Raw genomic sequence first — 144,179 nt, 5'->3', positions numbered from 1 at the left:
AACATCTGTATAGTGATTACCGGGTAAGTGCAGCATAACATCTGTATAGTGATGACCGGGCAAGTGTAGCGTAACATCTGTATAGTGATGACTGGGCAAGTGCAGCATAACATCTGTATAGTGATGACCGGGCAAGTGCAGCATAACATCTGTATAGTGATGATTGGGTAAGTGCAGCGTAACATCTGTATAGTGATGATCTGTCAAGTGCAGCGTAACATCTGTATAGTGATGGTCGGGCAAGTGCAGCGTAACATCTGTATAGTGATGATCAGTCAAGTGCAGCGTAACATCTGTATAGTGATGACCGGACAAGTGTAGCGTAACATCTATATAGTGATGATCGGGCAAGTGCAGCATAACATCTGCATAGATATGACAGGGTAAGTGTCACGTAACATCTGTATAGTGATTACCGGGTAAGTGCAGCGCAACAGCTGTATAGTGATTACCGGGTAAGTGCAGCATAACATCTGTATAGTGATTACCGGGTAAGTGCAGCATAACATCTGTATAGTGACGACCGGGCAAGTGCAGCATAACATCTGTATAGTGATTGCCGGGTAAGTGCAGCATAACATCTGTATAGTGATGATCGGGCCAGTGCAGCGTAACATCTGTATAGTGATAATCGGGCAAGTGCAGCGTAATATCTGTACAGTGATGACTGGGCAAGTGTAGCATAACATCTGTACAGTGATGACTGGGCAAGTGCAGCGTAACATCTGTATAGTGATGATCGGGCAAGTGCAGCATAACATCTGTACAGTGATGATCGGGCAAGTGCAGCATAACGTCTGTATAGTGATGATCAGGCAAGTGCAGCGTAACATCTGTATAGTGATGACTGGGCAAGTGCAGCATAACATCTGTATAGTGATGATCGGGCAAGTGCAGCATAACGTCTGTATAGTGATGATCGGGCAAGTGCACCATAACATCTGTAGAGTGATGACCGGGCAAGTGCAGCGTAACGTCTGTATAGTGATGATCGGGCAAATGTAGCGTAACATCTGTGCAGTGATGACTGGGCAAGTGTAGCGTAACATCTGTATCGTGATTACCAGTCAAGTGTAGCATAACATCTGTATAGTTATGACAGGGCAAGTGTAGCGTAACATCTGCATAGTGATGATCGGTCAAGTGCATCGTAACATCTGTATTGTGATTACCAGTCAAGTGCAGCATAACATCTGTATCGTTATGACAGGGCAAGTGTCACGTAACATCTGTATAGTGATGATCGGGCAAGTGTAGCGTAACATCTGTATAGTGATGATCGGTCAAGTGTAGCGTAACATCTGTATAGTGATGACTGGGCAAGTGTAGCGTAACATCTGTATCGTGATGATTGGTCAAGTGCAGCATAACATCTGTATAGTGATGACTGGACAAGTGCAGCATAACATCTGTGTAGTGATGATCGGTCAAGTGCAGCGTAACATCTGTATCGTGATGACTGGGCAAGTGTAGCGTAACATCTGTATCGTGATGATCGGTCAAGTGCATCGTAACATCTGTATAGTGATGATCGGTCAAGTGTAGCATAACATCTGTATCGTGATGATCGGGCAAGTGTAGAATAACATCTGTATGGTGATGACCGGGAAAGTGTAGCATAACATCTGTATAGTGATGATCGGGCAAGTGTAGCATAACATCTGTATGGTGATGACTGGGCAAGTGTAGCATAACATCTGTATAGTGATGACCGGGCAAGTGTAGCATAACATCTGCATAGTGATTATCGGGCAAGTGTAGCATAACATCTGCATCGTCATGACCGGGCAAGTGTAGCATAACATCTGGATCATGATGATCGGGCAAGTGCACCGTAACATCTGTGTAGTGATGACCGGGTAAGTGCAGCATAACATCTGTATAGTGATGATCGGGCAAGTGTAGCATAACATCTGCATAGTGATGACCGGGAAAGTGCAGCATAACATCTGTATAGTGATTGTCGGGCAAGTGTAGTATAACATCTGTGTAGTGATGATCGGGCAAGTGTAGCATAACATCTGTATAGTGATTGTCGGGCAAGTGTAGCATAACATCTGTATCGTCATGACCGGGCAAGTGCAGCATAACATCTGTATAGTGATGATCGGGCAGGTGTAGCATAACATCTGTATTGTGATGACCGGGTAAGTGCAGCATAACATCTGGATACTGATTGTCGGGCAAGTGTAGCATAACATCTGTATCGTGATGATCGGGCAAGTGTAGCACAACATCTGTATAGTGATGACCGGGTAAGTGCAGCATAACATCTGTTTCGTGATGACCGGGCAAGTGTAGCATAACATCTGTGTCGTGATGATCGGGCAAGTGTAGCATAACATCTGCATAGTGATGACCGGGCAAGTGTAGCATAACATCTGCATAGTGATGATCGGGCAAGTGTAGCATAACATCTGTATAGTGATGACCGGGCAAGTGCAGCGTAACATCTGTATAGTGACGACCGGGCAAGTGTAGCATAACATCTGCATCGTGATGATCGGGCAAGTGTAGCGTAACATCTGTATTGTGATGATCGGGCAAGTGTAGCATAACATCTGCATAGTGATGATCGGGCAAGTGTAGCAAAACATCTCTACCGTGATGACCGGGCAAGTGTAGCATAACATCTGTATAGTGATGATCGGGCAAGTGCAGCATAACATCTGCATAGTGATGATCGGGCAAGTGTAGCATAACATCTGTGTAGTGATGAACGGGCAAGTGTAGCATAACATCTGTATAGTGATGATCGGGCAAGTGTAGCATAACATCTGTATAGTGATGATCAGGCAAGTGCAGCGTGACATCTGCATCGTGATGATCGGGCAAGTGTAGCATAACATCAGTATAGTGATGACCGGGCAAGTGTAGCATAACATCTGCATAGTGATGATTGGGCAAGTGTAGCATAACATCTGCATAGTGATGACCGGGCAAGTGCAGCATAACATCTGTATCGTGATGACCGGGCAAGTGCACCGTAACATCTGTGTAGTGATGACCGGGCAAGTGTGGCGTAACATCTGTATAGTGATGACTGGGCAAGTGTAGCATAACATCTGCATAGTGATGACTGGGCAAGTGTAGCATAACATCTGTATAGTGATGACTGGGCAAGTGTAGCATAACATCTGCATCGTGATGACCGGGCAAGTGCAGCATAACATCTGTGTAGTGATGAACGGGCAAGTGTAGCATAACATCTGTATAGTGATGACTGGGCAAGTGCAGCATAACATCTGTATAGTGATGACCGGGCAAGTGTAGCATAACATCTGTGTAGTGATGAACGGGCAAGTGTAGCATAACATCTGTATAGTGATGACTGGGCAAGTGCAGCATAACATCTGTATAGTGATGACCGGGCAAGTGTAGCATAACATCTGTATAGTGATGACTGGGCAAGTGTAGCATAACATCTGTATAGTGATGACTGGGCAAGTGTAGCATAACATCTGTATCGTGATGACTGGGCAAGTGTAGCATAACATCTGTATAGTGATGATCGGGCAAGTGTAGCATAACATCTGTATCGTGATGACTGGGCAAGTGCAGCATAACATCTGTATAGTGATGATCGGGCAAGTGTAGCATAACATCTGTATAGTGATGACTGTGCAAGTGTAGCATAACATCGGTATAGTGATGACTGGGCAGTGTAGCATAACATCTGTATAGTGATGATCGGGCAAGTGTTGCATAACATCTGTATCGTGATGACTGGGCAAGTGTAGAATAACATCTGTATAGTGATGACTGGGCAAGTGCAGCATAACATCTGTATAGTGATGACCGGGCAAGTGTAGCATAACATCTGTATCGTGATGACCGGGCAAGTGTAGAATAACATCTGTATAGTGATGAATGGGCAAGTGGAGAATAATATCTGCATAGTGATGAACGGGCAAGTGGAGAATAACATCTGTATCGTGATGACCGGGCAAGTGTAGCATAACATCTGTATAGTGATGAACGGGCAAGTGGAGAATAACATCTGTATCGTGATGACCGGGCAAGTGTAGAATAACATCTGTATAGTGATGAATGGGCAAGTGGAGAATAACATCTGCATAGTGATGAACGGGCAAGTGGAGAATAACATCTGTATAGTGATGACTGGGCAAGTGCAGCATAACATCTGTATAGTGATGACTGGGCAAGTGTAGCATAACATCTGTATCGTGATGACCGGGCAAGTGTAGAATAACATCTGTATAGTGATGAACGGGCAAGTGCAGCATAACATCTGCATCGTGATGACCGGGCAAGTGTAGAATAACATCTGTATAGTGATGACCGGGCAAGTGTAGCATAACATTTGTATCGTGATGACCGGGCAAGTGTAGAATAACATCTGTATAGTGATGACCGGGTAAGTGTAGCATAACATTTGTATCGTGATGACTGGGCAGCTGCAGAATAACATCGGTATAGTGATGAACGGGAAAGTGTAGAATAACATCTGTATCGTGATGACCGGGCAAGTGTAGCATAACCTCTGTATAGTGATGACTGGGCAAGTGTAGAATAACATCTGTATAGTGATGACTGGGCAAGTGTAGAATAACATCTGTATAGTGATGAACGGGCAAGTGTAGCATAACATCTGTATAGTGATGAACGGGCAAGTGTAGCATAACATCTGTATAGTGATGAACGGGCAAGTGTAGCATAACATCTGCATAGTGATGACCGGGCAAGTGTAGCGTAACATCTGTATCGTGATGACCGGGCAAGTGCACCGTAACATCTGTGTAGTGATGACCGGGCAAGTGTGGCGTAACATCTGTATAGTGATGACTGGGCAAGTGTAGCATAACATCTGCATAGTGATGACTGGGCAAGTGTAGCATAACATCTGTATAGTGATGACTGGGCAAGTGCAGCATAACATCTGCATAGTGATGACCGGGCAAGTGCAGCATAACATCTGTGTAGTGATGAACGGGCAAGTGTAGCATAACATCTGTATAGTGATGACTGGGCAAGTGCAGCATAACATCTGTATAGTGATGATCGGGCAAGTGTAGCATAACATCTGTGTAGTGATGAACGGGCAAGTGTAGCATAACATCTGTATAGTGATGACTGGGCAAGTGCAGCATAACATCTGTATAGTGATGACCGGGCAAGTGTAGCATAACATCTGTATAGTGATGACTGGGCAAGTGCAGCATAACATCTGTATAGTGATGACTGGGCAAGTGTAGCATAACATCTGTATCGTGATGACTGGGCAAGTGTAGCATAACATCTGTATAGTGATGATCGGGCAAGTGTAGCATAACATCTGTATCGTGATGACTGGGCAAGTGTAGCATAACATCTGTATAGTGATGATCGGGCAAGTGTAGCATAACATCTGTATAGTGATGACTGTGCAAGTGTAGCATAACATCGGTATAGTGATGACTGGGCAGTGTAGCATAACATCTGTAGAGTGATGATCGGGCAAGTGTTGCATAACATCTGTATCGTGATGACTGGGCAAGTGTAGAATAACATCTGTATAGTGATGACTGGGCAAGTGCAGCATAACATCTGTATAGTGATGACCGGGCAAGTGTAGCATAACATCTGTATCGTGATGACCGGGCAAGTGTAGAATAACATCTGTATAGTGATGAATGGGCAAGTGGAGAATAACATCTGCATAGTGATGAACGGGCAAGTGGAGAATAACATCTGTATCGTGATGACCGGGCAAGTGTAGCATAACATCTGTATAGTGATGAACGGGCAAGTGGAGAATAACATCTGTATCGTGATGACCGGGCAAGTGTAGAATAACATCTGTATAGTGATGAATGGGCAAGTGGAGAATAACATCTGCATAGTGATGAACGGGCAAGTGGAGAATAACATCTGTATAGTGATGACTGGGCAGGTGCAGCATAACATCTGTATAGTGATGACTGGGCAAGTGTAGCATAACATCTGTATCATGATGACCGGGCAAGTGTAGAATAACATCTGTATAGTGATGAACGGGAAAGTGCAGCATAACATCTGCATCGTGATGACCGGGCAAGTGTAGAATAACATCTGTATAGTGATGACCGGGCAAGTGTAGCATAACATTTGTATCGTGATGACCGGGCAAGTGTAGAATAACATCTGTATAGTGATGACCGGGTAAGTGTAGCATAACATTTGTATCGTGATGACTGGGCAAGTGCAGAATAACATCGGTATAGTGATGAACGGGCAAGTGTAGAATAACATCTGTATCGTGATGACCGGGCAAGTGTAGCATAACCTCTGTATAGTGATGACTGGGCAAGTGTAGAATAACATCTGTATAGTGATGACTGGGCAAGTGTAGAATAACATCTGTATAGTGATGAACGGGCAAGTGTAGCATAACATCTGTATAGTGTTGAACGGGCAAGTGTAGCATAACATCTGTATAGTGATGAACGGGCAAGTGTAGCATAACATCTGTAGAGTGATGAACGGGCAAGTGTAGCATAACATCGGTATAGTGATGACTGGGCAAGTGTAGAATAACATCCGTATAGTGATGAACGGGCAAGTGTAGAATAACATCTGTATCGTGATGACCGGGCAAGTGTAGCATAACCTCTGTATAGTGATGAACGGGCAAGTGCAGCATAACATCTGTATAGTGATGAACGGGCAAGTGTAGCATAACATCGGTATAGTGATGAACGGGCAAGTATAGCATAACATCGGTATAGTGATGAACGGGCAAGTGCAGCATAACCTCTGTATAGTGATGAATGGGCAAGTGTAGCATAACATCTGTATAGTGATGAACGGGCAAGTGTAGCATAACATCGGTATAGTGATGAACGGGCAAGTGTAGCATAACATCGGTTTAGTGATGAACGGGCAAGTGTAGCATAACATCTGTATCGTGATTACCGAGTAAGTGCAGCATAACATCTGTATAGTGATTACCGGGTAAGTGCAGTATAACATCTGTATAGTGATTGCCGGGTAAGTGCAGCATAACATCTGTGTAGTGATTACCGGGTAAGTGCAGCATAACATCTGTATCGTGATTACCGGGTAAGTGCAGCGTAACATCTGTATAGTGACGACCGGGCAAGTGCAGCATAACATCTGTATAGTGATTACCGGGTAAGTGCAGCATAACATCTGTATAGTGATGACCGGGAAAGTGTAGCGTAACATCTGTATAGTGATGACTGGGCAAGTGCAGCATAACATCTGTATAGTGATGACCGGGCAAGTGCAGCATAACATCTGTATAGTGATGATTGGGCAAGTGCAGCGTAACATCTGTATAGTGATGATCTGTCAAGTGCAGCGTAATATCTGTACAGTGTTGACTGGGCAAGTGTAGCATAACATCTGTACAGTGATGACTGGGCAAGTGCAGCGTAACATCTGTATAGTGATGACTGGGCAAGTGCAGCATAACATCTGTAGAGTGATGACCGGGCAAGTGCAGCGTAACGTCTGTATAGTGATGATCGGGCAAATGTAGCGTAACATCTGTGCAGTGATGACTGGGCCAGTGCAGCGTAACATCTGTATCGTGATTACCGGTCAAGTGTAGCATAACATCTGTATAGTTATGACAGGGCAAGTGTAGCGTAACATCTGCATAGTGATGATCGGTCAAGTGCATCGTAACATCTGTATTGTGATTACCAGTCAAGTGCAGCATAACATCTGTATAGTTATGACAGGGCAAGTGTCACTTAACATCTGTATAGTGATGATCGGGCAAGTGTAGCATAACATCTGTATAGTGATGATCGGTCAAGTGTAGCTAACATCTGTATAGTGATGACTGGGCAAGTGTAGCGTAACATCTGTATTGTGATGATTGGTCAAGTGCAGCATAACATCTGTATAGTGATGACTGGACAAGTGCAGCATAACATCTGTGTAGTGATGATCGGTCAAGTGCAGCGTAACGTCTGTATAGTGATGATCAGGCAAGTGCAGCGTAACATCTGTATAGTGATGACTGGGCAAGTGTAGCGTAACATCTGTATTGTGATGATTGGTCAAGTGCAGCATAACATCTGTATGATGATGACTGGGCAAGTGTAGCGTAACATCTGTATAGTGATGATCGGTCAAGTGCATCGTAACATCTGTATAGTGATGATCGGTCAAGTGTAGCATAACATCTGTATCGTGATGATCGGGCAAGTGTAGAATAACATCTGTATGGTGATGACCGGGAAAGTGTAGCATAACATCTGTATAGTGATGATCGGGCAAGTGTAGCATAACATCTGTATGGTGATGACTGGGCAAGTGTAGCATAACATCTGTATAGTGATGACCGGGCAAGTGTAGCATAACATCTGCATAGTGATTATCGGGCAAGTGTAGCATAACATCTGTATCGTCATGACCGGGCAAGTGTAGCATAACATCTGTATCATGATGATCGGGCAAGTGCACCGTAACATCTGTGTAGTGTTGACCGGGTAAGTGCAGCATAACATCTGTATAGTGATGATCGGGCAAGTGTAGCATAACATCTGCATAGTGATGACCGGGAAAGTGCAGCATAACATCTGTATAGTGATTGTCGGGCAAGTGTAGCATAACATCTGTGTAGTGATGATCGGGCAAGTGTAGCATAACATCTGTATAGTGATTGTCGGGCAAGTGTAGCATAACATCTGTATCGTCATGACCGGGCAAGTGCAGCATAACATCTGTATAGTGATGATCGGGCAGGTGTAGCATAACATATGTATTGTGATGACCGGGTAAGTGCAGCATAACATCTGTATAGTGATTGTCGGGCAAGTGTAGCACAACATCTGTATAGTGATGACCGGGTAAGTGCAGCATAACATCTGTTTCGTGATGATCGGGCAAGTGTAGCATAACATCTGTGTCGTGATGATCGGGCAAGTGTAGCATAACATCTGCATAGTGATGACCGGGCAAGTGTAGCATAACATCTGCATAGTGATGATCGGGCAAGTGTAGCATAACATCTGTATAGTGATGATCGGGCAAGTGTAGCATAACATCTGCATAGTGATGACCGGGCAAGTGTAGCATAACATCGGTATAGTGATGAACGGGCAAGTGTAGAATAACATCTGTATCGTGATGACCGGGCAAGTGCAGCATAACCTCTGTATAGTGATGAACGGGCAAGTGCAGCATAACATCTGTATAGTGATGAACGGGCAAGTGTAGCATAACATCGGTATAGTGATGAACGGGCAAGTGCAGCATAACATCGGTATAGTGATGAACGGGCAAGTGTAGCATAACATCGGTATAGTGATGAACGGGCAAGTGCAGCATAACATCGGTATAGTGATGAACGGGCAAGTGCAGCATAACATCTGTATAGTGATTACCGGGTAAGTGCAGTATAACATCTGTATAGTGATTGCCGGGTAAGTGCAGCATAACATCTGTGTAGTGATTACCGGGTAAGTGCAGCATAACATCTGTATCGTGATTACCGGGTAAGTGCAGCGTAACATCTGTATAGTGACGACCGGGCAAGTGCAGCATAACATCTGTATAGTGATTACCGGGTAAGTGCAGCATAACATCTGTATCGGGCAAGTGTTGCGTAACATCTGTATAGTGATGACTGGGCAAGTGCAGCATAACATCTGTATAGTGATGACCGGGCAAGTGCAGCGTAATATCTGTACAGTGTTGACTGGGCAAGTGTAGCATAACATCTGTACAGTGATGACTGGGCAAGTGCAGCATAACATCTGTATAGTGATGACTGGGCAAGTGCAGCATAACATCTGTAGAGTGATGACCGGGCAAGTGCAGCGTAACGTCTGTATAGTGATGATCGGGCAAATGTAGCGTAACATCTGTGCAGTGATGACTGGGCCAGTGCAGCGTAACATCTGTATCGTGATTACCGGTCAAGTGTAGCATAACATCTGTATAGTTATGACAGGGCAAGTGTAGCGTAACATCTGCATAGTGATGATCGGTCAAGTGCATCATAACATCTGTATTGTGATTACCAGTCAAGTGCAGCATAACAGCTGTATAGTTATGACAGGGCAAGTGTCACTTAACATCTGTATAGTGATGATCGGGCAAGTGTAGCATAACATCTGTATAGTGATGATCGGTCAAGTGTAGCTAACATCTGTATAGTGATGACTGGGCAAGTGTAGCGTAACATCTGTATTGTGATGATTGGTCAAGTGCAGCATAACATCTGTATAGTGATGACTGGACAAGTGCAGCATAACATCTGTGTAGTGATGATCGGTCAAGTGCAGCGTAACGTCTGTATAGTGATGATCAGGCAAGTGCAGCGTAACATCTGTATAGTGATGACTGGGCAAGTGTAGCGTAACATCTGTATTGTGATGATTGGTCAAGTGCAGCATAACATCTGTATGATGATGACTGGGCAAGTGTAGCATAACATCTGTATAGTGATGATCGGTCAAGTGCATCGTAACATCTGTATAGTGATGATCGGTCAAGTGTAGCATAACATCTGTATCGTGATGATCGGGCAAGTGTAGAATAACATCTGTATGGTGATGACCGGGAAAGTGTAGCATAACATCTGTATAGTGATGATCGGGCAAGTGTAGCATAACATCTGCATGGTGATGACTGGGCAAGTGTAGCATAACATCTGTATAGTGATGACCGGGCAAGTGTAGCATAACATCTGCATCGTGATTATCGGGCAAGTGTAGCATAACATCTGTATCGTCATGACCGGGCAAGTGTAGCATAACATCTGTATCATGATGATCGGGCAAGTGCACCGTAACATCTGTGTAGTGATGACCGGGTAAGTGTAGCATAACATCTGCATAGTGATGACCGGGAAAGTGCAGCATAACATCTGTATAGTGATTGTCGGGCAAGTGTAGCATAACATCTGTGTAGTGATGATCGGGCAAGTGTAGCATAACATCTGCATAGTGATGACCGGGAAAGTGCAGCATAACATCTGTATAGTGATTGTCGGGCAAGTGTAGCATAACATCTGTGTAGTGATGATCGGGCAAGTGTAGCATAACATCTGTATAGTGATTGTCGGGCAAGTGTAGCATAACATCTGTATCGTCATGACCGGGCAAGTGCAGCATAACATCTGTATAGTGATGATCGGGCAGGTGTAGCATAACATCTGTATTGTGATGACCGGGTAAGTGCAGCATAACATCTGTATAGTGATTGTCGGGCAAGTGTAGCATAACATCTGTATAGTGATGATCGGGCAAGTGCAGCATAACATCTGCATAGTGATGATCGGGCAAGTGTAGCATAACATCTGTGTAGTGATGAACGGGCAACGGTAGCATAACATCTGTATAGTGATGATCGGGCAAGTGTAGCATAACATCTGTGTAGTGATGATCAGGCAAGTGCAGCGTGACATCTGCATCGTGATGATCGGGCAAGTGTAGCATAACATCAGTATAGTGATGACCGGGCAAGTGTAGCATAACATCTGCATCGTGATGATCGGGCAAGTGTAGCATAACATCTGCATAGTGATAACCGGGCAAGTGTAGCGTAACATCTGTGTAGTGATGACCGGGCAAGTGTGGCGTAACATCTGTATAGTGATGACTGGGCAAGTGTAGCATAACATCTGCATAGTGATGACTGGGCAAGTGTAGCATTACATCTGCATAGTGATGACTGGGCAAGTGTAGCATAACATCTGCATAGTGATGACCGGGCAAGTGCAGCATAACATCTGTGTAGTGATGAACGGGCAAGTGTAGCATAACATCTGTATAGTGATGACTGGGCAAGTGCAGCATAACAGCTGTATAGTGATGACCGGGCAAGTGTAGCATAACATCTGTATAGTGATGACTGGGCAAGTGTAGCATAACATCTGTATAGTGATGACTGGGCAAGTGTAGCATAACATCTGTATCGTGATGACTGGGCAAGTGTAGCATAACATCTGCATAGTGATGATCGGGCAAGTGTTGCATAACATCTGTATCGTGATGACTGGGCAAGTGTAGCATAACATCTGTATAGTGATGATCGGGCAAGTGTAGCATAACATCTGTATAGTGATGACTGGGCAAGTGTAGCATAACATCGGTATAGTGATGACTGGGCAGTGTAGCATAACATCTGTATCGTGATGACCGGGCAAGTGTAGAATAACATCTGTATAGTGATGAATGGGCAAGTGGAGAATAACATCTGCATAGTGATGAACGGGCAAGTGGAGAATAACATCTGTATCGTGATGACCGGGCAAGTGTAGCATAACATCTGTATCGTGATGACCGGGCAAGTGTAGAATAACATCTGTATAGTGATGAACGGGCAAGTGCAGCATAACATCTGCATCGTGATGACCGGGAAAGTGTAGAATAACATCTGTATAGTGATGACCGGGCAAGTGTAGCATAACATTTGTATCGTGATGACCGGGCAAGTGTAGAATAACATCTGTATAGTGATGACCGGGCAAGTGTAGCATAACATTTGTATCGTGATGACTGGGCAAGTGTAGAATAACATCGGTATAGTGATGAACGGGCAAGTGTAGAATAACATCTGTATCGTGATGACCGGGCAAGTGTAGCATAACCTCTGTATAGTGATGACTGGGCAAGTGTAGAATAACATCTGTATAGTGATGACCGGGCAAGTGTAGAATAACATCTGTATAGTGATGAACGGGCAAGTGTAGCATAACATCTGTATAGTGATGAACGGGCAAGTGTAGAATAACATCTGTATCGTGATGACCGGGCAAGTGTAGCATAACCTCTGTATAGTGATGAACGGGCAAGTGCAGCATAACATCTGTATAGTGATGAACGGGCAAGTGTAGCATAACATCGGTATAGTGATGAACGGGCAAGTGTAGCATAACATCGGTATAGTGATGAACGGGCAAGTGTAGCATAACATCTGTATAGTGATGAACGGGCAAGTGTAGCATAACATCTGTATAGTGATGAACGGGCAAGTGCAGCATAACATCTGTATAGTGATGAACGGGCAAGTGTAGCATAACATCTGTATAGTGATGAACGGGCAAGTGTAGCATAACATCGGTGTAGTGATGAACGGGCAAGTGTAGCATAACATCTGTATAGTGATGAACGGGCAAGTGCAGCATAACAACTGTATAGTGATGAACGGGCAAGTGCAGCATAACATCTGTATAGTGATGAACGGGCAAGTGTAGCATAACATCTGTATAGTGATGAACGGGCAAGTGCAGCATAACATCTGTATAGTGATGAACGGGCAAGTGTAGCATAACATCTGTATAGTGATGAACGGGCAAATGTAGCATAACATCGGTATAGTGATGACCGGGCAAGTGTAGCATAACATCGGTATAGTGATGACCGGGCAAGTGTAGCATAACATCGGTATAGTGATGAACGGGCAAGTGTAGCATAACATCGGTATAGTGATGACCGGGCAAGTGTAGCATAACATCGGTATAGTGATGAACGGGCAAGTGTAGCATAACATCGGTATCGTGATGAACGGGCAAGTGTAGCATAACATCTGTATAGTGATGAACGGGCAAGTGTAGCATAACATCGGTATAGTGATGACCGGGCAAGTGTAGCATAACATCGGTATAGTGATGAACGGGCAAGTGTAGCATAACATCGGTATAGTGATGACCGGGCAAGTGCAGCATAACATCGGTATAGTGATGAACGGGCAAGTGTAGCATAACATCGGTATAGTGATGAACGGGCAAGTGTAGCATAACATCGGTATAGTGATGACCGGGCAAGTGTAGCACAACATCGGTATCGTGATGAATGGGCAAGTGTAGCATAACATCGGTATAGTGATGAACGGGCAAGTGTAGCATAACATCGGTATAGTGATGAACGGGCAAGTGTAGCATACATCGGTATAGTGATGACCGGGCAAGTGTAGCATAACTTCGGTATAGTGATGAACGGGCAAGTGTAGCATAACATCGGTATAGTGATGACCGGGCAAGTGTAGCATAACATCGGTATAGTGATGAACGGGCAAGTGCAGCATAACATCGGTATAGTGATGAACGGGCAAGTGTAGCATAACATCTGTATAGTGATGAACGGGCAAGTGTAGCATAACATCTGTATAGTGATGAACGGGCAAGTGTAGCATAACATCTGTATAGTGATGAACGGGCAAGTGTAGCATAACATCGGTATAGTGATGACTGGGCAAGTGTAGAATAACATCGGTATAGTGATGACTGGGCAAGTGTAGAATAACATCTGTATAGTGATGAACGGGCAAGTGTAGCATAACATCTGTATCGTGATGAACGGGCAAGTGTAGCATAACATCTGTAGAGTGATGACTGGGCAAGTGTAGAATAACATCTGTATAGTGATGACTGGGCAAGTGTAGAATAACATCTGTATAGTGATGAACGGGCAAGTGTAGCATAACATCTGTATAGTGATGAACGGGCAAGTGTAGCATAACATCTGTATAGTGATGAATGGGCAAGTGTAGCATAACATCTGCATAGTGATGAACAGGCAAGTGTAGCATAACATCGGTATAGTGATGACTGGGCAAGTGTAGAATAACATCGGTATAGTGATGAACGGGCAAGTGTAGAATAACATCTGTATCGTGATGACCGGGCAAGTGTAGCATAACCTCTGTATAGTGATGAACGGGCAAGTGTAGCATAACATCGGTATAGTGATGAACGGGCAAGTGTAGCATAACATCTGTATTGTGATGAATGGGCAAGTGTAGCATAACATCTGTATAGTGATGAACGGGCAAGTGCAGCATAACATCTGTATAGTGATGAACGGGCAAGTGTAGCATAACATCTGTATAGTGATGAACGGGCAAGTGTAGCATAACATCTGTATAGTGATGAATGGGCAAGTGTAGCATAACATCTGTATAGTGATGAACGGGCAAGTGTAGCATAACATCGGTATAGTGATGAATGGGCAAGTGTAGCATAACATCGGTATAGTGATGAACGGGCAAGTGTAGCATAACATCTGTATAGTGATGAACGGGCAAGTGTAGCATAACATCGGTATAGTGATGACCGGGCAAGTGTAGCATAACATCGGTATAGTGATGAACGGGCAAGTGTAGCATAACATCGGTATAGTGATGACCGGGCAAGGGTAGCATAACATCGGTATAGTGATGAACGGGCAAGTGTAGCATAACATCGGTATAGTGATGACCGGGCAAGGGTAGCATAACATCGGTATAGTGATGAACGGGCAAGTGTAGCATAACATCGGTATAGTGATGACAGGGCAAGTGTAGCATAACATCGGTATAGTGATGAACGGGCAAGTGTAGCATAACATCGGTATAGTGATGAACGGGCAAGTGTAGCATAACATCGGTATAGTGATGAACGGGCAAGTGTACCATAACATCGGTATAGTGATGACCGGGCAAGTGTAGCATAACATCGGTATAGTGATGACCGGGCAAGTGTAGCATAACATCGGTATAGTGCTGAACGGGCAAGTGTAGCATAACATCGGTATAGTGATGACCGGGCAAGTGTAGCATAACATCGGTATAGTGATGAACGGGCAAGTGTAGCATAACATCGGTATCGTGATGAACGGGCAAGTGTAGCATAACATCTGTATAGTGATGAACGGGCAAGTGTAGCATAACATCGGAATAGTGATGACCGGGCAAGTGTAGCATAACATCGGTATAGTGATGAACGGGCAAGTGTAGCATAACATCGGTATAGTGATGACCGGGCAAGGGTAGCATAACATCGGTATAGTGATGAACGGGCAAGTGTTGCATAACATCGGTATAGTGATGAACGGGCAAGTGTAGCATAACATCTGTATAGTGATGACCAGGCAATTGTAGCATAACATCTGTATAGTGATGAACGGGCAAGTGTAGCATAACATCGGTATAGTGATGACCGGGCAAGTGTAGCATAACATCTGTATAGTGATGACCGGGCAAGTGTAACATAACATCTGTATAGTAATGACCGGGCAATTGTAGCATAACATCTGTATAGTGATGAACGGGCAAGTGTAGCATAACATCTGTATAGTGATGACCGGGCAATTGTAGCATAACATCTGTAAAGTGATGAATGGGCAAGTGTAGCATAACCTCTGTATAGTGATGACCGGGCAAGTGTAGCATAACATCTGTATAGTGATGATCGGGCAATTGTAGCATAACATCTGTATAGTGATGAACGGGCAAGTGTAGCATAACCTCTGTATAGTGATGACCGGGCAATTGTAGCATAACATCTGTATAGTGATGAACGGGCAAGTGTAGCATAACATCTGTATAGTGATGAACGGGCAAGTGTAGCATAACCTCTGTATAGTGATGAACGGGCAAGTGTAGCATAACATCTGTATAGTGATGACCGGGCAAGTGTAGCATAACATCTGTATAGTGATGACCGGGCAATTGTAGCATAACATCTGTATAGTGATGAACGGGCAAGTGTAGCATAACCTCTGTATAGTGATGAACGGGCAAGTGTAGCATAACCTCTGTATAGTGATGAACGGGCAAGTGTAGCATAACATCTGTATAGTGATGAACGGGCAAGTGTAGCATAACCTCTGTATAGTGATGAACGGGCAAGTGCAGCATAACCTCTGTATAGTGATGAACGGGCAAGTGTAGCATAACATCTGTATAGTGATGACCGGGCAATTGTAGCATAACATCTGTATAGTGATGAACGGGCAAGTGTAGCATAACATCTGTATAGTGATGAACGGGCAAGTGTAGCATAACATCTGTATAGTGATGAACGGGCAAGTGTAGCATAACCTCTGTATAGTGATGAACTGGCAAGTGTAGCATAACATCTGTATAGTGATGAACTGGCAAGTGTAGCATAACCTCTGTATAGTGATGAACGGGTAAGTGTAGCATAACATCTGTATAGTGATGAACGGGCAAGTGTAGCATAACATCGGTATAGTGATGAACGGGCAAGTGTAGCATAACATCGGTATAGTGATGAACGGGCAAGTGTAGCATAACATCTGTATAGTGATGAACGGGCAAGTGTAGCATAACATCGGTATAGTGATGACCGGGCAAGTGTAGCATAACATCGGTATAGTGATGAACGGGCAAGTGTAGCATAACATCGGTATAGTGATGACCGGGCAAGGGTAGCATAACATCGGTATAGTGATGAACGGGCAAGTGTAGCATAACATCGGTATCGTGATGACCGGGCAAGGGTAGCATAACATCGGTATAGTGATGAACGGGCAAGTGTAGCATAACATCGGTATAGTGATGACCGGGCAAGTGTAGCATAACATCGGTATAGTGATGAACGGGCAAGTGTAGCATAACATCGGTATAGTGATGAACGGGCAAGTGTACCATAACATCGGTATAGTGATGACCGGGCAAGTGTAGCATAACATCGGTATAGTGATGACCGGGCAAGTGTAGCATAACATCGGTATAGTGCTGAACGGGCAAGTGTAGCATAACATCGGTATAGTGATGACCGGGCAAGTGTAGCATAACATCGGTATAGTGATGAACGGGCAAGTGTAGCATAACATCGGTATAGTGATGACTGGGCAAGGGTAGCATAACATCGGTATAGTGATGAACGGGCAAGTGTAGCATAACATCGGTATAGTGATGAACGGGCAAGTGTAGCATAACATCTGTATAGTGATGACCAGGCAATTGTAGCATAACATCTGTATAGTGATGAATGGGCAAGTGTAGCATAACATCGGTATAGTGATGACCGGGCAAGTGTAGCATAACATCTGTATAGTGATGACCGGGCAAGTGTAACATAACATCTGTATAGTGATGACCGGGCAGTTGTAGCATAACATCTGTATAGTGATGAACGGGCAAGTGTAGCATAACATCTGTATAGTGATGACCGGGCAATTGTAGCATAACATCTGTAAAGTGATGAACGGGCAAGTGTAGCATAACCTCTGTATAGTGATGACCGGGCAAGTGTAGCATAACATCTGTATAGTGATGACCGGGCAATTGTAGCATAACATCTGTATAGTGATGAACGGGCAAGTGTAGCATAACCTCTGTATAGTGATGACCGGGCAATTGTAGCATAACATCTGTATAGTGATGAACGGGCAAGTGTAGCATAACATCTGTATAGTGATGAACGGGCAAGTGTAGCATAACCTCTGTATAGTGATGAACGGGCAAGTGTAGCATAACATCTGTATAGTGATGACCGGGCAAGTGTAGCATAACATCTGTATAGTGATGACCGGGCAATTGCAGCATAACATCTGTATAGTGATGAACGGGCAAGTGTAGCATAACCTCTGTATAGTGATGAACGGGCAAGTGTAGCATAACCTCTGTATAGTGATGAACGGGCAAGTGTAGCATAACATCTGTATAGTGATGAACGGGCAAGTGTAGCATAACCTCTGTATAGTGATGAACGGGCAAGTGTAGCATAACCTCTGTATAGTGATGAACGGGCAAGTGTAGCATAACATCTGTATAGTGATGACCGGGCAATTGTAGCATAACATCTGTATAGTGATGAACGGGCAAGTGTAGCATAACATCTGTATAGTGATGAACGGGCAAGTGTAGCATAACATCTGTATAGTGATGAACGGGCAAGTGTAGCATAACCTCTGTATAGTGATGAACGGGCAAGTGTAGCATAACATCTGTATAGTGATGAACTGGCAAGTGTAGCATAACCTCTGTGTAGTGATGAACGGGCAAGTGTAGCATAACATCTGTATAGTGATGAACGGGCAAGTGTAGCATAACCTCTGTTTTTGTGATGACCGGGCAAGTGCAGCATAACCTCTGTATAGTGATGAACGGGCAAGTGTAGCATAACATCTGTTTTTGTGATGACCGGGCAAGTGCAGCATAACCTCTGTATAGTGATGAACGGGCAAGTGTAGCATAACATCTGTATAGTGATGAACGGGCAAGTGTAGCATAACCTCTGTTTTTGTGATGCCCGGGCAAGTGCAGCATAACCTCTGCATAGTGATGAACGGGCAAGTGTAGCATAACATCTGTATAGTGATGAACGGGCAAGTGTAGCATAACCTCTGTTTTTGTGATGACCGGGCAAGTGTAGCATAACCTCTGTATAGTGATGAACGGGCAAGTGTAGCATAACATCTGTATAGTGATGACCGGGCAATTGTAGCATAACATCTGTATAGTGATGAACGGGCAAGTGTAGCATAACATCTGTATAGTGATGAACGGGCAAGTGTAGCATAACATCTGTATAGTGATGAACGGGCAAGTGTAGCATAACCTCTGTATAGTGATGAACGGGCAAGTGTAGCATAACATCTGTATAGTGATGAACTGGCAAGTGTAGCATAACCTCTGTGTAGTGATGAACGGGCAAGTGTAGCATAACATCTGTATAGTGATGAACGGGCAAGTGTAGCATAACCTCTGTTTTTGTGATGACCGGGCAAGTGCAGCATAACCTCTGTATAGTGATGAACGGGCAAGTGTAGCATAACATCTGTTTTTGTGATGACCGGGCAAGTGCAGCATAACCTCTGTATAGTGATGAACGGGCAAGTGTAGCATAACATCTGTATAGTGATGAACGGGCAAGTGTAGCATAACCTCTGTTTTTGTGATGCCCGGGCAAGTGCAGCATAACCTCTGTATAGTGATGAACGGGCAAGTGTAGCATAACATCTGTATAGTGATGAACGGGCAAGTGTAGCATAACCTCTGTTTTTGTGATGACCGGGCAAGTGCAGCATAACCTCTGTATAGTGATGAACGGGCAAGTGTAGCATAACCTCTGTTTTTGTGATGACCGGGCAAGTGCAGCATAACCTCTGTATAGTGATGAACGGGCAAGTGTAGCATAACATCTGTATAGTGATGAACGGGCAAGTGTAGCATAACATCTGTATAGTGATGAACGGGCAAGTGTAGCATAACATCGGTATAGTGATGAACGGGCAAGTGTAGCATAACCTCTGTATAGTGATGAACGGGCAAGTGTAGCATAACCTCTGTTTTTGTGATGACCGGGCAAGTGCAGCATAACCTCTGTATAGTGATGAACGGGCAAGTGTAGCATAACATCTGTATAGTGATGAACGGGCAAGTGTAGCATAACATCTGTATAGTGATGACCGGGCAAGTGTAGCATAACATCGGTATAGTGATGACCGGGCAAGTGTAGCATAACCTCTGTATAGTGATGATCAGGCAAGTGCCTGCAAGTTGTTGATGCTGGACCCTCTTTACTGTGGTGCATTCTGAGCATTTAATCTGACTGCCTTTGCCACATTTCTTTGAAATAATTTAACTATTAAAAGAAGCACGTTTATTTGAGCTTCTTCTTGGTGATAAAGTTTATTGTTGCACTCAAAAACCAGAAGTAAACGTACATTTCATACCTTTGTTGTTACTTCTACTTTTCATCCTAATTCTTCAAAATCCACAAACATGCAAATCCCACTCCCCAAAATGCACAAGGGTAGGGTCCATAGATAAGCTCGGCAGAGGCAGGGGCGGATCCAGGAATTTCAAGACGGGGGGGTGCATGAAAGTATAGCGCTGGGGGGAGGGGATAAAGGGGGTCTGGGGGTCTTCCCCTCAGGATTTTTTTTAAAATTGATCGTCAGAAACGGCATTTCGTGCGTTCTTGGATGTTTCTGCAGCTCCTCGTGTTCTTCCCTGGTCCAACAGTTCAACAGATTCGCGATGACTAATGGTCTGATGGAGGAACTGGTGAAACGACTTGCTTAGCTGTTCTTTCTGCTATAAATTGATGACTTTTGTACGTGTGTGTGTGTGGGTGCGTTTGCGTGTGTGTGTGTGTGTGTGTGTGTTTGTGTGTGTTTGTGTGTGTGTGTGTTTGTGTGTGCGTGCGGCATGTTTTTCGAAGGGGGGGGGTGCGCACCCCCTGCACCCCCCCCCCCTGGATCCGCCCCTGAGAGGGTTCTTCTTTATAGTCCAGGACCTGACTAACATATGTATGCAAATAATTTAGGAGAGGATAACTCAACTGTTATAGGCTAATATCACCCCCAGGAACAACCTGGGATGTGTGCCAAAATCTCTATCCGGGGCGAAAAGCCCGAAAATGACCACGCCCTTTTAAAAATGACCACGCCCTTTTTCATAGGAAGTGCTATTTCCGACATCGCTCTATCTTCTATACCGTTGGAGCTACAGATTTTCTTAGGTGCTTAAAATGTTCAGAATGGCCATGTTTAGGAGGTCATATATTTCCAAAAGGGTTTTCTACGAGAAAATGACTAAAAAGCGTTAGGTCAACTTATTACCATACAACTACCTACATACTGGAATTGCCATATCATAGTAAAGAAAGCGAGCATTTGATTATTGTAAAGAAATTGTATTTTCAATCATACTATTATAATCAATGGAATGTTAACTTAAAATGAAAAAAAACAAAAAAAAAACATTACTTTAGTAGGCAGCAGTACCGAGAGAGCTTAATGTTTCAACGATCAGCAGGGAATTTGCCCAACAGCCAACAATACAACTTTGAACACCACAATAGTACTGTTTATGTGTCACATAAACCAGGGTCGGGAACAGGAACATGAAGAGTAACACAACAGAGTCCAGTTATGAGGATGATGAGCAGTGTTCATTCAGTGATAGGGTTTTTACAACAATCACCTCCTTTGCATTTGCAGTACTTGCAACACTTGAAATCAGCTACCCTGCATGGACACCCATTCTTACGAGCACACTTGCCACACCTACAGGGATCTGGCAGGTCTTCGGGTTTTGAGATCACAATCTCAGGGACTAATAAACTGCCCCTTCTTACAAAACCATAAGACTCGGCATTCATAATCAAGGTGGCGTCTCTAAATGGGGCTTGGACCCACAGTTGCTGTTGGTGATGGCCTCTTTGGATATGTTTTCTTGCATTAGTTGACGTGCAAGCGGTTCTCTCAAAGTCCATCTTGAGGGCATTGCTATCAAATGCAGCGACACGCAGGTCATCAAATATCTCCAGGTCTGTTGATGGTTTGAGACACTTGACCAAGAATGTCTCCGCCATCTCTATTGCGCTTTCTGTTAGCTGTGGGCAGTCGAAATTCAGGATCAGAGAGGAATTTCCTAGTTTGCGGACAGCGTTCAGGGCTGCAAGTTTAGTTGATATCTTGCTGGTTGTATCGCACCCAGTCAGCGCATGGAGTGCTGGGAGACACTTTGTGAGCTCGTCTCCCAGCGCTGTGCAGATATCATGGAGTGGTAATATTGATCTTTTCACTCCTGAGTTGCGGACGAGCCAGAGCTCTTGGAGGCCAATATCTCTCCAATTGACTGTGATGTGGTATAACAGGCACACAAAGACATCTGTGTCACCTGATGACAGCGTCAAGGATGTAGGTCCTGACCGGTGACTTAGAATGTCCTGCACATGAAACATCATCCTGTCATCAGCTTCCTCGTGTGTGCAGTTGAGCCGAGGGAATGGAGAAGCACACCCAGCTGACACCATCCATGCCTGTGGTGATATACCAAGGTATAGCGGTTTGGTGCCTTGATAATTGGTGGTGAGCCACTCAACATAGAATGCCTGGAAAGCAGTTTTGCTGATGGAAGACGACCAAAAGTTCTCTAATACCACTGGAACATTTTGGTTCGGTGATATCACATCAAGGACCACCATTTCTGTTGACTTTCCTCTTCTCCCCCTCTCTCCTTTCTTGATGCTGTCCTCTCTGTAAGCGTCGAAAACGATGTGGATCTCATCACAGCTGTGCCCAGCTTTGGTGACCATAGATGTCAAGGCAATAGCAAAGTCATGGAATGTCTTGACGGGTGGATCAAGCTTCTTTAAGGGGACTTTTCTCACCATGGCCATGAAGTCTATAACTATGGCATGGGTTTGTGGGGAGGTTTCTGGCCCTTTTTTATCTATTAATGGGCACAACTTCAGCAGCTCAGTCCCAAGTTGTGATTTGGCACTCTTCCTCAAGTAACCATCTTTGTCAACCAAGAAAAACGCAGAGTTGGTGATCTCATGTTGGAGTAGCTCCTCAACAGTGAACCCCCGGTGACGCCCATACTCAATAAACATGAAAGCTTTGATTGTCTCATCTTTGATGTCTGCATTTTAAACATCCAATTGTAGAACTATAATCAAACTTCTTAACTAGGCCTAGCCAGGCCCTACACACGCAGGGAAAGTCTATAGGGCTAGCATAGGCCCAGGCTCGCCTAGCCCGTACTAATACTTAGCCATGGGGCCTAGCTCCTCTAGGCCTAGGTTATTCAAGCTGGGCCTAGCTAGTTGCAGTAGTAATTAATAATACTACTACACTCTACTAGGTGTACAGTAGTGCTAAGTAGAGCTTACTTGGCCTAGTCTAGCCAGGCCTAGGCCCTATAGCGAGGCAGAGTAACCCGTATAGTAGTAGGCTGGGCAGTGTAGCACACCACCACTCATAATACTAGGCCTCTAGGCGTCAGTAGACAGAGAAACTAGAAACACATAGGTTTCTCATCTGCTTATAAAATTCCATGTGAAATTAGATTCATTTATATTGATCACCTCTAAAACTACTAATTAGGCATCACAAATCTAAAGAGTTTGCTCATTAAAATTGAAATAAGATGTGAAAACTTACCATTTTACATGACTCACACTGACAAACCTCACTGTGGTATAATTATAGATTGAAACTATCAGCCAATCAGGGAGCTCAAAATCATAAAATGTATGGAGGCTCATAGTGGCCTTTGTATATCATGAATATGCTTAATATTAGTATGAAATCGTGTTAGAAATGGCTGTATTTTCGGGCTTTTTAGTCATTTTCTCGTAGAAAACCCATTTGGAAATATATGACCTCCTAAACATGGCCATTCTGAACATTTTAAGCACCTCAGAAAATCTGTAGCTCCAACGGTATAGAAGATAGAGCTATGTCGGAAATAGCACTTCCTATGAAATAGGGCATGGTCATTTTTAAAAGGGCGTGGTCATTTTCGGGCTTTTCGCCCCAGATAGAGATTTTGGCACACATCCCAGGTTGTTCCTGGGGGTGATATTAGCCTATAACAGTTGAGTTATCCTCTCCTAAATTATTTGCATACATATGTTAGTCAGGTCCTAGACTATTATGACTCCCCATTTATTTATTTATCTTTCTTTCCCTCTTCCTCGTACTCTGTAGCTGCTGCTGACACAAAATATTAGTTGGGGGAAGTTGGCACAAGAGGATCGAGTAAAACTGAAAACGACGGCCCGAAGCAGTACCACCATGGCGTAGTTTCCATGGAGACTGTCAAGTTGTTAAATGGTGCCGAGCGCTCAGTTCTGTTAGAGTGCTTTGAATCAAGTGAGCCGCTTGACAAGTGATAGCAAGCTTTCTTCTAACGGAACACACCCTTGTTGTGATGGTATAGCACAGGCATGATGGGCCAGTGGTGTCTTCCTGCTCGGATTTCCTTGTTAAATAAATCTAAATGTTAATCACCTCCTGCATTAATCCCTTCGTGCATTTATCATTTGTCAAATTGGTGTGAATCGATAAGCACCAAAGGCCTTTTGATGGGGATCAGACCGAGACTGATGCTCTGGATGTGGACTGCGGTCCGCCTTTTGAGGACCCTGGCCACTCTAATCACACTTTAATTTCCGATGCAACATAAACTAAGTAAACTTTTCTCACCTGAAAGTTCCGGTGTGGGTGAGCAGAGAGGCTCATTCAGAAGAGAACTTGAAGCAACACAGCACTGCAGTATAAATGTCTATCCGTTTCAGTACTCACGCACAAGTGATACATTTTTAGCACATGCGCACCATGCAGCACGTGCTTACTCCAAGTAATGAAATCCAGCACATGCACAGGCCGATACTGTGCTACCAGCAAAGTATTGATTTAAGAGATAACAACTTAGCTGAGTAAAGTTAATATTGATTTATACTGTACATAATAAATTAGTTGATGCATATGAGGAACATCCCACATCCGGGTCTGTGTGGATTGTACAGAGCAACACATTTTATATTACACTAGTACTAGTAGAGCACCCGCCATACAGGCGATCTTGTTCTGATTGCATGCAACACGTTTTTCTGAAACGTAACTTTATTTGGGCGGTGTATAGGCAACTGATCGCTTCCTCAATCACTCCCGAAGATAAAAAAATAATCCAGGATACGTGCATGAAACAAAAACATGCCTACCGCTTATGACCGAGACAACCATTCAACCCAGAGTCAGCCCAACTTTTACTAACCCTCTTGAAGGCGAATATAACGGGTGCGAATGTTTCCTTTAAAAATATCATCTGCCGGTTTAAACCATTCCCGCGCTTTTTTATTCATCAACGATCGATTGATCAAGCCAATCATGTGAACAGCGCTTCCAAAGCTCAATTTTTCCACGATATTCCCAGGAGTATCGATCATATTACGTCGGGTCGGAGTGCGGTACCTGTTTGTTTGTTTGTTTGTTTGTTTATCCCAAACCAACCTGTACCTTTGCGATCGAATCGGCGCATGCGATTGGTTATCATGACTCCATATGGCAATTTACTACGAAGGGCTTTAAAAAGTTCTCGAATCGGGCTGGTCGGGCCTAGGTTCGAATCTCGACCCAGATATAAACTGTCACCCTTCCAAGTGTTTTGCATATAACGGCATCGATGCCTATCCAATCGTGGGGGGAGGCTGACTCATCCCTCCCCTCCCTCCCAAAAAGGTGGGAATACAGTATGATAATTGGGAGCGTAAAATTAGAAAAAGAAGAAGATTCTGATAGCATGAAGAAGAAGAAGAAGAAGAAGAGGAAGAAGAAACAATGAGCCTCTGGCTTGTGTTGCTGCAATATTGCTCTGGTTGGTGTAAGCTCAAGCAGTTTGACGTGGATATTGATCCTTTGGCTTATTGTTTTGTTCTGTGATATTGACCCTCTGACTGGTCTTGCTTTAAATATTCTCTCCTTTTTTGATCACTTATTCATTACATACCTTTACTTCCCTTTACTAAATCCCCATAATCTGAAGAGGTCTGGGACACGTAATAACAATCTCTGGATATTTAGCAGTTCAATAATAAATGAGCAATTTCTATATTCCATTATGAGACCTCACTGATGATCCTGAACAACTGGTTTTAATGTATAATCAAATGCTTTTAAATGCCATTGAATTGCCTTCTCAGCTTATCGATAGATTCCCTACTTTAGGCAAACACCTCCTGGGCTTCATGGTGGTTAGCATTCTCTTTAAAAAAAAAAAATGCTCCAAATTTGAAAAAACAATCAAACAAAACGCAAACGGAGTGACTAACTCAAGACTTTAAGAACAGCACTACATTAAATCTCTTGCTTCAGTAAAGGCTGGATCATGTTGTCATATTGCGGTTTTGCACCACCGGGGAGAAAGGGACACACCCACACAAACATAGAATAAACCTTCGCGGACATTCGCGGACCCCTGCGTATTCACGGGTTGATAAAATGCGACCTGCTTCTACATTCGCGGCTCTGTACCCCACGTATTCACGGTTTTTCATGGGCAAAAAAACAAAAACATCTCCGACCAGCCTTGCACCTGACACTTTTAATAGCAAGGTGGCTCATTGAAATATTTTGGAAATACCGTAACCGGGTGGACAAAAGTGCCAAATGTTCCATGAATGTTTCTCACGTCATAATGCTTCATTTCAGAAGGGGAGATACCCAGAAATAGTAAATGACACCTCAGTAGGGGATAGGGAAATTCAACATACGGTATTACCCATAGATATGACATATGTCTTCAGTTGGTCTTTCTATAACAATAGTTATTGGGAAAAAAAAATCAACACCAAACAGTCAAAAATGCATTAAACTGATACAGATGTCACCTGTACATTTATTCACTTTAAATAAAAAAGACAGTGCATAAATGCTTCATATGTGATGGCTGTAAATAGGGGACAATGGCGGACAATATTTCTTGTAGTCTTAATGTTTGACAGTTTTATTCATACTTGCTCTTCAATATTTCAATTATCTTGGGCAAATTTTGAATCTTTAGTCATAACTACGTGACTTATAATATGTATGAAGTAGTCTACCATAAAATCACAATGTCAGTTTGTGTGTTTGTACTGATGTCTGTCCCCCTTCATACGGGTAGGTTTTAAAGGCCAATCTTTTAACACGAATGTGTGTGTTCACTGCGGTCTGTTTTTGAGGATAAAATAAACTCGAAAAACATTTTCCATAAAAGATTAATTATGTCTCTTTTATTGGAATTGTAGATGGTGGTTTACAAGCGAAGCCTCAAGAGCGGTGTACAGAAGCGTTAAAAAAACAACAAAAAAAAACAATAAATACAAGGTGCGTGGAGGTGAAATTCGCTGCATATGATGTGCAAAGCACAGCAGAGCAAAAACTAGTGTTCATTTACATCCGTGTGATGTCTAATAAACAAAGAAGATATAAGCACACCTGACACCAGGCCGAGGACTCAGACTTTGGCACGCTCACGAGGCTGCACCGTCGAATAAACTGTTCCAACCCATCATTTTCGATGGGCTTTTTACGAGTATATATAAGCAATAAATCATATATAATTAAGAGCAGTATCATTTTCTGGATACTGTCAATATACCGTACCATAATAAACATCAAATTTTCATTAGTCATTGAAAAAAAATCAAATTTTGTAATCAAAAGTTGATAATGTCCACAGTTTTTAATTATTGAAGGGAATCTGCATACAGCTCAAGAAGTTCTTACTTTTTTTTTTCTTTTTTTTTTTTCTTTTTGATGGTACCCATCTGAAATTAATGATAGTACTGTAGTGGCTACCGCTGGGTTTACACAATCGCCTTGCACCTACCAAGGACGCGGAGCGATCACCATGCCGGGCTCGTCCAGGACGCCCGGGCAGGCCCGCGCTCAACTTGCCAGGCCTCGGCCGGGATGCCCGGGCATGCCCGGCCACGCCCGGCCACGCCCGCTCTCGACTTGCCAGGCCGCGTCCGGGACGCCCGGCCACGCCCCCTCTCGCCTTTCCCGGGCAAACGCTCCGGGATAATGTGTGTATATATACACAAATAATTAAGTTAAGCACCCCCCCCCCCCCCCGTTTTTTTACAACCTCGCACATTACAAGTTTGTTGTCGTCAAAACAGTGTAATATACCCATGATATTGCTATATTTTCTGGAGAAGTGATATTATGGTCACATAAAAACATAACAATCATGCCGGTTTCAATATTTTATTCTGAATAATTTAAGGTGAAATTTTTTGGGAATTTTAGGCATATTTTCACCTCAATATAAGTATGGAGCTATAGGTCCATCACGGACAGTGTGGATGACGTTTATGTTTTCTAACGTACAGTCGTTGTTCTGAGAAGACCTCTAGCGATCTTTGCGTCAATAACGTGTGTAGGACCCACGTGATCGGATCACTGACTCAACCAATCACTTTTTTTCACTTTGATCACTCAATTTCATCAATGGATAATTGCTAATGTCATACCAATCATTATTTGATCTCACATACCTTAGAATATATGCCAATGTATACATATACACAAAGAATATATATTAGGGGGTGCTTACCTTAATTCGTTGTGTAGGGGTGCTTAACTTAATTCTTTGTGTATATATTGCTGCCCGATAAACGGGCTTTTCAGTGTACCCGAGTTGTTTTGTGACAATAAAGAAACTCGGACGAATTCCAGCTTTTTGTCGCGTCCATTCTTCCGATTACGTGGGAGCACAACTCCTTCAGTACGCTAAATAAATTCTGTGGAAACTTTGGTGCTTTTGGCCAGTCTGTAACGGTATTTCCTATCTGCCACCTTACTAAGAGTAGGCAAGCTATCACCGGCATCATGACCAAATTTCTAATTCCTAACAAAACTACTGTTGGGAAAGCAATGGAAAAATACCGAGCATAACCCTTGCCAAGAAACAGCTTCGGCATCACCAACGGTCTGTAAGAGAGTATATGGTATATCAGAATCAGACTATCGTGCCAGATAATAATTATATCGGTGACATATTTCGGTGTTTTCTAAATATCTATCTGTTCATGGTTCAGTTTTGTTTTCTTTTTATCTTCATCCACTTGGTACAATTTGATGGAATTTCCACATCAGCTTTTGCTGTTATACTGCAATGACATCCAGATCATTCCATTGAACCTAATGATGTACGTCACCTCCACCAACTCTATTCTGAATGCATGTTTCTGAAATTCAAACATGTATGTGCATGAACATTCTCAGACTCAATGGTGCTATGACGAATATGTTGGTTCTTGGCCCATCACCTGTCCATAAAAAAGCATCAACTGCAGATAGTGGAAATTGTGCATCACCACCTGATCTTTACGTGTGTAGTTTCAAATATTGTTGTCACTTCTTCTTCTTCTTTTGTATGTAGCACATGGCTGCGAGTGGTATCCTTGGTTGAGGGCGAGGCTGCGCCGCTGTTGCCACGCCCTCTATAGGTTAGGGCAGGAATTTATAATTGGCTCAGGCTGCCGGAGATGGGTCGCCTCCACTTCACGAATGACACCGTGCGATCTTTGCCATATACCAACTGATGCAGGCAGACGAGACTCCCAGTTTAGTGTCCATCCGAGGCACAACACACATAGTGATGCCTCACCGTATGGCCGGGCCCAGATTGAAACCCCAGCTAGACTGCTTGCAGGTGAGTTTACATACTCACTTACATACCCCTCTTTACATACTTACATACCCCTCTGGTCTGGTGCTCCTGCCTCACACCTAGCTCGTCTTCACACTGTTGAAACCAAAGCGTTCAGAATCATTGGAATCTCCCGTGATGAAGCTAACTCCAAGGGCCTTTCACTCACTCACTGCAGGCAGGTTGGTGGTCTTTCCGTCTTCTACCGACTCCTCTCTGGCCTTGCCCCCCCCCCCCCCAGCTCTCTCTGGGCTCTGTCCCCCAAATATTCCTACAGGTCGCACAAGATCTGCCTGCAACCCTCTTATGGTTAAACTGCCAAAATCAAGACTTTCTGCTCACCTTCACTCCTCCATTCCTCTTTTCTCCTGCCTCTGGAACAAACTCCCTCACTCTCTTCAATCCCACTCCACCCTCCAGGTCTTTAAAACAGCTGTTCACCACCATCTCTTATCCTCCCCCATCCAAAACCTTGATCTTTTCTACCCCGGCTAATTTCGGTCCCCTTGTGTTTTATACCTCTCCCCCCCCCCCCCCCCCCTTCCCACGCCTCCTCCCCCCAAGCCCTCTCCCTCCCACACTTCTCCCTGCTCTCAAATGTTGTGGTTGTGTGCTTCCCCTTCTCTCCCCATCTTGTCTTCCGCTCCCTCTTTTTGTATATTTTGTTTGTCTGGTTGATTTGTTTGTGAAATAAATGTTAGCTCTTTCACGAGCCTCGATTCAGTATACAAAAAAAAAATTAAAAAAAAATTAAAAAAAACCTCTCCGCTATCCTGCCAGCCTAGTTGTCATTTGAGATAGAAATTTCCTATATTGCACACGTTACTAATATTTGTAAAAAAAAATTCTTCCATTTGTACAATATTGCCTTAAGCCGCTTATGCCCGAACCAAAGGATGTTTTTTTCTGTGCTTGGATTACCGCAGCTCACTGTTGCCAGGCTTACCTGCCTCTTCTGTCAAGCCCTTACAATTTAGAATTTGATCACAATATTTTTTTATTTTTTTTGCATGCAAGATCGAGGCTCGTGAAATTGTCACTCACTCTCTCGACACCAGAGCATAGATTTTTTTTATTTATAAATGCACAGGATTATAAATAACCAATCGATATATGTGGGAAAATTATGGGGCCAGACTGGGAATCGAACCCAGGTCCTCTGGTGAACCAGTGCTCTGCCATCTGAGCTGTCTGGTCACCCATGTCTTTTTTTTTTTTGGAGGTTATCTTTTCACCCTGTCTGTCTGTATGTCTGTTTGCGAACAGGATAGCGCAAAACGTTGTGGACGGATTCAGACGAAACCTGGTGGATAGGTTGGGTGTGTGACAAAGAAGAAATGATTCGATTTTGATGAAGATCCGAAGCTGGATCCGGATCAGAGAATTCGAATTTTAAAAAGTGATTCTTCACCATTGATGATAGGGACAAAAATGATATATAACATGATATTTCAAAAAGTTGTGGACGATTTATGACCAAACTTTGTGGATGAGTTGGTTAGGTGACAAGAACAAGCCGATTCGATTTTGGTTCAGGTCTGAATCCAGATCCAGCCTATCAGTGGGATGCAAAACGTAAACTGTTCAGCCTGGCGGAGGTGTGCGCCATACCGAGTGCCGTTCTAGTTATTTAAAGTTTTAAAATCCCATATTTGTAAAAGTTTTTTTCCCCTTATTTTTCACTTTTCTTACCTCTTCCTTCTTTGTAAAAGTAAAGGCATCAAGGTATTAAGACATTTGACCCTTTCACGAAACAAAAACACACGCTTTGGCAGCGTGCACTGAAATCTGAGAGTGTGATGACACTTCCTTTAGCCACCTGGCCAATAAGTTGACTCTATCCCTCTGGGTAGGCTGGGCAGAAAGCTTCAATGGCCAAAGAGGTGAAATATCCACCTTTCAGACGGGCGAGAGTGGATGCTCAGTGGCGTCAGACAGTCTATGCTGTACACAATACATACGAGTATATGACGTGTACGTGTGGCATACGAACTGGCATCGTGAGGTCGCACGCTGGATTTGACTGCAAAATTCGCTGAATTTCACTAATACCGTAACATGATCAACAGTGAATATCATAATTTTTAAAGTTTCTTTTTTACTCACTCTGTGCATTCGCAAGCCCCAGTTATGACCTTCCCATCACTTAAAAAGAAACCCAACCAGATACGGTGTATCCCTCAGGAAAAGTCTGCCTGGTACATCTTGCTCCCATGTAAATATTGCTGGCACAAGCTTTATGTATTTCCACATCGCAAAGATGTCCTTTGTCGAAGAGTTGGGACTTGGGAGTCATTGCTCTGTTGGTAATGATGCACAGCATAGTCTTTCCAATTGCAGATGTCCATTAAAATAAAGAACCAAGCCTGCCATGTTCACTGGGGGCACTCCCAAGACATTCAAAGTCCATTCACTGCTGGCGATGGTTGGTGGGGTTGGATAGAATGCGCCCGTCTTCCATCTTTCGGGCCTATCATTGGGCCACATCGTCAGGAGGCTTTGCAGTACTCGTAGTCGCAAGATCTCAGGCTGTTTTGGAAAACTGAGAAAGTTCTCCAACTCTTTCATTATGCACACACACACATCCCTTTCTCTCAGCTACTTTCCAAATATTTTCAGCTTAAAATAAAAGTTTTTTGAGCCATTTCAGGTAACAATCCTTATCTCGCACATACAAAATACGGAAACATCCCCTGATCAACATCTTGCTCCCATGTAAATATTGCTGGCACAAGCTTTATGTATTTCCACATCACAAAGATGTCCTTTGTCGAAGAGTTGGGAGTCATTGCTCTGTTGGTCATGATGCACAGCATAGTCTTTCCAATTGCAGATGTCCATTAAAATAAATAACCAAGCCTGCCATGTTCACTGGGGGCACTCCCAAGACATTCAAAGTCCATTCACTGCTGGCGATGGTTGGTGGGGTTGGATAGAATGCGCCCGTCTACCATCTTTCGGGCCTATCATTGGGCCACATCGTCAGGAGGCTTTGCAGTACTCGTAGTTGCAAGATCTCAGGCCGTTTTGGAAAACTGAGAAAGTTCTCCAACTCTTTCATTATGCACACACACATCCCTTTCTCTCAGCTACTTTCCAAATATTTTCAGCTTAAAATAAAAGTTTTTTGAGCCATTTCAGGTAACAATCCTTATCTCGCACATACAAAATACGGAAACATCCCCTGATCAACATTGCAGCTAAGGAGTTATGCGCATGCACGACAAGCATTGTGGGACAGATTACGTAACTTCGAAAGTCCCATATCGATGGGCATTTTCCATCTTTTTCAATTGTTGAACGACATGTGAGAGTGGTGGACGATCAGGAAGATGCTGTGCCATTACAGGATGTCCAAAACAACAGCAAAAACAGCAGAATTAGAAGAAAACAATATGCAAAACTCATGCACCTTTAACTTGTGATTGTCCATGCATTCAGCCGTATTCACTGCATCGCGTCCCAGCCCGTAAACACGAAGTCGGAATCAGGTAACGATACATGAGAAAGCCCAACTGAAAGGATTTCTTCCCCCAACCACCAACCATGCAGTGTCGTGAGTGATTGAGTGAATGATTTTATCATAATCACTGAGTTCATTGAAGCCTAATGAAAAGCAAACACAAATAAAAAAATAAAATTCAAGATGTACTGATGAATTCCATGAAAATCGTCACCCACGTGTGATTCCGTCACATTACCTGGTCTGCCTCACTGAGAGTAGTACTCGTCTGTAGCCATGTGACAGTTCTGGTTCAATACATATAATTGAATTCTCTCTGCTCTTCTTAGCATTCAAGATAATTACCTTATATGTTCAAAATTAGAGTGCACATGGTGATTCCGTCACGATGGAATTCATGTACTGAACAATTAGATGTACGGATGTACAGTATGACTTCTTCCTTTTACATGATTTAGGGCCGAAGGGTCATAGTGGAGCTGCCACACACACATCTCACACACACACACATCTCACACACAGACAAATACACATGACACAACATCGGATTATTAGATAAGACAAACACAGTCACTTCCTGGGGCACTCTGGGTACCAGTGACATTACAACAATGCACTCAGCAGGGCATTTCCTAAGGAAGAATTTCCTCCTCTCCACAGATGACGACCGACGGTGATTGTTTGTGCTCTTATGCTTTTAAATGCTGAACACCAATGAAGCAGTACGCACCATTTATTAAGTCTTTGGTATGATTACGGCCGGGTTTTGAACCACCGAGTTCCCAGACTCATAGCGGACGCCTTAACCATTACACTACACAATCGGGTACTCATCAAACAACAAAAACTAATAGTCCGTGGGCTGAGTAGGGTTTACATGCACCCCCCCTCCCCCCACAACTTAACTTCCCGGGTATGTCCATGTACCCCCCACCCTATGGGTTAGGAAAAACCATGTTAACAGAAAAAAAACTCATTCCCTCATAGTTTGACCTCTGGTGACCTCATTAGTGACCTCATTTGCATATAACACATATCATTGTAAAGAGTGTCCCAGGACAAACATTTTGAGGGGTCATATGCAACCATAGGATGACGAGGTAAAACGTTATGGCCATTTGAATTTAGCCTACCCCTAATTTTCGGAAATCACTGACACAGGAGGGGTAACATCAAAATATGCGTGGGAGGTACCTTGGGAATGAGGTTTTTTTCTGTTAACATGGTTTTTCCTAACCCCTAGGGTGGGGGGTACATGGACATACCCGGGAAGTTAAGTTGTGGGGGGGGTGCATGTAAACCCTACTCAACCCACGGACTATAAATGCTGAAGTTCATCTCAAATATCATGTGCAGAACTCCAATTTGAATTTTTCTTGTAAACGTAGCTTTGTATAATGTTCAAAAAAACGTTTAAAATATCTTTTGATTTTTTTTTACGCTGCATTTGGTAGCAGAAACCCTTAAGAAAGAACGAAACCCTTAAGAATTACCCCTTAGAAATACCGTTTAGAACCCAATTAGAATTACCTTTTGGAACCCTCGAGAATTACCCTTTAGTTTAGAACCCTCTAAAATTACCTTTTGGAATTATCCGTTAGAATTAGTCTTTATAACCCATTAGAATTACCCTTTACTTCTTTATAACCCACTAGCAGGAGTACCCGGCGTTGCCGGTGGGGGGAGGAGAGTGGGGGAAGAGGGAGGGGAGATGGAGGGGGAGATGGAGGGGGAGATGGCGGAGGAGATGGAGGGGGAGATGGAGGGGGAGTGGGGGAGGCAAGGTGGCTTTGACAGGGCCCCTCTGTTTTGGGGGAGGAGGGAGGGAAGGAGGAAAATTTTTCTCGTGCAAAGATTGTCTTAACCTCAGTGTTGCCCAGGTAAAAAAGGAAATTGTAATACCCTCTGCCACCATCACCAGGTGGCACTCACTACACGGTACACATTTACATAGAGATTTTACGCCCGTCTCCCGGTCCCCCACACTTCCACATGAGGCAGCGACCACATACGCGCCCGCGGAGCTACGTCACTTCCGGTTAGTGCTTCCTTCGACAACACAACAGTCACGTGATTGGATACGTTGAAAACAAACCACAAAAGGGCACGTGTTACAGCCGGAAATTATGGAAACGGTGTAGGTTATTTGATCATAACTCGCTTGATTCTTGTCTGATCTTTAGAATTTTAACTTTCCGACAAGCTAGAAGTAATTCTCTTTCTAACAATATAAAGTTTTATGAAAAAGAATACGAAATGTTTGTATAGCCGCCCGCGGAACTACGTAACTACACACATATATATACACACACACATATATATATATATATATATATATATATATATATATATATACACACACACACACACACACACACACACACACACACACACACACACACACACACACACACACACACACACACACACACCAACGGCTCTCTTTTATTACTACTAGGGCATTGCCCATACTATATCTATATCTAAAATTATATCCCCCCCCTCTATTTACATGAAATGGTTTGGTCCAAAGCGAACGGCTTGCGAGTACGGTGACAATCCCCCCCCTCTATTTACATGCAATGGTTTGGTCCAAAGCGAACGGCTTCCGGAGTTTGGTAAAGAAATCGCCATCGCGTGCACAAACGCGCAGGAAAGCGAATGAATCGCAAATTCGGTTTTATTAGTCTTAAAACATAGTTTAACGCCAACATAGTTTGCAAACGTGAAATAAATGAATACGCTCTCAAATGTGCCATCCGAGGCAGAGTGTGTCCTCCACGTTCGGCACACGCGATCGTTCGCTGCTCTCTGATTGGTTGAATCGTTTTTTGGACATAGCTCGGTAAGTAATTGTCCGATTAATATGAAACCTTGAAAAGGCACATCCTCGGGTCCCCAGCAATATACCTGGCAAGTTAAAAGTATATCGGACCCGTGGTTGTCGAGAAACAGCGGTCACAGACAAACGTACAGACGTACAGACAGACAGACAGAGATTACTGGAATTATAGATAGATTAGAATTCAACATGGTGGGTTGCAATGCTTCTTCTTCTTCATTTTTTTGACGGACGGCCAGATGTTGAAGCATCCTTCACCGCTTAAAAATACTCGGTTTTCCAGAGAGGGATTGATCTTCGTGGTCACAGCGCGGACAGGGATGTTTCTCTCCTTCTTCTTCTTCCGAATTTCTTCAAACGGCTGTTCCAGCTTATCACGAAGATGAGTGGCTTATTTACTCATCTTCCAATATTGTACAATTCAATAGTCTAGCCCCTGCTGGTAGCATTATTTTATATTCCCTCCACATTATTGTTTTTGTTTAACCTCCAATGAATTCCTACTCCCTCCTGCAACGACAGCAATTTGGGCGGTGTATAACCCTGGCACCATTTTTTATTTCTAGTACAGTATTGCAGTTATTGTAAAGCAAATTGTTTGAGAAAACAGAGCAAAATAATGACTAATATTATGAGTTCTCACATAATAAAAAAAAAGAAAAAAGATTACTGTTAGTGTTCGACTTCGATTCTTCGATTGGATGAAGGAGAAGGGAGAATCATTAGTGAAAGAGTTCCTTGCGTCGAATGAACGGGTATATGATGGCGAAGCGGTACTTATAATATGTGTTACAGTTGTCGATTAGTAGCACTTTGTCTAACATGGCACTGGTATCGATTCCATTGAGCCTCGTGATTCTCTCTGACTGCAAAAAAGATCCAGTTATTAACTTTTATTGAAAGTCTTGATCTTGATGCAGTAAACTTGTCTGAATTCAAATGCTGTCACTACTGGTTGAAGTGCAGACTCTTATTTATATTGTCCAGATGGCAGCTCCTTTTCTATGTCGTTCTTTGTGTGTTGCAGGATGAGAGGGGATACCTGTGTCGTGCCCTCAAAGCAAGCGAGGGATTTCTAGGACAAAATATCACGAAACAACACGGCCCGGTGGGCTGATGACGTTGTACAGGTAGGTCCACACCTGCGGCTGCAGCCATGCCGACGGTTGTGCTGCTGGACACTTCGCTGTCGATGGCGAGACCCATCGGCGGTGAAGCCACGGATGAGGTTCAGCGGAAGCACCTGGCGGCACACGGTCTCGGCATACTTTTCGAGCACCTGTCTTCCCAGTATCGCCTCGAGTTCACCGCCCTCGCTGCTTTCTCTTCTGCTTGCAAGCTGTTGGTGCCGTTCACGAGGGACTGCAATGTGCTGCAGGTGCATTCATCTCGCAATAAGTAGCATTATCTTTGCCTCGTGGAACTATATACACTCAGTTATTTATCCCGGTAGCCTAATAACTCAAACATAGGGGCAATACCCCTGGCGCTCACCTGGTGGAATAAACAGCATACTGCACTGACTAAAGGTACTTTAAACCAATTTGAATGGTTGATAGAAGACAGGGCAGCATGTAGAATCATACTAACATAATCATAAGACTTTAAACAAAGAAAAACATACCTATTTTGGGGGGCAACCCCCCTCCCCAACCCCATATACCTCCTAAGACCCTAATTTTTCTAATGCCTTCAACAAACATTGGTACATCATGGGTGGTGAAGTTTCATTGAAATTGCATGTTTAGTTTCTGAGAATAAAGCAAATACCTATTTTGGGGGGCAATCCCCCGTAGACTCCCAAAGGAGCAGATTTTTTTTAATGCCGTGAACAAACTTTGGTACATCACGGGTGGTGAAGGTTGTGGTCAAGTTTCATTAAAATTGTGTGTAGTTTCAGAAAAGAATGCAAATTCCTATTTTGGGGGGGTCAAACCAGGATCCACTTTGACCCCAGTAAACCCCCTTCGAACCCGAATGTTTTTTTTTTGTTTTTTTTTTATGTCGTGAACAAACTTTAGTCACAACACAACAAATATAATTTGTGCCAAATTTGGTCACGATCCCATCAGCGGTTCCGGAGAAGAAATTTCAAGTGTTTACGGACTTGCTGATGGACGGACGGACGGACGGATTGACGGACGGACAACGCGCAATCGCATGAGCTCCCCTGAACTTCGTTCCAGTTGAGCTAAAAACAAGCTGTTAAACCTTCACTCCCTTTACTGCTCTGTGATGTTCACCTATATATATCTGACTGTCCCCAAGGACTTCATCGTCACTGTCCTGTATGTCATTACCGAAAACAAACCATAATACGGTACAAACTAGACTCGGTCGAGCGCATACGTCCGCTAAGCTGGACAGTTTAGGTTTTATATCCTTCCCACCGATAGGCCGGATTTGGATCCGGACTTCCAAAATCGAATTGGCTGGTTCATGTCACCTAACCAACTCATCCCCCTAGTTTTGTCACAAGTCGTCCACAACTGTTTGAGATCTCCTGCTCACAGACAGACAAATATGGGTAAAAACATAACCTCTGCACACCTTTGGCGGACGTAAGGCGCTACCAGAGTGTCTGCTTTGTGGGTGCAACATTGCTTAACATGGTTTATAACCATAAATACGGTGCTGCTTAATATGTATCTAGCGTGGCGTGATGCTTTTATGTACGCAATACAGGAGTAATAAATAACCACCTTTAGAGGCCATTTTTCCCCACAAGCGGGGGTTGGCCTTTTTCGGGAACCGTGGTTGTTGTTGTTTTTTAGTCCCCTTTTTGAAGCAATGTTTTACGGCCGGATGCCCTTCCTGACGCCAACCCTTCTTGCCACCTTTAGCGACAAACAGGGAATTACCAGTGAACTGGTACTCAATTAGCCGACCTCGGAAGGATGACAGGCTGAGTCAGCCCCCCTGGCGTTAATTCAGCGATCGACCGGGATTCGAACCCAGGATCCTGGGATCCTAAGCCGGCACCCTAGCCGCTAGCCCAACACCAGGGTTACGCAATAAGTTACCAAAAATTACCACGCAATACAGGAGTGAGGGGGTTAAACGGGTTTGAATTGTTCACAGTGGCCTACTATTTTTGAAATTTAATGCGGGATATACATCTCGCATTGCATATCATTCAAGAAATTCAAGAAATTCAATTGTATCTTTTCATTCAAGAAAATGGCCTTGAGGTACGTGCACTCGTCTTGAAGCTGTCTAGCCTGGGTTTGAATCCTGACCCAGCTATAAGCTCTCATTCTGGAGTTTCACAGGCAAGGTGATTCATCAACGTGTGTTCCATCCCTCGGCTGGACGTTAAACTGTGCGTCCCGTCTGATAGCATTAGTTGGTGGACCTTACGAGTCACATGATGTCTTTCACGATGACTGGGTGAGTTAATGTCAGCACCATGTCCATATTCCCAAATCATTTCAAAATCGGTTCCAGTTTAACATCAGGCCTGGCCAGCCAGTTTGTGGTAAGATTTGGATCAAAACACATCTCACAGTTGACTCCACCACAAGGTGCGGATTAATTACCTCCGCCACCAAAGGTGGATGGAGGTTATGTTTTCACCCCTGTCTGTCTGTCCGTTTGTGATATCTCAAAAAGTTGTGGACGGATTCGGAGGAAATTTGGCAGAGATGTAGCGGATGTGACAAGGAAGAAATGATTCGATGTTGGTGAAGATCCGGATTCGGATCCGGCTACTATAATGTTTTAAGTGATTCTTCGCCATTGGGAGATAGGGCCAAAATGATACATAGCAGGATATCTCAAAAAGTTATGGACGGATTTGGACGAAACTTAGTGGACAGGTTGGGTGTCTGACAAGGACTATTAGATTCGATTTTGGTGAAGATATGGATTCGGATATGAGAATTATTAATTTTTTGAAGTGCTTCTTCACCATTGGGAGATGGGGCCAAAAACTATTCATAGGAGGATATCTCAACAAGTTATGGATGGAGCTGTACGAAACTTGGTGGACAGGTTGGGTGTGTGACGAGGAAGAATCGATTCAATTTTGTTGAAGATCCGGATCCGGCTAGTATAATTTTTTCAGTGATTCTTCACCAATGGGAGATAGGGACAAAAACAATAAATAGCAAGATATCTCAAAAAGTTATGGACGAATGATTTCGATTAAATGTGATTCTGTATTGTGATTTTCTGGTCTACTCTGGGATACAAAACGTAAACTGTTTACCTGGCTCTCTACTGAGTGCCGTTCTAGTTCTAGTTGTAGTAGTGTTAGTAGTTAGAAGGCGTAGTTAGTCAGTCGACCAAAATATAATGGTAACATTCACAAGCGAATTTGAGCAAAAGTGTTCATTAATGGATTGAGGCATTGCTCCCAGGAAGAGCTGAGCTGCGTGGATGACCAGGACAAGACGTGCATTGAAGTGGCACTCCGGACGGCAAGCACTCTAGTGCAAGAGGAGTGGGGCCTTAACACTTGCTGTCAGGTGAGGTTTGGGTTCATCTCGCATTGTTATTATTCCAGTTCACTCTGCTGTTCTTCGGTCCAAGTAATGTCTGCCTTTGCATTCCAAATTCCCATTATTGGGATACGCGTATTGTCTTGGTTGTACCCGAGTGATGTTTTCATATTGTTGTTTACAAGCAGATCGTGTTGGTGACTGATGGTTGCCTTGGCATCGGCAAGGGTTCGTTGCGGCACTCGCTGAGCACCCTAGCACAACGCACCGAGAACAACACTTTTCCCCTGCCGTTTGCTTTCCCTGCCAAGCTTTATGTGATGTGTGCCGCCAGCCTCGAAGAGGTGATGCGCAGGAGGCCCTGATATTAATTTCAAGCTACAGAATCTTTAAACGCATATCCTATTGCTATGTTTCACTCGAGCTGGTCACCCTCACATTGGTCTTGATATACCATCAAATAATTGTGCATCTTTTGATTCATGTCATATTATGGCTGCAGCTACAGTCCATTGGGACGTTGGACAGCTTGGAGAGGTTGGTTGAGCTTAATAATGGGCAGGGAAAGGTCTACACCTTGGAGGGTTCCATTTCTATCAAGGCAGCACAGGCCATGTTTTGGTGAGTCTGTTGATTTAGCTCTTGATGCTGGGGACCCAGGTTTAAATCACATGTAATATATGTAATCTGTCATGAACGAGCGTGTTTGTAATTCATGTAAAACTATGATGACATCTCCTAACGTTGTTCTCTGCACGTATGTTGTGTGCAAGCTCTTGTATGAGCCTTGGATCTGTGTTATGTAAATATCGCGGTTATATCGATGATTTTGGGCGTGCTTGATATGCCAGAAACTCTTGAGAATGTTTTTTCCTTACCCATTATTTGCAGCAAGCTCATTGATGACGCATTTTCACCATTTTTGTCGATTCTGCACTGTGGACACCTGTCTTCCGAAGTCCACCTCTTTCCACGTCCGGAACCCATCGTGCCTGAAAACCAGCTTGAACCACACCCGATCACAATCTCCACAGGTGCGACTTCACATCCACAGTGAGGACCGTTCACCAGCCCTGCGTGACTGTACAAGAGCTTTATTTACTTCCTGTCCACAGATATGCAAATCGTGGGGTTTATTGAGATTGGTGACGTCGCCAGCCCACCTGTGCTCTCTCGACACCTTGTCTTACCAACAAGCGCCACAAAGGGTGAGTTGCCGTTGGGTGTAAATTATTACTTGCTGGAAAAAAAATCCGGCAAGTATGTTGGTTGGTTTGTCTGTCTGTCTGTTTGTGCGCAGTACTACGTCTGCATCGTTGCACATAGCATCGCCATACTTTACAGACATATTTCCCTTGCCCTGGAATAGACTGTGCCCAATTTTTAACTCTCTCGGCCCAAGGTCAAGCTCAAGGTCACCCAAAACGTGAAAATCGTGACCGCAGCGTAAAGCCGGGGCAAGGCGGAGTGATACAGCGGAAGGATTCGAAGGTTTAAATGAAGCTGCGATGAGGCGGATTTTCTTTGGGACCTTCATCCTGGTTTTGTTACCTCAGCCACCAAAGGGGGATGGAGGTTATGTTTTCACCTGTCCGTTTGTCCGTTTGTTACTTGCCGGAATAGATTCCGGCAAGTATGTTGGTTGGTTTGTTACTTGCCGGAATATATTCGCCGGAATAGATTTTGGGTGGTGAGGGGGCTTGAAGCCAGATTTTAATCTTACAGCCGCCATGTTGGTGCTCGCCGTCACTGCGATGCGAAGCGAAAGACACCTCAGAGCTGTCACATTCACAATCGCTATGTGGTATGTACTCCCGATACGTGTTTCCTTCATTGTAAAAACTACCAAGTCAACAGTTAAAAGGATTTTGAGCCGATAGGTGTTACGGCCTTGGCAAGATCGATGGAGACAGCGATCTGTTAGCTTATACACCACCCAAATAGCTATGTGGAATTCTCTCATGTAGAGATTAAACCCACGTCGTTTGAACTTTGGCAGAGGTCATTATTTACTTTTAATGATGTTTATATACGAATCAAAAAGAAGATAATTGGTTTTGGGTCGTCCTTTCCGCATATCTCGTGGAATTGTGAGTTGGAGAGATGACCGTGATGGTGGGGGGGGGGGGGGGGGGGGTTGGCATTCTCTCAAGCAGGGATTCAACCCATGTCCTTATGTATTATTATTTTGATCCAAAATGGCCGATTTTTAAAAAAGTACATTCCGGCAAGTCCTCAGTCTCTGACCGATTTCTAGTCTGTCTGTCTGTCTGTCTGTTTGTGCACAGTACTACGTCTACATCGTTGCACATAGCATCGCCATACTTTACACACATATTTGCCTTGCCCTGGAATAGACTGTGCCCAATTTTTAACTCTCCAGGCCCAAGGCCTCCATTATGACGTCATAATTCGACAAGTACAAAACTTCATCCAATCAAGATGCAATTTATTGAGCGCCATGACGGCATAAACTGGTGGAGAAAAAAAAAAAATGATATCAGTCATGTGGTTCGGCCGCCATCTTGGAAAAACCGAAAAACTTTGCACCTCTATATCTCCGAAAGTGCTGAATAGAAGAAATTGAGACATGGCTCATTGTGAAGAACTCTCCATGGGGAATGAAATATGTTAATGATGAAAAAAAATTTGATTTTTTTTTTCCAAATTCCGGAACATTTGTGTATTTGTGGTGGTATTTTTATAAATTTGTATAAATTAGTGGTTGCACATACACTTGCTCAGTTACCTTCTATTGCTTAGCGTATATGCATGTATAGATTTTCCACCATTTTGATTCAAAATGGCCGAAAAAAAAAAAAAAGAAGCAAGTCCTCGGTCTCTGACAGATGTTTCATTACTTTAGTTTTGTTTTGATGATGGACAGATTGTTAACCATTACCTGATGTAATATTTAAAAAGAAAAACTAACCCTTGCTGAAATTATCCAATCATGGTTTTATTGGACATCAATTTAGCATAGTTGTAACACTTATGCATATCGGTGATGATGCAACCAGCGATGCTTCCAATCGCCGATTTGGCTGCAAATCCAAGACAACGATGCTGGAAGAATCCTGCGGGTAGGTGAGTGTGCATTGACCACAACGTCAATATTGCATTCTGGAGCATTATTATTATTCTTCTGCGTTATTAGTCCCCTACCGGTGTACACCAGAGGGGACTATAGGTTTGCACTCCATCACTCCGTCTGTCCGTCCGTCACGCAAAGAACAGTTTTCCGGACTTTTTTTTCTAAACTCTTAATGCTAATGATTTCAAACTTGGTACATGGTTTCCTCATGATAAGTTACAGATCAAGTTTGAACTTCACGACGTTTCGATCATTTTTGACAAAGTGATGGCACTTTGAACTTTGGTAATTTCCCCAACAGTTTTCCGGACGACAGACTGCCGGTAAAGGTGCAGTCACACTATGACGTTTTAGAGAAACTTATATCTAGCGTATGAAAAATCATAAAATAATGTCAACACGTCGGCATACGCCCAAAAAAGCATCGAAAATTCGACAGCATGAATAAATTGGGCGTATGCATAACGTATTGAACATATACATAGCGTATGTCTAACCTATTAGTAACCTATCACTAACTTATATATAACTTATGACAGCGTATCACAGCGTATGTCCAGCGTTCTCGACTTATGCCCAACATATATGTTATCTTACTTATGCCCAACAACAACTTATGCCCAACATACAACATATACAACTTATGCCCACCCAACATACTTATGAGAAACCTATGCGCAGCGCGCTCGGCGTGTTGCCGACGATCACGTGACGTTCTGCATAAATACGGCGCCGATCTCTACAGTACAGCGAGCTATCAACATCAACATGGCACCCAAGAAAACGAAGAAGACAGCAAACGAGACGTCTGCCAGGGGCCGAGGTAGAGGACGGGTGGAGAAGTGATGGTGAGCTACTCACAGGCCCCCATATATACAGTGACCGCAAAACGCTGGCAAAACGCCAATAATACGCTAGTTGTACGGTAGAAACACGTTCAATAAGTTACTCCATCGTCAGACATACGTCTAATACGTCTGAATACGTCAATATGCGTTGCAGATACGTCAGATATAGGTTAGAAATAAGTTACTCATAGGTTATCAATAAGTTAGCTGTATGGTACACCTTCATGCCAACGTATCTCGACGTATGAGTAACCTACCTCTAACGTATTTAACGTATGTCTAGCGTATGCCTAACCTATGAAGAGGACGTCGGCATACCCCCAAAATTTTTGTGCATGCACAAAAATTTATTTCGGCCTCTGCGTACAACAACGTATGCCAGCTTATACCAGCGTGCTTTTAACGTATACAACTTATACCAAACCTACCCCTAACTTATGTCAACGTACACCAGCGTGTTGGTGAAAATTCACATACGTCGGCATAAGTTACTGCTATACGTTATAGTGTGACTGCACCTTAAGGGACATGTATTGCAGCGCAATACTCAGAATTCTTGTTATTCATTATTATTATTATTTTTGGAGCATTATTGACGCGGGTATGTGAGTGACCCGATTTCCATTTCGTTTGGGCAGCCTTGGTAGTGTAAAATTTCGATTTAAAACACTGGTGCCATATATTTGGGGCAATGTGACCACGTGAAGGGTAAAGCATCAGTGCTGACTTAGGAAATGCAAAACATGCCAAGGAAGGCATGCTCAGAATGTGGTCATGTGACTTAACGTGCACAAAAGCTTCCTGTAACAACTTTTATATCGATTTTGCCTTGTGTGCTCCCAAACCTTCACACCACTTTACCACCCCCATTCCCACGTGACTTATTTATCCCATAAATGGCATTAAAGTGCTTACAGTAGGGACGTGCTTGTAGATGGAGGTGACGAAGGTGGTGCTCCTCACGTCGAGGAGGGTGGCGAGGAAGAGGTGAGCGTACAGAAAGCTGGCAGCCGCCCATCCTTCTGCGTTCTGCTGCATGGGAGCCTCAAAGTGGAAGCAATGGTGGCCATGGTACAGCTTGGGTGAGTTTTGTGGAGGAAGCTTATAATGGAACGATGCAAACGGTGATAACTTCCAAACGTTCATTCTCGAACGTTAACCGAGTTGTGATGGTGTTAAGTAGCGCTTCATGTGTCGGGTGCAGTCCCGAGTGGCTGGGCATGCTCCATTCTCAGGCAGACAGCAAAAAGAAATCCAATTTAATGTTGTCCTTGTTCTTCCCTGGCACGGAGATGATGCCCTGGCTCGGACGGCTCGACCGACTCACACCTATCTCAGGTGCCGGGGTCATTTTTGTTGGGGATTGGAGGAGAAATGGGGGAGGGGGTGATCGTAATAGCTTTGGCCTACTGGGAAAGGAGAGAGTGTGGGATGGAAGCTTTGCCTCTTGGAATTACATTTCTCTGAACAGGTATCTATCATGAAATGTCGATTGCATCAGGTTACATTTTTTTGGGGATAGAATAATGTTCTGAAGTGCCTTGTATTGAAGTTTGGGTTTATAAAGACTTTGTTGTGTGGTCACCTTTGTTAAAATCACCATCACACCTTTGTAGCAGTTTGCATCCAGCTTTGAGGAACGTACATACCAGCAATTGTGTGGATCTTGGTTGTTAGATTTTGCAGAGAATCCTTATGGGGAGGACAACTCAAGGATGCCTTTCCCAGTGATTCCAGAATCCAAGCGAAGCTATGCACAGAACGTGGTCGTGTGGATCAAACCGAGTGCCTTGCAGGTATCTTGACCTCGGGACCAATAATGCAAAGTTAATGAGTAAGGTTTGTGTTCTTTTCTTTTTTTTCTAGCCCAAGATAAAATAAAATAAATCATTGAGGTGAGACATCTATGAACCAGTCAGAGACGGGTACCCTTCCAGTATATAATAAAGACACAGGAAACCATTATTTTATTAGGTTTACTCTCCATTAAATGGAGAGTAACCTATTATTACTGCTAGAGTTTTTCTTATTATTATTATTATTATTATTCTTCCACCCTATTTTGCACCTCCGAAAACTTCATAATTAAGTTTCTCAGCAACCGCTGGTCGGATTGACAGGAAATTTTCATCAAATGATCGGCTAGGCTCGTAGAATTTTTGAATGCTAATGATGACGTCATAGGTCACGTGGTATGGGCGCCATCTTGTAAAACACCTTCAACTTTGCCCATCTGTATCTCCGAAACGGCTCAATGGAAAAATTTGAGGAATGGCTCATTCTAAAGAACTCTGCAATGGGAACAAAAAACATGTGTATTGAGTATATCAAAAATGCTAACGTTAAGAGGTTAGAATTCGTCAAACACAGTTTTTCTCCCCCGAAAAAGAGATTTTTCCCCCAGATGCTTAGTTAAAAAAAACTCAGAATGCGAAAATTTTCGAAGTCATACGTCACATGGTTCGGCCGCCATCTTGTTTTCCGTGAAAAAACACAAAAAACCCTTTTTCTCCGCAACGGCTGAACGGATCGAGCCCAAACTTGGCATGCGTATTCGGATACCCATGACAAACAAAAAAGTCAGCGAGCACGACGTCATCCGACACGTGGTTTCAGAGTTATGACGTTTTAAAATCTCAAACTAGAAATGGAATCACCTCCATAATTTGTGGAGGTATCGAGTGGAAACTTTACACAAGTGTTCCTCATGGGGGGATGTTTAATCGTTACTTGAGACGTTTTTTTAAGTCACATGGTTTGGCCGCAATAAATAATGGAAGTTAAATTTTAAAAAGCTTGTAACTCTTGAACCACTGCATGGATCGACTTGAATTTTTAATACAATGTAGCTCTCATCGGGTGGAACAAGTGTGCAAAATTTCAAGATGATTGGATGTACGGTCGCGAAGCTAAAGTCTTTATTGTTGAAAGAGGAACAAACACACCATTTTGTCCTGCCAGGCCACATCTCCCAGTGCTTTTGCCATTTTCAGTTTTAATTTCCTTTAAAAAGCATTTTCTCTGCAATAATAGGGCCGATTGAGATAAAATTTTCACCATAGGAGGAACTCGGTCTGTAGAATATTTTAATGGTAATTATGACGTCGCAGGTCACGTGGTTCGGCCGCCATCTTGTTTTTCGTGAAAACACGAAAACCCATTTTTCTCTGCAACGGCTGAACAGATCGAGGCCAATCTTTGCACGCAGAATCGCATGCCCATGACGAACAAAAAAGTCAGCGAGGGCGACGTCATCCGACACATGGTTGCAGAGTTATGACGGTTTAAAGCATGAACCTTTAAAACGTAGCTCCTCCCTCATTTTTGATCCAATCGAGGAGAAACTTCACAGGTCTGTTCAGCATGTCAGTCTACTAAAATGCCATTTTAGAATTTGCGATAGGTCACGTGGTTTGGCAGATATCGTTAATTAAACGATTTTTTAAAAGAAAATGGATATCTCTTGAATCGCTTTATTGATCGACGTGAAACGTCATACTGTAGTAGAAGTCATGAAGAGTAACAAGTGTGCAAAATTTCAAGATGATTGGATGTACGGTCGCGAAGCTATAAGTCTTTATTGTTCAAAGAAGAAGAAACACACCATTTTGTCTTTCCATAACGTGCTCACGATAACGCGATCTCCCGCGGTCATTTCAACAACAAATGAAATTCCAATTGCAGAATTATCAATAGGTGAGGCATATTAACAAACGAATGAAACAGATTTGCTCCAATTCTGACTTTTTAACTCGATCGTATTTCACTCAAAGTTATGAGCGCCTGAAGAAGAAGAAGAAGAAGCGTTTAGCCTCAGATAAAATAAATAATTCTGTCTGCAATTTCAGGTTAATTTTCTTTTTAAAATGGCTTTTTCTGCAATCAGTGCATGGATTGACATGTGTGGATGTGTGTGTGGGTGTGGGTGTGGGGGGGGGGAGGGGTGTGTGTGTGTGTGTGTGTGTGTGTGTGTGTGTGTGTGTGTGTGTGTGTGTGGGGGGGGGGGGGGATATGTGTGTGTGTGGAGGGGTTGGGGTGTGCATGTGGAGGAGGGGGGGATGGATGTGTGTGTGTGTGTGTGTGTGTGTGTGTGTGTGTGTGTGTGTGTGTGTGTAGGGGGGATGTGTGTGTGTGTGGGGGTGGAGGGATGTGTGTGTGTAGGTGGGGGGGGGGGGGGGTTGGTGTGTGTGTGTGTTTGGGGGGAGGGGTGTGGGTGGGGGTAGCGGGGATGTGGGTGGGGGTAGGGGGGATGTGTTTGTGTGTGTGTTGTTTGTGTGTGTGTGTGTGTGTGTGTAGGGGGGATGTGTGTGTGTGTGTGGGGGTGGAGGGATGTGTGTGTGTGTGGGGGGGGAGGGGTGTGGGTGTGTGTGTGGGAGGGGGTAGGGGGGGATGTGTGTGTGTGTGTGTGTGTGTGTGTGTGTGTTTGGGGGTAGGGGTGTGGGTGGGGTTAGGGGGGATGTGTGTATGTGTGTGTGCGTGTGTGTGTGTGTGTGTGTGTGTGTGTAGGGGGGATGTGTGTGTGTGTGTGTGTGTAGGGGGGATGTGTGTGTGTGTGTGTGTGGGGGGAGGGATGTGTGTGTGGGGGGGGGGGGGGAGGGATGTGTGTGTGTGTTTGGAAGGGTGTGCATGTGGGGGGAGGGGTGTGGGTGTGTGTGTGGGAGGGGGTAGGGGGGATGTGTGTGTGTGTGTGTGTGTGTGTGTGTGTGTGTGTGTGTGTGTGTGTGTGTGTGTGTGTGTGTGTGTGTGTGTGTGTGTGTGTGTGTGTGTGTCGGGGTTGTATCCAAGGGGGTTGTGTCAAAGCATGTCCAATGAAAGTGGGGTTGTATCACAAGTGGGGTTGTATCAAAAGTGGGGTTGTATCAACAGTGGGGTTGCATCAAAAGTGGGTGCGAGTAAACCGGTCATCACTGCCAGCAGTTTTAAAGTGGCAGTTCTAGTTTTATTCTATTTTTTTAAAATTAAATACATTGTTGAGGCTTGTGGAAGAGCTAGTACACTGAACAGAGCAGGACAAAAGGAACAGTAGAGAGAGGGGGGAAACATCAACAGAGTTTAAGGCCAAGATAGAGACAGACTTGGACAAACAATGGGTATGGGAAGTAATGAGGGACAGGAGAGAACACATGGAGTGGACAAGATGGATACAGAAGGAAACTCGAGGAAAAACTGGAAATTTGGAAGGAGGGGGATTGGGGAAGGGTAGAAAAGATGTAATTTTTGGATTGGGGACGATTTAGGATGGGGGTGAACAGCTGTCTTGAATACCTGTAGGGAAGACTGACATTGAAGAGGATGTGGAAGTTGGTTCCACAAGTTCCACAGCTTCACGCTGTTGAAACCAAAGCTTTCAGAATCATTGGAATCTCCCACGATGAAGCTAACTCCGAGGGCCTTTCACTCACTCACCGCAGGCAGATTGGTGGTCTTTGTCTTCTACCGACTCCTCCAGGCCTAGCTCCCCCAGCTCTGTCTGTGCTCTGTCCCCCCCAAATATTCCTACAGGTCGCACAAGATCTGCCAGCAACCCTATTATGGTTAAACTGCCAAAATCAAGACTCTGCTCACCTTCACTCCTTCATTCCTCTTTTCCCCCACCTCTGGAACAAACTCCCTCACTCTTCAATCTCACTCCTCTCTCCAGGTCTTTAAAACAGCTGTTCACCACCATCTCTTATCTTCCCCCATCCAAAACCTTGATCTTTTCTACCCCCGTTAATTCCCCCCAGATCCAATTTTTTGAAATTCCAACTTCTTTCCTGGAAGTCCGAGCAATGTCAATGTGTTTTATACCTCTCCCACCCTCTTCCCCCTTCCCGTGCCTCCGCCCCCCCAAGCCCCCTCCCTCCAAAGCCCCCTCCCTCCCACAGAACTCCCGATGTCCCTGTTCTCCACTGTTGTGCTTGTGTGCTTCCCTCTCTCCCCCCCATCTTGTCTCCCGCTCCCTTTATCTTATATTTTATGTGTCAGTTTGTTTTTTTGTCATTACTGTTAGCTCTTACACGAGCCTCGATCTTGTATACAAAAAAATAAAGGAAAAAGAGGAGCAAATGAGGAGGTAAGCAGTGAGCCTGGATATAGGTAGGTTCAACAGAAGGGGGTTGATGGTGGACCAGATGATGTGAGCCCTGCAGAAACCCTGGGGTGGAAGGGGAGGGGAGTTCAATGCACAGAGAGCAGAATAGAAGACAGAGACCACCTGCCTGTCTGCGATGGCAAAGTGATAGACTAAGCTTCATCATGAGAGATTCCAAATAATCGTGAAGGCCTTGGTTTCCACAACGTCAAGCGGAGAAAGGTGTGAGGCAGGGGAGACATCCCAGATGGAAGAGCAGTACTCCATCAAGCTGCGGCCAAAGGCCTTGTCGGTGAATAGGAGTTCAAGTGTGCCAAGGAATGACTTTGAATGACAGAGGATGCCCAGGCTGACTTTGGAGGCTAACTTTGAAATGTGGTTTGCCCAAGAAAGATCATAGCTGATAGTGACACCAGGAGCGTGAATGACTGAATCTCCTCAAGAGGATTAAGTAGATGAGGGGATGGGTTGCCAGATGGTCCTTTGAGAGACAGCGAGTGTGAGATTTGTCTGGATTATTCCAAGTGTTTGACAGCTTGTGATTTTTTTTTTTTTAATCAAGGTCTGAAGAGGGAAGAGGCTGATGCCTGCCTGAAGGATGAGATGTCACAGAAGATGGTAGAGTCATCAGCAAATAGATAGAGGATTTCCCAGAGAATCAGAGATATCACTGATGAAGATCAGGAATAGGACTGGGCCCAGAACACTGCCTTGGGGCACTCCAGCCTTGACAGGGAGAGATGAAAGGGTTCCATCGAGTGCCACACGTTGGCTATGAGAGTAGAGGAAGTCGTGTGTGGAGTTGGCTTTGGATGCCATCGGCAGAGAGTTTGGAGAGTAAGGCAGGATGTCAGACTGTATTTGGGCCTCCAAAATCATTTTTGCTAACATGCCATGTCCATTGTCCAACGAAGGTTGTACATGAAATTGCATCGTTTTGTCGATTCATGTGACTTTACCTATCTTATCTGCATGCATTGAGACAGAGTCAGGCCGAGTGGGAGGCATTTTCAAAGACGATGTCAGATTAATGTGATGATGATGGAGTGGCAGAGAACAGGTGGAATGAAAAGTAAACTTTAACTGTAGGGATGCAAGAATTAAGATGGCATTTCACTCTGTCCACCATCGAGAACCATTCCCTTATGCAGAGCGTTGGTGCTCCCGAAGGAGTTATTAGACTACAATCCTGCTCGGGTCATCATTCTGACAGGTAGTCAAGGCAGGAATTTGGGATTCGGCCATAGTGCTGATGATAGCTCGCCAACTCCTCGTGAAGGACACCATGGGATCTTTAATGTCCACCAACTAATGCCGGTAGACAGGAAGACCGTTTAATGTCCATCCGAGGGATGGCACATTGATGAATCTCCCTGCCTGTGAAACACCGAGACAGTTTATAGCTGTCAGGATTCAAACCCAGGATCGACAGCTTTGAGGTGAGTGTGAATACGCTTTATCTTTGAGAAAGGCCTCAATAAAAAAAATTTAAAAAAGTTGACACCTCAGATGCACAGTGTATTTAGGGGCATCGACAGGTTATACATACAGGGCTTGAAGCAACATGTAGACGTTCCCCTCAGTGTGTGTGTGTGTATATATATATATATATATATATATATATATTGTTTTGTTTGTTTCTTGGGAAAAATGCATGTGCCAATAGAAAAGTGACATTCCAAAAAATCTCATGTATGCTGGACTACCCTTGTGTTCTTAGGAGGAACCAAGTAATGCTTTAGAAAAGTTCATATAAAGGGTCCCTACATCTGGCAAATAAAATACATTTTCATCTTCATGCAGCTGTATGAATCAAATTGGCACCCCTTTATATGAACTTTTCTAAAGCATTACTTGGTTCCTCCCAAGAACACAAGGGTAGTTCAGCATACACGAGATTTTTTGAATGCCCCTTATTTTGTATTGTTTGGGATTTTCTACAAGCTATGGAATGTCCCTTCTTTTCTATACTTTGCCACATGGCACATACCATATAAAGGGGCCTTTTATATGCCCCTGGAATTTTTCCCAAGATTGTACCTACGTACGAAGCACGGTTCATTATTGCTTACAGAAGCTAGCCCCTTACCTAGAGTGGCTGTATGCCTTGTCTGGGGCGATATCCATAAAAAAAAAAAAAATACCCATCTTGTATGCATGTGTATATTTATATTAGGCTATGAGCCAGACCCTCAAATTTTCGACATTATGCTCAGAGGGAGGATGGCTAACAGTTATTTTTGGCAAGGCCAGGGACCCTAGTGCTGAAAAAAATGTGATAGCAGTGTGAAACTCTTAGCCGTATCTGTGTTATCATCACATTTGTCAGACCACCCCAATAACGCTTTCGGTAATTTTTCCGCCTAAGATTTAGGGGGTAGGGTTCGTTTTGGGGCTTTCAAATAACATCTCCTATATGTATCAGTTAGTGTTGTATACCAGGTGAAAGGTAATTGAATTATCTTTCACATGATGTATAGAAAGTGCCTGTGTGATATATAGTAACCTCTTTATGATCATTAAAACATAATTATTTCTGCCAACCCTCAAAAATTTATCACAAAATCCCCAATGAAAACAAAATTAGGCAAAAATTCAGTTTGGCGGATATTAAATGAATTTTTGAATTTGAGAAACAGTATGATTAAAGTCAAATTTGGGCCTTAAATCTCATACACCTTGATAAAGATGAGAAAATCCAATATACAGTAGTTGCTGTAACCATGACCTAAAATCCATAAATGTATATCTTTCCGCTCTTATGATATATTCATTTACATTTTACGATTTTTGACCCACAGCATGTATATAGTTTGTATACCATTATTGGTCTAAAAATAGTATATATAATATTGGGATGTCAGCCATATATAGGCCAAAAAGTACTGAAATTGGTGTCAGAAAGTCTAATTCTAAAAATATGAAGGCATTATGACCAAACTGTATGTGGTGTTCTTGAATATACCACAGACGTATGATGCATGTGATGATTAACCTACTCCATGTATATGTATGTATCCTGATGTACCCTAACTTGGCGAGATAATTTACATCATATTCATGCAAACGTTTTTAGTCTTGTCGTGTTGTATGGTTCTCTTATATTACCAGCTATACATAAAGTAAACCAAAGGAAAACAATGTACTTTCTATTTAAGCAACATATATTTATAGACATCATACCATAAAGTACACGAGTTATCAATTCAGCGTACACCATATTTGTTACACATATGTACATGATCTTTCTCCATACAGTTCTACAATTCAGAAGTTATCCTCGTCATCGTCGTCGTCTTCTTCATCGTCTTCTGCCGAACTGTCATCACTCTCACCATACACTCTCTGGTTGTCACATGTGGTGAGTTTGCACATGTCTGTGCACTTCAAACCACTGGCCATGCAGACACACATGGGTAGTGTGCATCTTTTCGAACAGGTGCATGCCAGTAAATCCAGAACCGCCTGTGGTGCGGGCTGTCCTTGCATCCAGTCGACTGCCAGCTGCACGCGACCATCCTGGGTATCCCAGTGCCATCCTTTCCCGATTGGACTCGGTACTGCTGGATCCATCTTGAGACTCCTCTTCCAAATAGCGGCTTGATAGTTGGCTCGCTGTGCATGTTTGGTTAAGCAGTCTTTGCACGGAGGTAGCTGGTGACTGTCGATCTCTCCCCTCTTGGCACAGAACAGGTGATATCTCAAGTCATTCACCTTCACTGTCCCCGACTTCGGTGCGTACATGAGACAAGTGAAGTTCTCCAATTTATCCATCAGTTCCTCACTGACGTCCCAGTCCTCTCCCAGCTGTGTACATGCATCCTGCACATCTTTGTTGGTTCTGATGAGTTTTAGTGCAGTCAGTTTTCCTTGTCCAGCGAACGTGCTGACTGTGTCGCATCCGGTATAGGCATGCATTCCAATTAGGGCCTGACATACATTTGTGCCGACTGACTTTCCTATTTTCCCTATGTCTAGGATTTTAGCCCTTGCTTTGGTGCCACATTTCTGAAACAACTTGGCATGAATCTTGGTATGAAATGCCAAGCCAATGACAAGTACGTCGGTGTCATCTGAGCTAATAAGCACAGACTGGTATCCATGTGCGGCAGCATGGGCAGCATGCAAGAACAGACGACCATCTGCTTCCTCGTGTGTGCTTTCCAGGGCCACTACTTCTTGGCTAGCATCAGATGTGATCTGATAACACTTGTCATCGCATGTTACAAAGAGAACCTTTCCCTGTAGGCGTCTGATGTACTCTGGTTTCTTCCACTCTTCGACCAGGAACATGATAAGACTTGACTTGTTCCCAACATAGCTGAGAAACTTGCGCCATTGCCTTACAATTTGAGATGCCGTGATGTTTTTCAGCTCAAGTCCAAGTTCTTCCCCCCTGGTTAACCGTTCGCTGTTTTTGATGGAAGTCTCCTTGTAGGTGTCAAAGACGACATCGATCCTCTGGCTACTGCATCCATCCTTCAGGGCCATGGATAGGACAATCATGGCCACTTCGGCAAATGTAGTTTGATCACCTGCCACCTTCTGTATAAGGAGCATCCCGTCAATAATTGTTGCCGAATTGTCGGGTATCCTTTCAGCCGGGGTCACAGTCCTTTGCAAGGCCGTGGCTAGGGCAGCTTTGTTGGTTTTCCGTAGAAGGCCTTCGGGTGTCGCCAGGGCCCATGGCAAGGGACCTAGAGGATGAGATAGCACCTCTGCCATGTGAAGATCTCGGCCCTGTGCCATCACGATAATTCTACCAAATAGAGCTCTGTCTGCTTGAAGAATTACTGCCCTGCCATTGCTTCTGCATTCCTTCTTCTTAGTGAGGTTGCTGAAAGTCTTCAGCTTGTTCAGTTGCAAAGGGTCGTGGAATTTCTTGATTGGTGGGTTGCTCTCAAGTCGCTCAATCTTGAAGTTTGTGTAGCACTTGTGTCCGACTTCCCATGCTTTCTCCAGATCCTTGGCAATATTTGGAGGGGCTGCGCGTGCGGCGTGCACTTTCTATACATCATTTGAAAGGTAATTCAATAACCTTTTACCTGATATACCACACTAGCTGATATATACACGTGATATTATTTGAGAGCCAAAAAACTAACCCCACCCCCTAAATCTTAAGCGGGAAAAATGACCCGAAAAGCGATAAATGGGTGATCTGACAAATGTGATGATAACACAGATACGGCTAAGAGTTTCACACTGCTATCACATTTTTTTCAGCACTAGGGACCTTGGCCTTGCCAAAAATAACTGTTAGCCATCCTCCCTCTGATTGAGCATGGTCGACCCCTCGGCTCATAGCCTATATACCATTGTCATGGCTGATTGTTATTGAAATTTTACTGCATTTTAATACCAAGCCGTTGATGTTTGTGATCACCAGGGTGATATACAGAGGGTCCTCAGGAATGCCAGGAAGTTACCGGAGAAATTGCAAACCTTCTACAAGGTTACTTTCTGCCATTTTCATTATAATGACTTGAATCTTGCGATAGTTTCTACACTCAGTCAGTAGGGTGACTACAGTAACAGCGTTCCTTTTCGGTCCTAGGAGGTTAACAGACTTCGGCGTGCAGCATTGACATGTGGATTCACTGACCTTCCCAACGCTGTCGCTGAACTGCTCGAACGTGAATGCAGCCTGTTGCCTGACAAGACGCACCCAGACGTTGCCTTTCAATTGATCCACGCTGCTAAACAGTTGCGCCGTTCCATGCGCCGCCCTGCAGAACATGCTAATTACGAGTACACCATTGTGCCGTTGCGTACCCACTTCTCCGAGAACACGGGGGATTGAACAACAGCTCTACCATTGAAATGCATAAATCCTTGTTTTGTATCTTTAGTGCTCATGGTGGCTGGGCACTTACTTTAATCGTTTACATTCATCTACTGAGACGTGGTTTTATCCAGCTTCACCCCCTGCCTTAAACTGCATTAGCAATTGTGCTTGAATTACAACTTGATGAATGTTAATTTTTTGAAGGCCCCTTAAATAGAAGCCTTAATGAACCTCGGTCTTTGTACGTGGTTCCTTGCAGGGCTTGTTGCCCCTTTCCCCCTCCCTTTCCCAAAACCATTGACACATTTTAGAATTTCACTATTTTACACCATCAAAATTATCCAAAGATAAACATTATTTGTTTCTAGATGCTGCAAATTTGCAAGTGTATATGAGGACCCTCTATCCCATTCATAAGAAATAGACAGAAAACTTCAGTGTTTGTCTGAAGTCCAAGCTGATTCAATAGCAATGTGTCCCATTTACAAAAACATCTTCCTGGTAACCAAGCTCACCTTTACCTCATTTGCTTTGACCAGAGCTGAAGGAAAGAGCAAGCTTGGTTACAATTACACATTCGAGAACTTCGAATTAACCTTTCAAGATTTGGTAAATTCTGAAGATGAATATTGTTTGCTTCTTGACAATGAACACAAAGCTGACATGTAATGGATAATTCACCTTTATTTCGAATTAAAGCTGACAAGTTTTTCATTGAGGAATGTTGGACCGTTTCTTTCCACTTTGAAATGTTGGTGTTCCACAATTGCACAAAAGATTTTCTTCATAAACTCAAGCAGGTAATAAATAGCTTTGAGTTTGCACACCTTCTGTAAACTGGTTGCATTATTTTATGCTGAAGGTGATTTTAAAGTCGATCCGATCCACTTCAAGCATTTCGCTCTGTCTCAGAAGAAGGGAAACAATTCCAAAGTTTCTTGATGACATCTGGTTCCAGTGCTGAGAGGTTGAAATCAAAAGTGGTACAGGTCACCTGAAAGCGACTGGTCTTCTCTATGAGGTCCACAACCTGCAATCACATGCGCACATGGTTATCCTCCTGCAAGCAGCAGTAAATTCATCACATGCTTTATTTCTGGGTTGTAATCCTTGTGATGTGGAGGTACTTAATTTGTTAGAGGCAAACAACAACAGGCATTTTAAGGCCATTTTCCCTGCCAGCGTGGGGGTTAGCCTTGCGGGCCCGATGACGATCTTAAGGCAAACGGAAACTGTTTAACGTTAAGCTATGTTACTCCCAGGCAAAATATAATTTCCATGAAGCAGGTTTCCAATTATGGTCTTTGTAGGGTAGATGGGTCTGGGCAGACAAATCAGGTCCTAAATCCAGAAACAGCTCAGAAGGCATGTTATGGCATTTTCCTAATTTGATACAAGGGTCATTAAAGGTTACTAGCATGCCTCACCACACGTCGTTTCAGAGGGATGGGCATCTTTGACCATTTCGGTGTCTTTTGGGTCTTCAGGGCCATTTAGGTCTTCAGGGTATTTTGGATCTGGTGGGCCTTTAAGGGTATTTTGGGTCTTTGGAGTGTTATGTGTCTTTGGTGTCTTCAGGGGCTTTTGTGTATTAAGGGTCTTTTGTTTCTTCTGAGTCTAAGAGTCTTTGGTTATTTGGGGTATTTAAGGGTCCTTTGGGTCTAAATGGTATTTGAGGGTCTTTTGGGTCTTCAGTGTGTTTTGGTTCTTTGGGGTAATTTGGGTCTAAAGGGTCTTTCGGTCTTCAGGGTGTTTGGGGTCTTTTGTGTCTTAATGGTATTTTGGTTCCTCTGGGTGTTTTGGGTCTTCAGGGTGTTTGAATACCAGGAAAAATAGTCGAGCTCTGGAAAGACATGATACCTTAAAAATTGGATACGTTTCATTGAACCTTAAGCAGGACAATCCGGATAAGGTTTACCCCCATTTTTTGGAGATCACTGTTCGTTGCGTGTTCACATTCATCAAGTACCAATTAAAACAAACTATGCCCTCCCATTGTAATTAAATTACTTCTTTAACATTTTTAAAATGAAAGTTTCAAATTAAAGACTCGACATTGTTTCAAGATGAATTTTGAAATAGTTTTGCTCCTAGTTTTTTAAGTTGCAATTATCCAATCAGAATTTTTCAAAGATATTATTATTTAATGGATTATACGGTATTGTACTTCCCTCCTACACCCTCACATTTGAACATCTTATGATTTATAACATGCTTAAAGAGGCTTCAAAAGCAGGCGATGCTCAGGTGTCTCAGGTTCAACCCAACCCCACATGCAATCACTTTTTTTTTTTTACTTGCAAAATAAAAGATTTTTCAAGTATATTGGTTGGTCTTGTTCAAGTATATTAGTTGGTCTTGTGTGTTATTCTGTCTGTCTGTGTCTGTCTGAGTTTGTATGTCAATCGCCAACAGGTCACAATTTAACTGATCTTCACGAAATTTCACAAAATGGTATAGTTGGTCATAAGCAAGAAGCCTATTGTTTTGGGGGCAAAAGGTCAAAGTTCACCAACTTTGTCACATTTCTAAAATACTCAGTTTTCATCCGGTTGACTTGAAATTTTAAAAGGAGTTGCATAAATGGACACTGAATTCAACCACCAAGTATTTTTGAGCTCGGCCAAAAGGTCAACATAGGCCAAAAGGTCAAATTTCTAAAATCCTCAATTTTCATCTAATTGACTTGAAATTTTAAGAAGATTTGCATACCAGGCCACTGAATTTAACCACCAAACCAATTACTTTTGAGGTCATCATAGGCCAACAACCTTTTTTAGGGATATCGCAAGTATCGTGCTATGCACGACATATTTCTTGTTTGTTTGTCTGTCTCCTACAGGTCACAATTATCAACCGATCTTCATGAAACGTCTCCAAGTTGTAGTGGTCGTCACAATTGAGAAGCCCATTGATTTTGAGGTCAAAGGTCATCTGGAGGTCAAATTTTTAAAATCACCATTTTTAATCCAATTGACTTGAAAATTGAACAGAATTTGTATATCGTCACTACATTGGGAAACCAACTATTTTTGAGGTCAAAAGGTGAAAGGTCAACCCAAGGTCAAACTTCCAAAATCAATTTTCATCCAATTGACTTGAAAATTTTACACCATTTGCATCACGCCTCACTGAATTGGGAAACCAACTATTTTTGAGATCAATGTCAAAGGTCAACTCTAGGTCAAACTTCTAAAATCATCAAATTTCATCTAAAAATCATCAATTTTCATCCTATTGACCCAAGCTTTGATATCGATATGGACAATTTGCTGGATCAATTGTAACCTTTTGGGGGGGGGGGGGGGGGTGGATATTGCAAGTATCGTGCTCAGCATGACATGTTCTGTAAACCTTCATCAGTCCCATCTAACCTACCCAACAGTTGATTACTGACTGTCAAATGCTTTTGGGACATTTGGAACCAAAATGCCATCTCTAAAAAAATACAGCTCCATCAACATCATCTTGAATGAAGAGGTGGCAGTTTTAAAAGCCACAAAAATTGAGCAAGAGCCAAAAAAAAGTATTGTTCCATTTTAAGGCATTTTTACAAGGTATTTATTAATGTAGAATAATTTAGAGCAAATGCATTTGCAATTGAAATTGGTGGAAAATATCCATTACGATAACGAATGACAAAATCACCCTGACAATTATAGGAGACAAAACCTGTCCCAAGAACGGAAGAGTAAAAGGAGGAAATTAATACCTGCTGAAGGACATCCCTTTCTTTCAAACAACTAAGTTGTTCTTGTAGCTTAAGCATCTGCTTCCAGTCTTGTTGCTAAAAGAACGGTACAAAGTACATGCATCGTCACAAAATAAGTGTGGTACATTATTTTAAAATTTTTTTTTTAAAGAAATAAAGGATTACAACTACAACACTTAAAAAAATGATGTCGGAAATTATGTTTAATTAGATATAGATTATGTTTATAATTAGATATAGATGTTAGAAATTGGAAAAAGATTGTGTTTCTATATATATATATACATATATATATATACATATATATATATACATATACATATATATATATACACACATATATATACATACACACATATATATACATACATATATATACATACATATATATATATATATATATATATATATATATATATATATATATATATATATATATATATATATATATATATATACTGTATATATATATATTGTTGCGGATATGAGGACTATTTTTTTGATTGTGTTGTATTGTGGTAAATTGGTGATGAATATTGCTTGAGTCTGCGCCTCCTGCCTCCGGAGCTGTGTAAAGGTCAAAAGGGCGTCCCATAATTAGTCCACAAGCATACACGTCAGCCAATCATAGAATACCCCTGTTCGATAGTTATATCTTATTCTGTGTTTTAGGGTAAGGCTGTGTCTCCCATTAATAGAAGTACTCCATTGCACCAAGTGAAAGAGATAGATTCCCTTCATTCCCATTCCCAAAACCTCCATTCCCCCTTTTCGTCAATTGCCAACTGCATTTTGGGCGGTTTTCCCTTCATCCGCCATTGACCACGAGGCAGGGTTGGGGAAGAAAGGCGGGTCCCCACCTCGTCATAGAGGGGAGGAGTGAACCAGCCCTTGCCGACCAACCCAGAACGAGGGGTTGGCTTTAGAGGGCGGAGAGAGAACGTTTTGGGGAGGTTCGCAAAGGGTCAATGGTGGGGCTTATATAACCCGAGGCAGAGGCCCCCGGAGAGAGTCGAGGAGGGAGGAGATCAGAAGACAGAAAGGCCTTGAGTTGGACTAAGCAAGAGAGGAAGTTGTTGGACTGGGTGGGACTAAGAAAGAGAGAGAAAGAGTCCTGAAGCTTGTGAGGGAAGGAGAGAGAACCCGTCCACCAAGGCTCCACCAAGCTCCGCGTTGGCTCCACCAAGCGTTCACCTCCACCAAGGCTCCACCAAGCGTTCACCTCCACCAAGCGTTCACCTCCACCAAGCTCCGCGTTGGCTCCACCAAGCGTTCACCTCCACCAAGCTCCGCGTTGGCTACACCAAGCGTTCACCTCCACCAAGCGTTCACCTCCTGCGATTCCTGTCATCATTCCCCGCGTGAGTCTGTCTTTTGTTTGTTCTGTCCTGGGTTAATTAAGACTGTAGGTAAGCTAGTATTTGCACTGTGTCACCTGCGTCTTATGTGTTGTAAATAAACGTGACTGCTTTCTTTTTGCTTATGTGTGTAAATAGTAAATAAATTTAGTAGTATTTCCAAACCTTTCTTTGCCTTCGTCTTCCTCTTTGCATTCGTCGTTTTAGTCTTTTCCCTCATTGAATAGCGGTGGCGCGATCCGGCCAAAGTTTGGGGCAAATCGGGTATTAGTCGGGGAATAACTGTTCGGTCGCGGTAATACCAACCGCTCGGTAAAATAACATCTTTAACCGCGTCCGCAACAATATATATATATATATATACTGAAACGCAAAAGAAACTTACCACCTTTGAAACCTTTAAATATCAACAATAACACTGCGTGTAGTAAATGTGTGAACTTATTTGTGGACAATAGTGTCCTCACTGTCAGACAAAACGGTCACGGATGGTCACTTGAACCTTCAATGGTCACTTCATAGCACAGCTGTTGAACAGCCGTTTTGACTGTCAGTGATTAGACAAGGGGTATGGGATGATTTTAATGAGCTGCACGTGATGTCTTGATATTGGCTTTAAAAAGGCCAGTGCAAAATGGGCATTTCAATCAACATGCCACGATTGTCAAGGGATCAACGGCAGCGTGCCCTGGGCATGCTGCAAGGCAGACTGAGCTACCGTGAGGTGGCACGTCGCCTTGGCTGTTCACACCAGACGATATCGGCCCTGGTGGACAGAGACACCCTCCACAACTCTGCAGATGACAGACCTCGATCAGTGAGGCCAAGAGTCACCACTGCAAGGCAGGACAGGCAGATGGTCCGAAGTCACCTGCGGGATCGATTCCATCCAGCATCCCGCACTGCGGCAGAAACTCCGGGGCATGCAAACCCACGGATCTCCAATGATACTGCACGAAGACGACTGCATGACTATGGTCTGACTGCCAGAAGACCATACAGAGGCCCCGTGATGACGGCTGCCCATCGCCGCAACCAACAGAGATGGTGCCAGCAGCATCAGTGGTGGACCTTGGCACAGTGGAACGAGGTCGCTTTCAGCGATGAGTCAAGGTTCTGTGTGGACAGTCCTGATGGGCGTGAGCGTGTCTGGAGAAGAACTGGCGAGCGATATGCCGATTGTTGCGTGCGTCAAGCCAACAGGTGGGGTGGCCCAAGTGTGATGGTGTGGGCCGCCATATCAGGCCGGTACAGGACACCACTGGTGGTTGTGGATGGGAATCTTAACGCCCAGCGGTATGTGGATAACATCCTGCGACCTCATCTGCTGCCATTCCTGCAAGACCACCCAGAACTGAGAACCTTTCAGCATGACAACACTCGTCCCCATGCTGCTCGCTTTACCACTGCATTTCTCCAAGGCGAGAACATCAACACCATGCAGTGGCCTGCGCTCTCCCCTGACCTGAATCCCATAGAGCACCTGTGGGATGAGCTTGGGAGACGCGTAGTTGGCAGGGCCAGGACACAGGCAGAGCTGCTTCAGACATTGAGGACTGAGTGGGACAGAATCCAGCAGCAATCCATCCAAAGACTGGTAGGCAGTATATGCCGACGATGCACTGCCTGTATCCAAAACAATGGTGGCCACAAACGCTATTGAAAGGGGACTGACATTGCACCCTGTGCTGTTCTGTACTGTAGAACAAACTGATGAGATGGTGTATCTTGGTCAAAAACTTGACATGTCATCAATAAAATGCCAATGTTTCAATTAGCAATTGTTGGTTTGTTTTATTTTGAACTGTTACAATTTTATTACATTTCAAACAAGTGGTGATTGCAGTATCAATGATTTGTGCAGTATCATTGGAGATCCGTGGGTTTGCACGCCCCGGAGTTTCTGCCGCAGTGCGGGATGTTGGACGGAATCGATCCCGCAGGTGACTTCGGACCATCTGCCTGTCCTGCCTTGCAGTGGTGACTCTTGGCCTCCCTGATCGAGGTCTGTCATCTGCAGAGTTGTGGAGGGTGTCTCTGTCCACCAGGGCCGATATCGTCTGGTGTGAACAGCCAAGGCGACGTGCCACCTCACGGTAGCTCAGTCTGCCTTGCAGCATGCCCAGGGCACGCTGCCGTTGATCCCTTGACAATCGTGGCATGTTGATTGAAATGCCCATTTTGCACTGGCCTTTTTAAAGCCAATATCAAGACATCACGTGCAGCTCATTAAAATCATCCCGTACCCCTTGGCTAATCACTGACAGTCAAAACGGCTGTTCAACAGCTGTGCTATGAAGTGACCATTGAAGGTTCAAGTGACCATCCGTGACCGTTTTGTCTGACAGTGAGGACACTATTGTCCACAAATAAGTTCACACATTTACTACACGCAGTGTTATTGTTGATATTTAAAGGTTTCAAAGGTGGTAAGTTTCTTTTGCGTTTCAGTATAATATATATATATATTGTTACGGACACGGCTTAAGATGTTATGATGGGCCGAGCGGAATGGCCGCCGTGTTCGCACAGTTTACCCGATTACCCCCAACTCACCCGATTCCACTCGAACGTTGGCCAAATCGCGCTACGCTAAATCAATGAAGGAAAGGACACAACGACTGGGATAGATGAAACGACGCAAGGGGTACAGTTCTCAAGACCTCCGGAGGAGGATATAATTGGTGGGGGAGAAAAGGGGTAGATTACAAGGTATGAGGTAAAGCACAGAAGAGATAGGCACTTAGACACAATCTTATCTTATCCCCGACAGACCACAGACAAACGGAACAAGACTGACTTACACAGGGATTGATGGCAGGGAAGGACAGGCAGTCGATAGCGCAAGGTGCACCTTGGCTCAGGGACAGAATCAAGCCCGGTCCAGTCCAGAGATGCGGGGAGGTATTGCAGCGCTCGGAGGTGGCGTCCTTCTCTCTCCAAGCTGAGGGCGCATCTGACGTCACCTCCCTCTTCCTGCGCATGCTCAGCGGGGAGTGACACGCCCTCGGCTCGTTGGCTCCGCCCCAGATGGGATCGGTCCGCCGCTTCTATTGGGTGCGGGGGTTACCCGGCTCCGCCCTTGACGAGGAGCTGACAGCGAGCCCCTACGTGGTAACCCCGTCGAGCGCATGCTCGATGGCGGCTCGTTGGAAAGGCTTGGTGCCCTTTCAACACCCCCTACCAACCAAGCCGGAGTGAGGACGCCCACTCCCCGCGCCGCCGCCGCTGTTGTTGTTGTTGTTGTTGAACCATGAGGAAGAGCTGCGGGGAGGTATTGGGAGGTCCTAAACTTCCTAACGGTGCCATACAATCACATTCTGGTGCAACGAAGAGTCAGAATTAATGGAAACGAGTCCTTAACTGACATAGACTAAGAATAACTAGCAAGATGTCCTATAGTTGTCTACGTGAGATGCGGTGGACCTGGATGCGACATTTAATGGGGGAAATAGGGGGAGGTCGGGTCTACAGAGTGTTGTTTACAGAAAATGGGACTAGGGAATGGGGGATTGGGGATAGTTGGGAAGTATTGGGGAAATAGGGGAATATTTACAAGCGGATATGGATGGAGGCCAATCTCATATCCGCAACAATATATATATATATATATATCATTAGAAATTAGATATAGATTATGTTTAATTGGATGTAGATTATGTTCATAATTAGATATAGATGTTAAAAATTAGATATTGATTACATTAGAAATTAGATATAGAAGAACCACCTTTAGAGGCCATTTTTCCCTGCAAAGCAGGGGTTGGCCTTTTTTGGGCACCATGGTCCCCTTTTTGAAGCAATGTTTTACGGCCGGATGCCCTTCCTGCCACCAACCCTGTTAGTCGACTCTTGCGTCACACAGGGAATTACCAGTGAACTGGTACTCAATTTGCCGACCTCGGAAGGATGACAGGCTGAGTCAACCCCCCTGGCGTTAATTCAGTGATCGACCGGGATTCGAACCCAGGATCCTAGGATCCCAAGCCGACACCCTAACCACTAAGCCAACACCAGGCCTGTGTGATGAATGTTAATTGATGACGTCATGACAAACTTCAAAATAAACTATATATCTGTGATCACAAAGCGATCACCAAAGGTAAGCCTCCCCTGGTGCCCGTGATCCAATGATGGCCATATTTTCTTTGAACTGTCATATGACCTTGACTTTCAACATTTTAGGGAAAGGGTCTAAATTAAGAAAATGTGTCCCCATCCACAATCTATCCAGAAAACTCATCATGAAAATTAGAAATTAGATATAGATTACATTATAAACAAGAAAGAGCAATCGGAGATTGCAGACCCTCGCCAGGATGCGTTTTCAGTTGTTTTTCAAGGCTTTTCTGTTAAAACAAATATGGCGACCGAACCACGTGACCGATGACGTCATCATTTTTTCCCTCCACAAACTTATCCCGAGATTATGCTCAAGAAATTTCATCTTGATCGGATGAAGTTTTGTACTTGTCGAATTATGACGTCATAATAGAGGCACCGATGAAAATCATTAACAGATGTTATTCCACATGGAGAGTTATTTACAATGATCCATGTGTCAATTTTTTATATGCAGCGCTTTGGGAGATATAGAGGTGCAAAGGTTTTCGGTTTTTCTAAGATGGCGGCCAAACCACGTGACCTATGACGTCATAATTATCATAAAAAATTATACAGGTGGAGTTGCACCTATGATGAAAATTTCCTGTCAATCGGACCAACGGTTGCAGAGAAAATCATATTTATTCTGTGCAGACAAACAAACAAATTGACTCAAATGCAATACCCTCTCTGGCGAGGGTAATTAGATATTGTTGCGGTTTTGTGTTTTATAATAAAGGTTAATTTCCCCTCATAGTTTAGCTACACTACAACACGTAGCCTCGTTTAAAGCTCAGTTATTTCATAGTAAATGTAAGCGTAGACCTTTCCTGTGTGTAGTTTTCCGTTGAGTAGTATAATGAGAATGAGGTCCTTTACGATGCCTCCATGCTTTTGGTTTTGGCGCGAAATACCACGAGGCAGGCCTGAACAAGTCGATCAAGGGCGAAGGAAGGCGGTGAAGGAGCCGACGGTAAGCGCGAGCTGCCAATCAGGGCTCGAGGGGAGTGACTTACCACTGCGGCAAAAGGCGGGGCTTGGACCATTCGATACGGGCCAGGGCGGGACAATATAACCCTGTGCCCGGAGCCCCCACCTCAGTTATGAGGAGGACATGCGCTGAGTTATGAGCTCGAGTTATGAGATGCGTGCAGGGCAAGCCATACGAGTTATGAGACGAGAGGAGACGCGCTGAATTGAGTTATGAGTCGGTTCGGCGCGCCAAGTTATGAGGGGAGATGCGCTGTGACCAGTTATGAGAGTCGGTTCAGAGCGCCAAGTTATGAGAAGGGAGGCAGACGAGTTACAAGTTATGAGCTCGGGTGAGACGCGCATGAGTTACAAGTTGAGTTCTCAGTTGAGCTGGAGTCAGATCCCCGAGGAGTTGGAGGGCAAGTTGCGCCGAGTTCAGTTACGAGAGTGAAAGCGCGCAGTGGTATTAATTGCGCTGTGAAAGACAGCCGTGCCGGGCCACAGACGCGCGTATTTTCCCGCCTCCCTGCTTTTGCCAATACACGCGCCGGGAGGATTCTCCTGCCTGCCTGCCTGCCTGCCTTCGCCAGGGTACGTGCTGTGACCGCCAGAGGGCCACGCCGTGTGAGCTGTTCCTGGACGACCAAAGCCGGCGCGTTCAGTGCATGAACATTTCTTCCTTCATCCCCCTGTGAGCGTGAGTGGGCCCATTGTCTGGGGTTTAAGGTAAGACTGTTTAAGACTGCCCTGTGTCTCTTTTCTACCAATCATTGTAAATAATAATAATTAAATCTGTTATTCCTTTGATTCAACCATTTCGTCTCTTCCATCATTGACTGAGCGTGGTACGAATTATATCGCTCTGATCGGGTTCCAATAGTAAGGTAACAGCACGGACCACGTGGTACGCCATCCGCTCGGGTGTACTCAATTACGCATGGTTCGTGCGAGACTCGATCCCCGCTTCCGCGGCGGCGTGGGTACTTAGGTACATGCGAAAATTGTTCCGAAACCCTTTTCCACGTCTGACCGGAAGTGGCGACTCAGTTTCACGGTTCGAAGACCCAAGGAGAACAAGGGGCTTAATTCCCCCTTGGTAAGGGAACGGGCTTCGCGCAAAACCACAACAATATAGATTACATTAGGAATTACATATCGATTGCATTTAATTAGACATAGATAAATTTCGAAATTAGATATGGATTATTTTTGTGGAATTTCCACAACTCGTTCCACTAATTTGCTAGCAACTCTTTTTGATATATCTGCAGTCTATAAGCATTCCTTTCCTCTGATACTTCAGAATCCTCTTCAGATATAATAGTTATCTTGAACAAATGTTGAGCGACTGCAATGTCGGCCTCTCTTTGTTTAGCTGTTAGCGGTGACATGTCACACAAGTCTCTGCCCAACTTGGGGGATTTATGTTCATTCAGTGGGGATAAGTTGATGTTTCTTGCCATTTTAATGCATGCTGTGGACAGTGGACCATTGTGAAACAGAAATTGACAGATATTATCCAATGACTAGGTTAAGGTTGTTCTTATTTTTGAAGTTCATATTTTCAACAATCTTACCTCAATTTTGTCCAATATATAAGAATAAATGGCGCCGAGTTTTAAAATAATAGGCATCCACAACCATCCTCGACCATGTTGTGGAACGTCAGCCGAGGTCCTTATGTTTTTTGGGGGGTTTTTTTTGTTTTAACGTCCTCACTTTTTCACCTTTATTGGCTTTTGAATTAGTTTTCTCAACAACCGCTGAGCCAGTGACACAAACCCTTCAACATGGAAGCGCCAACACATGGAGAATCTTTAAGCAAAATTACATGATGATTGGATGGAAAATGAGGCTGACATTCCAAAAAGTCTGTTTTCTGTAGGCATGGCTTGCAGAGTGTTTCACATATCAGGAGTAAATGGCCTTAACTCCGCTTCGCTGGGCCTCACCGAATAAATGGCACAAAATTTTACCCCTTTCTTAAAAAACATCGATCTAAGGCTCATGGTAGAACATGAACATTTGGATGTCATGCTCACGTCGGAGCATTTTTGATTAACATTTAAGGGTTGCTAAATGAAGTTGAAGTTTTACATTGTGGCTCGCATTATAATCAGCATATTCTGAATATGGTGCACCTTTCTTGGTGGAAGTCCCTCCTCGTGGAATGCGATTTATTGCACCTGGGACCCAGCATCATGCAAGATGGATGGCCATTCCAAGGCATTACATGCCCTCATTATTAATAAAGAGGACTCTGACATCTGCATCTTTCTAGTCAACTGCATGAGGTCTGCATCTTTGTTGTTCGAGTCTACGTCAATGACCTCAACTTCCCATAACATATTAAGTATGAGAAGGTGAATTATGCCCTTTCAAAATCTGCCTGTCCAAGATTTGTTGGGCATCTATGGTATATAAATGATAAGCTCATTGTTTTGGTATTAATTGATTCATCTGTATCCACAGAATCAACCCGAACAATGGTAAAGACAAAGATAAATCTCTAAGTGCATCCAGCTCTAAATACCTCCAAATATGGTCGAAAATGGTTACCAAATTTTTTTTTCTTCTACATTTAAACAGTTGAGTACCAGTTCACTGGTAATTCCCTGGTTGTCGTAAAAGGCGACAAAAAGGGTTGGTGGCAGGAAGGGCATCCGGCCGTAAAACATCGCTTCAAAAAGGGGACGGAAAAACAACAACAACCACGGTCCCCGAAAAAGGCCAACCCCCGCTTTGCGGGGAAAAATGGCCTCTAAAGGTGGTTTTATTTTTATTTTTATTGAAACAAAATTGAGGGGTAACATCTTTGGAATTTTTAACTTTCAATTTAACCTGCAATTAAGGGCCACCTACTGGATGTATCAGACCGTGAGATCTTTAACGTCCACCAACTAATGTCGGCAGACAGAACGCCCAGTTTAATGTCCATCCGAGGGACGGCACACACATTATTAATGAATCACCCTGACTGTGAAACACCGGGATGACAGGCTATAGCTGGGTCGGGATTCAAACCCAGGTGAGACGGCTCAGGAGCAAATGGACATACATCTAGGCTATCCTGCCAACTCCATCTGGATGTATAGCGAATGAAAATTAGTAAAAATGTTCTTTATGAGCTTTAATAGATGACTTTTCTCCGCTACATTCAATCTTATTTTTAAGCAATTGAAATTATTTTTGGCTCAGGTTTTTGCTTCATCATTGACCTAATAGTCGAAAAATTTCAACTGCGCACCATGTCCAGGGAGGATTTTTCTGCCAAAGCAGCTTCCCATGCAATGAAACGCAGTGGGTGGTTTGCCATTGCCTTCCCAGTGCAATCAGATTTCGAACCTGCAATCATCAAATCGCGAGCCCAGGCAGATGAGCCGACCCAGAACCCATGGTTCAAATTACACCTCTGAAAATATGCTATCACCAACTTAAATTAGCTACATGGTTTGAAAGGGAGCAAATAATAAACAAGTAAAAGGAGCTCCTAAAGGCCATGATGTATTTCGCTGCATTGTATTTGCATACTAAAAGGTCCAATAAAATGCATTTCCAGTTGGCTTAAGGTTATTGCAATGCCTTGTATGTCAATGTAACGGGCATTCTTCTTCATGAACAAGGCCCGAGATTTAGTGTGAAAAACAAATTAAATTGGAAGAGAATGAATAATTTACAAACACAAGATACAATAACTTTAAAAAAGAGTGCAAGGCCGACTCATGAATAGTCCAATACAAGTTGTATAACTAATTAGCCTCAGCATGCCCTGCAATTTAAACTTACAGCCATTACTGTATAATGATGCCGGAAAAAAGTTTTTTGCTCAGCAGAACAGAAAAGTACTGTGGCCTAAGTAGCCCTGAGTGCAGAGTGGAGGCTGTACCGGCATGGGAAGATTGGCTTTGGGGATTTCCGCTCCATCCTCTTCTCCACTCTGCTCCGTGAGCCTGCAACACAAGGTTTGTACAGAATATGATGTAAAACTCCGAATCACAAGCAAGCTCACCACATAATTGACAGAGTCAAGCATGTTGCCAAGTTTGTGAAAGCCTGAGTATTGGACATGACATTTTATGCAGTGGAGGAGAAATTATGATTAAAATAAAACAAATAATAACTCACCGATTGCCTCAACATCCCACCTCGACAGGTGAATGCAATTAGGGGCAGATATAATTTGCCTGTCAGGTGTAAACAATACCTTTGCTCTTCCACAAGCCTCTTCCTGTAACCAATACCTTTGCTCTTCCAAACAAACAAAAAATACCTCGGTTCCCAAATTCTCTCGGAATGGTCCTGCCTGTTTGCTGGTTGGCTTGTGATCTGAGCCCATGAAACCCACGAAAATTTTAGACATTGTCCACTTTGCCCTGTGAGCTGGGAACAGGGAGTCAGGACAGGGATGTGGTACCTTCTCGTAAACTCCGAGACCAGGTTAAACACCGTCTGCTGAGCCCACTCAGGGTCCCAAGACCCTTGTGCGGATCCCGGGAGCAGGGGTCAAGTCGGATTATGTCTGCGGAAACGGTCTATGGTCCTGGGACCTCAGTGGATCCCGTCAGGTACCTCACCCAGCCCCGGGGAAAACCGTCCTAGGCAGCGGGACTTCTTTGTGGACCACAGGCCGTTTTCCCGACACGGTCAGCTTTTCCTGTTGCCTGAGCCCCATGGTATTGTTAGACGACGTGGACGGGGTTTCCCCGCAGGGAGTGACTCAAGATCTGCATTTGAAATGTGCCTCGATGGTTGACAAATGGGGTACGAGCACTCACATCGATACCTTGCACTGCCTGCAAAATACTATGATGAGAGATCATAGCTGTGCCAAGATTCAAACCCAGACAAGACACTTCGCATCCAAGTGTTGCGTTTCTTCTTCTTCACCCAATAACGACCTCTCGCTTCCAGACTGTACATCCAAAACAAATTATTTGCTTTGTTTGGTGATAAATGGTCATTTATCGAGTTCAACAATACACATCACGTTCATAAAAGAGCAGCATTTAATAACTGAAATATCATTAAATACTATGATCAGACCTCAGACACTCAGAGCCGAGTGTGCATACATCTAGGTTATCTTACCAGTCTTCCTGAAGATTAGAGTTTGTTTAAAAAGTCATAAAGAACCTGCAAAACACCAGTCAGGGATGTGGCAAATAAAAAGAAAAAGAAAAGCAAAAGAAGAGAAAAAGAAGAAACTCATCATGCATTAGGAAGTGCGATTTTATTTTCGGACCCCAATGGAGTCCGAATGGAGTCCATTGGACATTGAACACCTGTTCTGTTTAATTATTATTTAAAGATGTTTTAACTTTCCCCTGCAGTGTTTTATTCAGTGGTATATTACAACATCCTGTTTTTCTTCCTATTTAAAAGGCTTTTTTCAATTTCCTCTTCAACTCATTCCACTTCCAATGTCCAATGGAGTCCGCGTGATTGGGTTCCAGGTGCAAGCTCTTCTGGAAAATTATTGAATATTTGGAATCATTTTCCTACATTCTAATGAATTTATAAAAATCAAATTGAGATAAAAGTTGCATTGGAGATACGATTTCTTTGCCACACTTTGCAGTATGAAAAAAACATGGTTTGGATATTTTTTCCAAGACTACACCGAATGTGTTTTTTTCAACTACCTGGTCAAGGCAATTCAATCCCCACGGATTTTAAATTATCGCCGACACGTTTTGCCGTCATGCTTTCTTTTTACGTCATGCCACTAAGCAGTGGGTCTGCGCATCATATCTGACGCACTTTGGCTTTCAATGTTAAAATCCGTATAATACAAGAAAACTCGGGAGAGTTCTATTTTTCAATAACAAGTATGTAATGCTTTTGCAAGTAATGCAATAAATCCAAAAAGCATGATTTTTGGGGTTTCCAAGGACACTTTACGTCAATGATCAGTAAACAGACACTGGCAACAATACTGCAGGTCAAGTAATTCGCAACAGCTTTACAATGGATTAAGCATCAGATCTGTGCGAGGAAGTCCCAGTCGATGGTTTTCTTGTAGCCGCTGCATACGACGTTTTAAGTGATATTTGTGGCTTTCCTTAAGCATCTCTGATGTTATAGCTTTTCATGCCTGGTCATTCAGTCCTTGCAAGTCAAGCTCATACTTTACCAGTTAAATTGAGAGGTAAATATATTTTGTAATAATCTATATAATAATACGCCTAGGCATCGAGGGTAGTCCATACTTATGGAGCTAAAGGCTCCCTCCCTCCCAACGGCCCTTGCCCCAGCTGACCCTGCCCCCTATAATTTTCTTTTTCTACATAATAATCTTATTGATATTTTTCTACTTTTTTTTTCTTTCGATTTTTTACAAGATGAGCCTACCTGTCGCTTTGCTGATGGAACAATTGGTCGTCATGTCTCTTGCTGCTAGAAAGGGGAGGGGGATGTTTGGGGTGGGGAGCATGAGGGGAGGGGTGGTGCAGGCAGGGGGAGTGGAAAGAAATACTGCATATACATCGTTTGGTGGAGGGCCGTGGCTTTGACACACCCCTCCATTTGGGTGTGGGGGGGAAGGGGGGCGATTGAGGGGAGAGAAGGGAAGGAGGACAAATTTACCAGTGCAGAGGTCTTTAACCTCAGCGTTGTCCAGGTAATGAAAGAAATTGTAATAACCTCTGCCACCACCACCAATTGGCACTACAATAGTACACATTTACATAGACAATTCCTGCCTCCACCCCCCACATGAGGCCATGGCCACATTGCCCATGTCACCACCCCCTCCCCCCCCCACACAAATATTATTTGTACCCCAAGTTTGGAGTTTTTAAAATAAATACATATATATATATAAATACATATATATATAAATAAATACATATACATATATATATATATATATATATAAATAAAAAAATTAATACATATATATATAAATATATAATTACAATAATATACATTAAGGTGTCAGGGGGGGTGGGGGGGGGAGTTCTTCCTTATGGAGCTAAAGGCCTTTCCCCCCCCCCCCCTCCCGACGGCCCACACTCCCCGCAAATCTCCCAATCGGATGCGGGATGTAGTCCCATGGTGCCAACCACTGATTTTCAAATTGCCATCGTCGTCGGCATTCACATCGCTAAGTATGCCAAATTCGCTTCACCGGGGGGAGGAAGTGCGACTGCGCTCATTTTACCCATGCTGGGCTGGCTGTTCGTATCACACCTTTCACGCTCCGACAGTGTGCTAAGCAACAGTGTACAATGTCACAGCTAAATTTGCTTCTCTTGGGGGAGGGTGTCCGATCTTGTCTTCTCTCTTCTTTCTATGTAATAACATGCTAAGGCTTTTCTGTCGTGGTATTTTTAACCACGGGCTTCTGCTAGTAGAACAATAACAGCAATAAGAAGCTGAAAATCTATGTGTAACAGTTTATTACCGAGGTTTCCAGTCTGCAGCGGTGGCTTCCTTTGAAAATTGGTTTAACTGATAGTCTTTGTCACATCTGCTGCCGACTTCACCCTCCACTTTGTCCCCTCCTTTGTCAGTCTCTGTGGAACACTGCACAGCATGGAGGAAAACAAAGTAGAAATACTGCAAACATTTATGAAACACAACATGCTGATTGAGACAATGACATGGTATACATTGAAGAAAACTAATTGGAGCAAATAAATAAATCGGGACAAAATGATATTTTCCAAATTCAGCCAAATCATGTGACCCAATCATCACAAACATATTCTTCCACAAAACCTGACAGGTAATGGTTAGAGTGTCCACTGTGGGTCGTTGGTTTGAACCATGGCAGAGTCCTACAAAAGACTTAAAAATGGTATGTGATGCTTCCTTATTGGATGCTCGATATTTAAAAAGGATAGAGCATGGACAAACAACAATAGGTTGGCAATCATAGTGCAGGCTTGGATGGGCATATTGGCCTCCTGCGTTGAAGTTCCTTGAAAGGGATCCTATGCAAAACCATCACAACCACCTACCTCGGCAGTCACCATAGGCAGCACATCTTCAACCTTGCTCATGCTCGGAAGGCTCTTCGACACCACCTGTTTTGAATCTTTTACCTTCTCCGCAGACATTGGCTTCTTAAATCCTCCCACCTTTTCCGTTTGTGGACACGCTTCCAATTTCCCGACTCGACTTTTGTTCAAAACCACATTGTGCACAGCGCGATGCTTCTTGTGCTTCTGCAAGTCAAAATATTTCCCTGGCTGCTTTGCACCACATCCATCTGTTTTTAGTCTCTGTGGGGGTTTCACGAGAAAGTTCTTTCCTTGCTGTTTTTGCACCACCTCCTTGGCAAGTTTAATTTTATATTTTGAATGCTTCTTGATTTCATCTGAGCCTCTGTTCTTGCATTTATCCTGCTTTGCTGTCTGCTCATCTTCACACTTTGTACCAGGTGCTGCAGGAAGTACCACCCAAGATATTTTATCAGAAGCAGCAAGAGACGTCCTATTCTTCTTGGTAGCTCCGACCTCACTTGCAACGTCTGCTGCCGGTCGTTTGATCCCCGACCCTTTCCACTTCTCCAGAGATGTATCTGGTTCTCGATTCAACTTGTGCACACTCTTCCCTCCTTTCATGATGCTTGCACCCTCCTTGTGAACCTTTTTGTGATTCGTGTTGTTAGTTTTCTCAACAGAACAGCTGCTGTTCTTTGGCTTTTTCTCTTTGTGCTTCGTACCTTGCTCTTTCGGGTGTTTTGAGTGTTCCTTTTTGGCAGAGTCCTGAAACACAAAGATCAACACGTCACCGTTGCAGCCACAAACCTCCGATTTGGGTGACAAGGCTCTGCCCCACTCACTTTTGAATTTGACGGCAATTTGAGCTCTTTCACCAGACCTGTGCTCACAGCGCCAGCCTTGAGTAAACGGGCATGGAATTCAGGAGAGGGGCAGTTGAAGATGAGTTTCTCACAACGAACATGGCTGACTGGTGGTTGGCCAGGTGTCTGCAGGAAAAGATCATACTCGAAAGACATCTTTCGGGGATTTTCCTGGTGGTAGAAACATCAAAGTAGGGGTAGGGATAAAGAAATAAATGAAAAGGTGGCGGTTCATCAGTTTTATACAAATCTTCCTTTATACAAATACAAAAATCTCAATTTTGTTTCCCTACATAAATGACAGCAATATGGTGGTTTATTAGTCTGGACAATAGGCTGGCATTCTTGAGGTTGCAGGAATAATATCCCTTTTAAAGAGTTGGGATTAGAGGTTTCTGGAAACCAAGCAAGTCACGAAAGTTACAAAAAAAGAATAATCATCAAAACCCAGCGGGCTCACTAATGACATTCAGGGAGGAAGAGCAATCTGCCTGCCCCACCTATAATACCACTCCATACTATGGTTGAGTCTTATTGCGATAAAGGCAACTTGGAATGAGCACGAGTGTTCTCTACAAAAAAAATAATAAAGATACAGCACTGTCAGACAGGTTTAAAAAATAACAAATAAATAAATAAAATCACTCCCATGTCCGAAGGGAGCGGTTCAGTTTTGCATTTTAACATGAAATGGGCAAAGCCTAGAAATAAACAAAACCCATTAGAATTACCCTTTAAATCCTCTAGAATTACACTTTAGAACCCTCTAGAACTACACTTTACAACACTACAATTAAACACGGTGGGTTAGAAAGGTTCTTCTTCATTTCTAACGGACAGATGGAAGAAAGGACATAGCCAAATATTGAAGCAGCTTTACCGCTTTAAAAAGTGGGACAGTGGAGCAGAATATCCCAGAATTGAGCAAACTTTTGTCCATGAGAGAGGATCTACATTCCAAGTTCTTCTCAGAATTTATATTTTTTAAATTTCCCTGCCTGCTTTCATTACCAGTCATCCTTTTTCATCCATATTTCAAATATGCTTCCAAGATAGCCTTGGCCTTAGATGTATATATACATACAATCGAGTCGGAACCCGGTATTCATGGGGGATGCGTTCCTGGAAAATCCGCGAATAGCAAAACCTGCTAATAGCGGGGCATTGTTTCAATGGAAAAAGGGGGGGATAGGTTACCGAGTCGTGAAAATCCGCGAATAGAGAGGACCAAACAGCGAGGCAAAATCCACGAATGGTGACGCAAATCCCGAGAATGTCGACGACATGATCTTTTCGCGAGTGTTCGATCTATCAAAGGTTGATCAAAATCCGCAAAGGTCAATCAAAATCCCATGAATGCATGCCACGCACGGCATTGTTTCAATGGTGAAAAGGGGGATACGTTACAGGTTCCTGGCGGTTCCTGATTCAGAGGAAAAAACTAAGTTTAAAATGTTTAGCTGCAAATGCACATGATTAGTATCACAAAAAATGCTTGCAGAAAAAAAGAAAAAAAGAAAAAAGAAGACAACACCAGGTACCATTCATTTCCAATTTGGAATGCGCTTACAATGGAGGAGTACCATGAAGGAAAACCAATGAAGGCTAGGTACCAATGAAGGAATGCGCTTACAGTTTATCAAAAGTTCTTAACCAGCTTAACCATACTGCACCGTGAAAGTTAAAAAAAAAATCAAAAAAAATAATCATGTATTGTTTAAATTTTTTATTTTACAAACACACGCAACTTTCAAATGATGATGGTGATGAATTAAAATCCCAAGAATTCCTCGAACTTTGAGGGCGACCCAAATTATGGTGCAGCAAAATCGTGCACTGAGGGAGAGCCAGGAGAGGTAGGAGAGAAGGTGAGGACGCTGGTGAGGATGCTGGTGAGGACGCTGGTGATCTTGAGGTGGAGGGAGCAGGGCTGAAAAAAACGGGTGATGGGGAGCTGCCTGACAGATTGCCCAACATTTCGATGCAGCTCTTTGTACGGGAGCAGCAAATCATCCAAGCCCCTCTTGAACTTGAGGTACGTCTCCACGACTGGGTCAGCGTCTTGCACCCTGTCGACAAGCTCCCGCATGTCCTGAAGCAACTCGCCCAGGAATTGGACTATGACCAACAGAGGCCGCCCTCTCTCCTCTCGAAAGCTGGTCGAGCAGCTCCACTTTCTGGCTCAGGCTCATCACTTTCTTCTGCCTATTGGTAGTCGACGCATCACCGGCACTGCTCTTGCACTTGGGAGCCATTATTGAACGATGAGCAGAGAGAGTCAAAACCGTAGGTTGAAGCAACGGGACGAGAGCAATGATGGAGATGGAGGACATAATCTGTATTGATATGTACGATCGCGAGCATTGTGGGTATCTGCGGGAGCCCATTTTTTGTGGGGGATGTTATCGGATGATGCCGTATAGAGCGTATCTGCCAATTTCAATAACAGATTTAATGAAGCATTTGCATTCTACAATTCGCGGAGGATGACTTGTTTTAGTCGCTGATGGAACATCCCCCAAAGCGTTTTCATTGTGTAACATCTCTGATGATGCTTTACCGTAAATCGATTCAATGAAGCGTTTGCATTCTATACTTTGCGGAGTTGACTTGTTTACACATCTGGTGGGATATCCCGTGAAACTCGCTCATAGAGCGGCTAAAATTCATGCCCACGAAAGCCATGAAAACGCAAAGCACACAGCAGTGAATGTACGGTACGGTACTGTACTGCACTGTATAAGCAGATCATGCTCACAGCTTGTACAATGTTTTTTGTGTACGTCCACCTGCTTTTTGCATGGCTGGTAAAAGATGGGATTTATAAATGTGTCAAGCTAGCGGCTCATGAAATTTTCTTTTGTGCCCTTGAAAAACAGCGAATTCACAGAACATGGCTGTGAATAGTTGTTTTTTTTAACGCGATTTCGCGGGACATTTTTCCGCGAATAGAGAAACACGTCACATCTTATCAACTGCGAATACACAGATTCCGCGAATAGCAGAACCGCGAATAGCAGGGTCCGACTGTACTCACATTTGAGCTATTTAGACTGGGTTCAAATATTGACCGCGCTATAAACAGTCACCCTCATGGTGCGTCACATGCAGGGCAAGGCGTCGGTGTGTGCACCGTCCATCGGAAAGACCAAGCTGGAGCACCCGTCTACAAGTACTGGTTGTTGGTGGATGTTAAAGAGGAGGCGAACTATCGTCGGCAGCCTGAACAAATTAGATCCAAATCCCTGCCATTTTCGGTCGAGTATCATGCGATGAAGTGGCCATCCATGTCGGATTGGTTCTCACCTCAAAACGTTTCTCAACTCATTGTGAATGCCCTTTTTCGTATGCAGCACAAGGCTACGGAATCCACCTCTGTCGATGCTGATGCAATGTCCTATGTAGGTAAGAGCAGGAATTTGGGATTTGGCCAGTGTGTCAGTGATAGCTCGCCTACTATTCGTGAAGGACACTGTGGGATCTTTAACGTCCACAAATTCGGGCAGACGGGACACAGTTTAACATCCATTTGAGGGACCCGGTCAGTGAAACACCGGGATGACATTCTAATTAATGCTAAGGTTCAAACCCAGGCTAGACAGCTTAGAGGTGAGTGCGCGTACCTACACAGGCCATCCTGCCAAACTTGCGAATGCTCTGCAGCTCTATCAAGAGTATGGGACTCCATTATTATTTATACATTTCAGTGTTAGCTGTATGATAAGACCTGGCCTTAGTATTATACTAAGCTTAGTATTAATGCAAACACCACCTGGCCGCAGGTCAAAACTGGAGGAAGTACCGTGTTTTTGAAGTATATGTGAACAGGCATTACGAATCCAGCATAACCAGACTCTTCCACTTCGTAAGGTGGCTCTTTATAGACTGCAGGACAAAAGAAACAAGTGCAATAAGAACAGAATCAGCATCATACGACAGGTATCCTCGTAATAACTGAAAAGGAAATTATTTCCTACGACAACATCGGTTGACCCCATATTCGATTTATAGAAGTTTGATTCTAACATAGGAAATGAAGTTAAAATGTGTGATGAGACAGAGTCATACAGTCGTGGCCAAAAATATTGACAACCCTGCACTTTTTTCAAATAACTCACAATTTTCTCTAAAAAAAGAGGTTGAAATTGACAAAAGTATTTGGTCTCCACAATTCTTTATTTCATCAGAACACAACCTTCACAGATTACAGAACCTTTGTTTTAAATTCAGAACTTAATATATCCTTTTAAATCAGAAAATAAAAAGAAATGGCATCGACAAATTTATTGACACTCTCGACTTAATATTTGGTAGCATACCCTTTGGATAAAATAACTGTTGTCAAGCGCTTCCTCGAACCATGAATGAGCTTCCTACACCTCTCTACTGGCAGTTTGGCCCACTCTTCTTGAGCAAACTGCTCCAGTTCTCCCAGATTTGAAGGGTGCCTTCTCCCAACTGCTGTTTTCAGATCTCCTGACAGGTGTTCAATGGGATTTAGATCTGGACTCATTCCTTTCCGCTTCAGAACAGTCCAGCGTTTTATCTTGAACCATTCCTGGGTGCTTTTTGAAGTGTGTTGGTGTCATTGTTCTGTTGCAAGAGCCATGACCTTCGACGGAGACACAGCTTTCTGACGCTGGGTTGAACATTGCGCTCCAAAATACCTTGGTAATCTCCTCATTTCATGATACAATGCACACATTCAAGGCACCCAGTGCCAGAGGCAGCACAGCAACCCCAGACATCACTGAACCTCCTCAATGTTTGACTGTAGGGAAGGTGTTCTTTTCTTTGAAGGGTTAATTTTGTTTTCTGTAAACATGGAGATAATGTGCTTTACCAAAATGCTCTAATTTGGTCTGATCTGTTCACAGGACATTCTCCCAGAAGGATTTTGGCTTGTTCAGGTGCGTTTTGAAAAACTCCAGACGTGCTTTCTTAGCAGTGGGGTCCTCCTGGGTCTCCTCCCCTAGAACCGCCTTTCATCGAGTTGGTGACGGATGGTGCGAGTTGAAACTGTCGTACCTTGTCTGAAGACAAGCTTGAATCTGTTTGGCAGTTGATTGAGGTGCTTTCTCCACCATTCGAACAATCTTGCTGCAATCTTCGATCAAGTTTTCTCTTGCAACCACGTCCAGTTAGGTTGGCTACAGTGCCATGGGCCTTAAACTTGCTGATAACATTGCGTACGGTGGACACAGGAACATCAAGGTCTCTGGAGATGGACTTGTAGCATTGAGATTGTCTATGCTTGGCTACAATCTTGTGCCCGACCTCAGACAATTCTCTGGTTTGTTTTTTTTCTTTTCTCCGTACTCATTGACACAAAACGCAAAACAAAACACGGTAACACAAAACAGCAGAACGACTCATTTTCTCTATTCAAACTGATTGAACGAGTGATTTTTATATTGCATGCAGCTGAAACTCACCACAGGCGAATTTAATTACAAGGAAAAGGAGAATCACCTGCTTGAAATCTAATTATTTCGAACAACTTCAAGAAGGTGCCGGGAGATTTTGTCCAGGTCATTTTATGATTTCTGTGTGGAATAAGCTAAGATTTTGTAATTTTTTCAACTTTTTTTTGTTTTGTTCCACTGCAAACCAAAGCAATACATATGTGGATACCAAAATATTTTTTAATTTCAATAATTTTCTGGAAGAAATGGTGCATTATTTGAGAAAAGAGCAAGGGTGCCAATATTTTTGGCCACGACTGTATATATCGATTACATGAACAACAAGAAAAAGAGCAGAGATTGCAAACCCTCGCCAGGATGTATTTTCAGTGGTTTTTAAGGGTTTTGTGTTAAATCAAATATGGCGGCCGAACCACGTGACCGATGACGTCAGTTTTTTTCCTAAACTAATTTATTCCTAGATTATGCTCAAGAAATTTCATCTTAATCTGATGAAGTTTTGTACTTGTCGAATTATGACGTCATAATGGAGGCACCTATGACATCATTAACATATTTTATTCCCCATGGAGTTATTTACAATGAGCCATGTCTCAATTTTTTTCGATTCAGCGCTTTGAGATATAGAGGTGCAAAAATTTTCGATTTTTTCCAAGATGGCGCCAGTATCACGCGACCTATGACGTCATAATTATCATTAAAAAAATTCTACAGGTGGAGTTGCACATTTGGTGAAAATTTCCTCTCAATCAGACCAACGGTTGCAGAGACAATCATATTTATTCTGTGCGGACAAACAAATAGACAAACAAACAGACTCAAATGCAATACCCTCTCCTCTGGCGAGGGTAACTAGAATGGCACTCAGTGGGGAGCACACCTCCACCAGGTTGTACAGTTTACGTTTTGTATCCCACTGATAGGCCAGATCTGGATCTGACATGAACCAAAATGTAATCGGTTTGTTCTTGGCCACTAACCAACTCATCCCCCAAGTTGTCACAAGTCATCCACAACCTTTTGAAATATCATGATATATATCGTTTTTGGCCCCATCTCTGAATGGTGAAGAATCACTTTTACAAATTCTCATATGCAGATCCGTATTTGAATCTTCACCATAATTGAATCAGTTCTTCCTCGTCACACATCCAACCTCTGCCCAAGTTTCGTCTGAATCCGCCCATAACGTTTTGAGATATCCTGTTCACAGACAGACAAACAAGCACACACAAACAGACAGACATTAAAACGTAACCTCCATCCACCTTCGGTGGTGGAGGTAAAAATGGTCGAAGGGTCTGAGTGATTGCCTGTCCGATGAGAGGGGAAGGGAAGTCGAGGTGAATTTGTGCTTGTTGGAGCAATATGCAAATGCACAAAGCCATCATGAAACGGTCTCGCTCGCGCATTAACTTGAATCTGGTCAGACATCAAAGCAGCAATTACTTTTTACAACTGCTCCAAACTTTGTTTCGTTTCAATAAAGCAGCATGGTCACTGCTAATGTATGTAATGTACAAGTTCGTTAATTGTACCAATGACCGTGCAGTCTTCAGTTAGACGTTAAGCTAGGAACCAAACTGCTAACATTAGCTGGTGGATGGTAATGATCCCACGGTGTTGTTCACAAAGAATTGGCCAATGTGTGCCACCACCCTGAACAAATTCCAAATTAACGCGCTAATGTGCAAGGACTGCATGAACGGTACCGACGAGGCTTAGGGATGATGCAACCAACGGACCGAATTGATTAAAAACACAAACAAGATAAACGAGAACAGAACAAATTATCCCAATTGTGAACCTTAAGGATCGCTCGATGTAATTTGAACATTAGGATGTATTTTTTCCGATGAAATAAAAAAAAATAAGGGAACGCATTTCTTGGCAGAGTCTGCCCAGGTTTAGCAATGTTATGGTAACAAAGCAACACGTGGCCTACTCAAATCAGTGTTACAAGGTGAGCACATCCCTTGGGATTCTGTACAAACGTCGTCCTATAGAAGACTTGCTGTAGACATTCCAAAGGTGTTTTCCAACCCCTGAACTCTGATGCAGCTGATCTCCACCACAGCTGCTCCTTTCCCTACTGAATAATGGCAATTGCTCATCATACGAATGTACGCAATTTGGTGTCTGTCTGTCTGACTGCGATTCCTTCGATTGATAATGAATCTCAACCAAACTTTCCAGGGGGACTAGTGGTCACATGGTGGAGGTCATGACAACTTAGTTTGCTCCCTCATCCCTCTCGAGGGAGGATTTTCAGCCTTGGACGAACTGCATGTTGAAGTGCATACATAGCTTAATGTGGGGCACAGACAGGAAGTAAAAAATTATGAACACAAACGATTTGGTCAATTTTGTCCAACATACGATTACCTTTTTAAAGAGTTGCTTATTGTTTAAAAATAAATGGCATTACATTTGGAGGAAACCTGACATCCTTGAGGCATTCGATGCTTATCACACCCACCACAAACCAATGGATCCAAGCAGTCTAGACTTGCTTGACCTAAAGGTGGGCCGCTATGATCTTTAGCTAATAAAGGTGCTTAAATGAGTCTTTACGCACGAATGATTAGTCCAATTGCCTGTCCGACTTTTCTAGCCATCAGATTATATGTGGACTGCATATGGATTGTTTATAACTTGTACTTTGGGACCTTAGTTGTGATTTTTCTTGAGCATGGTTTCAAGTGTGACGTGCGATATTGTCAGCCCAACACCATTCCTTTCTTTCGTTTTCACTGTCCATGACTCACATCCAGGCATTGTAACTGGAAATACCAGAGCATTCACCAGCCTCCTATTGGTTTGTCATGTCACATCTTTGTCTTTCCAGATCTTAGTCAATCCTGGCATCGCTGTTCTCCCCAACACTAACAGTCTATTAATTTCACCTCCACATGCCTTGGTCACTTCACTCTTAGAACTCAGGAAGAGGAAACTTTCCACCATTTCCACGTGATGGTCTCTGTAGAGGTCCACATGGACTTCTGAGTTTATTGAAATGTCCCTCTTCTATTGAGTAAGCGAGTTATCACTTGCATCCTGTTCTAACCTGTTCTTACTCTTCCTCATTGTAGGAAAGCTAGGGACACATGGGTGTTGCTCTGCAATATAAATCGTGATGCACAGCAGTATTATAATCTTTGGAATATGGAATGCTAGTAAAGTGAAAAAAAACATATACTTAGTGATAAATATTTGAGTAATCTGCATTATGAATTATAGATATTGTGTGCTGCTGTAGTTTGAAATACCAAGGAATCTTCAAAATTTATAATTAGTGATAAATATTTGAGTAATCTGTATTATAAATTATAGAAATTATGTGCTGTGCTTAGATATACTTAAAGGAATAAGGCTTACATTGATTAATCTGTGCAAAAATGGAATACAATATTTCTTTTTTAAACCATGAAACTGTTTTTCCAGACAGAAGGGAATGCCAGGACTTTTTTCCCCCTAAAATTCTTATCTTTATGGCTTATGTTGAAATGTAAACCAGATGCTTCACCACACCTGCTTGTCTCGAATCCCTTACCCCTTGTTCGAACTCCCATTGTTCAGTCGGACGCCCCAAAGCAAAGAAGAATTTATTTTGTCTCCCCAAACACTATACAAGACAAGATGCAAATGGAATCGGGCAGAAGACCTGCTGGATACGTTGTATCGAGTCCTGTTTGAGTACGCCGGCATAGTACTGTTAAACTGTGTTGTAATCCTTGTTATATTTGAGTGAGTCTTCTCCATTTGAATAAAATCTTTGACATTGATCTGGAGGTGTGCATATTCTATTCGTGTACACCCTTCCACGACATCTCCCAATCGGCACACATCGATCTTCTCACTAGACAAGATTTTAATCTTCTTTTATGTTTAAATAAAGACCAGCTTTTTCACTTTCCTCCTTCATTGTCTTCAGCAGTTTCAAGTCCTCTTTACTTTCTGCAGAGTGGTATAATCAGACCTTAAGTTGTTGATACATCTTACTCCAATCCTGACTCCAGCCTCTGTGTCATCCATGTGAGGTTTTTGTCACAATATGATAAACACAAAGTAATCTGTCAAATTTATCCAATGATAATGGCATTACACTCATAATGATAACACGGGGGCTGGCAGGATGACGTAGACTTGGAGGTACGCACATTCGCCTCTCAGCTGTCTAGCCTGGATTTGCATGGCTTGGGAAAAATTGGTACGTGAATGACCTGGATTTTAAAAATACCAAAAAAAACGGTGAATGACAAACGATGAATCAATAAATTCCACATTCCTGTGCCACCTTCAGTCTAACGTTAGGCATTGACAGCACGTTCTCTATATCTTCATTCCAAACAGCATCATTCATCATTCCAATCACAAATTAATATAGTATTAATATATCAAAATATTAAGTTAAATCACAATTGTGTTGAGATATTATCAAACTAGCGAACTGTTATCATCTGTTCACTTCCGGATTCATGTCGATCCATGTCGATCCATGTCGATGGTCCATGTCGATGGTCCATGTCGATGGTCCATGTCGATGGTCCATGTCGATCACATTTCAAAACTAAAATTGTATTGAGGAACTTCCGAAACCTCCTACCTACATCATATCGTTCATACATATAAACATACAAACATATAAACGTATACATACAAATAAAATACACACATGTTCATACATACATATAAACCAACGACACCTGCTGGGACCCCACATCGTTCCACAAAAGGTTATTCATATTTCCTTTTAGTAAAATATGCAACTGTAATGGTTACTAAACACGTCCCCCGTCACATGACAAGATCCTCAGCTCTGATTGGTGTACGTTTGTAGGGACATACAAACATGACAGGCAAACGCTGTTCTAGACAGTATTGCCCTACAGGTTACGCCACAAAAAGTGTGCGCGCGCAGGCGCACACGTCTATATATTTTCACTTTAAAAAGTTCTCTGCAACTGCTTGTCCGATCGATGCAAAACTTTAAACATAGGAGGGTCTCCCCATGGATAATATTATATTGCTAACTCTGACGTCATAGGTCACAAGGTATGGCAGCCATATTGGATGAAAGGGGAAAAAAATTTGAATATCTTCTTCTCCGAAAACCAAAATTTCATATATCTGATCAATGACCTGATGCGAGTGTTCAATTAAATGTATGATGTTCATAACCTATGCCAAGAAAGTACATGATTATAATAGGGTGCATGAATGATACGGGTATAAGGGCCATATCAGTGGGCTATAATAGTAGCTTGTTCAGTTAACGATGTTAATTTTGTTCAGAATGAACGCGCGAGGCGAGACGATGCACTCTACGGGTGCCGTTCTAGTGTTGTGACGTACTTAAAACACGGCAAAATGGCTTATTCATAACATTTGGCGACAACCATTTTCAAACGTTGTGAAAACCTGGGTAGTTGGCCAAAGGCAGAAATACGTGGTGAAAGAGAGAAAAAAAGCAATGATAAAAAGTCAGATTTCTTTCCCCATGGTGTATGTTATGTTCTGGAATAGCTCACTGGGTCCGAGCCCGACAATATTAAAACTAGAATGGCACCTCCGCCTGGTTGGCCATGTCACTCAATGGTGAAGAATCACTTCTTCTTTTTTTGTATACAGAATCGAGGCTCGTGTAGGAGCTAACACATTGAACATGAAAACATGCACAGACACTTAAAACATGCAATGAAGGGAGCAGGACACAAGAGGGGGAGCAAGGGAAGCACACAAGCACAACAACAGAAGAGAACAGAGACGTTGGTAGATCTGTGGAAGGGGGAGGGCTGGGGGAGGAGGGAGGGGTACATGGTATAAAGCAAATGAACACTTCTAGGAATTTCAGGAAAGAAGTTGGGGATTTAAAAAGGTGGATTTGGGGCGTTTTATCAGGGGTAGAAAAGATCAAGGTTTTCGATGGGGATGAAAAGAGATGGTGGTGAACAGCTGCTTTTAAGACCTGGAGGGAGGAGAGGGATGGGGGAGAGGGATTGAAGAGAGTGTGGGAGTTTGTTCCAGAGGTGGGAGAAAAGAGGAGTGAAGGTGAGTGGAGAGTCTTGATTTTGGCAGTTTCACCAGAAGAGGGTTGCTGGCAGATCGTCTGTGTCCTGCAGGAATATTTGAGGGACAGAGCACAGACAGAGCAGGGGGAGCAAGGCCGGAGAGGAGTCAGTAGAAGACAGAAAGACGAGGGAGACGAGAGACGAGAGACGAGAGAGAGAGAGAGAGAGAGAGAGAGAGGCCCTCAGAATCAGCTTCATCGTGGGAGATTCCAATGATTCTGAATGCTTTAGTTTCAACTGCGTGAAGCCGAGCTAGGTGTGAGTCCGGAGCACCAGCCCAGAGGGGAGAGCAGTATTCCATTGAGCTGTGGATGAAAGCTTTGTATGTGGTGAGGAGCTCAGAAGTGCCCAGAAAGGACTTTGCACGACGGAGGATGCCCAGTCGGCGACTGGCTTTGGAGGCCAGCTTGGAAATGTGGTTTTTCCAAGGAAAGATCATGGCAGATAGTGAGACCCAAAAGCTTGAATGACAGAACTTCTTCAAGAGGTTTGTTCAGAAAGTAGATGGGAGGGTTGTCCAGACGGTCTTTTCGGAGAGACAAAGTGAGAGTGTGAAATTTGTTGGGATTGAAAGACATGTTCCACTTGTTTGCCCAGTTTGTGATATTGTCCAGGTCTGCAGAGAGTGAAGAGGCTGCTGCCTGCCGATCTGGGGGTTGGGATATGGAGCGGCAGAGAGTGGAGTCATCAGCAAAGAGATAGAGGATTTTCCAGAGAGTCAGAGAGATCATTAATGAAGACCAGAAAAAGCACAGGGCCCAGAACAGTGCCTTGAGAAACTCCAGCCTGAACAGGAGGGGAGAAGAGAGAATTCCATTCAGGGCCACATGTTGACTGCGACCAGAAAGGAAGTCTGCAAGCCACGCGTGGAGGTTTCCATGGATACAATACGACGAGAGTTTGGGGAGCTGGGCGGGGTGCCAGACCGTATCAAAGGCACGAGATATGTCAAGGGAGACAGCTCTTTTGTCCTGTTTAGCATTGAGGACCTCCATCCATTGTTGAGACAGCAGAAGCAGCATGTCCAGAGTAGAATGACCTGGTCTGAATCCAAATTGATGATCCGAGATCAAGCCATTGGAGAAGAGGAAGGATTTGATGTCAGAAGCGATGATAGATTCCATGACCTTGCTCATTATTGGGAGCAGGCTGATTGGTCTGTAGTTGCAAGGATCTGTTTTTGCACATTTTTTGTGTAAAGCGGTAATGTTGGTTGATTTCCAAGCAGATGGTAGATGACCTTGAGCAAAAGAGAGGGTGAAGAGATTTAAGAGAGGATGTGAAAGAACGGCAGAGTAGGATTTTAGGACCCGTGGGCTGATGCCGTCTGATCCAGTTGCAGAATCAGTCGAGGTTTGACAGAAACTTCTCCACCTTGTCAGGAGAGAAGGACACAGTGTTCAGGAGCAGCTGGGTACGACTGGGAAAGGTGGGAACAGAGAGAGATGGGTTTGGGACACAAGATTTTGAGGCAAACACAGAGATGAGGCATTTGGCTTTGTCACATGTGGTGTCAGCTGCATAGCCATTTGAGGTAAGGGAGGCGGTTGAGGGGGAACAAACACCAGAAACAGATTTAACCAGTCGCCACCAGGATTTGGAGGGAGGAGACAGATTTGAGAGTTCAGTCTTGAGAGTAGAGAGATAGTGTTTCCTGGCACTCCTGAGGGTAGACACACTTGTTCCGAGCTTGGTGGAAGGAACTGAGATTTCCTTCAGTTGGATTTGCCTTCCAAGAGGCAAAGGCAAGTTGTTTCAGGGCTACTGCCTCACCACAATATTCAGTGTACCATGGACGGGAGGAATGGTATGACAACTGAAGACGAGATGGGATAAATCTGTGCATGAGAGAGAGCAGCTTACTTTGGAAGAATTCCCAGGAAGAGTTGATGTCAGAGGCAGTAGAGATGGCAGACCAGTCCAGATGATTTATGGCTGCTTGAAGACCATGCCTGTCAGCTTGAGTGAAATGCCAGACACGTCGACGCTGAGGAGGCTCTCTGAGAATGGCCAGAGAGATGTCCACTTTAACAAGCACATGATCAGAAGAACTGATTGGAGCAGAAGAAGAGCAGCAGACATTTGCAGGGAAGTTTGTCATAACAAAGTCTAGAAGAGAAGATACTCCATTGACTGAGATCCGGGTCGGGAAATTGACAGATTGTGTCAATCCCAGTGAGTCACAGAAGTCCTTTGCTGAGGTGCCATGGCTGGTGAGAGATTAACCCACACCCAGCCAGCTGGCATGATGACTGTTGAATTCGCCACATATGAGGAAGAGAGAGTTGGGATGAGTGGATAGAAGTTGGTCCATCTCAGACAGCGAAATGTAAATTGAGTCATCACTGTTTGGAGGATGGAACACACATATGAACAAAAGGTGGGAGCAGAGAGGAAGCCATAGCCAGAAGTACTCCTGGGGGTGTGGTGGAGAGAGGGTAGTGCAAGGAGAGTGAGGAAGAGAGTTTTTGATAAAGATAGCAACCCCACCACTAGGACGAGGCCCAGGTCTATCATACCGGAGGGAGTAACCAGGAAGAGATATTAAGGAATCAGACATTTTTAAGGAGGAAAGTTTCTGTTAAGCAGATTACGGCTGGTTTGTCAGAAGCAACATGTATGGAGAGATCAATCAGGTTTGAGCGAAGGCCCCGGATGTTTGAGGTCCATACCGTTGAGGAAGAGTGAGGGGGAGCATCGGGTGCAGGGCAGGGGAGGGGAGGGGAGGGGAGGGGAAGGGTAGGGTAAGATGAGGAAGAGGAGAAGGTAGGGAGAGCTGTTCATAGTGTGTCCGAGTTAGGAGAAAGGTAAGGATGAGGAGGACAAAAGGTTTGATGATGATGGGATGAGGCGAGGGGAAGAGCAAAGTAGAAGGTTGGAGGTGGTGGAGGTATGAGATAGAAGGGGGATGAAGTGGAGATGAGGCAGCTTTGAGGAGGAGGGGGAGGAGGGGGGAGAATTGGGGAAAGATGGTAGGGGGGGGGGGAGATTTGAAGAGGAGGGGTTGGGGGGGAGTTTTGAAGGGGAGGGGGGGAGTTTTGAAGGCGAGGGGGGAGGGAGGAAGGGGAGATTTGAAGGGGAGGGGGGAGGGAGGCAGGGGAGATTTGAAGGGGTGGGGTGAAGGGGAGGGGTGGGGTGAAGGGGAGGGGTGGGGTGAGGGGAGGGGAGGGGTGGGGTGAGGGGAGGGGAGGGGAGGGGTGGGGTGGGGTGAGGGGAGGGGTGGGGTGAGGGGAGGGGTGGGGTGAGGGGAGGGGAGGGGTGGGGTGGGGTGAGGGGAGTGGTGGGGTGAGGGGAGGGGAGGGGTGGGGTGGGGTGAGGGGAGGGGTGGGGTGAGGGGAGGGGTGGGGGGAGGCGTGAGGGGCGAGTTTTTGTTCACAAACAAGCAAACGGACAAACAGACAGGGGTGGAAACAACTTCCTTCCACCTTTGGTGGTGGAGGTAACAACACGTGCTGTTTCTGAAATGGGTCAATGTATTACTTTGGCTACCTTTAGACAAGACTCACAAACGTCCTGGCAAGAGGTCAAATGACATGTTACCTCGTTTGGGCTTCAGGAAGCTTGCGTGCAGGATGAAAACGACCTTTTCTACAAATCCATGGATCTTCTTGTGGTCAACGCCACGCACAAACGCACGCCAGTCGTGCGTGTAGCCCTCAGCACTCACTTTCTTCCTTACAATGGCAAAGTGTCCCAACTCAATCTGCACCTGCAACACCTGATTGCACAGGTACAGAACAAACTAGAACGACAAACGGTATAGAGAGCAGACCTCCGCCAAGATGAACAACTTACGTTTTGTATCCATCGATAGGCCAAGTCTGGATTCGGACCCGAATCAAAATCGAATCAGCTTGTTCTGGTCGCCTAACTATAATTAATCCACAAAGTTTGGTCATAAATCATTCACAACTTTTTAAAATATCGTGTTATATATCGTTTTTGACCTTCTCAAATATGAAGAATCACTTTTAAAAAATTTAAAGTTCTCTGATTCGAATCCGGATCTTCACCAAAATCGAATCATTTCGTCCTGGTGACACACCCAACTTGTCCACCGAATTTCGTCACAATCCGTCCACCACGTTTTGAAATATCACGTTCACAAACACAGACGAGGGTGAAAACACAACCTACCTCCACATTTGGTGGAGGTTGAAAAAATATATATAATAATAATAATAAAAGGTGCACCCGTGCACACCTGTCAAACGTACGAGTAGCTGCACTCACCGCACTCGCCATGTTGAACGCCATGATGTGTTTGTATGTATTCGATTCTCGATTTCGAAAACCACCAAGAGATGGCCCAGCCACACCTGCGCGCGCCGCGTCTCAATCACCGCTCCTCGCGATGGAAAACGTCACACGGGGCGTGGCCTCACCACTGAGAAATTGCATTGTCAATTAAATTATATAAACAAAGTGTACAAATTTACATTCATATGCTTAGCACATGCCACTAACAACACATGACATTTATGTTAATTTATAAAAGTCTGAAAAAAAAACATTAAAATTCCACGTAGGGCGGAGATCGGTCATTATCGACAATGGCGTCTTGGAGTGACAGCTGTCCATTGAGAAAAATGTATTTGATTCTTTGTTATATCCCTCTTTAGATGAGTCACCCAAACAATATACACTGCAGTAGAAACGACCGTTAGCACTTGTGGATAAAATATTTACCAAGGTTTTGTAAAGTTTACAAAGGTTCTTAAAAAGTTTACTAATTACCTTGTAAAGTTTACCAAAAATCTTGTAAAGTTTACCAAGGATACTGTAAAGTGTACCAAGGATCTTATCAAGTTTACCAATGATCCTGTAAAAGTTTATCAATGATCCAGTAAAGTTTACCAATTATCTTGTAAAGGTTACCAACGGTCTTGTAAAGTGTAGCAAGGATCTTATAAAGTTTACCAATTACCCTGTAAAGTTTATCAATTGCCCTGTACAGTTTACCAATGATCTTGCGAAGTTTACCAACAATATTATAAAGTTTACCAATGATCCTGTAAAGTTTACCAATTATCCTGTAAAGTTTACCAAGGATCCTGTAAAATGTACGAACGTTCTTGTCGAGTTTTACCAATAAAGGGTCTTTGTAAAGTTTACCAAAGATCTTGGAAAAGTTTACCAAGGATTCTGTAAAGTTTACCAAGGATATTATAAAGTTTACCAATGATCCTGTAAAATGTACGAACGTTCTTGTCGAGTTTTACCAATAGAGGGTCTTTGTAAAGTTTACCAAAGATCTTGGAAAAGTTTACCAAGGATTCTGTAAAGTTTACCAAGGATTCTGTAAAGTGTACCAAGGATATTATAAAGTTTACCAATGATCTTGCGAAGTTTACCAACAATATTATAAAGTTTACCAATGATCCTGTAAAGTTTACCAATTATCCTGTAAAGTTTACCAAGGATTCTGTAAAGTGTACCAAGGATATTATAAAGTTTACCAATGATCCTGTAAAATGTACGAACGTTCTTGTCGAGTTTTACCAATAAAGGGTCTTTGTAAAGTTTACCAAGGATCCTGTAAAATGTACGAACGTTCTTGTCGAGTTTTACCAATAAAGGGTCTTTGTAAAGTTTACCAAAGATCTTGGAAAAGTTTACCAAGGATTCTGTAAAGTGTACCAAGGATATTATAAAGTTTACCAATGATCCTGTAAAATGTACGAACGTTCTTGTCGAGTTTTACCAATAGAGGGTCTTTGTAAAGTTTACCAAAGATCTTGGAAAAGTTTACCAAGGATTCTGTAAAGTGTACCAAGGATATTATGAAGTTTACAAATAATCTTGCAAAGTTTACCAAGCATTATATATAGTTTACCAAATATCAATTGTAAAGTTTACCAAGAATTCTGGAAAGTGTACCAAGCCTCCCTGATTGTGACTACCACTTTGATCGTAGTGGGGAGGCTTGCGTGCTCTTGTGACCCTTTCAGCTACACTGGCAGGAGTCTTGCTTCTGGTAGGTCTTACTTAGCCAGGCAGGTCAACGGGTAGAAGCCAGACTAAGAGTAGTCACACATTTTCTTGGGGGTAGGAAAAAGTTGTTGTTTTTTCCGCCTGGTTTAGTCGCCCCCAGGAGGTGTTTGGATATGGACACCTAGCAGGGCTAAAACAAGACCTGTCAAAGGGCGGAGGAGCTCCATGTGAGCCAAGGCCATCCATATCCGGTGCCCAACTGTGTCTGCGGACGCCCTCCTGCAGTCCAGTCGAGTTACCTCTTTCTAGGAGATTGGTGGCAGGATTTGCACTCCGGCCACCATAAAAACATGTCATTCGGCAACACGCACAAATAATACAACTAAAAAAAAAACCACTCTGTGGGAGTACCTCCTGTGCAGCTTCCATTAGCAGGGCAGCTCACCCGATGACGGGATTGGGGCAAAGCCTTCGGGGCCCTTATTCTTTGATAGGAGGAAGAGCACGGGGTAACTTTCCTGGGTTGGGTTGTGGAGATGTGTGTCGGGGTGGTGCTGAGGCATCGTCCACCAGACGACGGTCTCCTTGGGTTAACCTGAGGCAGTCCCTTCGGGTGGGTGCCTGGGACGTTCTTCTTCTAAGAGAGGATGATCACCTGTCTCTGCTATCATTTGAGCTCCAGCGTTTGAACATCAGTGTTGCAGCACTTTCTGAGGTTCGGAAGCCAGATAGTGGTGAGATAATGGTGGGTGGTTACACTTATTACTGATCTGGTTGCTTTGACGGTTACCACACCCAAAGAGATGCTATAGCTGTGTCCAATAAGCTGACTCCCATGATAGTCGAGGTAACACTGGTCAACGAGCGTATTTTTGACACTGAGGATTCGTCACTCCTTGGGTGTCATTTCCCTGGTCTATCTATATACTCCGACTGAGGAAAATGATCTGACTGTGAAGGAGGCATTCTACGCCACGCTCGAGTCTGTGGTTGATCAGTGCCCCCAGGAGAGATACTCTTCTAGTCTTGGGAGATTTCAATGCATCGACTGGTTGACATGGATGGTTATGAGGCATGTGTAGAACCCCATGGATCTGGGACTGTGAACCAGAATAGCATTAAGTTCCTCGGCTTTGCAAGAAGTCATTTATGGTGGCTGGCTCATGGTTTCAGTGCCCACAGCCTCATTGCTGGACTTGATATTCCAATGCTGCTGGTGTGGCGAAGGAGATTGACCATGTGCTCATTGATGGTCAATGGCGGATGCTCCAGGACTGCAGGTGTTGTAAAAACCAGAGTTACAACATTGTCTCAGATTGTGAGTTTAATTCTGAATCGATCTCTAGCAATACCTGTAAGAAAACCAACAAGCAACATATCAATATTCAGCATTCATAGGAATCAGTAATGGATTTGCAAACTAGCACAAGCAAGCCTGGAACAAAGGAATGATATGCACCATCTAATTATGCACAACATTACACACAATAAATGTCACAGGAATGATCGTAGCGCTGTCTGTCTGAGTTCTTATAACTGCCGCGCAGTGGACAGAAGCCGCATAACACCTGGGTTCAAACTTAGGCACAATTTCACTTCAGCAGGGTCTACTGGAGTGCTCAGTTCCTTAACACTGACTACAGGCTTGTTGTCGCAACTCTGAAGTTTCAGCTCAAATCCAAGAGAATGCTATCATCACAGCCTAGGCTAGATGTGGGCAAGATCAAGGAGGAGATGGTAGCTGAGGAGTTTGCGAGCAGGTTGAGTGGGGTTTTGGGGGTTCTGGATGCTTCGGGGGATCCTGAGGAGTTGTGGAGTGCCTTCAAGACCACCATCCTTGATGTTGCCGGTGGCTGTCTTGGAACCCACCATCAGGCGAAGAAGAACTTTGTCTTTCAGGAGACGCTTGATACCATCGACCAGAGTCACAGGGTCAAGCTCGATGGCAGAGTTGATCTGTTCCGGGAGCTGAGGCGTAAAACTTTACAACAGACTGTATGCTCGCTGAGGGCGGACAAGGCGGCCTATGTGCGAGGAATCTGTGAAAGGGTAGAGCATCACTTGTGGACATGTGATTCTCGTCCTGCTTACAGAGGAATCCGTGCATTGCATTCCTCTAAGCCTATCCCTAGGTGTACTGCAGTTTGAGCAGAGGGTGGTGGCCTCTTGACAGAGGAGTCTGAAGTGAAGACCCGCTGGGCCAGTTACTTTGAGTGGCTGTACCAGGCTGACTCACCGGCTGTTGAGTTGGATGTCAGGGGTGTTGCCATCCCAAATGCTGCCCCCCCCCCCCTCCAATTAACTGTGAACCGCCTTCACTTCTGTAAACACAGGTGGCAGTGAAGCGGTTGAAAGGAGGCAAAGCTCCTGGGATTTGTGGCATCCATGCTGAGCTTCAAGGCTGGTGGAAATGCTGTACTTGAGTCATTGCATGCAGTTCGGTGCTCTGTTTGGAGCACAGGCATCATCCCAACTGACTGGAAGAGGGGCCTTGTTGTCCCCCTCTGGAAAGGGAAGGGTGATCACCGGGACTGCAACAACTACCGAGGGGTGATGCTACTCTCGTGCCGGGCAAGGTCTTTGCTTGGATCATTCTTTTGAGGGTTCACCTCCATCTGCTTGAGCACCAGCAACCAGAGGAGTCGGGCTTTACACCAAAGAGGACAACAATTGAGCGTATTCTTGCGCTTTGGGTCCTCACCGAACGCAAGCGAGAGTTTTGCCAGGAGCTGCTTGCAGCCTATGTTGATCTCCACAAAGTGTTCGATTCGGTGAAACAGGATGCCCTATGGAGGATTCTTGGTCTTTGTGGGGTGCCACCAATGCTGATCAATCTGATCACTGAACTATACTCTGGTACTGAGAGTGCTGTGAGGTGTGGTGGCTCCATCTCTGACTTATTTCCAGTTGTTACTGGAGTTCGGCAGGGGTGTGTACTGGCTCCCACACTCTTCAGCATTTGTATGGACTGGATTCTGCAGAGGATATCAGAGAGGTCAGGCTGGGGTGCATCGTTTGGGAGTGTCAAGATCTCTGACCTTGATTTCGCAGATGATTCAGTCATCTTTGCGGAGACGCTGGATATTCTTACGGGGGCCATCCAGGCACTGAATGAGGAGGCAGAGCCGCTGGGACTTCGGATTTCCTGGGTCAAAACCAAGATCCAGGCTTTCAATGACATATTGGATGCTACTGTCTTGTCTGTTGTTACAGATTCGTAACTTCCGTTGTTTAGTTGTGGTTTTCACCCACTTGACATATTTCTGATATTATGTACTATTATTATTCTCAAAAGGTTTATTATTCATGAACAGTTATCTAAAGTTAAAAAGGCTAACTTTAAATGATACCGGAAACCGAACTGGAAGACGACGGCAGAGAAGAGGAAGAGGCATGGCGAGCAAAGTCGGAGAAGACGCGTGACGCCGAGGCTCCGTAGCGAGCGTGGTCTACCTGCCGGGGCTCCTCTCGGGGTTCGGAGGTTTACCGAGACCAGGAGATCGTAGAGGAACCCGTAAAAGAAATTGGGGGCTCGTCCAATTGACTTGTGGGCTCGAAATTGGGTCTTCGTCCGGGATTTAATTCCTTAAAAACATCCATTTGGGATTGACCCAGATTGAAATTGGGGGTTGGTACTGTGGAAAAATTGGGGACTCGGCTTTGCTGATTAAATTCCATAAATCTCGGACGGTGGATTAAATTCCTTAAATTTCGTCTGGGAAAGAATTCCCTAGCATTCCCAAATTTTCCAATTTTGGAATATTTTCCAACATTCCCAAATTTTTCAAAAAACAACAGAAAAAAATATATATTAAAATTTCTTGTGTGAAGGTTAACAGGTGCTAACGGATAGTCGCCATGGAGTTTGACGCAGAGAAGTTTGCAGCGACCCCTAGTGAGGCACAGTTCCGAGTGTTACTGAAATCGGAACTCTTGGTATTGGCCAGACATTTTAGCTTGGAGGTCCGAGCGAATATGAGGAAAGCAGAGATGCAGAGATTGGTGATAGAATCTCTGGTGGAACTAGGAACATGGAAAGAGGGAGCCTTGGATTGGTTACCAGAAGAGCAAGAAAATGTGGAGCTCCAAAAAATGGAGATGCAATTGCAGAGCCAGGAAAGGCTAAAAGCAAAAGAAAGAGAACTCCAGGAAAGGTTAGAAGAGAAAAAAGCAGAGGAAAGGAGAGCTGCAAGAGAACTCGAAGAAAGGTTAGAAGAGAAAAAAGCAGAGGAAAGGAGAGCTGCAAGAGAACTCGAGGAAAAAAGAGCAACACAGGAAAGAGAACTCCAGGAAAGGATAAAAGCAGAGGAGAGAAGAGCCGAAAGGGAGTTAAGGGAACGTGAAATATCGCTTCAGCAGGAAATTAAAGTCAAGGAGCTGGAGTTAATGAGAGAACAGGGAGAGGTACCATCCATGCCGACGGGTTCGACAACTAGTCAGAACACCTGGGATGTTGGCAGACATGTTAGGCTGGTTCCACTCTTCAATGAAAAGGATGTAGCAAATTTTTTTTTCACACTTTGAGAAAGTGGCTCAAATGCTGAAATGGCCTGAGGAGTCCTGGACCATGTTAGTGCAAAGTGTTCTGGTGGGTAAAGCTCAAGATATTTATTTGGCTTTACCGATTGACAAATGTGCAGATTATGAGATAGTGAAGAAAATCATTCTCAAAGCCTATGAATTGGTCCCTGAAGCTTACCGGCAAAAATTCCGGAATGCCAGGAAGAGGGAGAGTGAGACCCATGTGGAATTTGCCAGAATGAAAGAAACCATGTTTGATTGGTGGTGTGATTCAAAAGGGGTTGGGAAAGACTTCGAACTATTGCGACAATTGATCCTGGTGGAGGAATTCCAACAGTGTGTCCACGAGGACATTAAAGTTCATCTGGAGGAAAGGAAAGTACCAAAGTTGTATGAGGCAGCAACCATGGCAGATGACTATGCCTTAACACACAGGATGGGGTTCCACAAACCTAACTTCTCGCCTAGATTTAAACAGGGGAGCTATGGTACATCCGGCGTGGAGAACGAAAATTCATGGGGGCCGCCTCGAGATGACTATGAGGACCACTCTGATACTACGACTTCTAGAAATCAGAAGACAACAGTTCCAAGGCAGACCTATCCTCCGGAGGGCTCAAGACAAACCACCATTTTCTCTTCCGGGCCTACTTGCGCTTTTTGCAATAAACCTGGACACTTGATGTCCCGATGTTTTGCTATGGAAAGGCAAAATCAGGAGCGGAGTCAGACTAGTACAACTCCGAATGCAATGGCAAATGTGAGAAATCACCCTCAAAAGGGTTACCAACCATTTATTTCAGAGGGGTTTGGGTCATTGGATGGAGACTCGACTAACCAGAAACCGGTTAGGGTATTGAGGGACACAGGAGCACATCAATCTTTGATGCTTGAAGAAGGCATTTTGCCATTGTCAGAGAAGACGGCAACTGGTGTTAGTGTTCGTTTACAGGGGGTTGGTGGCTGTGTTAAAGCTCCACTTCATATCATCCATTTAGAGTCTGATTTGGTGTCAGGACCGGTCACCGTAGGTTTACAACCCACTCTTCCTGTAGAGGGAGTATCTTTTGTTATCGGGAATGATTTGGCCGGTGGTCAAGTTTCTGGTAACCCGATGTTTGCTGAAAAGCCTAGTAGGAAGCGCCCTGAAGAGAAGAGGAAGTACCCTGAAACTAAGTGTCAGCACATGCAAGTCAGGGATGGAGGTTATATTGGCAAGCTCTTTGTAGGTGGACTGAACTTCAAAACAAAGGAAGATGTGCTGGAGTCTGCCTTCAGCAAACATGGACCGCTTTTGGAAGTAGTGCTGATAAAAGGCAGGGAGACACAAAAGTCAAGAGGGTTTGGCTTTGTCACGTTTGAAAACTCAAAGGACGCCAGAGATGCAGAAAAGGATCTTAATAGCAAGGAGTTGGAGGGTCAGACCATAACAGTAGGGAAGGCATTTCATAGGTGTCGAGGGGGCTTCAGAGGAGGACAACGGAGTCGTAGTTTTGGTGGTGGCCGCAATCGATATTATTATGGAGGCTCCCAGAGTTACGGCCGCTCCCGAAGAAAGGATTATCAGAGTAGTGGCCGAGAAGGAGACCGCTATTCATGTGACTACAGTGACAAGCGGTACCACCGTGATTATTATGAAAGTTCGGAAGAGTTGAAGCACTGAATGCTGCAGAGCAGCCGAGCCAAGATTCCTATACGGATTTAACCGTGAACGCCACGTTCCTAAAGGCGTCCATGTCATGAACGTTCCTACATGGATTAACTGTGAACTCCACGTTCCTAAAGGCGTCCATGTAGTGAACTTTCCTCCACGGATTAACCGTCAACTCCACATTCCTAAAGGCGTCCATGTAGTGAATACTTCCAGGCCTCACCACCCAAGCACCATGGAACCTGGCTCTCAGCTCGGCCTCCCGGAAAAAGTGCTGTAGATTTGCTTGACTTTGGATTTTGATCACCACCCCTTAACCTTCATTCAAAAAAAAAAAAATGAAAAATAAAAATCAGAGGTTGATGAGATGGAGTTTGGCTTTGCAGGGGTTCAACTTGGAAATTGAACATGTAAAGGGCAGGGACAATGTCGTTGTGGATGCTTTGTCCAGAGTGAATTAACTTTGGAAATCTCTGGGGGTTGTGTAAAATTTTGTTGCTTTATTTTTTAGATATTGATAATTGTTGCTCACGGGAATTGGTGATTTGGGTTGTGAGTTTATTTTCGTTTGTTTAAAGAGTTTGCATGCAAAGAAAGTTTTCGCTGGGTTCAAACTTTCTTTCTTGAGGGGGGGAAGTGTTACGGATTTGTAACTTCCGTTGTTGTGGTTTTCACCCACTTGACATATTTCTGATATTATGTACTATTATTATTCTCAAAAGGTTTAATATTCATGAACAGTTATCTAAAGTTAAAAAGGCTAACTTTAAATGATACCGGAAACCGAACCGGAAGACGACAGCAGAGAAGAGGAAGAGGCGTGGCGAGTAAAGTCGGAGAAGACGCGTGATGCCGAGGCTCCGTAGCGATCGTGGTCTACCGAAAGTCACGAGGGAATTTTGAGTTCCTTGAAAGGACATCCGGCGATAGGAATTATCGCTGGAATTGAGAAATCTGCGTAGTCAGGTTTGGGCGCTAAGATTTCGACGAATCCTCGCCTAGTCGCATCGACTCAAGTAAGAGCCGTCAGCCATTTTGAACCTCGCGCTTCAGACACCTACAAAGGTTTTGCTTCGCGTCAGCTTTACCCCAACATCCTACCGTCTGTCGGGGATGTGTGTGTGCGACCGCTTCGTCTCCAATTACGTTGCGGTTTGCTGATTGAGCGGTGAAGGTGCTCCTCTGGAGGGTGCCTTTGTACAGTTTCGGCGGGGTGATTGCAATTGCCATCTGTACGCGATTCGGATCTCGACTGGAGAGCGAGATTCGGGCTTCGACTGGATATCATTCTAGCGACCGCTGGAGCGAATCACCTTCGCCTTGGAAAAAATTATAGAGACATTGAGGAGTGTCCTTTTCACTCGCTGGGAGCGCAGTGAGATATCTGACTTCAGGTGATGGTACCATCCTAAGCGATAAGGTATATAGAGCGCACTCTTAATTGCCATTTGTTGTACTGTTATTCTTGTGTGTGAATTTTAATACAATATCTGTTCATTTATAATCATTGGTGTGGTTTCACTATTGATTTCTAACACAGAATAACATATTTTTCTGCCGGGACTCCTCTCGGGGTTCGGAGGTTTACCGAGACCAGGAGATCGTAGAGGAACCCGTAACACTGTGCCTGTTTGTGGTGAAGATGTTTAGGTCACGAAGAGATTCATTTACCTTGGCAGTGTTACTCATGTCTTTAAATATCTTTAAATGTTACTTTAAATACCAACTTCTGTCCTGGAAGTCCTTGGTGTCCTTGTTGTTTTATACTTCTCCCACCCCACCCCCCCCCCCCATTCCCACGCCTCCTCCCCCCAAGCCCTCTCCCTCCCACACATCTCCCTGCTCTCAAATGTTGTGTTTGTGTGCTTCCCCTTCTCTCCCCATCTTGTCTTCCGCTCCCTCTTTTTATATATTTTGTTTGTCTGGTTGATTTGTTTGTGAAGTAAATGTTAGCTCTTTCACGAGCCTCGATTCAGTATACAAAAAACAAAAACAAAAAAAAATGTCTCTGCATGTTGCGAGCCAGAGGTTGATCAACGTCTGGGTCAGGCCTGGGGAGTCATGGATTCACTGGATCATGGGGCGTTGTGCTGTCGGTATCTCTGCAGGAGGACGAAAGTCAGTCTTTAAGTCCTTGGTGCTTCCAGTATTGCTCTACAGATGCGAGATTTGGACCCTCACCAAGGGCCAGATAATGAGACTGCCTTTGGAACCAAGTCTCTTTGGAGAATCCTTGGCTATCACTGGTTGGACTTTGTGTTCATCGAGCGGTTGCTGAGAGAGACTCAGATGAGATTTGTTTCCTGCATGGTCCGTGAGCATCAGCTGCGGCTGTATGGACATGTGGCTCATTTTCCGGAAGCTGACCCAGCTCACCAGATACTCTCAGCAAGGGAGCCTCATGAGTGGAGGAGGCCAACGGGCCGACCGTGTGCCTCGTGGTTGCAGCAGGTTGATCGGCATCTCAAGGAGATAGGGATGGGCCAGGCATCAGCCTGGGGGATGGCCAGACGGAGGCCCTTGGAGTACCATCGGAAAGTGGATGCGGCGACGCGCTGCTCCGGTGCATGCTCCCATACCTGACCTAACCTGTACCAAGCATCTTATAAAGTTTACCAATGATCATGTTTTAGGAGTCGCGGAAGGCTAGAGAACGAGGCCATTCGTAGGGTTCGAAGATGGTTCATTGTAACAGCAAGATCCAGCACACTAAACTCGAATGGAAGTCGGCACGCTTATATAAAGCCAAAAGCCCTCTTCGGAGGGCGTGGCTCCGGCAACCGCGCGTGCGTCACGTCCGCACAACCACAAGTCCAACAGGCCCGTGCACGTGTATTATGCCCAAATAAGGTAATCACATAAGGTAACCGCCACATGCGGTTACCTGCACATAAGGTAACCGCCACATACGTCCCCCCAGAATGCACTCCACGGGCCTATGCGTAGGCCGAGGCGACCGAGGGGCTGGGCAAGTCCTCGGGGGAGGCTGCCGAGGTTCCTCGCAGGCCTCCCGAGGTTGCAGGTCGCGGGTGCAGTGCCGAGAAGGCTCGAGCGGTGCACGCGAAAAGCGGGTGAGCCAACCGAGGGGCTGGTCAAGGCCTCGGGGGAGGCTGCCGAGGTTCCTCGCGGGCCTCCCGAGGATGCAGATTCGGGGAAGTAGTTGCGGTTGTAGCTGTAGTTGCGCGAGGGTGACGAAGCGGCCGTGCCGCCAACGTCAGCGCGCGCGAAGGTGGCGAAGCGGTCGTTCCGCCAACGTCAGTGCGCGCGAAGGTGACGAAGCAGCCGTGCCTTCGGAGGGTCTTGGAGTAGGCTCGCCCCTCCGGTCGTAGAGGAGGAGCCGAGCGCGGTGCGCGAACCTCATAGTCAAGGCCGTCGTCGTTTCCGAAACTCCGGCATTTCGAAACCGCGTTCGAAACTGCGCCCGAAGCCGTGCAGGAGAAGCCGGCGTCACCAGCTTAGGTGGTTTCCCTGGCTAGGGCGCGCTTGCCGTGTTCGTTCGCAACCCCCGAATCCGTTCGGGGGCAGTCGGAGGTCACCAGTTTAGGAGTCGTGGAAGGCGAGAGAACGAGGCCATTCGTAGGGTTCGAAGATGGTTTATTGCAACAGCAAGATGCAGCACACTGAACTCGAACGGAAGTCGGCACGCTTATATAAAGCCGAAAGCCCTCTTCGGAGGGCGTGGCTCCGGCAACCGCGCGTGCGTCACGTCCGCACAACCACAAGTCCAACATGCCCGTGCACGTGTATTATGCCCAAATAAGGTAATCACATAAGGTAACCGCCACATGCGGTTACCTGCACATAAGGTAACCGCCACAATGTAAAGTTTACCAAGGATCCTGTAAAACAAATGAACGTTCTTGTCGAGTTTTACCAATAAAAGCGTCTTTGTAAAGTTTACCAAGAATCCTGTAAAGTGTAACAAGCATCTTGTAAAGTTTACCAATGGTCTTGTAAAGTTTAACAAACATCTTGTAAAGTTTAGCAAGGATCCTGTGAAGTTTACCAATGATCGTGTAAAGTTTACCAATGATCCTGTAAAGTGTAACAAGCATCTTGTAAAGTTTACCAATGGTTTTGTTGAAGGAGCTGGGCTCCAACGCGAGTTGAAAGAATTGACGCGACCAAAAATGGAAATTCCTCCGAGTAGGTTTAATAAATGTATCACACTCGGGTACTCTGAAAAGCCCGTTTATCGGGCAGCAATATATATACACATTTATGTCGGGAAGTTTGCCCGGCAAAAGCTATACCGGGCATGCCCGGGTATCAAGGGCGAGCCTTGGAAAGGCGAGTCTGGACCTGCCCGGGCGTGTTTGGCTGCGGCCTGGCAAGTCGAGGCTGGGCGTGCCCGGGCGCTCTGGGCGAGCCCTGGAAAGGCGATAGCGGGCATGCCCGGACGCTCTGGGCGAGGCCTGGAAAGGCGATAGCGGGCATGCCCGGACGCTCTGGGCGAGCCCTGGAAAGGCGAGAGCGGGCATGCCCGGGAAAGACGAGACCGGGCGTGCCCGGGAGGTTCGGGCGTGCCCGGGAACAGTGAGTCCGGGCATGCCCGGGAGAGGCGCGTCTGGCCGTGTTCTGGCCGGTGCAAGGCGATTGTGTGCATCCAGCGGTAACCGCTACACACGCCCCTCCAGAATCGACCTGCACCGGCAGGGTCAATATAAGGGGGGTCCGGATGACCCGGCCGAAGCGACCCCTGGAGGGTTGTGGGGAGGGGTCCGACGTGGTGGTGGGTGGTCGAGCGGGGGGAACTGTGGACGGGGGGTGGCCTCGCCACGGAGGAAGGGCCAACCGTGGTGGTCGGTCGACGTCCATGTGCGCCGGTTTGAGGTGGTCCACAGAAATCCAGTCCGGCCGGCCGCCGAAGTCGACGATGAAAGACTTGTCGCCCCGTCGCAGGACCCGGAAGGGCCCGTCGTACGGTGGCCGGAGTGGCCCCCGGTGCGCGTCATGACGCACAAAGACGTACTCCGCTGTGCGAAGCGCCGGGGGGACGTAGGACTGGGGGCCACCGTGGCGGGACGTCGGCACGGGGGCAAATCGTCGGGCGGCCTCCTGGAGGTCCGAGCGCTGGCGAGCGGCGGACCAGGGACTGGTAGCGTCGGGCACGAATTCGCCCGGGACGCGGAGCGGCTGGCCGTAGACGAGCTCGGCGGCGGACGCCTGGAGGTCTTCCTTGGGGGCCGTGCGAAGGCCCAAAAGGACCCACGGCAGCCGGTCGGCCCAACCGTCGTCCTGAAGGCCGGCCATGAGTGCGGCCTTCATGGAGCGGTGAAACCGCTCGCACAACCCATTGGCTTGGGGGTGGTAGGCCGTGGTGCGGTGCAGCGTGACCCCCAACGAACGGGCGACCGCGCCCCAAAGCTCAGACGTGAACTGTGGGCCGCGGTCGGACAAGATGTCCGCTGGTGCGCCGAAGCGCGCGACCCAGGTGGCGATGAACGCCTGCGCCACGTCGGCGGTGGTGGTGGAGGTGAGGGGCACGGCCTCCGGCCACCTGGTGGTCCTGTCCACCATGGTGAGCAGGTGGGTGAACCCCCGCGAGGGGGGCAGGGGACCCACCAGGTCCACGTGGACGTGGTCGAAACGCCGTTCAGGCACGGCGAAAGGTGCCAGCGGGGCCTGGGTGTGGCGGTGGACCTTGGCTCGCTGGCAGGCCGTGCAGGCGTTGGCCCAGTCGCGGATGTTTCGTTGAAGGCCGTGCCAGACGAAACGCGCCGACACCAGCTTCTGAGAAGCGTTCCGGCCCGGGTGAGAAAGGCCGTGGATGGAGGCGAAGATGCGGCGCTGCCAGGAAACGGGCACGATGGGGCGAGGCTGGCCCTGGGAGACGTCGCAGAGCAGGACGTTGCCCGCGAAGGGGATGTCGGCCAGGCGGAGGCCCGTGTCCGCCGCGCGGAGTGCCTGCACCGAGGCGTCGGTGGTCTGGTCGGCCGCCATGAGCGCGAAGTCCACGCCGAGGTGGACCGCGTTCATGCTGGCCCGTGAAAGGCAGTCGGCCACGGCGTTGTCTTTGCCGGCGACGTGCTGGATGTCCGTGGTGAACTCCGACACGGCGGAGAGGTGGCGCTGCCGGCGGGCCGACCACGGCTCCGTGACCTTAGCCATTGCGTAGACCAACGGCTTGTGGTCGACGAAAGCCGTGAATGGGCGGCCCTCCAGGAGGTGTCGGAAATGATGAACGGCCAGGAATAGCCCGAGCAGCTCGCGGTCGAACGTGCTGTAGTTTAACTCGTTCGGCCGGAGTTGCCGGCTGAAAAAAGCGAGTGTCTGCCAAACCCCGTCCACCCATTGCTCATGGACGGCGCCCACCGCGTAGTTGGAGGCGTCCGTAGTGAGGGCGATGGGCGCGTTGAGCACCGGGTGAGCCAGCAGCGTTGCGTCAGCGAGGGCCCGTTTGGCGCTGGCGAAGGCCGCGTCCATGGCCGCGGACCAAACAATGTCATGCTTGGCCGGCTTGCCCCGGAGGGCCTCGTAAAGGGGCCGCATGAGCTGAGCAGCGCGGGGCACGAATCGGTGATAAAAATTCACCATGCCGAGGAACTCTTGGAGGGCCTTGATGGAACGGGGACGCGGGAACGTGGTGATGGCCTCGACCTTGGTCGGCAGTGGCACGGCCCCGGTCTTGGTGATGCGGTGGCCCAAAAAGTCAACGGTCGTCGCGCCGAAGTGGCATTTGACTGGGTTGACAATTAAGCCGTGCTCGCTGAGGCGACCGAACAGTGTTCGGAGGTGGAGGAGGTGCTCGGCGCGGGACGTGCTGGCGACGAGGATGTCGTCCAGATAGACGAAAAGAAACGGCAGGTCGCGCAGCACGCCGTCCATCAAGCGCTGGAACGCCTGGGCCGCGTTCTTGAGGCCAAACGGCATCCGCAAAAATTCGAACAGGCCGAACGGCGTGATGACGGCCGTCTTCGGGACGTCGGCCGCCCGGACAGGTACCTGGTGGTAGCCCCGTATCAGGTCAATTTTCGAAAAGAGGACCCGTCCCGCCAAACGGGCGGAAAAGTCCTGAATATGCGGGATCGGGTACCTGTCGGGGGTGGTAGCGTCATTGAGACGGCGGTAGTCGCCACACGGGCGCCATCCACCCCCCGGCTTTGGCACGATGTGCAGTGGTGAGGCCCACGCGCTATCGGAGCGCCGCACGATGCCGAGGTGCTCCAACGCGTCGAATTCGGCCTTCGCCACGGCGAGCTTGGCTGGGTCGAGGCGGCGGGCCCTGGCCGAGACCGGCGGGCCCATAGTGGGTATGTGGTGCTCGATCCCGTGCCGCACCGCGACGGCCGAAAACGTCCGCCACGTGAGGGCCGGGAATTCCACGAGCAGGCGAGCGAACTCGTTCGTTGCCGGGAGGGCGCACGCCAGTTCGGTCGGCGCGGAGCTGCTCATTGTGCATGCCAGGGAGCTGAAGGTCTCGGCGTGGACAAGGCGACGTCGTTTGACGTCGACCAGCAGCCCGTGCGCGCAGAGGAAGTCGGCGCCCAGCAAAGCCACGGGGACGCTGGCGGTAACAAAAGTCCATTGAAAGCGCTGGCTGCCGAAGCAGAGGGTGACGACGCGTGGGCCGAAAGTGCGTATGGCCGAGCCATTAGCAGCGACCAAAGAGGGGCCGCAAACTGCGTCCAGCCTGTCCTACTCGGAGGCGGGTATGACGCTCAGTTGGGCACCGGTGTTGCACAGGAAACGCCGCCCAGACGCTTTGTCTCGAATAAACAGCAAGTTGCCCGAGTGGCCGGCGCTCATGGCTGGGAATGAACGCCGGCCCGGCCGTTTCCCGACCTGCCGAAAGTGCACGGGGGCCGGCACGTCCGAGCCTTGTGTCCGAACCTGGCGTGGTAATAACACCACGCCCGGTCAGGTGGAGGCCCCGGCCGTCGTGTCGGAAGCGGGCGGTGCGGCGTGGCGGCCGCCAGTTGCACCGGCACTTCGGCCTCCAACCGCGCAGGGCGCTCGGGCGTCGCCTCGGACGGCGGCGGGCTCCAGGTAACCGCGCCGATGTGCTGGCCCGCCGAGGAGATCTTATCGGCTTCCCTGGCGAGGGCGCGGGAATCCGTGATCAACGTGCCAGCCAGGGCGAGGCGTACCGGGTGAGGCAGCTGGCGAAGGAACAGCTCGCGGAACAGAAAATCCGGAGAGTGCTCACCGAGCAACGAGAGCATATCGTCCATGCGCTCGGACGGGCACGTGTCGCCGAGCTCGGGCAGGTCAAGCAGGCGCCGTGCGCGTGCTGCCGGTGAGAGGGCGAAAGCGTCGAGGAGGAGTGTCTTCAGTGCGTCGTATTTGTCAGCAGCCGGCGGGTGCTGGAGGAGGCTCAAGGCGCGGGCCGCGGTGGCGGAACCGAGCGCCGCCACAACATGGTGGAAGTGGGTGTCGTCCGCGGTGATGCCTCGCAGGGCGAACTGAGAGTCCGCCTGAGCGAACCAAACAGCCGCGTGAGCCTCCCAGAAGGTAGGCAGTTTAAGTGTCACTGCCGTATCCATGTCGGTAGGTCACCAATGAAGGAGCTGGGCTCCAACGCGAGTTGAAAGAATTGACGCGACCAAAGATGGAAATTTGTCCGAGTAGGTTTAATAAATGTATCACACTCGGGTACTCTGAAAAGCCCGTTTATCGGGCAGCAATATATATACACATTTATGTCGGGAAGTTTGCCCGGCAAAAGCTATACCGGGCATGCCCGGGTATCAAGGGCGAGCCTTGGAAAGGCGAGTCTGGACCTGCCCGGGCGTGTTTGGCTGCGGCCTGGCAAGTCGAGGCTGGGCGTGCCCGGGCGCTCTGGGCGAGCCCTGGAAAGGCGATAGCGGGCATGCCCGGACGCTCTGGGCGAGCCCTGGAAAGGCGATAGCGGGCATGCCCGGACGCTCTGGGCGAGCCCTGGAAAGGCGAGAGCGGGCATGCCCGGGAAAGACGAGACCGGGCGTGCCCGGGAGGTTCGGGCGTGCCCGGGAACAGTGAGTCCGGGCATGCCCGGGAGAGGCGCGTCTGGCCGTGTTCTGGCCGGTGCAAGGCGATTGTGTGCATCCAGCGGTAACCGCTACATTGTAAAGTTTAACAAATATCTTGTAAAGTTTAGCAAGGATCCTGTGAAGTTTACCAATGATCGTGTAAAGTTTACCAATGATCCTGTAAAGTTAACCAAAGATCTTGTAAAGTTTACCAATGATCCTGTAATGTTTACCATGGATCCTGTAAAGTTTAACAAAGATCCTGTAAAATCTACGAACGTTCTAGTCAAGTTTTACCAATAAAGTGTCTTTGTAAAGTTTAGCAAGGTTCATGTAGTTTACAAAGGTTCATGTGAAGTTTACCAAGGATCCTGTAACGTTTACGAAGGATCTTGTGAAGTTTACCAAGGATCCTGTAAAGTTTACCAAAGATAAGAAGAACCGGAACTGAACCACTGAATGGAATGAGTTGAAAACTAGTGATTTGTACTCGGGATGGGACGGGAGGGTGGGAGAGATGCACAGGCAGGTTTAATCCGAACTGAACTGGATCTGGATGAGTTTTTGCTTTCCCTGACTGGGGGTGGGAGGAACGAAAGGAAGGGGTGGGGTGGAGGAAGTGGGAGGGGCGAGGAGAGGAGACGAAGGAGGAGAAGAACGATGTATCGTTGGCATATACAGAGCGGTGTATCGTAGGTATATGCAGAGCGTTGGCTTCGGCATATGCAGAGCGGTCTATGATATATAAATTATATGTATAAATTATATTATTAATTCAGTAGGCATATGCAGAGCGGTGTATATGTATAAATTATATAAATTATATGTGTAAATTATATTATTAATTCAGTAGGCATATGCAGAGCGGTGTATAGGCCTATGTATAAATTATATAAATTATATGTATAAATTATATTATTAATTCAGTAGGCATAGGCAGAGCGGTATATGCTGTTAGTTATAACGTATAGTAAGTATGTACGTACTACCTTTTGGAATCGGCGGATTTTGCAATCGGCGAGAAAGCAAAATATCCGGAAGTGACGTCATATTATAGCTCGGCACCTAGAAGTAGAAAGTAGAAAGTGCCAATTAAACAGTCATCGATCATAAGAATGCATCGAACAAGACGAAAGAGGGTCGCGAAAAACACGACCGCAGCTCCGACTCCAGGCACGAACCCTGTTCTCGATACTTGCAACGCTGTGCCCAGCACGGCCAGCTCCGCCACCACCAAAGCGGCAAACTCATCGAAGTCGATCCCCGATGCGTCGGGTCTTGCCCCCGAGACGCCCCAAGCGTCCTCCAGTATCCAAGAGACTCCCGAAGATGCGTCGCCCATGATGGAGGTGTTTGGTTCTCACAGCACGCGGTTTCGGGTGTCCTCTCTGGGCGCTGCGTGGCAGAAGGTCTTGTCCCCTTCGGATCTTGAGCTGCGGGAGCCCCCGAAGGGCAGCGACGACATGCACTTGGCGCAGGAGTTGGGTGTTTCTCTGAAGGTGTTGCAGGAGCTGCACTCCGTGTGCGGGTACGTCCCTCGATCTTCACCCAGTCGGTTCACCATGATTACCATAACACCCTGTGAACCGCTGCTCAGTAGGAACCTCACAACACAAGGCGAATCACGTGACCCAAACATCTGTCATGTAAAACTAAATGACACGTTATTAATATTAAGATTTTGTGTGTATATGTGGTCGTGGAGCTTCATATCATATACAGCCTGTGGCTCCTCGTTGCATCATTTTTTCTGGGGGCGCAGCTGCGCAGCTGATGCAGTGCCCCCCATTACCAATCAGCTGGTACTCGTTTTGCCGACCTCGGAAGGATGACAGGCTGAGTCAACCCACCTGGTGTTAATTCAACGACATGACAGGGGCTCGAACTCAGGAGCCCAATATCTCAAGCCAGGTACCTTAACCGTTCAACGAGCACCTGGCTTGCGGTGCATTTAGGTGTGCACAAGTGATGAGTCCTGATTGGATGGTGCAGACACTCTACTTAATTTGTCATACTGATGATGATGTCCTTCTTACTAACCAAGTGATTACGATTACGGTATTTTAAACATTTCGGAAGTTGCGTCATCCTGTTGTACACAGTGAGGAAGCGTTTATCTGCCCTGCGGAGACAGATAATGGTGTTTCCACAATTCCGGAGGACGTTGACCTCCTCACTCTCAGGTATAGATATGCGTGTTTAACTCTGTGTGTGTGTGTGTGTGTGTGTGTGTGTGTGTGTGTGTGTGTGTGTGTGTGTGTGTGTGTGTGTGTGTGTGTGTGTGTGTGTGTGTGTGTGTGTGTACTGGAGGGATTACCTGTTACCCGCCACTTAAAGTGGATGGAGGTTATATTTTCAACCCTGTCTATTTGTGTGTTTGTCTGTCTGTGAGCAGGATATCTCAAAATGTTATGGACGGATTTGTAATTTTTCACCATTGAGAGTCGGGGCCAAAACCAATATATAACACGTATAATGTCTTAAGTGAGGGACGGATTTGGATGAAACTTGGTGCACAGGTTGTGTGTGTGTGTGACGGGAACAAGCCAATTCGATTTTGGTTCACGTCAGGATTCCGATCCGGTCTATCAGTGGGATACAAAACGTAAACTATACACCCGAGTGGAGCTATGTGCTCTACCGAGTGTCGTTCGAGTTATATTTGAAGTTGATGGTTAAAAGTCTTCGTCTTCATCCTCTATTTTCATTGCTGTCAGTTTTTATAATGATACGTGTTGTGTTTTGCTCTGATGTCCGATGTCAGCCGTAGCCTTCAATTCTGTTCGGCCTATTTTTTGGTTTAGTTATGTATACGTGTGGTTTAGTTGTTCCCTCTATCCCAACATACTGATCATAGTTTGGATAAACTGCTGGAGCAGACTAAATTCATTTTATTGTCATTGTTTCAATTTATTTCATTACTTGATTGTTAATATTTTTTTCCATAAGGCGTTTCGTCTTTTTTTTTTTTTTTTTGTATACTGAATCGAGGCTCGTGAAAGAGCTAACATTTATTTCACAAACAAATCAACCAGACAAACAAAATATATAAAAAGAGGGAGCGGAAAACAAGATGGGGAGAGAAGGGGAAGCACACAAACACAACATTTGAGAGCAGGGAGATGTGTGGGAGGGAGAGGGCTTGGGGGGGGGGGGGGGGGAGGAGGCGTGGGAAGGGGGAGGTGGGGAGGGAGAAGTATAAAACACAAGGACACCAAGGACTTCCAGGACAGAACTTGGTATTTCAAAAAAGTGGATTTGGGGTGAAATTAGCGGGGGTAGAAAAGATCAAGGTTTTGGATAATAATAATACATTTATTTTATATAGTGCTTTTCAAGAAGCCCAAAGACGCTTTGACAGAGTACAAAAAACAAGTGCAAAAAGACAAAAATCAATAGGTAAATAATCAAAGCAAAAGGAAGGAGAAGGAGAAGGAGAAGAGATAGTCAGGGGTTAAATGCTGTGGGTTAAATGTTGAATGCAGTGTTGAACAGGTGGGTCTTGAGTGATGTTTTGAATGTGGTGAGTGCGGAGGAGTCTCTGATGGTGTGAGGTAGTGAGTTCCAGAGGGTGGGAGCAGCGATGGAGAAGGCCCTGCCCCCCCCAGGATCTGAATTTGGTCCGGATGGGGGGGGGGGGGTGGTCAGGAGGTTGGTACCAGGAGAGCGGAGGTTGCGGGTGGGAGTGTGTCTGGAGAGGAGGTCAGCCAGGTAGGATGGGGCCAGGTTATGGAGGGCTTTGTAGGTCAAGAGGAGGATTTTGTACTGGATTCTCTGGGAGATGGGGAGCCAGTGAAGCTTGTAAAGGACGGGGGTGATGTGGTCATGGGTCCGGGAATGGGTGAGTAGACGGGCAGCGGAGTTCTGAATGTATTGGAGTTTATTGGTAATTATTGAGGGTGAACCATAGAGGAGGCTGTTGCAGGGCAAGGAACTTTCAGCTCGTTCGTTAATTGGGCAAACCAATTCCATATACGGGCACATTTGGCGCGCAAAGCCACCATTAGTTAAAATTGAAACCAAACAGTCCTTCGGCATCGCTTGGCCAAATGGTTCTTAATGTACCGACCTGCCGATGGGGGAAGATAAGAGATGGTGGTGAACAGCCGTTTTAAAGACCTGGAGGGTGGAGTGGGATTGAAGAGAGTGAGGGAGTTTGTTCCAGAGGTGGGAGAAAAGAGGAATGAAGGAGTGAAGGTGAGCAGAGAGTCTTGATTTCGGCAGTTTAACCATAAGAGGATTGCAGGCAGATCTTGTGCGACCTGTAGGAATATTTGGGGGACAGAGCCCAGAGAGAGCTGGGGGGGCAAGGCCAGAGAGGAGTCGGTAGAAGACGGAAAGACCACCAACCTGCCTGCGGTGAGTGAGTGAAAGGCCCTTGGAGTTAGCTTCATCGTGGGAGATTCCAATGATTCTGAACGCTTTTGTTTCAACCGCGTGAAGCCGAGCTAGGTGTGAGGCAGGAGCACCAGCCCAGAGGGGAGAGCAGTATTCCATTGAGCTGCGGAGTCTTTTGGACAGAATGGGATTTACCCTTGTGCGTTAGAATGGGATATTATAAATGTGTGCGCCGATGGTATTTGCATTATTGCTGCATGTGTTGTGCCCTGTAAGGTTGAGGAAGCAGTACTTGAACATGAATCCTGGTGCTAATTATCAAGGCGGGCGTCTGGAAGCAAAGATTGACAATATGAAGAGGGAGATGGTACGTCTAAAGCGGTGAAGCAGGAATGGCAGCAATTCCATTATGAAAAATGTATTTACGGCTTACCCATCTTTCATAACATTACCACTCAATCTGGCGTGCAATTGATCTTCGAACCTTAAATGTGGATGAGTGGTTAGATCTTCTCCTGAATGGAGATCCTGAATATGGAGTTGCAGGTTGGAACTAGATAGAGCGCAAACCTCCGCTAGGCTGAACATTTTACACCAAAGGCGCCCCGGCAATGCCGTGCTGGAGGATGTTATTTATTTATTTGGCATGGGGGCGGTGTACTTTGAATGTATCTGTATTTACCTCAGCAGTTGCTGCCTCGGAACGCTTCAGTAGCTCACGAACAACTGCGTTGTCTGTGATCGGTCTGTGCCTGGTGCCTGCATGGCATGGCAATGGCCTGCAGCCTGTGCCTGGGCTAGGGGGTTTCACCTCTGCAACTGGTTCTCCCCCACCCAGCAAATCAACAGTCGACTACTGCACGCCTATCCACCAACCGATCACAGACAACGCAGTTGTTCGTGAGCTACTGAAGCGTTCCGAGGCAGCAACTGCTGAGGTGGGTCAGAGATGGGTCCTGAATACATTTGATCTGGGTGTCTGCATGAAAGCCCTTCCCATCATCTGGCGCTGGCCAAATGAATTTGCTAGTCATGTAGTAACGATTGGACCCTTCCACACATCCATGAACTACATCGGGATGCTCACTGGACACAAGATGCGTGGTTCTGGATATGCAGAGATTCTCTTTGAGGCACAACTAGTAACAAGTGGATCTCTCAAAGGTGTTCTCAGTGGAAAGGCCTACGCAAAGTCCCTCTTTTGCCTCAAAACAGTGTGTGAGGCAATGGAGAGGCTGTTGATGGAGAGATTCACTGAGGAGGAGAACATCATGATCTCTGACCCTGCTGTGCTTCTCAGAATGACCCAGTCTTGCAACCGAGAGCACCTCGATGAAGCCCTCAAAGACCCCTCAACTCTACTCCTCATCAAAAATTTGCATAAAATTTGCATAATTTTGCATAAAATTTGCAGCAGTAATTTGCATAAAAATGGTATGTGGGACATTTTTTCAGCTTGGGGCCATAGCTAGTCATTTTCTACACATTTTTTCCAATCTAGAAACACTGATTAGAAGTATATCTCCGGGGGGTGCAGGGGGACCTAGTCTTCCTACTAGACTAATTTGTCATTCTACCTTTTCAGGAGCTTCAGTATTTTGGGCAGCTCCCTGAAGATCCTCAGCATGCTGTACAAAAAGGAGAGGTGCTACTTGCTATCAATGTTTACTATCCGATCATCAAACCGAGGGTAAGTCCAGGTGCAGGCCTTTACACATCTTGCTTGTACAATGGAGTTAACAGCAGGAACATTTGGATTACAGCACAGTATCTGCTTTGTCTGACGTGTTACGCATGCGCTTGCACATTTAATTTGGCCCTGTAACATTTGTACTTATTGAGAACAGCAATAGCAGCAGCTGAAGAGGATTCTTTTCATGGAAACGTTTTGCATGGCATGAGCTGCAATTGTATGCAACGTATGCAACGCTGAGCGTAGGATTCCGAAACCTCGTTATACAGCATACGATGCAACATTGCCTCGTTTAACAGAAGTGTTTCCCCATGTCAAGAAAGGAAACGTGTTATTGGCATGAAGTTTGGTCATTGATGAGAGAAAGAACCTCCTGTCTGCAGCACAAAGACACCAAGCCGCACCAAGTGTTCCACGTCCTCGGCTGTCAGCGGCTGATGGAGCTGCGCGATGCGGTGTCGTGTATCCGTGACATGCAGCTTTCTGGGGAGTTCAGCAACACGCCGAACCTCGCCCCCGACACCACAAACAAGGCATGCCTGCTTTGTGCTAACAAGCAAAAAACAAGAAATCCAATTCTTGAAAAGTCTTTGTGTTTTATACTTCTCCCACCCCCCCGCCCTCCCACAGATCTCCCGATGTCCCTGCTCTCAAATGTTGTGTTTGTGTGCCTCCCCTTCTCTCCCCATCTTGTCTACCGCAATCCTTGTTATATACTTTGTGTGTCTGTTTGACTTTTTGTGTGATAAATGTTAGCTCTTTCACGAGCCTCGATCCTTTATACAAAAAAGAAAAAGAAAAAAGTCTTCTGCATAAGTTTTCATAATTCTTTAGGCTGACAATTTCATCCACTCATTGAGCAGGCCTTGAGCCGCACATGGTTATCCAAGATCACTTTATAAAGCACCGCTTTTGCAGTTATTTGTATTTGTGGATCGGTGAGCTCATTTTGTAATGGAAATACCTGCCCTGGCTCTAGGATTTGTACAAGTCAGCATTTTTCTTCATTGATGGAACGTTCTACAACGACATGCGCTACACGCAATGTCGTGATCTCAGCAAGTACGCTATTTTATGCCGATTTGCACATTGCACGCGGTGGGCAGTGTTTGGACTGTGGGAGATATAGTGGTTTGATAAGCCTTGGTACACGTGATATTTCTGTCAAACCATATTGTAACGGTCACAGAGTGTCTTAGACCGATGCGTTTAGGGGAGGGGAGGTCACCGCATCTGCCCGTAATTTGCGTGCAGGTCGGTACATTAAGAACCATTTGGCCAAGCGATGCCGAAGGACTGTTTGGTTTCAATTTTAACTAATGGCGGCTTTGCGCGACCAAATGTGCCCGTATATGGAATTGGTTTGCCCAATTAACGAACGAGCTGAAAGTTCCTTGCCCTTCCTCCCCCAAGAGGCCACAAAGCAGGTTCTCATTAATACGGGGATTCTTGACAATAATAAATGGGGCAGGTGGAAAAGAAGAGAACATGACCACATACGTGTTGAATCAATCGGTGACAAAATGAATGTTAAAAAAATACCCCAAACCTGCCCTGACTCTTGGTGTTTTAAATATTTTATCTTATCGTATTGATATGGGAAACCCGGGACATAGCCGGAGGTTGAGACAGACTAGAGACCTAATGGAGCGGGTCCGTGGAGCTGTGCTGCAGAACCAGAGTGCAACCAGTATCGGAGAGAGAGATAAATATCGATCTTTTTCCCCGCGTTCTCTGGCGCTCTTTTATAGCATCCCGCGGAGACAGTCGAACTTCCGTGACACGTGCTCATCGGGTCCTGCGGCCATTGCGTGGCAATTATGTGCAGATCATTGAAGTCCATCCCTGATGCGCTAGGTCTTGTCGCCAAGACGTCTCGAGCGTACTCGAACATCAGAAGAGACTACAGAAGATCCAGAAGGGGGGAGCGTCAGATCTCGTGTCAGCCGTGCTCCCTTGTATGACTAAGTCCCCTTATTTGATCGATGATCATGTCGCGACCTTTCACACAGTTTTCTGTGAGCAGAGTGGAAAAAGACAAGTAAACAGATTATTCACAGGTAGCGACAGAGTGTAGGGAGGGGATATGGGCCTCAGAAGTGGGAAACATGAGCTCGCTCAACACTTCATTCGACACTGCTTCATTAATTCAACAACCTCATTTTATACATTGTTTTACACATTTAGTGTAAACCTGTTGTGTAAGTTTCTGCTTGTAACCGTTTGCTCAAAATGTACAAGTAAAAATTTTCGTGGACATCAATAGAAAATTTGACCGTTGTGATCTGTGAATTTGATTTGAAATGCTGTGATTATTTTACTTGACCGTGTGAGCAGAATTATCATAGAGTGGGCACAAATGCGAGACGACGCTCTGGCCAAAGCGGGCGTAAAGAGCATGAGTGATGTGACATTTGGAGAGCTCACGTTGAAGATTGGTTACCCTTATCTCTTCTGTCACCAGGGCAACTGCGAACACATCATCATCTTCAAAGACATCAGGCAAGTTGAAACTTCCACATTTCCTGTGCAATAAAAACAAAAAAGAGCAATCAGAGATTGCAGACCCTCACCAGGATGTGTTTTTTGTGGTGTTAAGGCTTTTGTGTTAAAACAAATATGGCGGCCGAACCACATGACTGATTGTCATAATTTTTTTTTTTCTTCACTAATTTATCCCTAGTTGACGCTCAATACATTTTATCGACTGGATGAAATTTTGTACTTGTCGAATTACGACGTCATAATGGAGGCACCTATGACATCATCATTAACATAGGGTATTCTGCATGGAGAGTTCTTTACAATGAGCCATGTCTCTAAAAAAATTTCTATGCAGCACTTTCAGAGATATAGAGTTGCAAAGTTTTTCGGTTTGAAGAATGTGACGCCCGTACCATGTGACCTATGACGCCATAATTATCATTAAAAATTGATATACAGGAGGAGATGCACCTGTGGTGAAAATTTCCTCCGAATCGGACGAACGGTTGCAGAGAAAATAATATTTATTCTGTGCAGACGAACAGATACACAGACAAACAAGCAGACAAACAAACGTACTCAAATGCAATACCCTCTCCTCTGGCGAGGGTAATAAGAACTGCAGGAATATGAAGAACGATAGCCGAAGAGATGGTGTCTTGAGAGGAGAGGAGAGTCATTGGAGTGGAGAGTGTTGGAATTGGAGAGTAGTACTGCATTGAGTAGTACTGAGTAGTACTATCAGAGTAGTACTGTATTGATGCAAGTCAATCTTCCCCGATCCATGAATTACTCGGCGTGCCAACCCATCGCTTGGCTGACAGGTTTAATCAGAATGTTGTACTTCACAAGCATATTGCATGCCTATCTGTAAATCTCAATGAAGATGTAAAATGAAGTGAAAAAGGATCTCTCATCATATGTTGTTGTTGTCATGTGGTCCCGCACAGTTCTCTTGAACAAGCCCGCAGCACGGAGACAGCCGATTGATCTTCCAGGAGCGAACAAGAGATTTCCCACATCCAGGAGCGACCCAGAGATTGCCCACAGCCAGGATGGTGTACCCCGCCTTCACAAAGTCGGGGCCACAACAGAGTTAGAGAGGGAGGTGGGGAGAAAGAAAGAGAGAGAGAGAGAGAGAAGATAAAGAGAAGAGAGAGAAGAGAGAGAAGAGACAGAGAGAGAAGACATAAAGAGAAGACATAAAGAGAAGAGACAGAGACAAGAGGAAAGGGCCGGCACACTGACCATGACCGCACTGCCCTGACAAATCCGGGCAGCAGCGAAAAATGTTGGAAATTTGAACCCTGACTTACATTGGGGGGTACAACCACCACGCAGAGGCATCTGCGATAGTTGTTAATATGTAGTAGTAGTTGTTTTTGTGTGTTCCTTCCATGTATGTACTTTTATTTACTTTTATTTTGCTTCGAGATTTATTACTATATATAATTTTGTGTTGTCGGCAGACGGGACGTAACGTCCATCTGAGGGACGGCACAAACATTGATGAATCGCCCTGCTTGTGAAACACCGGGATGACAGTTTATAGCTGGGTCGGGATTCAAACCCAGGATAGACAGCTTAGAGGTGAATGTGCTTATTTACCTCTAGGCCATCCTGCCAGCCTGAATCCATGCCACCTTAAAGTTGAGAAAGTTTGTGTAGGTTGCAGTAAAAGCTTATAATTTAAAAAGCTGGACTTGCTCGTCGGTAAAGCCGACGTTTCGACGTGAATCCACTCACCTTGGTCATGGCAGATGTTGAAGTAGATTCACCTGCATCGGTTTGATAAATAACATATATGAATAAGCACGATCTGTGTAGCTTAGTTAATTAATCTCTATTAATGATGAGTGTGACACACCTTGTAACTAGGTATTTGATAAGGTAGATGTGATGGCTTGAGGTGATGAATTTTCATTTATTCTTGTTTGTTTCTTGACGGTCTCACTGTACCAGCAGACTGGTGAACTCCGGTGACTGTCAGGATCGCTCTGTCTACCCACTCCTAATCAACAAACACTTCTTCAAGTGCCACAAATGCTACATGTGCAAAATGTACACTGCAAGGTGGGTGTGCGGTCCATTCTTTGCCATAATTTTTAATGGAAATCGCTCCAAACAAGGCATAAAGCCACTCTAGGTGAGGGGCTAAGGGAAGGTTCGAAAAAGATAAGGAAAAGCAAAAAAAAACAAACATCCAAGACACAGGAAGTAGCACAAGTCAGGTAAAATGTGATTAAACCTCAAAGATGTAGGAAGTAGGAATTGACATTCCTCTTGAAGCTGAGTCGATCTTAGGATAATGGGAAGCATCATACAGGTAGTGAATTCTAGAGTGAGACAGCATGAGGGATAAACTATTAGCATAGCCTTTCGTTCTGCACTTTGGATCAGCTATAGTGCATGGGTGTGCGGAGATGGCAAACTGAGTCTTGTGTCCAAACACTCATACAGGAGGAACCAAGTTAGAAAGTCCAAAGTTCCTAGAAAGTGCGACGTTAGGGAAAACGATGTTAAGCAGACGAGATATTCCCATGGATGTTGTGTTATATATTGTCGCGGGTCTACCCTGCAGTGAAGACCTCGGGGTGACAGATGACCAAACGAGCTTTAACTCCAAGGTGTTTACCCAACTATGGGGGTACCTTGTGCAGTGGAGGGCCATCAACAGATGGGGGTAGTGGAGGATAGCGAGGTCCTTACTTGCACGGACGGACGCGACAGGGTTTAGTCCTTGAACCCACAAACAAATAAACGTACAGGACCAGAGATTGGAAATGCAACAAATAAGGTTTGTTGCAGGATATCTCAGAAATGCCCTCCCCTCTTTTCGCTGACGTCACCCTCGAACCAATCCCCACGCTCCACCACTTCAGTCCATGGCCATGACCAATCGTTCCTTTTGGGGCGAGGCCTCATGGCCTTTCTTGCCCATCGAGAACATTCGGGGGCGGGATTCCCTTGCCGATCAGCAAATGTGATGGGTTTCTGTCGGTCTTGTCGGTGTTGTAATGTGCCGAGGTCAAGGCTGGCCAAGTGTGCTTTATAAGAATGAAGGGAAAAATCACAGGGCAATTACACACTGGGGATTATTCTTAAGCCCTACCTAATTAGCATAGTTCCACCCCTCGCATGGAGACACATATACGATCTTACCGGACATGTGTCCTAAGGGATTTCCTACTTGGTTACATTAAGGTTCGTCTTTACGACATTCGGGGCATGCTAATCTATACAATTATATCTGGACTAAGGTATTTCATTACCTACCCCCCACAAACATAACAATATATAATGGGAGGTAATTCCGGAGCAATACGGTGCTCTCCTCACCATGATCGGGCTTTCAGGTGAATCAGAATCGCAAAATCTCCGATCGAGCTATTGAACGGGCCGCGTGGCGAATCGGGAGCAGAGAAGTCGTCATCGAGGTGCTGTGAGATGGTGTGATCAGAATGCTGGGGAAATGCGAATACTGTATTTATATGAAGATGAAAACCAGGAAGGCTAACTATGACTGCAAAACTAGGTGGACAAACATTGAGTGCTTGTATTACAATGTGTCAGGTGTTCATCTTTACTAACGAGAAGTTTCCTGCGCCAAAATGTAATGTGCTATGAACCAGTGCTGATAATGATTCTGTAGCTTGTTTTAAATACTGTACCTTTGTATGATAACAAACATGTTGAAAAACTATTTAAATTCCTCAATTATCCCTGGTGCCTGCACTATAGCACTATAGCCTGGTGTTGGCTTAGCGGCTAGGGTGCCAGCTTAGGATCCTAGGATCCTGGGTTCGAATCCCGGTCGATCGCTGAATTAACGCCAGGGGGGTTGACTCAGCCTGTCATCCTTCCGAGGTCGGCTAATTGAGTACTAGTTCACTGGTAATTTTCTGTTCGTCGTAAAAGGCGACAAACAGGGTTGGCGGCAGGAAGGCCATCCGGCCATAAAACATTGCTTCAAAAAGGGGACCAACAAACAACAACAACCACGGTGCCCGAAAAAGGCCAACCCCCGCTTTGCGGGGAAAAATGGCCTCTAAAGGTGGTTTTTTTATTTTTATTTATTTATCCCAAAAGTCGTCCCACAGTGATTCAAAAAATATGCACAAAACAGCTCATTAATCTTCATGACCCTGGAAATATCGCCGCAGCAGCGATGCGTTGTGATAGTGTCAGGGAGGAAATCAACACCTCCGTTGTTCTGATTGAAAGTTTTACAAACTACCGCAGTTGATTTTGCTTTGTCTTGTATTCCAAATTCACTTATCTATAAATGAAGGAAAGAAAAAAAAGAGTAAATTTTGCCAATTTGACTTGCATTCCACATCGACTTGTTGGCCGAGGAATATGGTACTATGCCTTGTTCATTAGGTATCAAGGTGCTTGCACAGGTAAAATAAAATACAATTGTATCCTCTAATTTGCTTATCCCGTATGTAATATATGGACCAGGTCCTCATGAGGCTTTGATCACCGGTTTAAAACAGCAAATGGTCACTTATGCTAATTGTGCATGGACAGGTGGGTGACCAATGAAGATGAGCTTGCACCTGTGGACCCTTGCTTCTTCTGCGACATGTGTTTCCGCATGCTGCACTACGACTCTGAGGGCAAAAAGCTCGCCAGGTTCTTGGCCTTCCCCTTTGTAGACCCCGGTGTCTTCGGCTGAGCGAGGATTTTGCCGTGTATGCTTATTTGTCCATCTGTTGATGGCCTAGTATTTGGATTGAGATTCAACTTGTACAGTGTAAAAATTATTCGCGAAGTTGTGGCATTTGAATTTGAAGTTTGTCGGGAATAATTCGCCATCACGAATCGATTTCATTGAGAAATGCAACATATTCATAGTTTAATCTATATGAAGCTAAGTTGCAGACCAGTTTCAACCGGAACAAGCACGTATTCTACTCGTGGTTGGTAAGAACAATGAAACAAACCATACTTGGAGTAATCTCATTTTTATACTGTGTTGTTGTTGTGTGGTGAAGGCTTGCTGGTAACATGTACACATCTCTTTGCTATTCAATCCTTGGTTGATTCTTGGGAGAGTCGGATATGAAAATCGTCGTTTTGTTAACTTGCAACAGCATATTTGAGGAGTTTTTTTGGGCCAATTGTCACTTCTACTTGTACTTCCTTGAGGATGTTTCCAATTCCCCAAATCTTTCACAGCAATTTCCCTCGGGGTTTGTACCGCGAACTCCGAATTTGTTTTACATACGAATTGAAAACAGAGGTTGATCCAAGGCAGGTGCATGGGAGGGTAGCTGGGGAATTTACCAGAGACTTCATCTCGAGAATGTGGAAATTGATTTTTACCAAGATTATTTATTTTTATTTTTCTTGCATTCCTTCGTGTATAAATGATGATGTATGCAGTTGTTGGTACGCAACATTTGTGTTGACTTGTCCCAAATTGAGACGTATCATTGTTGAGTTGTACTACATGACATGCATGTTTATAGAATGAAATCTGTAAATATTGGTTTTACCTTGATTTATGGTAATTGTTTGGAGAATGAAGAACTAAAAGCTGAGATTTTGAAGCCTAATTACATGAGCTGTGTTGAACTCAGAACACGTCTATACCATGTGTGTTATATATTGTGTTGGAGAGCCTATGATGTCGTCATAAATGGTGCAAGGCAGTGGATATAGAACATATATATCTCTTTGTCTCTCTGTCTACAAATTTTACCCTGAAGAGGAGAGAGAGGCAGAGAGACAGCACCAAAAGCTTCGGTATATTTTTATTTAATTGTATTTTAAAGTTCTGTTGTACCAAACGTGTATTTGTCAATAAATATCAGTTCATGATTGAGGAACAGCTTGATTTCAATCGAGTGTTATATTTTGAACACAAATCGGAACATCAATCAGAAACCGAACTTGTTGTTTAGTGGTACTTTAGCTCTGACTTTGTCACGATCATGCATGCGCAGAGGAGTCTAAATGCTTTTTTATTTTCTGCCTTTCAAGCAGTCAAACAACATTGAAAATCATTCCAAACATGAAAGCTACTGTTTTTAAGGATGTTTTAAAGGGCACGAATATCGGAATACGAAGGTGATTGCAAGTGGTAAAGCATGTGGTGAAGTGGAAAGAACTGGGAAGTGGCCATGTGCTGTGTGCAGGAAGGGTGTCGGAGTGAATTCCATTCAATGTACAATGTGCGCTGAGTGGGTTCATCAAAAATGTAGTGGTCTGAGAAGGTCATTAACCAGTGTGGCAGCTACATTCAAGTGTAAGGTGCACACAGAAGGAGCTGCAGATGGAGGAAATGTTGAGTTGGATCCTGGAGACGGCGTGAAACTGGAAGGTGTGAATTTTTTTTGCTACTTTGGAGACATGCTGAATGGAGAAGGTAGTTCAGACTCGGCAACGGTTGCTCGAGTGAGATGTGCATGGAAGAAGTTTCGGGAACTGAGTGGCGTGCTGATGAAGAGGGGAGTGTCGTTGAAGCTGAAGGGAAAGGTGTATGCTGCATGTGTGAGAAGTGTTATGATTTATGGGAGCGAGACATGGGTAATGAACGAAGGCTGGAAAGGGTGGAAATGCGAATGGTTCGGTGGATGTGTGGAGTATCGTTGAGAGAGAGGAAGACAAATGATGAATTGTGAAAGATGATGGGAATAGAGCCTGTGATGGATGCTGTGAAGAAAAACAGGTTGTGATGGTTTGGTCATGTGTTGAGGAAGGATGAAAGTGACTGGTTGAGAAGAGTGATGGAAATGAATGTAGAAGGAAGTAGAGGACGGGGAAGACCGAGAAAGACTTGGCTGAAGGTGGTGGAAGAAGAAATGCGGGCAAGGGGGTGAACAAGGGGAGATGTAGAAAATAGGGCAAAATGGAGAAGATTGTCATGGGGCCTGCAAGGCTAACCCCCGCTCCAGCAGGGAAAATGGCCTTAAAATGCCTGTTATAAAGGACACAAACTACAGGCACGAATAACTAATGTAACGTGTTTAAGGTGGTGTAAAAGATGCTGCATCAACAGCAGTAAACTTCTGAATTTTTTTTTTTTCTTCAACCTTTAAAATCTTTCTTTTATTTCAATTTAATCATATACTTCAACAGTGTAGAGCACAAATCGCCTTTTGTCACTTTCAAACCCTGTCCGTTTGGTGAACTGAGACAAAATATGCATTTTCGTCATCACGATCGATCAAATTGACCGCCCACAGACCCCGCCAATGTTTTCTCGAGACTGCGTGGGGTAAGGTGTTCTCTGAACTCTCATTTATTTGCTACAATCAAAAGCATGAATGAATAGAGTTTGTGGTCAATAGGATGGCACTAAAACTGATATCACAAACGGCCTCAAAGTCAGTTTTCAGATGTGTTGAAGGAGTAAGATATTTTGGTTCAGTAGCGTGAATTGTTTGTACTAGTGAGGTACCCGTGCTATGCACGGGTGGGAGGCCAGAAGCAAACAGACCATGCAGAAACGGTGAATGCTATAGCATGAAACCAATAAATTCCACATTCCTGTGGCACCTTCAGTCGCACGTCAGACATGGACAGCAAGTTCGTGAAGGACTTCCATGAAAAACGTACCTGTTGGTAAACAAACGGGTACGTTTGTTCCATTCCCGGTCAATGGCGAATCTGCATATGGTGATCCGCGAATTCACGTTTAGAAAGTAGAAACCATCATGGCATTCCATCATTCACTTGAACTCGATATCTCTTTTTTCATTCCAAACAGCATAACTCCAATCACAAATTAAATAACATTAATATAAAAAATAAACTTTTAACAACATTCGTGACATAAACAAATATTTAAATCCTGATGGGAAGTGCTGTACGGTTGGGTGAACACAATTACGAATTCAAAATCGTAATTGTATTCACTCCAATTTCAATCATCAATTGATACTTTAACAAAACGATTAACACGATTAACGTTTAACGATTAAACATTACGATTGAATGACGGTTGTATTGGGATATTATCAAACCCGTGCATTGTCCACTTCCGCATTCGTGGCAGGTTCATAATTATCATCAAAATCTAAACAGTATTTGTAGAATTTCAACAAGAGCCACATCACTGTTCATATCGGTAAATATTATTCCATCGTGTTTGGAAAAACTGGAAAATTGGAAAAACAATATACCCTATTTTACTCCCAAGGGTCCCTGGATTACCCACCCAAAATTTTGTTGGATCGGTTCAGCCGTTTTTGTGGTACCTTCGAACAGACGGACATTTGGTGAATTATAGTAAGATCACTGCTCATCCTTTGAATTTTCATGGGCATGTACTGCCCAAGTACATGGACCATGTACTTGGAAGTGAGAATTTTACCATGGAAATTAGCATTACTTTTTATATTATAAAAAAAAAAAAAATTGGGTGGAAGTATTTTTGGAGTAAGATTTTAGAAACATGGATAGGTAGGTATGCAATAGTCTCACTTGTGTTCCTAATGAAGGAAGCTTTGGGGCATCCATGAGTCAAGGAACGTTTCTAAGGTCAGACAATTTCTGGCAGGTGGCCACTCTGTCTCCAATGAAAGTGATAGGAATTTGTAATTACCTCCGCCACCGAAGGTGGATGGAGGTTATGTTTTCACTCCTGTCTGTCCATTTGTGAACAAAATATCTCAAAAGGTTGTGGACGGATTCGGACGAAATTTGGCAAGATGTAGCGTATGTGACGAGGACAAAATGATTCGATTTTGGTGAAGATATGGATTTGGATACGAGAATTATTTAATTCTTCAGTGATTTTTACCATTGAGAGATCGGGCAAAAAGCGATATATAACATGATATTTAAAAAATTTATGGACGAGTTATGAATAAACTTGGTGGATGAATTGGTTATCTGACAAGAAGAAGCCGATTAGATTTTAGTTCAGGTTCGAATCCATATCCGGCCTATCACTGGGATACAAAACAATCTGTTCAGCCTGGTGGAGGTTTGCGCTCTACCGAGTGCCCTTCTAGTTTGTTGAGTGGTGGCAATACGTTGCTTTGTCTTCATAAAAGACACCGAAAGATATTTAATCATAATGTCAACCATTGACCAGTGCCAGGTCCCTTGGTTTAACGTCATTGGTCTGGATGTTGATGCCTCGCCCATCATGTGAAACACCAGGGTGACAGTTTATAGCTGAGTTGACATTGAAAATTCCAAGTTGACCTTTTCAAGAACCTTCAGGTCCTCGTTACCTCCATCACCCAAGGTGGGCGGTGAACGGCCCACGGACGGACATCGGGACACACTTTGAGATTATTTCGGAGAAATTCCGAAATCTAAAAACAACTGTACTTTCGGTGACGTCACTGCAAATTGTCCACAACGATCAGGCCGTAAATCAAGCGGTTGGTCGTGAATTGCCGTAAGTCCACCAGGATCTTTCATTTCCTAGGCATACTATTTGAAATAACAGCCGTTCACAAACGCTTTGCCCGCACACCGTTTGTGAATGATAGCAAAAAATATATATATTAGTTACATTTCCCTGCAGGCTATGGGCGATCGATTTTTAACGTCATATGCACCCCACACTCAGTGCGGTCGCCTTTTGGGGGTCTCAATATGGCGGCGCGTTGACTTCCATTCAGCCGCATTGCCGTAAACCATGCGGACTGTCGTGCATTGCCGTAAATCATGCGGAATGGCGTGGACTGGACTTCCGTAAAGTTTCAACCTTCTTTTTGAGTACAGTATCGACTTGTCAGTGGCGATTTGCTGTGTTCTGGTGTTTGCATTTCTCTCCGATTTCTCATTCCTCTCCGAGTTTTGTTGCGCACGTTCCCATGTAATTCATCTCGAGGAACTGAGAAGGACTTCTTGCCATGGCGTCTTGGGAAGGTTGTGACGAGACCGCGGAAGAACGAGCGAGACGCCTCGCAGAGGAACTACGGCAATGCCAGGTGGGGAAGCCCGTCCCGTGGTCTGCGGCGTGTCCGTCGTTCGGTTCTATATTTGCATTAACTGATTTATGAATCTCCACTCGCAGGCAGACAAGGACTTCGTGTGGTCGTTATGGAAACGGTTGCAGGAAGACAAGCCGGACGTTTCCCAGGTGGTCAGCATGGTTGTGGAAAGGTAGGTGCGTTGTGACGTTGTAGGGCTATGCCGTGCTTCCTTGCAACTTGTTTCCTGCAATGTTGACTAGTTTGTACAATTTTAACTGTGCTTCAAAACTGACCGGTACAAGAAGAAGAGGAAGAGGAAGAAAAAGAAGAGTAATGTATGGCACATTTGAATGATCCGCTAAAACACAACATGACGTGTTACTTGTCTGAGAAGAGCATTGCAAGACTATGGGCAAATCCACAAATGTTCAAACTTCATGGAAGGTCTTCATTAAGTTTATTTTAAGTTCATCAGCAGAGTAGCCACGTGGGTAGAGTTTGCACATTATTTGCCAAAAAAGTAGTCTATATATTACAAGAAGACGATGTTTGTGTGGTGTGTGTTTAAAGAGGTCCAAAGGGTATATAGTGGTCCAAAGGGTCTATGGGGTGCGGTATATAAGGTCTTGAGAGTAATAAGGATCGAAAGGGTAAGATTTATCTGAAGATGGTCGTTCACTGAGTGAACGACAGGTAGGAGTGAACTTGAACAGCTGAGAAGGTAAAGTATAGATTCCTTTGGAGGCCTCTGGCTTCTTTGGTCTCTAAGTTGTATTGTAAATGACCCTGTGCTTGCTTTAGGGAGAAGCAAAGAGCAGAAGAGAAGGCCAGCAAGGTGCTGGAGATCCTGCAAGTGAAAGACCACAAGATCAGGGAATTGGAGCGGGTAAGTACCAAAGGTTTATGAAGATAGTTACACGATGTGCTGTGTCGTACTAACAAATGTGATTGATTAGCGTGTTTTTTGCAATGCAGCAATCGAGTGCACAGCAGAGAGAGCTGGATGACCTCGAGCGTAGACGTGCGACTGTAGAGGAAAGCATTTCACTTCGGGAGCAGCTGTCCGCCCTTTCGACCCATTGGGAAGAGAGTACGAGTAAAGCGCAGGTAACTACCGCAGCTTGCCGTAAATAACATCCTGCGCAGAAATTGGACTGGGCTGTTTCGCACCGCAAATTGTGCAGTGCAGTTGACTCTGTACTATCCACGAATGGACTAACCACAAACGTCCACTATCCGCATAAAATTGGCGCACGCAGATTCCTGTGGAATATCACCCAATCATAGAGAGAGAGAGTCTGAGCGTTCCCTAAGAACTCGACCAATCATGTAAATCTGTACGATGCGGTAGCCATTTTGGAAATTTAACCTTCACCGTTTAAGAGTTAAGGGGCCCAAAAGTTTGCTCGTTGCTGCTACACCACTGTCTCGTGGTGTAGCAGCAACGGGAAGTGTAGTATGCTAGCGATAGAAGGCAAATTCAAGTTTTAAGGCGGCTTGAGAATGGTGAAAGTGCAACATCGTCAAGTTATCCACGTGACCCGAGGGACGGGCTCGTGTGGATAGTACAGAGTGTGCTGTAACTCTTCCAATCGATCAAATTTTGCAATGCACTATTTGTCTTATGTGTTAATTAAGTTAATGAAGCCTGGTGTTGGCTTAGCGGTTAGGGTGCCGGCTTGGGATCCTAGGATCCTGGGTTCGCAATCCCGGTCGATCGCTGAATTAACGCCAGGGGGGTTGACTCAGCCTGTCATCCTTCCGAGGTCGGCAAATTGAGTACCAGCTTGCTGGGATGAATGATCACGGTGTGTACCCCGGATTAGAATAGGTACACCGTATCCCTGCGCATCGTAAGAGGCAACTAAGGGTTTGCGTCAGGAAGGGCATCCGGCCATAAAAACATTGCCCCAAACAGGGAACCATGATTGCCATGGGGCCCACAAGGCTAACCCCTGCTGTAGTGGGGAAAATGGCCTTAAAACGATCATTCATTCATTCATTTTTCAATGAAGTTGAACGTCGCCGTCTGCGTATACGGTATGCGGAGTTTAGTTCGCAGCGTAAAAGTTGTTGCTTCAATTTTTTTGGAAGAGAATAGAGTGTCACGCAGCTTGGGGAATAAGTTTTCAACATCCCATCACCATGGGAAGAGCTCAGATATAACTTGTTAACAGGTTACGTGAGTCCGGTCTGTTTTATTAACCTCCCAAATGGTGTAATTTTGAGCCTAATTGTACCACAGTAAGTAACAGCGAATGGATTTAACCGACCAACTGCAACGAGCGACAACACTATGATTACAAACAAATAATTCATTATGGACATGAAATCACAAAGAAAATAACGCACAATGCACCCCGATCCACAATCCTCCCTCTTTTCCTGTTTGTTCCTTGCCTTGCATATTGCGTCCCACTGAGGCTCCACTTCTGCACTACCAGTTCATTGCTTTTTGTCCCCCCACCCTCTGACAATGTCGGAGACGGAGGACATTAAAATGAACTCCGACCGACTGACTGATCGTCCATCCATGTACTTTTGTCTATGAGATATTTCAAAAACCTTTAGCATTTAGCTTTCCTCGTGACATTCGCTTAACCTGACTGGATTATGGATGTGATTGGCTGAATTATGTTGCCATGGCAACCATCTCTGTGACTTGGCTTGTGTACACAATTTTTTTTTTTTGAAAGCATTGAAAATTTAGCTTTCATATTGTCTATTCATCATGACGTTATCTCAACCTGATCAGATCACAGCTGTGATTGGCTGAATTATGTTGCCATGGCAAACATTTCGGTGATTTGGTCTGTGTACGCGATATTTCCAAAACCGTTTAATATTTAGCTTTCATATTACACAGATTTATTACTCATCCTACCCAAAAGGCGGGGGACCTGGAGCATCAGCTGTTTTTTTGTTTTTTTAACCATCTGTCACTTCGCTCTTCCATGAGCCTCAATCCTGCATAGAAAAATATAACAAACATTGAAGGTAAACTCCTCTTTCACATCTTGGGACACCCGTACCTGCTTTTAACCATTAGGAATCATTGCATGCCTCTCTTTCCTTAGCCCCACTCAGGCATCCAGTATTGATTATGGTTTTAAACAATTTGGTAGTCCTTGGAGGATGGTTCACATATTTTGTTTTGGAATTTGTTTTTTTGGAATTCCTCAAATTCCTCAAATTTGGGATTTGTTCAGGGTGCCGGCGGATAGCTCACCTACTCTTCGTGAAGGGCACCGTGGGATCTTCAACATCCACCAACTAATGCCGGCAGATGGGATGCCCAGTTTAGCATTCATCCGAGGGACGGCATACACATTGATGAATCGCCCAACCTGTAAGACACCATTATGACAGTTTATAGTTGGACCAGGATTTAAACCCAGGCTAGACAGCTCAGTGGCGAGTGCGCGTACCTTTAGGGCCCCACATCTTCACAAAAACAACGTGTACCATAATCCTTAAAGTGTTGGTGCCCTCGAAGTAGTTCCTTGGCTCGGGTTATATTGGGCGCTTTGCCATTGCCTTTCCAGCATTGTTTGTCCATGCTCTATCCTCTTAAATGCCGGGCGTCAAGCAAGGAAGCAGCACGTACCATTTTCTTGATAAAGTCTTTGTTATGACTCGGCTTGGGTTCAAACCACCGACCTCCGAGACTCGGAGCGGATGTTCTAACCATTACACCACCGAGTCTGGTCCCACTAGTGTACACTGAAATAGCTTGCCTGTTTGGTGTTCCCATCTGAGTACTTCACTCATTATGCTGGGAATTCAGGTTCAAATCCCTCCTACTGTGTTGATTTGTTTATTGTATACCAATGTCTGTTTAATTGTGTTAAAAGTATGCTCACCTGTATTTGTGCTGCATTTTATTGTGTGTACCATGTTCTTCCATTAGCCCTGGATCGCTGTATTTATGGAAAAAATAGAGAAAAGCGGACCAACCACAAACGTGCAAAACAATTGGACAGTCCAAACTAATCGTTATCCAATGTAATCATCATAATTTCCATCCTTATCATATCCTCGTGTGTTTTTGGCGACACACGTCAGAGATATCCGATCTCAAGCAATTTAAGATGCAGCTGGAACATAGAGGGCTTATTGCATCCCAATACTGGGGCAGGTTTTACCTGCTTTTGTTCGCACTCCGAGTTGATGGCTGCACCCGTGCAAGTGAAATACATGAGTTTTGGCATCTTGGATTTCCAGAAAACAAGTCACGTCCATGATCAAATAATTATTCATAATTAGTGGCGTGCTGATGAGGAGGAGAGTGTCGCTGAAGCTGAAGGGAAAGGTGTATGCTACATGTGTGAGAAGTGTTATGATTTATGGGAGCGAGACATGGGTAATGAACGTAGAGCAGCAACGAAGGCTGGAAAGGGTGGAAATGCGAATGGTTCGATGGATGTGCGGAGTATCGTTGAGAGAGAGGAGGACAAATGATGAATTGCGAAAGATGATGGGAATATTGCCTGTGATTGATGCTGTGAAGAGGAACAGGTTGAGATGGTTTGGTCATGTATTGAGGAAGGATGAAAGTGACTGGTTGAGAAGAGTGATGGAAGTTAATGTAGAAGGAAGTAGAGGACGGGGAAGACCGAGAAAGACTTGGCTAAAGATGGTGGAAGAAGAAATGCGGGCAAGGGGGTTAACAAGGAGAGATGCAGAAAATAGGGCAAAATGGAGAAGATTGTCATGGGGACCGCAAGGCTAACCCCCGCTCTAGCAGGGAAAATTGCCTTAAAATGCATGTTGTATTCGACACCAGCAACTTGTCCGTGCCCACATGGGATTCTAAACATGGTTTGGAGGGAGGTAGCAAAAATGTAAATGGCATCCTCTGTCATCAAGCCGGCAAACTGGAAGCAACAATTCACATTTATTGCCACATCTGATGCGATTTAAATGCTTTAATGTCGGTGAGGTGCTCCATTTGAAACAGTTTGTTTGATACATGTAGCTTTTTGTTGTATATACGATATATGTAGCTGGGTCCATAAAAAAAATTTGCATTGGTGTCAAAGCCAGTGACCAATTGAAAAAGAATTGGAGGATTCTCACCAGAGGAGAGAGTATTGCATTTGGGCTCGTTTGTTTGTCTGTCTGCAAAAAACGTGAGTATGTCTATTAATTACCTCCCATTGGAATCTGTGTACGTCTATTAATTACCTACCATTGGAATCTATGTACGTCTATCAATTACCTACCATTGGAACACGAGTACGTCTATTAATTACCTACCATTGGAACACGAGTACGTCTATTGATTACCTACCATTGGAATGTGTGTACGTCTATTAATTACATACCATTGGAATGTGAGTACATCTATTAATTACCTACCATTGGAACACGAGTACGTCTATTGATTACCTACCATTGGAATGTGTGTACGTCTATTAATTACATACCATTGGAACACGAGTACGTCTATTAATTACCTACCATTGGAACACGAGTACGTCTATTGATTACCTACCATTGGAATGTGTGTACGTCTATTAATTACCTACCATTGGAACACGAGTACGTCTATTGATTACCTACCATTGGAATGTGTGTACGTCTATTAATTACCTACCATTGGAATGTGAGTACATCTATTAATTACCTACCATTGGAACACGAGTACGTCTATTAATTACCTACCATTGGAATGTGAGTACATCTATTAATTACCTACCATTGGAACACGAGTACGTCTATTGATTACATACTTTTGGAATGTGAGTACGTCTATTAATTACATACCATTGGAATGTGAGTACGTCTATTAATTACCTACTATTGGAATGTGAGTACGTCTATTAATTACATAATATTGGGATGTGAGTACGTCTATTAATTACATATCATTGGAATGTGAGTACATCTATTAATTACATACTTTTGGAATGTGAGTACGTCTATTAATTATATACCATTGGAATACGAGTATATCTATTAATTACGTATTGTAACATATTAATTACATATTTAATTGTGTATAAAGTACACAACACCGCACACAAAACAAGTCCTGGAGAGGGTCTGCAATCTCTTGTTGCTCTTCTCATTTTTCTTATTCGCTGGAGATGTTTTGTGACAGGAAATGAAATGAAGACTTTGAGAGATTTTGTAGATAGTCTTTCAAGCAATCTAGCGGCTGTCTTTGTATGTTCCGTTTTGTTTTTTGAACTGCATGATTGTCATTTCTCTCCACGAAGGCTACGGCTTGTGTGTACGAGTTGTCAGGTGTTATAGGTTTTAACGACAGCCGTGTGTGCGGGCCAGATTACCACAAGAGAGCTCTCGAGGAAACTCGACACAATCACGGAACAGCGCAGAGCACTGGAAGCCAAAGATAAACAGCTTGCTGAGCTCCAGAGCAGGTCTTTCTCACGCCACAATTAATGTAAATTTATTTTAAAACCACAAACGTAACACAACTGGCATGTGAAGCTGGTACCCTTTCTCGTCACACTTGGTGGCAGTGCCTCAGACCATTTATGCTTTTAACTACGAGCAACTTGAGAGAAAATGTGAACAGCGCTGCATTTTGCAGTGGAGCAGCCACCGTTACGACACGGGATGATTTGTGCAATGACAGTAACGGCACTGTTCTATTTCTTGAGATAATGTGGAATTGCATGCATCGGGGAATGGTTTAACTGCACAAGAGAACGTTCGGAATGGAAGAGCGGAGTAATATGAAATGATTACTTCATGCGCAAAGTGGGGTTGACCAATTGGTTCACCCTCTCCGTCTGCAGATGTCAGTCTATGATCGAGGTACCTGTTTTTTATTTCATTTTATATTTTTAATGCTAATCAGAGCATGAACCTGCAGTTTAGCAATACTTTGGCTCTGAATTTGGCAAATTGTATAGAATCTTAAAAAAAAATTAAAATGCTTCACTTTCCTTATTTCTCCATCAGTAATTATGTCTCCTGCTCTTTGTCTGCTTCAATTAGTTAATCTGATCACATGCTTGTGAGAGTCAACATCTTTCTCGCTATTCGTAGAGAGCTGCCTCAATGCCGGCGAGTCTGGCTCTTTTCAGGATTGGTCTCCCATATCTACTGTCACCGATAGTAACTCAACCTGGGAATTCTCCACAGAAACCTGCTCTCCCATGCACAGATTCATCACAAATCATCTTCAGTTATCCTACCCCTCTCGCCCATGGTGCACTGAATCCTGTGGTGAGGCAGTTGCTCTGAAACTGCTTACTTTCTCTTCCTGGGAAGCAAACCTGACCCAAGGCAATCTCAGCTCATTCCACAAAGCACGCAACAAGTGTGTGTCCATTCTCAGGAGAGCCAGAAAACAACATCTGTCCAACTTCAAGAATGAACTTTCAAAATTGTCTCCCTCCTCTAAACCCTGGTGGTGCCATGTTATATGTCTGTCTCTAAGAATGCTTTGATTTCATCCCTTCCCTCTTTAAATGGCACCACAGCCGGCTCCGCTCGGGAGAAGGCAGAATGCCTCAATTCTGTGTTTGCTTCCAGGTCTTGTGTCCTCAACCCCCTCATTTTCGGTACCCACCCTTCCCTATCTTACCTAACTGCTCCTGGAATCTGTCATTTACACCTGAGAAGGTGGAGAAGGTTCTTTCAACACTCGACTGTGATGCTGCAACTGGAGCATCAGCTCACGTGTCCTAAAAATCTGCTCTGCTGCTCTTTCACATTCTCTTTTTGCCCTTTTCATCCTATAATTTGCCCTAGGTCATGTTCCATCTGCTTGGAAATCAGCCAACATCACTGCATTACATAAAAAGGTGCAAACACCAATCTTGCCTCAACTACAGACCCATCAGCTAACTTCCAATCATCAGCAAGGTCATGGAATCCATCATCGCAGTTGATATGGAATCCTTCCTTTTCTCCAACGGCCTCATCTCAGATCATCAGTTCAAATTTAGACTCGGTCACTCTACCTTGGACATGCTGCTCTTACTCTCCCAACCAATGTCACATATGAGAACAGGGCCCTCTCTTGAGACCTATCTTGAGCTTTCTATAGTCTGGCAGGCATGGAATACTTGGAATACGTCTTTCAATCCTGACAAATCTCACACTCTCTCTCTCTGTCTCTGTCTCTCTCTATTTCTCTCCATAATATCCAACTGAAAAACACTCCTATCTACTTTCTTAACAATCCTCTTGAGGAAGTTCAGTGATTCAAACTTCTGGGTCTCACTATCAGCCATGATGTTTCTTGGGCAAAACACATTTCAAAGTTGGTCTCCAAAGCCAGTCACCGACCGGGCATCCTCCGCCGTACAAAGTCCTTCCTTGGCACACCCAAACTGATATCCACTTCCAAGGCTTTCATCGACAGCTTGAGGAAGTATGCTGTTTTCTCTGGGCTGGCTCCCCTACCTCACATCCTGATCAGCTTGATGTCGTGGAAACCAAGGCCTTCAAGATCATTTGAATCTCCCACGATGAAGCTGAGTCCATGGGCCGATCTCTTTCACATCGCAGACAGGTTAGTGGTCTTGCTTTGTCCCTGCTCTTTCCGTCTTGCTTCTCTTTCCGTGCTCCCCACCAGGTTTCTTTCTCGTCTTGCATCCGCTGCTCTTTTTGTGCTTTGTCCCCCACCCCAGCTTTCTGTAGGGTGTATGCGGTCCTCCTTAAACCCCCTTCCGGCCAAGCTCCCAAAATCCAGAATCGCTGCTCACCTCCACTCATTCGTTCCTTTTTCTTGCCACATGTGGAACCAACTTCCATATTCTCCTTATTTCTCATCCTTCCCTCCAAGTCTTTCAGACGGATGTTCACCACCATTTCAGACCATTGCCCATCCAAAACCATGATCATTTATACTTCCTAACCCCACCACCCACATCCCTTCCAAATTTCCAGTTTTTCCTTTTATATCCATAATTGTCCACCCATGTTCTCACCCACCCCCATTCCTTTCCACACCCATTATTTGTCCAAATATCCCTCTATTTCTATTTTGATGTCATAAAGGACACAAACAACAGGCATGAGGGACTAATGTAACGTGTTGAATAACGTGGAGTCAAATATGGTGCATCAGTGGTGTTAAACTTCTGGAATTATTTTTTTCTACAGCCTTAAAAACCCTCATTTTATGAGTCCCCTACCGGTTTCACCATAGGGGACTATAGTTTTGCTCTTTGTCTCCATCCGTCCCACGTGTACTTTTCAGACTTTTTCCCCCTTACCCTTTAACATATTGAACTGAAACTTGGTGCATGTCCTTATTTTGATGTTGCAGAACAAGTTTGATATTCAGGGCATTTTGTCAATTTTCAGAGTTGTGCCCTTTTTGGACTTCAAAAATAACACATCAGTAGGGGACACGTATTGCAAAGCAATTCTCCCTCTTGTTCCAGTTGATTACCCCCCACCACCGAAGGTGGATGGAGGTTATGTTTTCACCACCGTCTGTTTGTCTGTTTGTGAACAAGATATCTCAAAAAGTTGTGGACGAATTTGGACGAAATTTGGCGGAGAGATAGGGCATGTGACAAGGATGAAATGATTAGATTTTGGTGAAGATCTGAATCCGGATCCATCTAGTGGAATTTTTAATTGATTCTTCACCATTGAATTCTTCACCATTGGTAGATAGGGCCAAATACGATATATAGCAGGATATCTAAAAAAGTTCTGGACGGATTTTGACGAAACTTTGTGGAGAGATTGTGTGTGCGACAAGGAAGACTTGATTGAATTTTAGTGACGATTCGAATAGGGATCAGAGAATTTTTAAAGTGATTCTTCACCATTGAGAGATCGGGTGAAAAGCGATTATAATATATGAATGAATGATCGTTTTAAGGCCATTTTCCCCGCTAGAGCGGGGGTTAGCCTTGCAGGCCCCATGACAATCATGGTTCCCTATTTGAGGCAATGTTTTTATGGCCGGATGCCCTTCCTGACGCCAACCCTTGGTCACGCTCTTACGATGCGCAGGGATACGGTGTACCTGTTCTTAAACCGGGGGACAGACCGGGATCATTCATCCCATCAAGCTGATTATATAGCATGATATTTAAAAAAGTTATGGACTCTCTTCAATCCCTCTCCTCCCTCCAGGTCTTTAAAACAGCTGTTCACCACCATCTCTTGTCTTCCCCCATCCAAAACCTTGATCTTTTCTACCCCTGTTAAAACACCCCAAATCTGCCTCTTTAAATCCCCAACTTCTTTCCTGAAATGCCTAGACGTGTTCATTTGCTTTATAACGTGTACCCCTCCCTCCTCTCCCAGCCCTCCCCCTTCCACAGATCCACTGACGTCCCTGTGCTCTACTGTTGTTGTGCTTGTGTGCTTCCCTCTCTCCCCCTCTTGTCTCCCACTCCCTTCATTGTATGTTTTATGCGTCTGTGCATGTTTTCATGTTCAATGTGTTAGCTCTCACACGACCCTCGATTCTGTGTACAAAAAAAACAAAAAAACAAGTTAAGATACATTCAAAGTACACCGCCCCATGCCAAATAATTAAATATCCTACAGCGCGGCATTGCCGGGGCGCCTCCGGTGCCCGGCAATACCGCAGTGCAGCTCATAGAGACTGCATTGGGAGGGAGAGGTGTACAATAATTGATTGATTAATTGCATAATTAAAATCAATAAAAGATTATCATAAAATATCTTCTTAATCAATTGGCTAATAGCATAACTAAACCACTAGTGCTTCATCCGAAGATGTATCTTTTAGAAATTTACGTCACCTGGTCACTGTCATGTCAAAATATTAGCTTCCCAGCTCAAAAGGTGCCTGAGATATTGCCCAGATGAGAAAGAAAATAAGTCAATAATTAATGATGAAAATAAATAAATAATAATCATAAAAAATTAAATAATTAATCAATTCGCTAATAGAACACATAAACCACCACCATTTCATCCGAATCTGCAACGGAAAAAAAAAATTAGTCATTTATACAACAAACAACAACAGGCATTTTAAGGCCATTTTCCCTGCAAGAGCGGGGCTTAGCCTTGCGGTCCCCATGACAATCTTCTCCATTTTGCCCTATTTTCTGCATAATCCTTGTTAACCTCCTTGCCCGCATTTCTTCTTCGACCATCTTTAGCCAATTCTTTCTCGGTCTTCCCCGTCCTCTACTTCCTTCTACATACATTTCCATCACTCTTCTCAACCAGTCACTTTCATCCTTCCTCAACACATGACCGAACCATCTCAAACTGTTTCTCTTCACAGCATCAATCACAGGCTCTATTCCCATCATCTTTCACAATTCATAATTTGTCTTCCTCTTTCTCAATGATACTCCGCACATCCACCGAACCATTCGCATTTCCACCCTTTCCAGCCTTCATTGCTGCTCTACGTTCATTACCCATGTCTCTCTCTCATAAACCATAACACTTCTCACACGTGCAACATACACATTTCCCTTCAGCTTCAACGACACTCCCCTCCTCGTCAGCACGCCACTGAGTTCCCGAAACTTCTTCCATGCACATCTCACTCGAGCAACCGTTGCCGGGTCTGATCCACCTTCTCCATTCAGCATGTCTCCTAGGTAACAAAATGTTTTCACACCTTCCAGCTTCAGGCCGTCTCCAAGATCCAACTCAACATTTCCTCCATCTGCAGCTCCCTCTGTGCACACCTTACACTTGAATGTAGCTGCCACACTGGTTAATGACCCTCTCAAACCACTACATTTTTGATGACCCCACTCAGCGCACATTGTACATTGAAAGGAATTCACCCCGACACCCTTCCTGCACGCAGCACATGGCCACTTCCCAGTTCTTTCCACCTCACCACATGCTTTACCACTTGCCATCACCTTCGTTTTTCCGGTATTCACCTTCAGACCTTTTGTCTCCATACATTCCTTCCACTTGTTCATCTTCTCCTTCAGACCATCCATACTTTCTGCAATCAACACCAGATCATCTGCATACAACAACTCCCACGGTAAACCCTCCTTTACGTTCCGAGCCAGCACCTCCATCACAGCTACAAATAGTCATGGACTTAGTACCGACCCCTGATGCACTCCCACCTTCACCTCAAACTCACCACTGTTCCCGTCCTTCGTCCTTACAGCTGTGCGCACTCTTTTGTACATTGCCATCACGACTCTGATCAAGCATTCCTCCACTCCTAACTTCCTCAATGCCCATGTCACTATTTCACGTGGAACCCTATCGAATGCTTTCTCCAGATCAACAAACCCAAGAAACAACTTCTTCCTCTTCTCCATGTACTTCTCCTGCAACTGCCTCACAATAAAAAGTGCGTCTATCGTTCCTCTTCCTGGCATAAATCCAAACTGCATTTCGTCAATCTTCACTTTCTTCCTTATCCTCCTCTCCAACACCCTTTCCAATACCTTCATTCCATGCTCCAATAACTTTATCGCTCGATACGAGCCACAGTCCAGAGGGTCACCTTTCCCCTTGTATAGAGAGACGAGGGTGCTCAGTTACCAATCCACTGGAATGCGGCCTTCTTTCACCACCAGATTACAGATCTCTGTCATTCTCTTCACACCCCAACTTCCTGCTGCCTTCAACATATCTCCCACAACTCCCGTCGGCCCTCCCGCTTTTCTACTCTTCATTGCTTTTATCGCTTCCTCAACTTCCTCCTCGGTTATCTTCTATGCCGGTCCTAAAACTGGGTTACTCTCTATGTTGCCATCCCATTCATTCTCTGCATTCAACAGCATTTCCATATATCTCTTCCATCTTCCTTTAATTCCATCTGGGTCCACAACGATTTGTCCCACTTCATCCTTCAAGCAACTCACCCCCATCACATCACACCTCTCTTTCGCTATCTGCTTTGCAATCCTGAATACCGCTCTCTGACCCTCTTCCAAATCCAAGCGTTCTCTGAACATTTTCCGACATGCCTCCTGCGCCTTTGCTACCTCTTTCTTTGCAGCCTTCTTGGCTGCCTTATAACTTTCATGCTCTGCCTTTTCTGCCCCCATACCCTTTGCCTTCTGCCACTCCTTAAACTTCTTCCTCTTCTCATCAATGTTCTTTCCAACTTCATCATCCCACCACAATGTTTCTGAGTGCCTCGGTGGTCCTTTTGTCCATCCACATACCTCACCAACGGCTCCTAACAGACTATCTTTCATTGACATCGAACCACTTTCAAGCTCAACCACATCATCCTCTACCATACTCAGCCTCTTTTAATGCCTCCCTCACTGTCACCTCTTTCAACCTCCACACCTTCATTCTCGGTTGGTACTTCACCCGCCGAGCTCTCCTTGCACCTTTCACCCTTATGTCGCAGACAACCCAGTGTTGCTGTGAAACAGCCTCCTCCCCCGGGATCACCTTTGTGTCCCGGAGGTGCCCCCTATCTCGCCTACGCACCAGCAGGTAGTCAACGGTTGTCGTCGACCCACCTGGCGTGTATGTAACAAGCTTATGATCCTCTTTCTGGAACTGAGTATTGCAAATCAACAAATCAGCTCCATCAGCAAACTCCAAAATCCTTTCACCTTCTCCATTTCTCACACCATATCCGTAACCCCCATGAACTCCCTCAAAACCGTCCATACTCCTTCCCACATGTCCATTTAGGTCTCCTTCTACCACAACAACTTCCTTATCTTTCACGTTTTCCATCATCTTCTCTATTGCACACCAGAACTTGTCCTTCTCTTCATCGCTCCGACCAACCTGCGGAGCATATCCCGAGATGACGTTCACCAAGAGCTTTCCAATCATCATTTTCACCATCATCAACCTTTCACTCGCTCCAGTCACACTCACCACACTGTCTACAAACTCCTCAGAAAACAGGACACCAGCGCCATGCACGCCCTCTGGGCACCCTTGCCACACAAACTTGTATTTCTGTCCCTGCCTACCCTTCCCCAAAGTCATTAATGAAATAATTAAATAATTAATCGATTAATTGATTAATCAATAAATCAAAAATAGCCTTTGCAGCCAAATCACTTGGTCATTGGCATGTCCAAATATCAGCTTCCTAACTCAAAAGGTGCCTGAGATAATGGCCAGAAGAGAAAGGAAATGTATAAGTACTTAATTAATCGCTAATAATTAAATAACTCATCAATTAATTGATTAATCAAAAAACCAAAAATACCGTTTTTGATAAAGTACTTGCTCACTATTGTGCCGAAATTTCAGCTTCCTAGCTCAAAAGATGGCTGAGATATCGCCCGGACAAACAAGAAAGAAAACAAGTACACATACATTCAAAGTACACCGCCCCCATGCCAAATAATTAAATATCCTACAGCGCGGCATTGCCGGGGCGCCTCCAGCGCCCGGCAATACCGCAGTGCAGCTCTTAGAGACTGCATTGGGGGGGAGAGGTGTACAATTAATTGATTGATTAATTGTATAATTAAAATCAATAAAAGATTATCACAAAATATTTTCTTAATCAATTGGCTAATAGCATAACTAAACCACTAGTGCTTCATCCGAAGATGTAGCTTTTAGAAATGTAATTAAATAAGTCATGAATAAAAAATTAAATAATTAATTGATTAATCAATAAATAATTAATCGATTAATCAATAAATAATTAATCGATTAGTTGATTAATCAATAAATCAAAAATATCCTTGATAGCCACATCACTTGGTCACTCATGTCCAAATATTAGCTTCCGAGCTCAAAAGGTGCCTGAGATATTGGCCAAATGAGAAAGAAAATAAATAAATGATTAATAATGAAAATAAATAAATAATAATCATTAAAAAATTAATTTATTGATCAATTCGGTCATAGAACACATAAACCATCACCATTTCATCAGAATCTGTAAGTAGAATTTTTTGTTGTTGTCATTAATGGAATAATTAAATAATTAATCGATTAATTGATTAATTAATAAATCAAAAATAGCCTTTGCAGCCAAATCACCTGGTCATTGGCATGTCCAAATATCAGCTTCCTAACTCAAAAGGTGCCTGAGTTAATGGTCAGAAGAGAAATGAAATTTAATTAATTAAATAAGTACTTAATTAATCGCTAATAATTAAATAACTCCTTAATTAATTGATTATTCAAAAAACAAAAATACCGTTTTTGACAAAGGACTTGTTCACTACTGTGCCGAAATTTCAGCTTCCTAGCTCAAAGGATGGCTGAGATATCGTCCGGACAAACAAACAAGAAAGCAAGAAAGAAAGCAAGAAAACAAACAAACAACCAGAGTGAAAACTGAGTACTCTCTTTCAGCGTGCGTCACTGCCGAGCCCCCTTCGGTGCCCAGCAATGACGATTTGCAATGCCTGGAGATGGCATAGGAAAGGAGCGGTGTACAACAAGTACAGATACATTCAAAGTACACCGCCCCCATGCCAAATAATTAAATATCCTACAGCGCGGCATTGCCGGGGCGCCTCCGGTGCCCGGCAATACCGCAGTGCAGCTCATAGAGACTGCATTGGGAGGGAGAGGTGTACAATAATTGATTGATTAATTGTATAATTAAAATCAATGAAAGATTATCACAATATATATTTTTAATCAATTGGCTAATAGCATAACTAAACCACTAGTGCTTCATCTGAAGATGTATCTTTTAGAAATGTAATTAAATAAGTCAGTAATAAAAAATTAAAAAATTAATTGATTAATCAATAAATAATGAATCGATTAAATGATTAATCAAAAATATCCTTGATGGCCACATCACTAGGTCACTGTCATGTCCAAATATTAGCTTCCTAGCTCAAAAGGTGCCTGAGATATTGGCCAAATGAGATAGAAAATAAATAAATTATTAATAATGAAAATAAATAAGTAATAATCATTACAAAATATAATTATTAATCAATTCGGTCATGGAACACATAAACCACCACCATTTCATCAGAATGTGTAACTTAAAGAAAAAAAAAATTTAGTCATTAATCAAATAATTAAATAAATAATCGATTAATTGATTAATTAATAAATCAAAAATAGCATTTGCAGCCAAATCACCTCGTCATTGGCATGTCCAAATGTCAGCTTCATAACTCAAAAGGTGCCTGAGTTAATGGTCAGAAGAGAAAGGAAATTTAATTAATTAAATAAGTACTTAATTAATCGCTAATAATTAAATAACTCCTCAATTAATTGATTAATCAAAAAACAAAAAATAACCGTGACAAAGGACTTGCTCACTACTGTGCCAAAATTTCAGCTTCCTAGCTCAAAGGATGGCTGAGATATCGCCCGGACAAACAAACAAACAAGAAGACGTCATGTGGAGCACGATACTTGCAAAATACGCCTCCCCAAGAAAAAAAATTCCATTGGTACAGCAAATTGTCCATTTCATCAAGATTAAAATTGACAATCTTGATCAAAGCTCGGGTCAATAGGAAGAAAAGTGACGATTTTTCAGATGAAAAATGATTTTGGAAGGTTGACCTTGAGTTGACCTTTGACCTTTTGACCTCAAATAGTTGGTTTCCCTAGTGACTCATTGTGCAAATGCTGTTCAATGTTCAAGTCAATCGGATGAAAATTGATGGGTTTTTTTTTCAGATAAAAAGTGATTTTGGAACTTTGAGCTTGAATTGACCTTTGACCTTTTGACCTAAAATAAGATGTTTCCCAATTTAGTGACTCGATATGCAAATGCTGTTCAATTTTCAAGTCAATCGGATTTAAAATGGCGATTTTAGAAATTTGACCTCCAGATAACCTTTGACCTTTGACCTCAATCAAGAGGCTTCTCAATTGGGACGACTTATACAACTTGGTGAAGTTTCGTGACGATCGGTTTAGAATTGTGACTTTATTTTTTTTTTTGTATACAGAGTCAAGGCTTGTGAAAGAGCTAACATTTATCGAACAAACAAATCAAACAAACAAGCAAACAAAGTATATAAAAAGGGGAGCGGTCGACAATATGGGGAGAGAAGGGGAGGAAGCACACAAACACAACATTTGAGAGCAGGGACATCGGGAGATTTGTGGGAGGGAGAGGGCCTGGGGGGGAGGCAGGATAGGTATAAAACGCAAGGACACCAAGGACTTCCAGGAAAGAAGTCGGCACCTCAAAAAAGTGGATTTGGGGTGAAATTAGCGGGGGTAGAAAAGATCAAGGTTTTGGATTGGGGAAGATAAGAGATGGTGGTGAACAGCCGTTTTAAAGACCTGGAGGGAGGAGTGGGATTGAAGAGAGTGAGGGAGTGAGGGAGTGAGGGACCTGTAGGCCGGTGACAAACAGACAGACAAACAGAGAGAACCACAAACGGAACCGACCAATATACTTGAAAAATCTTTGATTTTGCAAGTAACAAACAACCAAGAAAACAAACAAACAAACAACCAGAGTGAAAACTGAGTACTCCCTTTCAGCGTGCGTCACTGCAGAGCCCCTTCGGTGCCCGGCAATGACGTTTTGCAATGCCTGGAGATGGCATAGAAAAGGAGCGGTGTACAACAAACAAAAAAGCAAGAAAACAACCAGAGTGAAAACTGAGTACTCCCTTTCAGCGTGCGTCACTGCCGAGCCCCCTTCGGTGCCCGGCAATGACGTTTTGCAATGCCTGGAGATGGCATAGGAAAGGAGCGGTGTACAACAAACAAAAAAGCAAGAAAACAACCAGAGTGAAAACTGAGTACTCCCTTTCAGCGTGCGTCACTGCCGAGCCCCCTTCGGTGCCCGGCAATGACGTTATGCAGCGCTTGAAGATGGCATAGGATTGCTGTGTACAACACAAAAAATAAAACTCGAACAAACAAATTTGCTGTTCGTGCTCTCAGTATTGGGGCATATCGAGATAGAGACAAAATTGTGGCTCGTTGGAAATATCGGAAGATCGTCCCCGGAAACGCAAAGCAAGAGTTTAAAAGATCCTTCACCACATCCTTTTTCTGAAGACTTGGTCTTGGTAAGGTGATCGATGAACTCTCGAGTTGGTTATTGGTTTGGTGCTACGTGCTGGATATTGGAGAGATGTGGGAAGCGTTCTTGTTAACTCGTCTTGATCTTTCTCTATTTATCTATCTGTCTTGTCTATATTTATCTCTTCATTTTGTTTTTTTACTTCATTTTTATTACTTAATTTTAATTTTATTATTTTTTTCATCCTTTGGTTATTGTCAAAA

General features: G+C 44.6%; 5 protein-coding genes across 12 annotated transcripts in view; 3 read left to right on the top strand and 2 right to left on the bottom strand.

The window, feature by feature from the left end:
* The first annotated feature begins 36,607 nt into the window (after positions 1 to 36,607).
* On the top strand, positions 36,608 to 56,898 carry LOC137421494 (integrator complex subunit 14). Of its 2 annotated transcripts, none has more exons than XM_068107611.2 (12): positions 36,608 to 36,694; positions 36,967 to 37,317; positions 40,301 to 40,408; positions 40,570 to 40,725; positions 40,884 to 41,002; positions 41,273 to 41,415; positions 41,497 to 41,589; positions 45,258 to 45,405; positions 45,528 to 45,661; positions 46,001 to 46,119; positions 55,786 to 55,851; positions 55,954 to 56,898. In XM_068107611.2, exons 2-12 carry the CDS (start codon positions 37,096 to 37,098, stop codon positions 56,197 to 56,199), a joined length of 1,554 nt encoding a protein of 517 aa, XP_067963712.1. In that variant the 5' UTR covers positions 36,608 to 36,694; positions 36,967 to 37,095; the 3' UTR covers positions 56,200 to 56,898. The 2 variants fall into 2 exon arrangements, with proteins under 2 accessions (XP_067963712.1, XP_067963711.1); XM_068107610.2 differs by having other exon boundaries at positions 36,635 to 36,712.
* On the bottom strand, positions 56,849 to 91,002 carry LOC137421493 (uncharacterized). Of its 2 annotated transcripts, XM_068107608.2 has the most exons (9): positions 90,873 to 91,002; positions 90,180 to 90,357; positions 78,945 to 79,027; positions 75,122 to 75,313; positions 74,295 to 75,044; positions 73,736 to 73,857; positions 70,217 to 70,280; positions 59,897 to 59,971; positions 56,849 to 57,214 (listed from the first exon to the last, which is right to left on the bottom strand). In XM_068107608.2, exons 1-9 carry the CDS (start codon positions 90,894 to 90,896, stop codon positions 57,074 to 57,076), a joined length of 1,629 nt encoding a protein of 542 aa, XP_067963709.2. In that variant the 5' UTR covers positions 90,897 to 91,002; the 3' UTR covers positions 56,849 to 57,073. The 2 variants fall into 2 exon arrangements, with proteins under 2 accessions (XP_067963709.2, XP_067963710.2); XM_068107609.2 differs by lacking the exons at positions 78,945 to 79,027; positions 90,873 to 91,002 and having other exon boundaries at positions 90,180 to 90,226.
* A 17,706-nt stretch (positions 91,003 to 108,708) lies between these two features.
* On the top strand, positions 108,709 to 122,050 carry SNAPC3 (small nuclear RNA activating complex polypeptide 3). The gene is made up of 9 exons (XM_068107623.2): positions 108,709 to 109,224; positions 109,799 to 109,879; positions 112,311 to 112,401; positions 113,620 to 113,724; positions 114,111 to 114,260; positions 114,707 to 114,789; positions 116,065 to 116,229; positions 118,177 to 118,284; positions 120,745 to 122,050. The coding sequence occupies exons 1-9, from the start codon at positions 108,812 to 108,814 to the stop codon at positions 120,890 to 120,892; spliced, it is 1,344 nt and encodes a 447-aa protein (XP_067963724.2). The 5' UTR covers positions 108,709 to 108,811; the 3' UTR covers positions 120,893 to 122,050.
* The window catches only part of LOC137421496 (uncharacterized), a 115,283-nt gene continuing 87,239 nt past the window's right edge, over positions 116,136 to 144,179 (bottom strand). For all 3 annotated transcript variants that reach the window (XM_068107614.2, XM_068107612.2, XM_068107615.2), the window contains exons 15-16: positions 129,328 to 129,445; positions 116,136 to 116,252 (exon numbers count right to left, since the gene is read on the bottom strand). In XM_068107614.2, the coding sequence (XP_067963715.2) occupies positions 129,406 to 129,445 (40 nt within the window). In that variant the 3' untranslated portion in view covers positions 116,136 to 116,252; positions 129,328 to 129,405. The remainder of the gene's footprint in view (positions 116,253 to 129,327; positions 129,446 to 144,179) is intronic.
* CNTLN (centlein) overlaps positions 125,823 to 144,179 on the top strand; it is a 50,158-nt gene continuing 31,801 nt past the window's right edge. For 2 of the 4 annotated variants that reach the window (XM_068107620.2, XM_068107622.2), the window contains exons 1-5: positions 125,823 to 126,113; positions 126,200 to 126,288; positions 126,900 to 126,984; positions 127,074 to 127,205; positions 132,390 to 132,487. In XM_068107620.2, the coding sequence (XP_067963721.2) occupies positions 126,036 to 126,113; positions 126,200 to 126,288; positions 126,900 to 126,984; positions 127,074 to 127,205; positions 132,390 to 132,487 (482 nt within the window). In that variant the 5' untranslated portion in view covers positions 125,823 to 126,035. The remainder of the gene's footprint in view (positions 126,114 to 126,199; positions 126,289 to 126,899; positions 126,985 to 127,073; positions 127,206 to 132,389; positions 132,488 to 144,179) is intronic. The other 2 variants (XR_013622531.1, XM_068107621.2) reach the window with 1 other exon arrangement.

Source organism: Myxine glutinosa, chromosome 2 (genome assembly GCF_964187855.1).
Source record: "Myxine glutinosa chromosome 2, kmMyxGlut1.1, whole genome shotgun sequence".
Taxonomy (NCBI): domain Eukaryota; kingdom Metazoa; phylum Chordata; class Myxini; order Myxiniformes; family Myxinidae; genus Myxine; species Myxine glutinosa.
Note: the sequence above shows the minus strand (reverse complement) of the source record. Positions and strands in the feature narration are given on the sequence as shown.

Excerpts from the sequence above, each read along its gene's own strand:
- LOC137421494 (XM_068107611.2), top strand. The coding sequence starts at position 37,096 with ATGCCGACGGTTGTGCTGCTGGACACTTCGCTGTCGATGGCGAGACCC. Across the intron at positions 40,409-40,569 it reads GCCTTAACACTTGCTGTCAG|ATCGTGTTGGTGACTGATGG; the intron begins GTGAGGTTTGGG and ends GTTTACAAGCAG. Across the intron at positions 55,852-55,953 it reads AATTGCAAACCTTCTACAAG|GAGGTTAACAGACTTCGGCG; the intron begins GTTACTTTCTGC and ends TTTCGGTCCTAG.
- LOC137421493 (XM_068107608.2), bottom strand. The coding sequence starts at position 90,896 with ATGGCGTTCAACATGGCGAGTGCG. Across the intron at positions 75,314-78,944 it reads ACATATACTTCAAAAACACG|GAAAATCCCCGAAAGATGTC; the intron begins GTACTTCCTCCA and ends TTCTACCACCAG. Across the intron at positions 57,215-59,896 it reads AAAGGGATGTCCTTCAGCAG|GTTGTGGACCTCATAGAGAA; the intron begins GTATTAATTTCC and ends ATGTGATTGCAG.
- SNAPC3 (XM_068107623.2), top strand. The coding sequence starts at position 108,812 with ATGCATCGAACAAGACGAAAGAGGGTCGCGAAAAACACGACCGCAGCT. Across the intron at positions 109,880-112,310 it reads GTTGACCTCCTCACTCTCAG|GTTGAGGAAGCAGTACTTGA; the intron begins GTATAGATATGC and ends GTGCCCTGTAAG. Across the intron at positions 114,790-116,064 it reads CAATGTCGTGATCTCAGCAA|AATTATCATAGAGTGGGCAC; the intron begins GTACGCTATTTT and ends CCGTGTGAGCAG.